Source organism: Lactuca virosa, chromosome 3, assembly GCF_052849685.1.
Source record: "Lactuca virosa cultivar CGN04683 chromosome 3, Lactuca_virosa_CGN04683_v6, whole genome shotgun sequence".
NCBI lineage: Eukaryota > Viridiplantae > Streptophyta > Magnoliopsida > Asterales > Asteraceae > Lactuca > Lactuca virosa.
The window spans coordinates 47,295,759-47,439,937 of NC_136428.1; the positions used below are offsets into that span (position 1 = coordinate 47,295,759).

Consider the following 144,179-nt stretch of genomic DNA (forward strand, 5'->3'; position numbering starts at 1 on the left):
ACAATAACTTACCAAAGATTTGAATGTCTTGATGAAGAATCCTTAGAACTCTAGCAAATTTTCGAGATATTGGAGGAAGGACGAGGATGATTTTTGAGAGGTTTGGAGAGAATTTTCAAGTGTGTGTGTGTGTGTGTTTTGGCTCTCGGCCGAGAATATAAGAGGAGAAGGGAAGGGAGGTGGTGAAGTGACTAGCATGGATGCATGTAGGATCTTAGCATTGAAATATGTTGGGCAATATGGAGGTGGCACTCCAAAGTCAACCCTCCCTAATTCTCTTCTTTTCCCCCTTTTTTTGTTTATACATGGGCCGAGATTTTGGGCCAAGAAGAAATGGTGGAGTAGTTTGGGCCCATTAACTTTAGTTAGGATCTTTGGGTCCTAAACATAAACTTTTTCGGCCCATTGGGCCCTTGGAAGCATTCACGACCCAAATAGAATAAAAGAATGAGCTTATGGCCCACTAAGGTTAATTGGATTTGTTATGGCCCAGTAAGGCCCATTAGGGTTAGAATGAATCATTCTAGGCCCAAATGGTCCAAAATGTTTTAGTTTTATGATTTGGGTCCAATTAGGATCCAATTTGGGCTTCTAAGTCCAATAAAGTTGAATTGGATGCTTATTGGTCCATTAGGTCCAATAAGGAACTCCTAGTCCAATGTGGACTTGAACCATGGATCTTAGGGCTTCAGACTCTCTGATAAATATGAATGGTGAATCTAAATGAGCATTGAGTGAGATTTACTTAGAGTGCATGTTTTACAATAGATGAATGGTTACATAGGAATAGAATTTCCTAGCTAAAATGCTAGTTGTGACATGCCTGTTGATCGTACGGTTCTGTTAGGAGTTATGATAGGTTAGGGTAACTGGGATAGGACAGTTATCGAGATTATGAATGACTGATCGGCGAATGACTTAATTGGGAAGTGGTCAACGACAGGGTAACTAGGGAAGGCTAGTTACTAAGGGTACATGCATACTTGTATTTTGCTATGTGTTTATGTTACATGATTATGTGATAGTGATAGCTTGGGTTCTATGTAGCTTAAGTTGGATAGCCTGAGAACTCTTGGCCTAATACCTGATTGTGATGTTTTTGTCTAATGGTTCGCTCTTGAGTGGGTTATCTGTTCGACTGTATATCTGATCCCTGACTACATATGACTTTATGAATTATATGGAAAGATTGTGGTTGGATCACAACAGATGTATGAAAGACTAGGGCTTCGCCCCTGGTATTGGAGTCAGGATTGCGCTCGTAAACTCCTTAGGGTTGGGCTCGTTACGCATGATATAAGTATGTAGATAGGAGATTTGATTGCTCGGCGCTAAAGTCAAGATCTTGTGTGGATGTATTGTATGTATTATGGGATATGTGGTATACGGGGGAACTCACTAAGCTTTATGCTTACAGCTGTGGATTAAACATTTTGTAGGTCATTCGTGAGAATGACTCGACGAGATTATACATATGCATCGAAGATGTTCGTTTAAGCGGTTTTGTAAATTTAACTATGATTACGTATGATTTCAATCAATCAAATGTTACTCCATGGTTTTTGAAGCAAAAGTTTTAATTGGTTATTGTATTTTAAATTTAAAAATTCTCTTTGTAAATTTTGGAAGTTACAAAAACAAGTTTTTATATAGACAAAAAAAAGGTTTTTTATGTGAAAATATGTTTTTTTTGTATAAATATGATTTTGAAAAAAAAAAAGATGTAAAAAACATATTCGAAACCAAATTTTGAAAAAAAGATGTAAAAAACTAAATTTAGGATGAATTCGTAACAAAATTCTGAAATCTAGGCCAAAAGTATAAATTTAGGACAAAATTTGTAATAAAGTTTGAAATCTGGGTCAAAAGTTTAAATTTTAGACCAAATTTGTTATAAAATTTAAATCTGGGCCAATAGCATAATTTTTGAAAGTTGGATGACCCGTTGACCTGGTAAAAATGTTAAAATGAATACATTTTACAGTTTTTAGGAATTAATTGACTAAAAAAAGATAATGACTAAATCGATTATAAACCTTAAACATAAGAATTTTTTTTTTTTTTTTTGTAGATTTCCCTATATATAATTAACATAAATAAAATAAAATTGTAACAACGATCTAACGACAAGTTAGTATTTTTTTAACCAATTAATCTGAATCTATATATTGTGTTTTACACTGTGATTATCTCATAAATGCTGTAAGATTATGTTAGCATAATTAGCCCTTAAAAATATCAAGTTGGATTAACGTGGGATCTGGTAAATATCAATTAGGATCGATATGATTTTGAAGTATCACTTACGATATGTGTGACTTTGATAGCATTATATAGTTTATGGATACTAAAAGCAACAATTTTAACAATCTTTGTTGTAAATTTTGACAAAGTGAATTAATATCTTTTAACTAATTAAGTGAAACATATTATTAAACATGTCTGGACAACTAGTTAACTAATGAGCTTGGAGAGTTAAAATTTTGTTTTAATAATCACCAAGGTATGTAGCTAAAAGGGCCATTGGCATAGAGGTATCGTGTGTTCCTCTCCTAAGTGGTTGAGGATTCAAGTCTCGTTGCAGACAAAAGTATAGTTTAGGAGAGAGAGAGAGAGAGAGAGAGAGAGAGAGAGAGAGAGAGAGAGAGAGAGAGAGAGAGAGAGTGTGTGTGTGTGTGTGCGTTTGGTTGTGGAAAATTTTTCAGTTTTCTAGGAAAATTTTCCAAGAAAAACGAAAATTTTGAAAATGTGTTTGGTTCGTTCAGTTTTTCAAAATTTTCCAAGAAAAATGAAAATTTTCAGTTTTCCAAATTGTATGTAAATTAGAAAAGTGATTTTTACAGTTTTCCAAATTTCTAAGATGGAAAATGAAAACTCCCCGGATTTCAACCAAAAGCGTTTTCTAAAGTTTTCATTGAAAATTGAAAACGAAAACTCAACTTTATTTTCTGAAAACACTTTCTTAGAAAATGAAAACAGTTTTCCGCAACCAAACGCACCCGTAGCCATTCTAAAAAAACCAATGTATGTTGCTATTGTTTAGGAAAAAAGGATTCCTTGTAGGAAAATTTAGTAATACTGTGAGAAGATGCCATCATAGGTTATAACTCTAGTAGTGGAAATTGTTAATTATTTTTGAAATGATACGTTTGGTTGTGGAAAACTGTTTTCATTTTCTAAGAAAATGTTTTCAGAAAATAGAGTTTTCAATTAAAATTTTAGAAAACGCGTTTAATTGAAACCGATGGAGTTTTCATTTTCCATCTTAGAAATTTGGAAAACTGTAAAAAATCACTTTTCTAATTTACATACAATTTAGAAAATTGAAAATTTTTCATTTTCTTAGAAAACTTTGGAAAAGTAAACGAACTAAACACGTTTTCAAAATTTCCGTTTTTTTTGAAAATTTTCCACAACCAAACGCACCCTAAACGTTTGAACTTTCCAATTTAACTAGATTATTTAGTAAGCTTTGACTTTGAATGCCAAACATATATACTAGTTTCGGTTTCAATATATATTTGATCAATATTTTAAATTTCTTAGATGGAACCAACAAATGTATCATGAATATGATAACTATTCTGAATACAATGTCTTTTTTTCATTTATAGGCCACTGTGCTAAAACAAAAGATAAAATATCATCCATGAGAATGGCAGCATCTTCACACAGACTAGAAAATGTTGGTTGCATCTGCATCACAGCCCTCTTTGATGCAGGCAGCTGAGTCAGCAATCCTTCAATAGTCTGCAACCATGAAATCATTTTCTCCAACCTTGAAATCATGCAACAAGTAGTCCCTGCTGTAGGCAATGGAAATCCATCACTTTTCCTTTGCTTAATTTGTGTCATCATTTCCTCAAATTGGCATTTTAATTCAGATGACCATTCAACTGTACACAGCTTCTTAACTAATTGTGCTTCCTTTCTCTTGTGGCCACATATACTTAGCATCCACCATAAGTATTCGACTTTTCCTTGTGCTGACATGATATTCTTCATAACTCTAATCTCCTGCATGATCATTAATTATTTATTAAGAAAAACGTGAAACCATGGTTTGTTTAGTTAACCGATTTTGTAGCAAAATATTTACAATTTACAGCCACTTGTTAATGCCACAGCATGAGTAACCTACAATGTTGGATGTTTTTGTCCTTGAATGAAATGTGACTTTGCTACATAAATTAGGTAAAAGATGAAACTTTTTTCTAACAATATAATATATACCTCACATGAGAACATTGTGAAGATGGCACTTGGAGAAGTATCTGACAGATAATTTTTTATTTTGGGAGACGTATTTGTTGCTCCCACCTCCAAGTATACCCTTATTGGATGAATCGTTGAAAACTTCAAAATCTTTAAGTTAGCAAAGCCAAAAGGTTGATGTGAGATTAGTTCCATGGATGAAGAAAGAACCTACAGTACAGAAGAATAATGCAAGCACTGTTAGTATACCTTGTTTTTGTGAAAAAGTTTTGTTTTAAATATTAGTGTATTTCAATGGTTGGGATTAACAAATCCCAGTAAGATGGAGATGATAATTAAACAACATCAAGGAATATAATACCTTGAGAATCACTAAGTTAAGTGTAAGAAGTTTGACATGTTGAAGAAGACAAACTATTTGATGAGCATATTCCAGACGTAGTTTGTAGATACAGAGATCCACCTTCTTCAAAGAAGGGAAACCTTGTCCTTGTGTGGCAACTACCTGCAAAGGATCATCACCTTTGATGACCAAGGAGGTAACACCAGGTGCAGAAATCAGATGCTTCCCATAGCAATGTGTAATACTCAGATTCTTAAGTTGAGGTGCATCCACATTTAAATCGTCCACCCTCCAGTATGTATCTTCAAGTGTCAGATTAGAAAGTCAAGGATGAAAGATATTCAAAACATTCGTTCCAATTCCAATCACTCTGCAACCACTTATGATAAGATTCTTCAAGTTGGGGCACTTGGAGAAAAAACCACTGCACTTATCAGTATTATTATTTTCACACAGTGTAAGTGTTATATCATGAAGATGCAATGTGGTTAAATCTAGGAGGTCCCTGCTGGGTGTTGTGATGATGGAATATGCATAAAAAGCTCCATTCAGCTGTTGGAATTTGTTGTTGAGAATTTTTTTGATAGATTCATCGTTGCATGATCGTTCATGCACTGAATACATTTTTGTTTGATTATTGCGGTGACACAGGACATTAGTAATAGAATATTCCTGGTCATTTGAGAAATTGAGATAGGGCAATGAAGTCCGGATAGACCTCCATCTAGATGACAAAACACACGTTCTCATAGCGTGTTTGGTGCTAATAAAAGAAAGGATTCTATGGATAAGGTCATCTGGCAAGCTGCTTAGGGCTGTTTGGTATTAAGAGGCAAACTCTTAAATTTTCAGATTAAGAGTGTTTGGTAGCATAGGAATAAAAGCATCTTAATTTTCTAAAAGCCACTTAAAGTTTCAGACTTTGGCCCGTATCTGAAAAAAAAATCACGCGTCCTTCCCTCTTTTACCCTCATGCGCTGCTAATATGCCCGCCTCCAAAACAAAACACCCACGTTCATATCTTCTCTTCTGTCTCCTCCCACCTCCGACCCTGTAGAGTGTCGATCACCTCCTCCCGTCGTCGACCTCCCTGAAATCGACTCCATCAGCCGACCGCCGCCTCTACTTGCGCCACCATTTCCACCGGTAATGAACCCCTCCATCTTCCTCAAATTCGCCGACTGTGGTAAGTTTTTTTTTTCTCCCGAAATTCATGTGATTCAAATTTCACAACATCGACTGTGGCAATGAACCCCTCCACCACCTCTGTGTGATTTTTCATTCCCCCTCGTTTTTATTTGCATTTCTTATTCTAGACTATATAATCCAAAGTTCCATTCAATCAATTTTGTAATTACACAGTCAATTTCCTAGGAGTTCACTCATTACAACTCTTATACCCGCCAACTGTTTGTGAAAAGTCCTTTTGCATCCTCACAAATCAAAGCTCATGCGCCTCTTCAGGTATGTGATATGTTCTTCCTTTTTTTGATAAAATTGGTTGTTTAGCTACTAAAATTGTTTGTTTGCTGAAATTGTTTGTTTATATGCTAAAATCATGAAATTTAGATGTAATATTTACATAGCTTAGAGTTGCAGGGGAGAAGAAGATGGAGTGATTTCTTTATTTTTTCATGATTTTTTTACTTGTAATTGTTTATTAGGGTTTGATTGATTGGTCTTTTGTTCTACATGATGTAACATGGATATGGTTTATATCAATTGTAGTTGTTCAGTATGGTTGGAACCTGACATTCATCCAATTCGTGTTGCAGCAGGCTATAGGATTGCTTCAAAGATTGATGTTGATCATATGCAACAAATCTCACACATAAAGTAATCCAATATAGGAAAGGCATCAAAACGGAAGGATAGGTTCAGTTAATTTTAGAAATAACAAATTGGAATAGTTTTTGTGTAGTGTTTGAAAATATTTATGTTTGGATTTTATTTGAATTTTAGTATTATTTGGTGGATTTGAAAATATTTTTGTTTGATTTGGATTATGTATTGTGTTTATATATATTTTTTTATAATTATTCAAAGAGTTTGTTCAGTTATTTTTTAAAACAAAAACATTGAAATAAACAAAAGTTATACAAAAGGGTAAACTTATCATTCTTATCATTCAGCATAGCAATTCAGATGTTCCAACCAAACAGTATGTTATAAATTCAGATCTTAAAAATTCAGACCCTCTTAGAAATTCAGATCTCTTAAAAATTCAGATCTTAAAAATTCAGACTCTGCTAAACAGCCCCTTAGTCTATCATCTTCTACATTCATTCTGGTTTCTCCATCCCCAAAATCTAACCTACCACACAATGCTGCTTTTCCTGCAGATCCAAACATATCTTTTTGCATTCTTTTTGTCTCTAAAAGCTGCTGCAATGAAATAGATGAATGCTCAAGTTTTGTTTTTCAAAGCAAAAAATTATAACACCAATGGATTGATATTTATCACACTGTGCATTTAAAACCGATGATTGTTCATGTGCCCTGAGTATTTATTCTTTACCAATACTAAAAAATTAGTAGCATGGAGTAATATGATTCGTTCTCTATTTCAGTCCACAACCCTAAAAACAGAAAATCAGTTCAAAATTCCCCCAATCCACATGATTATATTCAAAAACAAAGGTATAACTTGGAAAACAAGTTTCACTCAAGATAGAGGAGATCAAATTGTACAATTCTCCATAAGGTTTCTACTGTTTCTACCTGTACAGTTTAAATCTATATGGCCAAAATAATTCTCATTGGTCTGACTATTAAAAATCCAAATATCAAGTGCAATTCAGGATATTCATTAACTCCGATCACCAATGGATTGATATTTATCACACTGTGCATTTAAAACCGATGATAGTTCATGTGCCCTGAGTATTTATTCTTTACCAATACTAAAAAATTAGTAGCATGGAGTAATATGATTCGTTCTCTATTTCAGTCCACAACCCTAAAAACAGAAAATCAGTTCAAAATTCCCCCAATCCACATGATTATATTCAAAAAGAAAGGTATAACTTGGAAAACAAGTTTCACTCAAGATAGAGGAGATCAAATTGTACAATTCTCCATAAGGTTTCTACTGTTTCCACCTGTACAGTTTAAATCTATATGGCCAAAATAATTCTCATTGGTCTGACTATTAAAAATCCAAATATCAAGTGCAATTCAGGATATTCATTAACTCCGATCACCTGAATAGTCCTTTCATCGTTTGCGTGATCAGCCATAGAAGCTGCCCAGAAGAAAGATGGTCACGGATATATACACATTCTAGAAAAAAGATTTCCGAAAGTTCAATTAAGTTATACCTAAAGTTTTGTTTTCTTCGGAATAAAAAAAATTATAACATTGAAAAACTTTTAAGTTTATCAACAATGGATTGCTATTTATGGCACTTAGTATTTATGGTATACGAATAGGAAAAAGATTTGCAAACTGTCCCCAATCTACATGATATCGTTCGTTTTCGATTCCAGTAGCCAGCCCAAAAAAAACAGAATGATCGGTTAAAACTGTCCTCAATATACATGATTAATCGGTAAAAGGAGAATGCGATAATTACACACTAGCAAGCACAATGAGATGTTCAGACAATATATGCTACATCCAGCTAGGTTTTTCTCCGGAAAACTGAACATACCTTTTTCTTGAAATTCTAAGACGCTGGAAGATCTAATTGAACACCGATTGGATTGCTAAATGCTAGGGCGTAGGAGAATAGAATTATATAGTTAAAATAATAACTTTTACCAAATTATTATTTAATATTTCTACTTTGAAACAAAATGTTAGTAGTAAAGCAAACATATAGTTAACATATTAGTTTTATTAAAGATTATAGTTTAATTTTTAAGTCATTGTGATATATACAATTATTTGATAATTTTATAAACCGTTTAAAATTGTGTAAATTATATATCAAATGAATGATAATATAACGGGTAACAAAACGTATGAACAAAAATATGAACTGCAACTTTTAGTAACATAAAAATAGAAAAACATCTATTATAACATTTGTATTAAAAAGATATATATACAACGAATAATAAAAAATATGAAAAATAAACACTATAACTTTTAATAACATAAAAACACTAAAACATCTATTATAACATTTATATTAACTCTTCATATTTAAATCACAAATCTCTTCAAATACATTAATGTTTTTAATGAGCAGAACTTTACAACCTTATAAAAGAAAGGAAAATAAAAAGTTATTAGTGATTACTAAGTAATAATCCTAAGTTAAAAACTCTTGAGTTGTAACTAATAAATATACATAAATTAGAAAACTCTTGAGTTGTAGTGTGAGTTTCAAATGAATGCAGTACTTGGAAATGTATATTTATTATTATTATTATTATTATTATTATTATTATTATTATTATTATCGTCTAAATAATTGGTTTTGATGCATCATTTTAATCCCTTTAATTATTAAACATAAAGATATTTAATTATAAATTTATAACATACATAGGTGCGTATACATGTTAAACAAATCACATATAATATATATATTTTCGTAAATGTCATATGTAATTCTTGTCGTAGTAATATGGATAAATTACTTTCATATGAAGAACATATCATGATAAGTCTATCATAATTACATATCAAATGTTCAAAATTATGTTATCTTTTAAATATTGTCTTTTAAATATGTTGTGTAGGATAACCCAACAAAAAAATAATAGAAAATAAACATAATCAAAATAGAAAAACTACTATCAAATAAATAAGGGCATTGGGTGGTTGAATATATAAATAAAGATGTTACATAAACATGCATTTAAATCAAAAGAAAAAACTAACATTCGTCAACTTTGCTCAAACAAAAAAACCTATATTCATTTTATGAATCTTCTTTCTTCATTTAACATCATTCAACCATAGAAACTTGATGACAATTCTTCACTAACCTGCAATCAAAATATTTTTCTTGAAAAAGAAGAATAAGAAAGATATTCCAAGCAAAACATTGATGTTTGGAGAGTCACATTCAAGATTGAGTAATACACACAAATCACATATAAAGATTAAATGAGAAACTGAATATAAAGAAAGAATAGAAAAGCTTCATTTGTTTTGGTTGAAAGAAAAAATCATATTACAATTACCATCGATGCGACATAACGAATTTCTTCAAATCATCATATTTGGATCGTGAATGCTTCAACTATATGAAAACTTTTAAATCACAATATCTTCAAATCCTTCTTACATGTAAGATTTTATATAACACAAAATACACAAAAGATTGGCCTTTTTATAGTAAATTTTTCACTAAATGCTAATTAAACATAATATAAGTTATAAAACTTTTGAGTGTTAAATCATAATTAAGAAAACTTTTGAGTTGCATTAGTTAAAAAAGGGGGTTTCAAATGAATGTGGTTTGAGGAAGTTAAAAAAGGGGGTTTCAAATGCATGAAATTTAAGAAAAAATGCTAAGTATGTATGATATATCTGAATCGGATCACAATCAGGTCCATGCTTCCATGGATGGCGGTAAATTGGGCCATGTTTGATATTATTTTTATGGGTTAATATCATAAAAACTTGAGTAAATTACAAGAATGGTCCCTATGGTTTGGGGTAATTTGCGTGCTTGGTCCCTAACTTATTTTTTTTTTTAATCTCGGTAGGTTCCTACTATTTGTTTTTGTTACGCGCTTGGTCCCTACTGTTTGTTTTTGTTATGTGCTTGGTCCCTGTCTTACCTAAGAAGACTATTATTTAAATGGGGAAAAATTGTGGGGTAGGTAAGGTAAGGTGAGGGGTGGGGTTGGGAGTTTGTTTATTTAAATAAATTAAAAAATCAAGGGCAAAGTAGTATTTTTAGGTAAAACAGGGACCAAACGCGTAACAAAAACAAACAGTAGGGACCTTCCGAGTTAAAAAAATAAGTTAGGGACCAAACGCACATATTATCCTAAACCATAGGGATCATTCGTGTAATTTACTCTAAAAACTTTATATATATATATATATATATATATATATATATATATATATATATATATATATATATATATATATATATATATATAGTTTTTCTAAACATGATTTTCTATTTAAAAGTATATATTCTATTGTTTTTCTTACTTTTTACGTTCTCACTCTATTAGAGTGGTGGGTGTGGTGCCACACTTGCCACAGTCCACGTAGGCATCACGTCATTTTTGCCACACTTTCGCCAAAATTTGTCATTTGCTAGGTGCAGATTGCCACACTTGTCATGCTAAATATATATCTTTTTTTAATTAATTTAGAAAATAATTATTGCAAACATATTATTTATTTTAAAACTTAAATTCCATTAAAAAACATAGAGATTAAAAAAATACATCACACTATAAATTCAAAAAATAACAAAGAAATTCAAAAAATAACATGGAAATTAAAAATATCACAAGAACACTACAAATTCGGAAACATCACACTAGAAATTCAAACACACAACCCACTAAAAATTAGAAGAAAAGACTTCAAATTTGACGTCATTTGGGGCTCTGCCTCAACATTTGTCAAAACTCAATAAACTTGAAATCTTTGCCAGTTTCAACACGGTAAGCCTCAAAAGCATTCTGTAGCAAAATGTTTTTGTTTTCACCATTTCCGGCATCATGCATCACCCTACGAAACACAACGGTAAACCGAGTTGCGAGTGCGTGTGCGTTTCTCCATTTGGCGTAGAGTAGATCTTTTCTTCGTGGTTGAAGGGCTTGGCGGTTGTATATGTCGACGACTCTACTCCCAAAAGTAGTCGAAGAGTAGTCACTGTGGTGTGGATCTTCTGCTACATCAATCTATGAACGAGCGAGTAAGATATCTCTTTAGTCGACCAAACAATAGCCATTTTTTGTGATGGGGAGTAGAAAGAATGGAAAAATAAGAAAGTTAAGAGAATAGAATTAAGGAGATTTGAATGGGGTGAAGAGTGAATAAGGATGGAGGTATTTATAGTTGAAGATTGAGGGTTTAAAATTTGAAATTTTGAAAAAAAAAACGGTTATATTTTTGAAAGTGGGTATTTTTTGGAGAGATGATAATTTTTGAAAAAGAGGTTTAAATATTAAATGGGTTAAAAGAAAAAAAAGGAAATCTCTCTCCTCGGTTTACCCTCGCCGAGTTGACGAGCCGAGCTCGACATGCCAAGGCCTCGGCCCGGTGTTCGCCGAGTGCTAGCCGAGCTCTACACCCACAAGCCTTAGTAGGTTTACTAGTAATCAATAATATTTCAATAAGAAAAACTCTATTTTTTTTTTGAAAAAAAACTAAGATGTTTGCCAAACTTTTAATTTAAATTGAAATTTGTCGTCTTAACTCATAATTAATATGTATTTTTTTGTTGTTTATGTGTTCTTGGTAAAGGATTGTGAAAGTTTGGTGGTTGAAACTAAAGGTTTTACGACTACTAACTTTGATTGAATTGTATCAGAAACGGTTATGTGTCTACTATTGAGACATCGAGTTTTGCAGCTCCTAACTTTGATAAAATCATATAATGGTTATATGTATGTTGAATTGTAAACTAACACTGAAATGAATGCATTTTCCCAAAACCGAGTCTCCAACCAACAACCTCACCAAAATGACCAAGAACTAGAAAACAATGGTTGTGTTTTCTTACGGGCATTGTTGTTATTTGAATGTCAATCTTCTTTTACTATGCATTTTATGGGCTAAACGATAAGAAGTATTTAACTTTCTTTTAAAAAAAATCAAGATGTTAGACTAACTATAAGGTGCTTCACATTTATATATTTTGTTTATCTTTTATGTGTTTTTTTCTAGATTTTAACCAAGAAATTAATATAAATGTTTACAAATAAAAAAGTAATTTTGGATCCATAAATATTTGGGCCATGGCACCCGGGGTGGTCGTCATATTGTGTCCACCCAAAAGCCGATCCTACCTACATACAATCTTCAAAAAAATGTTATACTACATTTCCACCTGTTCTTCCTTATTCTTTCTAAAATCGCCTAAAAAGCCATCCAATCCTAATAATATATGATGTTCCTTTTCTTAACCACCCAATAGTCTCAACATCATCAACATATGGTGTTGTGACATTACCTTATTGCCCTTTTGCTTCTTGTTTCTTGGTCGCCTGCCAGCCTCAAGTAAGCATTTAAAAGAGGTTTGGATGACTACATATCAAAGTATAAAGAGAAATATGAATTTAAGGACTAAATGTGACAATCTCCCAAACTTAGAACTTAAGTTTCACACTTTCCCTCTCTTCCTCCATTTCAGTGAATTTGAAGAACTAGAGAGCTATGGATGTGTAACATTTTCAGGATGTTTCTAGTTTCGAGATAACGGGCTGTAGTATGATCACGTAAAGGTTTTGCGCTTCATGGGGTTACAGTTTAGACCTTATTGGTGGGGTTGTAGTATGATAACGGGCTGTAGGATGTTTATAGTTTCGGGAAATATACCTCTCCACCACTAACTACCATTTAAAGTAAAATAAATCTCATATATTGGTGGGGCCGTCAACATCTTATATCGAACACTCATAATGCCTGAATTACTTAATGGCATTTTGAATGAATATTGAGACAATATTGTTCTTGATGATCTCATTATATAATGTGCGTTTTGGCTATTAGCATATCTTAATGTCAAGGGAGTGTGTGTATCGTGTTATTACACACTTACATATCCCTCGGCATGTTATCATTGCTTCATTTAGGATCGTTTTAAGTTGTCTTGATTGTTTTCTCAAGAAGATTTGTTCATGTCGGGGGATTGCATGTATCAGAATAATGAAAGCTTCACATATCCCGACTTGTTATCCTTGCTTATTTTGCAATCTTTTTAAAAAGGAAGTTTGCATTCTCAATATATATGGTGAATGTAGTGATATATTTGTTTGTTGAGAAACTACATTTATATTGAACATATCTAAACATACTTCTATCCATGTCTATAACTAGACTCAAATTACCTCGTGAGTTGATAGTCACGTTCGCTAAAAGTCCATGCATTCGATCTGACATAAAGTAGGGCCTAAAAAAGTAAGAATAGTGCATACATCTTTTGAGACAAAAGTGTGTCTGTTAGTGAGTCTAGCGATATTGTGTTCCCTCTGTGGTTACTTTTGAAGCCTACTATTTTTATCTTAGCTAATTCATGCATGGACGTATATCAAATAGAATCGTCTATTTTTCTAAGTATATGTCATCATTAGATATAATCGGTGACGATGACGGTGAAAGTCCAGATATCACCAAATATAACATAGTTATTCTCTACTTCATGTTGCGATAAGGCAAACAAATGGCTTACAAAGAGTTCTTAGTGAATTACAAGAATTGTCCCTATGGTTTGTCCTCGATGTTTCATCCATATATTTTGTTTTCATATATTTTGTTTTCACCCAGACCGTTTAAACTTGCATGATTCATCCTTACCATACCTAAAATGACTATATTACCCTTACCAACTTCTTTTTTAATGTATTTATTATTTCTTTCTTGTTTATAATTAAAAAAGAAAAAGCAAATGGGCCCACCACCAACACCCCATGCCAATCATCCCACACCAACCTTTTTTTGATGTAGCCACGCCTTATGCCATGGCATGTCTTGTGCCATGACATGCCTTGTCACACACCTTTCAGAGGTATAAAGGTTTGCATGATAATGTATCGAAGTAAACTTAAAGAGAAAAATGAATTTATTTTCCCTCTCTTCCCCCAATTTAAATAATTTGAAGAACTAGAGAGAAAGGGATGATGATTTTGAGAGTTCCAGTGGAGATTGAAGTGTTCTTAGAAGATCTCTTGAAGATTTAAGCTCAAATCCTCCATAGATGTCCTTTGGAAGGCATCAATCCCTCTTTCTCTTCCTCTTAGATCGATCTAGGCTTTGGAGATTTCCCCAAATTTGAAATTGATGATGTTTAGGAGCAATGAATCATTATCATTGTTTTAATCGTGTATTCATGAATCTACACTCAAATAGAGTCATAACTGAAAATAATCTCCCAAGTACAATACATAAATAAAAATCCAAACTAAATATAATAAGAGGCTAATTATAGGAATTTATCAGGCAATGTTACGTCTCTTGTTTAGTGGTATACTTTATCATCTAGAAGCCAAAATCCTTATTCCATCTCATCTCTATATAATCCTAACATTTTATTCAAGAGAATGGCCACATCTTCATAAAGACTAGAAAATGTTGCTTGCATTACATCCTTCTTTGATGCATGCAGCTCAGTCACCAATCCTTCAATGAGCTACAACCATGAAATCATGTCACAAGTCTCTGTTGTGGGAAGATTTGTTAGTAATCCTTCAATTTTCATTTCCTTAATTTGTGCCATCATTTCCCCAAAGTGAAATTGCAATTCAAATGATGATTCAATTGCCCAATGCTTCTTAACTAATTGTCTTTTTCCATGTTCACGCCTCCTTCTCTTGGAAGGAATAAAAGGACCAAGAGCACATTTTTATGGTTCTTAATAACTCCATAATGGATAAAATTTACAACTTTATCCATTAGAATGGTCCAAACGACCAAGATCTAGTCTTTATGTCTCAAAGGGACCACAAGTGCATCTTTTTCAACTTAATCCATTAAGTCCAAGTCTCCAACCTTTAGATCTGAATCAATATGATGTTGAGATGGATAAAGTTTCCAACTTTATCCATAACAAGGGCATAAACTTTCAAGGTCTAAACTTTATGCACTAAACTGACCAAAATCTCTTAACATCCAAAGCTAGTTAAATCTAACAAATTCATCATCAAGATTCAAGCTTTATACCTTTAGAAGAAAGATCAAGGTGAAAAAAGTCTGGATCTACAAGCTACAATGAAACTAACACTTCTCCAATGAGCTCCTTCTTCTCCAAGATGCACCAAGAACACTCCAAAGAACTCAAGAACACCTTCTTTTGCTCACAAGACTCGAACTAGGGTTAAGGTTTCAAGGGAGGGTGTTGGAGAGGTGGAGGCTGAGAATGGAATGGGTTTGGGGAAGTTAAGGAGCTTAAATAGGGATCAAACCATGAAAATAGGGTTTGGGGTCTGATCGCGTACGCATAGTGTACCAGAGATGCCCGGTACGCCTAACGTACTTCCTGTACGCCCATCGTACTAGACTAAGCCTAAAACCTTCCTAACTTCTAACGATCATAACTTTTTCGTTCCAACTCCGTTTTCGATGACCTTTATATCCACATAAAGGTATTGAGGAGCTCTACAACCCCATCTAATTACTTTTGACTTAAAACACATTGAAATAAAATCCTTAATTTATAAAAGAAGTCAGAAACACCATTTTTCCAATTTTATCCTTTGACTCCAAAGCACAAACGGAACTCTTGGATCACATAATCTACATTACCCACATCCAAATGGGTCTAACCGTCTCTTTCCCCAAAACCCGGAGCCTTATGATCCTTGATCTTTGGGTCACGACCCCGAATTCTAAAACGACTCGAAACATGGTGTTACATCATGACTATGGGTCATTGTATATCTAGGGTCCAAAATGGCAACACGACTTTTACTTTGGTCATTACTTTTTTGTTTAATATGGATGGTTCTTAAGGTTTCAATTTGTTGTGATTCTAGGCACTAATCAATGTAAAATGTATTTTTATTTTTCGTAATATCGTTTATTTTTTAAACTTATTTATAACTTATATTCCTATTCAATGTTGAAAAAATCGTTAGGCGGAATTGATCAACTAGGGAGTAGCGGATCAACAGTGGTAAAGGCGATGACAAGAAACATTGAGTTTCTTTCTCTCTTTGGAGGGTTCATCAAAGAAGAAGATGCACAAAATTGGGTTATTATGTTTTGGTAAGGGTAAGCCTCCCTCCCTCCCCCCCACCCTCTCTCTCTCTCTCTCTCTCTCTCTCTCTCTCTCCGTTTTGGGGTTTCAAGAGGGTTCACCAAGGAAGAAGACGACGATTGCTTCAAGGAAGTGATCATGAGGAGTGGAAGGGGGGGGTGCCTGAAGGTGGGGTGTGGATCAGTAGCGAGTTAACTAAAACAGAAAAGGGGAGCTAGTGGGTTTGCAAGAGAAGTGAGGATGATGAAGGCCGAAAGAGGGGCAAAGGTGAAGAGGTCTACAACTTGTAATGTTTGATTAAAAATGGAGAGAGAGAGAGAGAGAGAGAGAGAGAGAGAGAGAGAGAGAGAGAGAGAGAGAGAGAGAGTGTGTGTGTGTGTATATATATGCAATCAATTAATTTAGGATAAGAGAGTTTTTGGGAGTGGGTGGAAGGGTGAGATACCCTTTAATATAATATACATAAAAATAAAAAAGAAAATAAATATTAATTTGATAAGGATAAATTAGTAATTTTAGATCACATAATGTAACAAAAACGAAATAATAGGAAACAAGTAGTTGGAAGTTGGTAGCCAAAAGCAAAAACTTTTACTTATGTATAGGTGTTCAGAACAGGTGGTTTGAACATTTTGAAATATAAGGGTAATATAGTAAATTGGTTATAACAAATTTTTTTTTCTTAAACACTATTTGAAGTAGCTTTTGGATTCGAAACTTTTTATTTAAAACAAAAAGCTTTAAACTCATACTCTTGAAAGAAGTTTTTTATTTAACTCGATTTTTTTTAAAGTTAACCATACAACCAAAGGAGATAGGAGAGGGAAGGTGGTGTTGACTTACGGTTATTAGGTGTTTAGTAGTTAGCAGAAAAATAGTTTGGTACAAGTCTTGCTACTTGAATAACCACATAGTCAGCAGAAAAATGGTACCTCCTTTTCAATATGGAATACAGTACGTATCAAATCCTCGTTGTTAAATTCCAAACAAATTCATTATAATAACAATTAATTTAATTCCAAAATGACAGACATATTATAATAAAATCCTGGTATTTCACCCAGATATGTTAATACCATGATTTTGACCATTGATTCAATATTAATAATTTACACCAAATAAATTCTTATAAAATCTAAGGATATGACAGATGTGAAGCAAATCACTGTGGGATGTTTCAAGTCTAAAACTGTTTTACCCTAATAAGGTTAAAAATTATGTTACTGGTCTTATTTCAAAAGAAACTGTAAAACTTAAATTAAGAGTATATGGGAAATCAACAACTTAATGCAGAAGTATGTTCATGAAACTAGACATTGAAGCGCCTTGGCTTCTTATTATATTGGATCTTCATACATTCCAACATATTTTTCGTGACATCATCAGCTTCTTCACACACACTTGAAGATATTGCTTGCATCACTAGACTCTTTGACACAGGTAGCCCAGTCAGCAGTCCTTCAATGCTCTGCAACTTTGTCACAAGTAATCCTCTAATATTCCTTTGAGATATCTGTGTCATCGTTTCCTCAATGTTCCATTGCATTTCTAATGGTGATTATGTCCACTGTTTGTTAACTTGTGTTTTGCAGCTCTCCATTGGTGCATTGGTGTGTCCCATCTGAGCCTTGTTGGTATAGCCAAGTGCTTTACACTTCTCTAGTAGCATCCGTAATTCTGCAATAAGTTGTTGTGCAGATACAATATTCCTCATACCTCTAATCTCCTGCAGTGTTTGGCATCATCCTCATAAATTTCCAACATATATTATATAATATAAATACATATAAACTCCTAATTAAGTTTCTTTATTAAAAGAAAAATTAATCAAAAATGGAAACTACCAAACGGATCGGACAAATCGAAACTCGTCGAAGATATATTCAAATGCGCGCGCACGCGCGCACACACACACACACACACACATATATATATATATATATATATATATATATATATATATATATATATATATATATATATATATATAGGCTTAGGTTATTCTATTCTAACTAATTATTGTGTGGATGTAGGAATGATTGTGAGCCAATCATTTTACTTATTTTAAGAAAGTGATTAATACATATTATTAAATTAAAGATAATTGAAAAATACCATATAATTTCATTCTAAGGGTATTTTAGTCAATTAACATAAATCTAAAAAAGGAAAATTTCATATTTTAAAGAATAATTAATTCTCTAAACTTTAAAAATCTGATTTTTTGGATAATAAATATATTAATTCGGATATTCTAAAAGAATGTGTTTATCATTATCTTGAAAAACACGTTAAATTCTGACAAAATACTATAAACATATATTATCAAGATTAATATTTTTTAATGAATACAAATTTTATATGAAAAGAATTTTAGTATTCTAAAATCAATAATTAGATTCATTCTTAACAAATACAACTATGAACATACATAAATGACATTCATTCTTAAAGAATACAAGTAATAATGGAATAATTACATTTATTCTTCAAGAATACAACCAAGAATGGTTAAAAATCAAGTAAAAACATTGAAATCTAAGTTAAACACTAATACGTTCTAATAGAAATATTGTTGCTAATCCATTCTGACAGAAAAACATGCTAATCTATTCTGAACGAATATTGTTGCATTACTTTTCATTCTTCACCAGGCTTCAAATCAGTCTCTACTGCATATGTACTTATTCATGACTCTATTCATGGCCAGTAAAAATAATAAGAAGCATTTTGTGAGAAACATCTATGATAAATAAAAAGAATAATGATGTATTCAATAAGAATATAAATGAAGAATGTAATTTACCTGTAGAAGATGAGAATAGAACGAGATGTCTAGGAGAATGTAAATGAAGAATGTAATTTACCTACAGTTTCCACACTACATGTCAATAATTACTAATATAATATCAACATACCTTAACAATGTCCACGTTGAGTGTAAGATATCTGGCACTATGGAGCTCTTGAAACAGGTTAATAGTCTTGATTGTATCTTTCTCTTTATATGGCAAACCAAAACAATTGAAACATATAGACACTTTTTTTAGAGAGTAAAATCGATCTTTACACAATTTCAGGGGCAAACCACCCCAGTAGTCCAAAGATGAAAGTCCTGGTGGAGCATTCAAATGAGCAACAAATTACGGTGAGTTTCTCAAGTTGAGGGGCAATCAAATTGATGATTGCTGAACAACTGCTGCCATGGGCAAGCCTGAGATTAGAAAGTTTATTACAATCAATACTCAAAGATCCACAACAACCCTAATGCAAATTAGACTATGAATTGAACATATCTTTTCTTGAACAGGAACTATAATCAATTATAACTAGAGAAAGACCGTATGCAATGCATTTTTGTGTTTGGGTAAATTTACCTGCAACCGCCCTTGGTAGTAGAGCAGACAATATCATCACCGCTCGGATGCACCGTTAGGCTCACTGGATCACAAAAAAATCACGATATTGCGAAGATCAAACCATCATGTAAAAAATATCTATACCAATTTCAGCTACATGGAAATTATGCAAACACAGACATCAAACAACACCCGAAGACCATAATTGTGTATTAATAATATACTAATTCGAACTTAAGAAAACTGAATTGTAGAACAACAATCGAATACCTTTGTAATATGGAAATAATCAAATTGAGATGAGAGGGATGCGCCGGTAGCTAAGGATATGGTGGCGTTGGCGACGAAGGAGTTGTCGTTCGTATTGGGTTCCATTTTTGTTAGGAGGAGTAGGAAGGAGAATCAAATAAGGGGGAAGATGATTTTTGTGGGGGATTGAGACATATGTTTTTCAGAATAAAGGAATGAAAGAATTCGGAGGGTTTCATTATTGTTCTGGGGAAAGAAGACATTGGCGCCGGTAGCCGTAGGGAAGAAGGAGGGTGGCGGCGATTGTGGAGTCGTGTGAGTAGAGAGCAAGAGGGTGAAAGCGTCGACGGGAAGATGATACCGATGGGGGGATGAATAGACTGATCTTTGATTTAAAGGGGTATGTTTTAGAGTTAGCAACGTGAATCAAGGGGATATGCCTTCCATTTGATTAATTAACATAATTAATTAATATGTAATATTACCTTTTTATCCTTATTCCATGTTTTAAAATGATTTGCCTACATTGATTCCTACATCCATACAATACTTAGTTAGAATACTTGAACCTAGATCTCTCTCTCTCTCTCTCTCTCTATATATATATATATATATATATATATATATATATATATATATATATATATATATATATATATATATATATATATATATAGGGTTAGGTTCATGTGAGACGGCCTAATTTTGTGAGATCGTGAGATGCAATCTTAGCCACTCATTTTGTAGATAAAAAAACATTTTTAAAATGCAAAATAATTGAAAATTTTTGAATTTTTTTTTCAAATATTATTTTCGTCATTTATATTTTCCAAAAAAAAAAACCAAAAAAATACATTTTTTTTACATATTCTAGTAGAATATTAGAATATTTTACATATCTGACAAATCTAGTAGAATATTCTGACATTCTAAAAATCACATTAGAATATTTACAGTGTAATATTCTATTAGAATATTTCATGTATTTTTAAAAAAAAAACGATAATTTTTTGTTATTTTTTTTATATTTTTTAGGTAATTAAAGTGACGAAAATAATAATTAAAAAAAGAATTTTCGGATTTTTTCTTTTATTTTGCATTTTAAAATTATTTTTAGATTCGGTCTTACGGTCTCACAAAATTAGCATGGTCTCAAATGAACCTGAATATATATATATATATATATATATATATATATATATATATATATATATATATATAAACCTAATTTTCTTTTTAAAAAAAATATTCATATTGTTTTTTTGTTTTTTCATTCCAACTACTTTAGGAGGTTTATCGCTAAAACTCTATTTTTTTTTAAAAAAACTTTTAGATTGCGTTTGTTTTGCAAAATGTTTTTGAAAGGAATGAAATCTGTCAGAGGAATTGGAATCCGAAGGAATTGAAATCTGAATGTACTAGAAACTTAAATGTGTTTGGTTGACATGGAATGGAATCTGTTTTCTGTTTGGTTTGTTGATTTTCCAAAGGAATTGGAAAATGATTTTTGTAATTTGACAAAAATACCCTTTGCAGTGATTTTTTTTCCTTATTCGTATTTTTAATAAACATAGCAAAGTTTTATATAATTACAATATTTTTTTTATTGAACTCTTCTAAAAATTATTAATTAAAAAATAACTAACATGTATTTCATCGAACACATAAAAATCATAAAAGTATTTTTTAAATAGAAATAAAACGATTATATATAATAACATAAAGCAACAAATGTCATTCATTATTTCCAATCTAAAATTAAAAAAAGAAAAAAACAAAAATAAGTTAACCAAACACTATTTAAAATAATATCTAGATACCTAGTTCATAATCATATCACTCTTCCAACATGAACCTCACAAAATCCTCCCGATCTTCTCCTTCCAAATTCCAAAAACTTAACACGGTTTCCGGATCACGTATTATTTTCCTACTTGCTTTGAACCTATCCAAGGCACTCAATGACTGCATTTTTGGAATTTCAGGAATCACCATCGAAGCTTTTTTTTGTACTTCTGTTTCTCCTGGTCCTGCTTGATTCATGCTATTAGCTGCTTTTTCAAGTTTTTCTCTAAGGAGGTTAGCTGCAATGGTTATTCCCTTAATAACAACATCAACTCTTTTTCTCTTCTTTGAGCATATGTTTGGAGATTCTTCATTTTCTGTGGTTTGATCTTCAAAACCATCTTCTATTTGTTCAGATTGTTCTTCATTGTTTGCATCTTCTTCCATTTGGGCAAAATCCTTGGCTTTATTCCCTTGAGCTCTATCCTTCCCAAAGATGATACATAAATCCTCGTAATGAGGAAATATCTTATTTCTCCATTTTCCTGCCTCTTTATGAACCTATTTTGTATCATAAAAAGGTTAGAACATAAAATTATAATATAAATAATTAGGAAGTAACAAAATATATAAAAATTTTAGTATTGTACCTGTATGTAAGAATCCCAAACCGCTGGTTCAGCTGTTACAGAATGAGTGGAGCTATCATAACCAAAACCACTTGTGTTCGTACCATTCACCATATCATAAACGACTTGCCAATCTTTTTTCATGGTTTTGATCCTTGACTCAATGTGGGGTTTACCTGTGACATCCCCATTTTCTTGGCCAGAAAAGACCGATATTGTTTATGCTTTATAAAAATCAGAGTACTTCTTTTAATAAAAATGTTGCGGAATTTGTTCCCAGTAAAACATGATAAATACCTTATCAAATCATTTCCGAAGAAATGTATTTTTATTCATTTTCAAAACATTGGGATGTCATCGTCAATACAGAAACATAATAAAAAACAGAACTTACATTTATTTACACTAATGATCTACATCTCTTTTAAATCTCTCAGTGTAAGGTAGCTTCACATCGACACCTGTGATACAAATAAACTGAGTGGGTCAGGTTGGGAAACCTGGTGAGTACATAGGGTTTTCAACCCACAATAATATAATTATTATGTTTAAACATCAAACAATCAACCCAATTACCCATCCCCATTATCTTCTTTACTCTTAAGGATCTACCCTAAGAATCAGCTATTCCTCGTTTATTCATTCCTAAGGATCATCCTAAGGAATCGACACGAAATCCATCGTTACCAGGGTTTACTCGATAGGCACTAAGTAGCATAGTCGCTAGGGTTTAGGCACTAAGTCTCATAGTCACCAGGGTTTATACAACAGGCACTACGTCGCATAGTCGCCAGGGTTTAGGCACTAAGTCTCATAGTCGCCATGGTTATCTCGTTTATCAACAATATCGTTTCCGAGAATCCACTCGCAATACGTGTCAATGGGTTTTTAGAGTACAGCTGGTGAATACATAGTTCAAATACACCTACAGGTTGCGAGCCTGCTAGTGTTCCACTAGACTGTCTAGAATAGTCCGTGGTTGTCATCCATACTCTGCTGAATGACGGGGCCAACACATGGGTAAAAGGCTTCTCTCATGGTTTACCTCTCACCCTTATCTCATGGTCTATATCACCTCTCATCATTTTTTTTGTCACACAACAACTATTTCATCTACCCATGTTTTACCCAACACATTTTGCAGATATAAAATATATATACAGTTTAAATCATATAAAACTCGTATAAAATCGTTCATCCAGCATAGATAGCAAGTATACAGATAATATGCACACATAGCACGTAATTTATATAAAATACTTCATATCTATGTGTAAGATGAAAGTAACTATGCACTCACCTGATAAGGTGGTGATTTTGAATTCGGACAGCGCTTCGTTACTTCTTAAAACAATTTCCCTCGACAAAACAGCGGGTTTTTCTCAAAACCGGGCTTCGCTGGAGCAGCGTTTCTGAGCCGAAAGGATCTTTTCTCGGGACTCCGGGAGCCTCGGGGCTTCCTTCGGGTGCTAGGGGGTTTACCTAGACTTTAGGGGGGGGGGGGTGGGGGTTTGGGGGCTAGAGAGAGAGTCTAGAGAGAGAAAGAATGGTTTGGAAAGGTGTGAAGAATGAGGGAACCCGACACCTCTATTTATAGGCTGGAAAACAGCTCTACTCGTCGAGTAGGTCCTCCTACTCGCCGAGTTCATGCCACATGTCATCTTCAGGTGGCTTGCCTTGGGGAGAAAGCCTTGGCCCATAATCAGCCACGTCACCCTTTTCCAGCAGCACCCTGCCGACTTCTAAACCCCATAACTTTCGCATATGAGCTCCATTTTCAACGTTCTTTTTTTCCATGCGTAGGTAAAAACAAGATCTACAAATTTCATTTAGACTCCATCGGCTAATTCTCGACCGATCTTAAATTTAACAGAAGGATGAGATTAGACTGTTAAATGACCACGAAGAATTCGTAACTCCTTCATACGGACTCCGTTTCCGTCTGTCTTTTTACCGTTGAGTTCCTATTAATGAGATCTTCAACTCTCATTTAGGTTGCTTAAGCCAAAAACCGCTCGAACTAAAATTCGAGTTTCGGGCCGTGCACTGCTATGTCAAATCTTAGAAAATTCATAACTTCCTCATACGAAGTCAGATTTGGGCGTTCTTTTTATGGATGTTCTCGGTTTAACATATACTACAACTTTTGTTTAGATCACTAAGTCTAAAAAGTCCTCTATTGTAAATTCACTATTTACGTCTCCCGGTGTCGTGCCGGTTTTGCCGAAAAACTTCGACGTGCCATAACTTCTTCGTTATAACTCGGATTTCGGCGTTCTTTATATGTACGGAACCCTTGAGACATATTATACATCTTGGTTAAGATTATTTATTCTAAATAATCTTTTGTCGAAAAGTGTCACACCCCGAAACCGTGATGGCGGAATCGTTCCGGGGTGGAGGACGTCATGCGTAGTATCACAACAATTGTATCATAACAAGCATAGTAAACACCACCAGACATTGAATACATATATGAAAAGGTTTACATTGTTTAATACATAGCTCTATCCATATCAAAGTAAAATGGTAAAGACGTGACTCTAATGCTCCGACTTCTCCGGACACTTGGAAGTACCTGTCTACTAATTCCCTGAGAATACAAGCAGTTTGAAAAATATCAGTATAAAGCTGGTGAGTTCATTAGCATTTAGTTTTAGAGAAAAATGTTCTTTGATTCTTTTGAAAAGTATTCCTCAAAAAAATCCTATATTTTCTTATGAAAGGTAGTGTTGAAAGAGTATCTATTAGTAGAAGATAAACCATCAGTTTTAGAAAACATGTTATCCATCCTAGAGGTAGAGATGCCAGTTTAGAAATTCCTGAATACTATCGGTATATATAGAAGTAGTTTTATTACTCAAAATAAAACTAATGAAGGGTAGAGTCCGTAAACAAAAATAGTTTATACTTATTTGCGAGTCGTATAACCATACTTGATATGACCGAGAGACCTTTATAACGTTCTTCAGGCGTTAAGCTAAATGACATTTGTTCACGACAGGCGTGCCCGCCTAACTGTAGCTAGCAGTTCAGGTGTGGGATTGTCAGTCCCGAATAGATCTATTCACAAATCTCACGCTCTCCCTCTAGGAGACTCTGGTTATACTAAAAGGATTTATCACTATACACCTAAGAGTACAGTGTTGAAGTAGAGCCTCATAATTCTGTATAATCTAGTTTACTAGCGAGAAACAGTATAAAACAATAATTATCCTTGAATAATAGTACTTTATACTCTTGAGAAAATATATAACATAAACTAAATCTGCCATAGTTTATATATATTAATTTATGAAATCTGATTAAGTAGAGACTGCCTAGAGGGTTATCCCAAACTATACCCATTATAGTTTATTAGAGTTGATATGGAAAATGCTTTGTAAGAACCTTTCTGAAAACTACGAAGTTGGATTTTCAAAATAGAAGTTTCCCTTATGCTCAACATATTACAAAAAGAGATAAAATATCCCCCCCTGAAAACATTAAAACACGAAAAATGTAGGGGTATGAACTCACCTCGGGTGATTTGAATGAAGGATCAACACGACACGTTGGATGTTCAAGTGAAGCCTTGAACACGATTTGATCCTAAATTACATGCAATGACACATAAAGGAGTCAAATGGAGGTATTTCACCACTAAATGTGATGGAGAACCACTCTAGGAACTTGGGACTACTTGCACTAAGTGTTAGAGCCCTAAAGGATTGCATGAGGTGAGTGTATGGCCACCTTTAAGGTGTGTGTGCGGCCCAAGGGGTGTGCGGCCGTACACCCATGATGGAAGGTGTTCTTGGGGTGTTTCAAGGTCCATACTTGCAATCCATGAAGTGTTCTTGGTCCAAAGTTAGTTGTAGTACAAGCCTAGGGTCTTAGAAGTGGGTTTATGGTCCCAAAATGAGTGTGTGGTCGCACACTTGGGTGTGCTGCCACGCAAGTGTGTGTGCGGCCGTACACAGGTGTGTGCGGTCGTACACTCCACACAAAAATGTCCAAAATGCCATTTCCAAGGTACAACAAGGCTAGGGGCATGTCTATCTCGAATATGGAAGTCAAACTCTCACTTTGGAGGGTGTTTTAAGGGTGTACGGCCACCCTTATGAAGGTGTGCGGCCGTACTCCTTCATATGATGAAGAACATGATGAATCTTTGATGAATCAATGCTTAGATGAAGTGGTCCTTCAAGTACAACAAGTTAAGGGATAGATTACTCACGTTTTTGCAGCCTTGGAAGGTTTGTGGTTGAAGAAGCTTGAGAGAAATGGTGTTGTGTGCTTCCAAGGTGTTAAAGGAATGAAAGGAAAGGGGTCTACCCTTTATATAGGGTGGGTGTGCTGTCTAGAAAGGAGTGTGCTGCCAGGAGGTGTGTGTGTGGCCGCACACCCATGTGTACGGCCGTACACTCCCTCTAAAGGTGTGTATGGCCTTGTTTTGACAGTATACGACTTGTTGACTCATTCCTAACCGCACCCTTGGTTGTACTCAAGCTTAGAACCACTTAAACGAACCCTCAAACAGTGCAAAAAGTCAACAAAACCAGTTTCACTTAGATCGAATTGACTAAGTGTGCGAGATAAAAGTTCCGGGTTGTAACAGCATCTCCCCGTTAGAGGGAATTTCGTCCCGAAATTCAAGAATAAGAATATAACTCATGGTCTTGAAAAAGATGGAGGTACTTAAGGTTCATGGGACTCTCGTGCTCCCAAGTGAATCCAAGTTCCTGGTTGACATTCTAGCGGACCTTCACTATCGGGATGTGACGTTATTTCGTTCGCTTGACGTTATTTCGGTTTGGAACGAGGACGGCGGGATGGATTTCGTTGAGTTCTCGGGGTAACTGGAGTTTGTATGCTTACGGGACTGATCCCAGCAAGGAACTTGGACGGTCCAACGTATCCTGATTTTAGCTTTCAACGCCTTCCGAAGCGTATCGCGCCTTTCCAGGGTGTGACCTGCAAAAGGAAACGTCCACCAATCTGGAACTTCAAGGGTTTTTGTCTCTCATCGGTCGTAGCCCTTTCGTACGATATTTTCAGTCGTCTTACGGATGGTTTTAGGACTTGTGCGAGTGTTGCCGGAGACTTGACTCTTGACTATTTGCGTGTCACCCACCTCAGCCCAGCACAAAGGGGATCTGTACTTACGACCATAGAGGGCTTCGAACGGTGCAACCTCGATACTGGGAAGGTCACCGTCGTTTGCAAGAAAGTTCAATTAAAGGTAGATGAGTGTCCCACGACGCATCTTCAATCGTATGGATCACCTTCTTACTCTGTCCATCTCTTCGTGGATGATACTCTTCTCATGAATACTTTCGGGTTTCGAAGAGAAATGAATCTTTTCGAGGTTTGCATCTAGTTGTCGTTACAAGCGACGAGAGTTCTGCGTTCGAACAGTTTAAAACAAAAGGGTTTGGTATGACATAGACTCGGTCGGACTAAGCGAGATGTCGTCGTAGAATCGCGCGTTAAATTAGGTTGGAAGGGTTGTTTTGTTAACACATTGGTGTCCTAGATAAATGTCCCTGGTGTTTTCTGCGTTTGATTTGGACTTGGTGGGTACTACTAATACGAGGGTCCAGAGGTTTTGAAACTATGAACTCTCGATGGAATGGTTCTCACTGGATTTTTCTATGATTGCTTGGCGTATACAAGTCATGTATAATCACAACTGACTGTAATGTATACACTAGGCTACCATAATTTTCCCCTTAGGGCATCAACTTTTAAGAGTACGTCGTGATTAAATTTGGACGGGAACGAAATCACGATTATGAATAATTATTGAGGTTTTGAAAACATACCAAAACAAGGCAGGGTCCTTCGATGCTTCCTCCTTCACTGAGGTCAGACTCCTCCGGTTTCCTCATCGTTCCTTTCTGTTGGGCAGTCTATTGTGAAGTGTCCCATTTCGCCACATGTACCGCACACTTGAACTACGCTAGCGTCGGTAGTGGAAGTGATGTGCTCAGTCGGGGTCTTTGCGAAGCGAGCTTCCTGGCCATCCTCTCCCCCTTAGGATGATTACGTCCCGGAATCATCAACGAAACAGGGCTCACATGATGACTCCATACGTTATCTCTTCATCCTAAGTAATAACCGTAACTTTGATGTTTCTTCAAACGAATATCTAACTCTTAAGACTTCCTGATTGCAGGCGGTGCTCGATCTTGCACTTGCTCCCTATCTCACGTTAGACTCCAAATTATGACCTTCAAGTCACAATCTCGATCCTTACTGGAGACTGCTTCTTCTTCTTAACAAACCTAAGATAAGTTATTTTATTACTAAAATGGAACGATGTGTCATATTCCAATGACCTATCATCGTATGCTGCAATGCTTAGACTCAGGTCTCTTAGAGTCTTCCAGAACAGACTATACTTTCCTTCATGTTCTAATCTCATCTTAAAGGTAGCATTTCTAGCTACAAGCAACTTTTCGCGATACCTGTACTGATCGCTTTTTATTTCAATCTTCTGTTTTAAGTCAGATGCTACATCGAACTTGATTCTCTGAACCACATAACATACTCAGCGTAGTTGGACTCAATTTGATATGACCACTAGGGTCGGAATAACAATCATCTTCTTAGTCATTACCGAAACAATGGTAACGACATACTTGAATAAAACGATATCGATTACTAGCTCCTTGGTAACCTTGTGACTTTCCCTGATCCAAGTGCGAGTCATGTGCTTCCGGTAGTATAGGCCTCTACTACCATTCACACCTACTCATACTCGTCCCAAGTATTGTCTCGCAGTTTTTCTAAGTCACCATACAAGAAAACCACACAATAACTTAACACATCAGATAACAAAACGAAGGTTTTATATTATTTCTTGAAACGATTACATAGGTGTTCAAGTTCACCCTAGACTATGCCTCTACTAGGCTACATCATACGAAACTATGGCTACTGCATAATCCGATCTTCGGGTAACAAGTCCTCATTCTTGATTCCTCGCGTTGTTGTCTGCTTCATCGAGGATCATGTGGAATGCCCTTGGTTTCGGCGGTGCATTTGGTCTTGCAACTTTGTTTTTCTTTGGACAGTTCTTTGAAATATGCCCATCATTTCCACATTCGTAGCACTTCTTGTTGTCGAATGTACAATCTCTGGAATAGTGACCGGTCCTACCACACTTATAGCACGTCACTTCTCCATCGCATCTTCCGAAGTGCTTCTTTTTGCACTTCTCACACCACTTGGCTCCATTCCTTCGGTCGTCCAGGTTAGACTTCGAGAACTTTCGCTTATTATCAGGTCTTGAGGATCCTTCCAGCTTCCTCTTCTCGCCAACTTCTACTTTCTCCAGACCCTTTTCTCTTATTTGGGTCTCAACATTCTTGGCTGCCCAGATGGCGGCTTTCAAAGTGGTTGCTTGTTTGACCATTGGACCAAAGTCCGTTGGTAATCCATTGGCAAACCTGTTGACCTTGGAAAGTTCTGTTGGAACTAAATAAGGAACAAGCTTCATCTTCTCTGTAAAACTTGCAGCGTACTCGGTGATGCTCATTTTTCCTTTCTTTAGGTTCTGAAACTCGTTGTTGATCTCTAGTAGATCCTGCTCAGAGCAGTACTGCATTTTCAGTTGCACCAGGAAATCTTCCCAAGACATCTTACTTGCTTCTCCCTTAGGCATCATATCTGCCAATATCTTCCACCAACTCAAGACTCCGCTCTTCAGTTGCCTGACCGCAAAGACGGTTTTCTGCTTGTTGCTACAGTCGCAACTCTCAAACACCATCTCCATCTCGGAGATCCAGTCCATAATCTCAACCGGCTTCGGGCTTCCGGAAAGACTTGGTGGTTTTGCACTCAAGAAGTTCTTATACCTTCGCCCATCCTTGTCGTTTCCCCTCTCCGGGTCATCCCTTTGTTCACCTTGAGTCCCTACTTGACTCACTTGGCGGCTATAGTTCCCTTCCTCCGATTGCTCGGGAATCGGCTTGGTTTGCTCGATGGGTATGGTAGGTTCGTCCCTATTTTCATGCAACATCTGTCTCATTTCCTCCCTTTGTTCAGCTAACATAGCCCGAATCATGGCTTGTACTCCAGCCATGGTGACTGGCTCAGGCGCAGCTCCCATTACAACAGGTATTTGCTCAATCACTGGGGGCTGTTGATTCCCATTTCCGTTTGCGTTCACGACTCCGCTTCGGGTTCTAGCCATTCGATCTATAGACGTTTGGTGTATAATGACGATAATTAAGATAGGAAAGATTTTATTTACGATCGACGTGTAAATCTTCCTATTATTCCGAAAAGTTACATGGCAGTTCTAATACCGTATCTAAACGTTTAGAAATCTGAACACATAAAATTTCCAGATTCGGTCGGCAACAGACCATAGATCCGTTCAGACATTTAGCATCATAAATCATTTATCACATAAAAGCATGTTAGGCATTTTCACTAAATAAGCTAGTGCTTGTGTCTATTCAGGTGTATTACCTAAGACACACTCCTCATAATCATTGCTTAGCATTCTAAATTTAAGTCTAGAAATAAATCCATATTCCTAGTTCGCTTAAACTAATGCTCTGATACCAACTGTGACATCCCCATTTTCACGGCCAGAAAAGACCGATTTTTTTTATTTATGCTTTAGAAAAATCAGAGTACTTCTTTTAATAAAAATGTTGTGGAATTTGTTCCCAGAAAAACATGATAAATACATTATCAAAGCATTTCCGAAGAAATGTATTTTTATTCATTTAAAACATTTGGGATGTGATCGTCAATACAGAAACATAAGCATAAACAGAACTTACATTCATTTACACTAGTGATCTACATCTCTTTTAAATCTCTCAGTGCAAAGTAGCTTCGTATCGACACCTGTGATACAAATAAGCTGGAGTGGGTCAGGTTGGGAAACCTGGTGAGTACATAGGGTTTTCAACCCACAATAATATAATTATTATATTTAAACATCAAACAATCAACCCGATTACCCATCCCCGTTATCTTCTTTAATATTCCTTAAAGAATTATCTTAAGGGTCATCTCCTATATCATATTTACCTCTCATCTTTCTACCTCACATTTCCTTATATGCTCGTTCCTAAGGCATGAATACGTAGTTACAACGTCGCCTGAACTCGTAATTCATAGTAAGGGTTAGAGTATCATCGCATGAATATACAGTCACCACATCACCTGGCTCGTAATTCATCACCTACAGGTTATAAGTCTGCTGGTGTTTCCACGGGTTGTCTAGAATATTCCGTGGTCGCCATCTATACTCTAGTAGATGACTACATCTCCAAATTGTCGGACAAGGTTATAGTATCTTTCATCCTACATCACCGATTCATCATCACCTAATTATCATCACCTTCCTATCATCACCTATCTCTCATCATTTTATTTCATCACACACCAACTATTTCGTCTACCCATGTTTTATCCCAACGTATTTGTAGATATAAAATAAATATATATTTAAATCATTTAAAACATGTATAAAATCATTCATCCATTATAGACAGCAAGTATTCAGATAATATGCACACATAGCACGTAATTTATATAAAATACTTCATATCTATGTGTAAGATGAAAGTAACTATGCACTCACTTGAAAAGGTGGTGATTCCGAACTCAGACAGCGCTTCGCTTCTTAAAAAAATAATTTCCTTCGACGAAACCTAGTATTATTACCACTAGAGTTTAGTCTATTATTCGTTGAGACTAATTAATAGTCTACCTATTATTACTATTATATAAGCGTTAAACAATACTTATATAACCCATAATAATAGCCCAAGTACTTATTATAAGTTCCTAATAACGTTACTATAATTAAATAAAGGCTATATTAAAAATAGCGTAGGCGTAGCTCACTTACAGCGGGTTTTATAGAAAATCGGGCTTTGCTTGGAGCAGCGTTCCCGAGCCGAAAAGCTCTTCTTCTCGGAGCCATCGAGCACTCCGGGGCTTCCGCCTCGTGCTAGGGAGGTTCCCTAGGCTTTTCGGGGGGTTTCGGGGCTAGAGAGAGGTTCTAGAGAGAGAGAGAGAGTAAAGAGAAGAAAGAATGGGAAAGGTGTGAAGAAAATGAGGGTGGGAGAGGTTCTATTTATAGGGTGAAAAATGGTTGAACTTGGTGCCACATGTCACCATCTAGTGGCAAGACTTGGGGAGAAAGCAATGGCCAAAATTGTGCCACATCACCCATTTTCGCACAGCACACTTCCGACTTCTAAAATCCGTAACTTTCACATACGACCTCCGTTTTTGACGTTCTTTATATTCACGCGTAGGTAAAAATAAGATCTACAACTTTCATTTTTACTCCATCGGCTAATTCTCGACCGGTCTTAAATTTAACAGTACGAGGAGATTATACTGTTAAATGTCCGCGTAAAATTCATAACTTCTACATACGGGCTCTGTTTTCGTCTGTCTTTCTACCGTTGAGTTCCTATTAATGAGATCTTCAATTCTCATTTAGGTCACGTAGGCCAAAAACCGCTCGATCTAAAATTCGAGTTTCGGGCTGTGCACTGCTAAGCCAAATCTTAGAAAAATCATAACTTCCTCATACGAAGTCAGATTTTGGCGTTCTTTTCTTGTATGTTCTCGGTTTAACGTATACTACAACTTTTGTTTAGATTTCTAAGGCTAAAAAGTCCTCCATCGTAAATTCACTATTTACGTCTCCTGGTGTCGTGCCGGTTTTGCCATAAAACTTCGACGGACCATAACTTCTTTGTTATAACTCGGATTTCAACGTTCTTCATATGTACGGAACCCTTGAGATGTATTCAACAACTTGGTTAAGATTATTTATTCTAAATAATCTTTTGTCAAAAAGTCGTTTTCGACCCCTATTATCTCTAAATTGACTAGCCCGGATCTACGGGCGTTACAATTATCTCCCCCTTAGGATGATTACGTCCCGGAATCATCAACGAAACAGGGCTCACATGATGACTCCATACGTTATCTCTTCATCCTAAGTAATAACCGTAACTTTGATGTTTCTTCAAACGAATATCTAACTCTAAGACTTCCTGATTGCAGGCGGTGCTCGATCTTGCACTTGCTCCCTATCTCACGTTAGACTCCAAATTATGACCTTCAAGTCACAATCTCGATCCTTACTGGAGACTGCTTCTTCTTCTTAACAAACCTAAGATAAGTTATTTTATTACTAAAATGGAACGATGTGTCATATTCCAATGACCTATCATCGTATGCTGCAATGCTTAGACTCAGGTCTCTTAGAGTCTTCCAGAACAGACTATACTTTCCTTCATGTTCTAATCTCATCTTAAAGGTAACATTTCTAGCTACAAGCAACTTTTCGCGATACCTGTACTGATCGCTTTTTATTTCAATCTTCTGTTTTAAGTCAGATGCTACATCGAACTTGATTCTCTGAACCACATAACATACTCAGCGTAGTTGGACTCAATTTGATATGACCACTAGGGTCGGAATAACAATCATCTTCTTAGTCATTACCGAAACAATGGTAACGACATACTTGAATAAAACGATATCGATTACTAGCTCCTTGGTAACCTTGTGACTTTCCCTGATCCAAGTGCGAGTCATGTGCTTCCGGTAGTATAGGCCTCTACTACCATTCACACCTACTCATACTCGTCCCAAGTATTGTCTCGCAGTTTTTCGAAGTCACCATACAAGAAAACCACACAATAACTTAACACATCAGATAACAAAACGAAGGTTTTATATTATTTCTTGAAACGATTACATAGGTGTTCAAGTTCACCCTAGACTATGCCTCTACTAGGCTACATCATACGAAACTATGGCTACTGCATAATCCGATCTTCGGGTAACAAGTCCTCATTCTTGATTCCTCGCGTTGTTGTCTGCTTCATCGAGGATCATGTGGAATGCCCTTGGTTTCGGCGGTGCATTTGGTCTTGCAACTTTGTTTTTCTTTGGACAGTTCTTTGAAATATGCCCATCATTTCCACATTCGTAGCACTTCTTGTTGTCGAATGTACAATCTCTGGAATAGTGACCGGTCCTACCACACTTATAGCACGTCACTTCTCCATCGCATCTTCCGAAGTGCTTCTTCTTGCACTTCTCACACCACTTGGCTCCATTCCTTCGGTCGTCCAGGTTAGACTTCGAGAACTTTCGCTTATTATCAGGTCTTGAGGATCCTTCCAGCTTCCTCTTCTCGCCAACTTCTACTTTCTCCAGACCCTTTTCTCTTATTTGGGTCTCAACATTCTTGGCTGCCCAGATGGCGGCTTTCAAAGTGGTTGCTTGTTTGACCATTGGACCAAAGTCCGCTGGTAATCCATTGGCAAACCTGTTGACCTTGGAAAGTTCTGTTGGAACTAAATAAGGAACAAGCTTCATCTTCTCTGTAAAACTTGCAGTGTACTCGGTGATGCTCATTTTTCCTTTCTTTAGGTTCTGAAACTCGTTGTTGATCTCTAGTAGATCCTGCTCAGAGCAGTACTGCATTTTCAGTTGCACCAGGAAATCTTCCCAAGACATCTTACTTGCTTCTCCCTTAGGCATCGTATCTGCCAATATCTTCCACCAACTCAAGACTCCGCTCTTCAGTTGCCTGACCGCAAAGACGGTTTTCTGCTTGTTGCTACAGTCGCAACTCTCAAACACCATCTCCATCTCGGAGATCCAGTCCATAATCTCAACCGGCTTCGGGCTTCCGGAAAGACTTGGTGGTTTTGCACTCAAGAAGTTCTTATACCTTCGCCCATCCTTGTCGTTTCCCCTCTCCGGGTCATCCCTTTGTTCACCTTGAGTCCCTACTTGACTCACTTGGCGGCTATAGTTCCCTTCCTCCGATTGCTCGGGAATCGGCTTGGTTTACTCGATGGGCATGGTAGGTTCGTCCCTATTTTCATGCAACATCTGTGTCATTTCCTCCCTTTGTTCAGCTAACATAGCCCGAATCATGGCTTGTACTCCAGCCATGGTGACTGGCTCAGGCGCAGCTCCCATTACAACGGGTATTTGCTCAATCACTGGGGGCTGTTGATTCCCATTTCCGTTTGCGTTCACGACTCCGCTTCGGGTTCTAGCCATTCGATCTATAGACGTTTGGTGTATAATGACGATAATTAAGATAGGAAAGATTTTATTTACGATCGACGTGTAAATCTTCCTATTATTCCGAAAAGTTACATGGCAGTTCTAATACCGTATCTAAACGTTTAGAAATCTGAACACATAAAATTTTCAGATTCGGTCGGCAACAGACCATAGATCCGTTCAGACATTTAGCATCATAAATCATTTATCACATAAAAGCATGTTAGGCATTTTCACTAAATAAGCTAGTGCTTGTGTCTATTCAGGTGTATTACCTAAGACACACTCCTCATAATCATTGCTTAGCATTCTAAATTTAAGTCTAGAAATAAATCCATATTCCTAGTTCGCTTAAACTAATGCTCTGATACCAACTGTGACATCCCCATTTTCACGGCCAGAAAAGACCGATTTTTTTTTATTTATGCTTTAGAAAAATCAGAGTACTTCTTTTAATAAAAATGTTGTGGAATTTGTTCCCAGAAAAACATGATAAATACATTATCAAAGCATTTCCGAAGAAATGTATTTTTCTTCATTTAAAACATTTGGGATGTCATCGTCAATACAGAAACATAAGCATAAACAGAACTTACATTCATTTACACTAGTGATCTACATCTCTTTTAAATCTCTCAGTGCAAAGTAGCTTCGTATCGACACCTGTGATACAAATAAGCTGGAGTGGGTCAGGTTGGGAAACCTGGTGAGTACATAGGGTTTTCAACCCACAATAATATAATTATTATATTTAAACATCAAACAATCAACCCGATTACCCATCCCCGTTATCTTCTTTAATATTCCTTAAAGAATTATCTTAAGGGTCATCTCCTATATCATATTTACCTCTCATCTTTCTACCTCACATTTCCTTATATGCTCGTTCCTAAGGCATGAATACGTAGTTACAACGTCGCCTGAACTCGTAATTCATAGTAAGGGTTAGAGTATCATCGCATGAATATACAGTCACCACATCACCTGGCTCGTAATTCATCACCTACAGGTTATAAGTCTGCTGGTGTTTCCACGAGTTGTCTAGAATATTCCGTGGTCGCCATCTATACTCTAGTAGATGACTACATCTCCAAATTGTCGGACAAGGTTATAGTATCTTTCATCCTACATCACCGATTCATCATCACCTATCCATCACCTAATTATCATCACCTTCCTATCATCACCTATCTCTCATCATTTTATTTCATCACACACCAACTATTTCGTCTACCCATGTTTTATCCCAACGTATTTGTAGATATAAAATAAATATATATTTAAATCATTTAAAACATGTATAAAATCATTCATCCATTATAGACAGCAAGTATTCAGATAATATGCACACATAGCACGTAATTTATATAAAATACTTCATATCTATGTGTAAGATGAAAGTAACTATGCACTCACTTGAAAAGGTGGTGATTCCGAACTCAGACAGCGCTTCGCTTCTTAAAAAAATAATTTCCTTCGACGAAACCTAGTATTATTACCACTAGAGTTTAGTCTATTATTCGCTGAGACTAATTAATAGTCTACCTATTATTACTATTATATAAGCGTTAAACAATACTTATATAACCCATAATAATAGCCCAAGTACTTATTATAAGTTCCTAATAACGTTACTATAATTAAATAAAGGCTATATTAAAAATAGCGTAGGCGTAGCTCACTTACAGCGGGTTTTATAGAAAATCGGGCTTTGCTTGGAGCAGCATTCCCGACCCGAAAAGCTCTTCTTCTCGGAGCCATCGAGCACTCCGGGGCTTCCGCCTCGTGCTAGGGAGGTTCCCTAGGCTTTTCGGGGGGTTTCGGGGCTAGAGAGAGGTTCTAGAGAGAGAGAGAGTAAAGAGAAGAAAGAATGGGAAAGGTGTGAAGAAAATGAGGGTGGGAGAGGTTCTATTTATAGGGTGAAAAATGGTTGAACTTGGTGCCACATGTCACCATCTAGTGGCAAGACTTGGGGAGAAAGCAATGGCCAAAATTGTGCCACATCACCCATTTTCGCACAACACACTTCCGACTTCTAAAATCCGTAACTTTCACATACGACCTCCGTTTTTGACGTTCTTTATATCCACGCGTAGGTAAAAATAAGATCTACAACTTTCATTTTTACTCCGTCGGCTAGTTCTCGACCGGTCTTAAATTTAACAGTACGAGGAGATTATACTGTTAAATGTCCGCGTAAAATTCATAACTTCTACATACGGGCTCTGTTTTCGTCTGTCTTTTTACCGTTGAGTTCCTATTAATGAGATCTTCAATTCTCATTTAGGTCACGTAGGCCAAAAACCGCTCGATCTAAAATTCGAGTTTCGGGCTGTGCACTACTAAGCCAAATCTTAGAAAAATCATAACTTCCTCATACGAAGTCAGATTTTGGCGTTCTTTTCTTGTATGTTCTCGGTTTAACGTATACTACAACTTTTGTTTAGATTTCTAAGGCTAAAAAGTCCTCCATCGTAAATTCACTATTTACGTCTCCTGGTGTCGTGCCGGTTTTGCCATAAAACTTCGACGGACCTTAACTTCTTTGTTATAACTCGGATTTCAACGTTCTTCATATGTACGGAACCCTTGAAACGTATTCAACAACTTGGTTAAGATTATTTATTCTAAATAATCTTTTGTCAAAAAGTTTTTTTCGACCCCTATTATCTCTAAATTGACTAGCCCGGATCTACGGGCGTTACAATGACAGTAGCTTGGAATGTAGCTGAGTCCATCTGAAGGACTGGTGTTTTACTGGGGGGTTGGGTACGTTCTTTCGGAGGCATGATTCTGCTACATGTCAAGAAAAGAAGCTTGTGAGCAACAATGGTTGCCTCTGGATATATCCCAAATGTTTATCTATGCATTGAGATTTTTCCCCGTTTTGTTATCTGACTTTCATTGATTCGACCCTCATCCCCATGATGTGGTCTTAGCAAGGAATAGAAAAGATTTGAGCACAACAAAGTTTGCATACAATAAGTTTAAGAACTCCTGGTTGCGCAGCTCGTCGGGCTGGCTGAGTAACTCTCCCATTTCTTCGGCTCCAGATGAGATGGAGGGTTAGTTATAAGAATAGCTCCGGGAATCAAGGCGATACAAGATTCAACTTGATGCTCGGGAGGAATCCTTGGAATGTCTTTGGGGAAGGCATCGGGAAAGTTGCAGACTTCGGAGATGCTCTCGAGGTCCTTAACTTCTTGCGCAGGAAATGATACGAAGGTTCGAAAAATCTTGTCACTGAGATCAGTGAGGATTTCGTCGAAGAGTAGATTGAGACGAATCGCTTTCTCGAAGCAAAGGATATCAGCACGATTTGAGGCTTAACCATTTCGTGCCGATTAGGATATCGAAGTTGATACGAAATTGATGGGGAAAAGGAATAATCCTCTTTGTGCATCTTATGATTCACGTTTTGAGGACAAAACAGTGATGGGACCTTGATAAAGTTGCTTACTTTTCATGCTATCGATCTAAGGTATACTTTTGACAATGAAAATCTTTAACTGAAATATGATAGTTGCCACCATTGTCGATATTAAGATTACACAGAGTTTGAAAAATTTGACCTAGGAGTAGGTCTACAACATACCAACAGAAGAACAATTTGACAACATAGAGAACTAGGGAATCGGTACCTGCAAGGCAAGAATGTCTACAGAGAAAGGAGCTACTTAGAACATAAATAGGAAAGTTATTCTTTAAACCAAAAGGAAGGACAAGTAGAATATTCCCTACTGGCGACGGGCACTTATCGGGCGGAACCTTAGGTTAGTCAACTGGCGCTCCATGTCAAGCAGGCGACTCTCGTATACTGATTGGCGTGCTCGGAGCTCTACGACCTCAGCTCGAGTTGCAATTAGCTCTCGCTGCTGGGCTTCGTTGTCTCTCAAAATCCTCCCATGAGCAACCTCGAGACTGCGAATACGGTTTGTGTTGGCATCCGAGTCTGCCTCGAGTTCCACAGTTTGTTGAATGGCCGCCACGTTCATTTCGACATTGCGGGCCACTCGGCGGACTATGATTGGAAGGGCTCTATCTGCATAGCCTCCTCCGTCCACATTGTAGAAGCGGCGATCCCCATTATACGGGCATGGTTGGCCTTGTTCGTGACTCCACCTATCCAGGCTTCCGACCCACATAGGCGTTCGGCCTTCGAGTACAAGCTGAGGGTTGGGATTTGGTATTAGGGCCACTAGGGGTAAGTTCTCGACTTCTGGTTCCGAGTCAGTCTCTTCAGGAAATGGTTCGGCAATGCCATCGTCAAAAGGGATTTCATGGTTTCCTTCTGGCTCTGGTTCGATCCACCCATCATCTCCTTGGTTAGGAAAGTACGGGTCGCCAGGAAGATGGAATCCAGCCATGCTATCTACGCGAGGTGAGGGTAAAGGAATAGTTAATAGGCATCGGATCTATTAATACTTCCAATGTATTATAGCTACATAACTGGTTCTTGAAGAATTGATTCTTGGGTAAGTTTCAGGTTTGGTTGTTATAGCATCCTAAAATACTCCTATAGTATTTTAATCCCTATGTTAAGCTCTAGAACTCTTCTGGTATTTAGGTAAGTTTTAGGCTTGCTGCAACACCACAGTCACTCCCAAGCACATGTTGGTCATGTCTCGACTGAATATAGTTGATTAGGCTATATTCACCCTAGACATGATTACATAACTGCCCAGGTTTAACCGCGATGTCCAACATCCAAACACTTTTGTTTTGTTCTACTTACGACACGGATTCTGATACTCGGGTATGCTTATATACTTTTATAAAAATACTTGTATTTTTGAAAGTATACTTTTAGTTTAGAGCACTTAGGCCCCTTAATATTTATAGTTGTATACCATGTAAGGTTCGGTATACTTAGTTCGCTATAAACAAGGGCTCTGATACCAATCTGTCACACTCCGAAACCGTGATGGCGGAATCGTTCCGGGGTGGAGGACGTCATGCGTAGTATCACAACAATTGTATCATAGCAAGCATAGTAAACACCACCAGACATTGAATACATATATGAAAAGGTTTACATTGTTTAATACATAGTTCTATCCATATCAAAGTAAAATGGTAAAGACGTGACTCTAATGCTCCGACTTCTCCGGACACTTGGAAGTACCTGTCTACTAATTCCCTGAGAATACAAGCAGTTTGAAAAATATCAGCATAAAGCTGGTGAGTTCATATGCATTTAGTTTTAGAGAAAAATGTTCTTTGATTCTTTTGAAAAGTATTCCTCAAGAAAATCCTATATTTTCTTATGAAAGGTGGTGTTGAAAGAGTATCTATTAGTAGAAGATAAACCATCAGTTTTAGAAAACATGTTATCCGTCCTAGAGGTAGAGATGCCAGTTTAGAAATTCCTGAATACTATCAGTATATATAGAAGTATTTTTATTACTCAAAATAAAACTAATGAAGGGTAGAGTCCGTAAACAAAAATAGTTTATACTTATTTGCGAGTCGTATAACCATACTTGATATGACCGAGAGACCTTTATAACGTTCTTCAGGCGTTAAGCTAAATGACATTTGTTCACCACAGGCGTGCCCGCCTAACTGTAGCTAGCAGTTCAGGTGTGGGATTGTCAGTCCCGAATAGATCTATTCACAAATCTCACGCTCTCCCTCTAGGAGACTCTGGTTATACTAAAAGGATTTATCACTATACACCTAAGAGTACAGTGTTGAAGTAGAGCCTCACAATTCTGTATAATCTAGTTTACTAGCGAGAAACAGTATAAAACAATAATTATCCTTGAATAATAGTACTTTATACTCCTGAGAAAATATATAACATAAACTAAATCTGCCATAGTTTATATATATTAATTTATGAAATCTAATTAAGTAGAGACTGCCTAGAGGGTATCCCAAACTATACCCATTATAGTTTATTAGAGTTGATATGGAAAATGCTTTGTAAGAACCTTTCTGAAAACTATGAAGTTGGATTTTCAAAATAGAAGTTTCCCTTATGCTCAACATATTACAAAAAGAGATAAAATATCCGAATATGTTATTAAACGTGGAAATCATTGGACTGCATTAATAAGTTTAAAACTTAACAAAATACTTAGAGTTTGGCTTGTATTCCCCCCCCCCCCCCCCTGAAAACATTAAAACACGAAAAATGTAGGGGTATGAACTCACCTCGGGTGATTTGAATGAAGGATCAACACGACACGTTGGATGTTCAAGTGAAGCCTTGAACACGATTTGATCCTAAATTACATGCAATGACACATAAAGGAGTCAAATGGAGGTATTTCACCACTAAATGTGATGGAGAACCACTCTAGGAACTTGGGACTACTTGCACTAAGTGTTAGAGCCCTAAAGGATTGCATGAGGTGAGTGTATGGCCACCTTTAAGGTGTGTGTGCGGCCCAAGGGGTGTGCGGCCGTACACCCATGATGGAAGGTGTTCTTGGGGTGTTTCAAGGTCCATACTTGCAATCCATGAAGTGTTCTTGGTCCAAACTTAGTTGTAGTACAAGCCTAGGGTCTTAGAAGTGGGTTTATGGTCCCAGAATGAGTGTGTGGTCGCACACTTGGGTGTGCTGCCACGCAAGTGTGTGTGCGGCCGTACACAGGTGTGTGCGGTCGTACACTCCACACAAAAATGTCCAAAATGCCATTTCCAAGGTACAACAAGGCTAGGGGCATGTCTATCTCGAATATGGAAGTCAAACTCTCACTTTGGAGGGTGTTTTAAGGGTGTACGACCACCCTTATGAAGGTGTGCGGCCGTACTCCTTCATATGATGAAGAACATGATGAATCTTTGATGAATCAATGCTTAGATGAAGTGGTCCTTCAAGTACAACAAGTTAAGGGATAGGTTACTCACGTTTTTGCAGCCTTGGAAGGTTTGTGGTTGAAGAAGCTTGAGAGAAATGGTGTTGTGTGCTGCCAAGGTGTTAAAGGAATGAAAGGAAAGGGGTCTACCCTTTATATAGGGTGGGTGTGCTGTCTAGAAGGGAGTGTGCTGCCAGAAGGTGTGTGTGCGGCCGCACACCCATGTGTACGGCCGTACACTCCCTCTAAAGGTGTGTATGGCCTTGTTTTGACAGTATACGACTTGTTGACTCATTCCTAACCTCACCCTTGGTTGTACTCAAGCTTAGAACCACTTAAACAAACCCTCAAACAGTGCAAGAAGTAAACAAAACCAGTTTCATTTAGATCGAATTGACTAAGTGTGCGAGATAAAAGTTCCGGGTTGTCACAAAAAGTCGTTTTCGACCCCTATTATCTCTAGATTGACTAGCCCGGATCTACGGGCGTTACAATTATCTCCCCCTTAGGATGATTACGTCCTGGAATCATCAACAAAACAGGGCTGTATAATGACTCCATACGTTATCTCTTCATCCTTGGTAATAATCGTAACTTCTATGTTCCTTCGAATGAGTATCTAACTCTTGGACTCCTTGTCTGCAGGTGGTGCTCAATCTTGCACTTGCTCCCTATCTCACGTTATACTCCAAATTATGACCTTCAAGTCACAATCTCGATCCTCACTGGACACGAACTTAAGATAAGTTCTTTTATTTCTACAATGGACCGATGTGTCATATTCTAATGACCTATCATCGTATGTTGCAACGCTTAGACTCAGGTCTCTTAGAGTCAAATTCCAGAACAGACTATACCTTCCTTATTGTTCTAATGGGATATAATCACATCTTAAAAGGTAGCATTTCTAGCTACAAGCAACTATCGCGATAACTCTACTGATCGCTTTTTATTTCAATCTTCCGTCTTAAGTCAGATGCTACATCAAACTTGATTCTCTGAACCACATAACATACTCAGCGTAGTTGGATTCATTTTGATATGACCACTAGGGTCGAAATAACAATCATCTTCTTAGTCATTACCGAAGCGATGGTAACGACATACTTGAATAAAACTAAATGAATTACTAGCTCCTTGGTAACCTTGTGACTTTCCCTGATCCAAGCGTGAGTCCTGTGCTTCCGGTAGTATATGCATCTACTACCTTTCACACCTACTCATACTCATCCCAAGTATTGTCTCGCAGTCCCCAAGTCACCATACAAGAAAATCACATAACAGTTTAACACACCAGATAACAAAACAAAGACTTTATTATTTCTTGAAACTATTACATAGGTGTTCAAGTTCACCCTAGACTATGCCTCTAATAGGCTACATCATATGATTCTATCCCCTTGGTTACTTCTTAACTTGATCTTCGGGTATGAATTCCTCATCCTTGATTCCTCGCATGGTTTTCTGCTTCGTCAAGGATCATGTGAAATGCCCTTGGCCTTGGTGGCGTGTTTGGCCTTGCCGCCTCGTTTTTCTTTGGGCAATCTCTAGAAATATGCCCTTCTTTGTTACATCCGTAGCACACCTTCATGTTGGACGTGCAGTTGTTGGCGTAATGCCCTGTCTTTCCATATTTGTAGCAAGTCATCTCCTCACTACACTTTCCGAAGTGTTTCTTCTTACACTTCTCGCACCACTTAGCTTCACCTTCTCCTCCAAATTTTGAGATTTTGCTTCCTTTGTTGGTCTTTGAAGATCCCTCATGCTTCCTTTTCTCGCCAACTTCGACCTTGTTGGCGGCTCTACTCTTGATCATCTTTTCTACAGACTTAGCAGCCCAGATAGCTGCCTCCAGAGTATGTGCCTGACGTACCGGCACCGCATACTCCCATGGGAGTCCCTTGGCATACTTTTCGATTTTCGTTAATTCATCCGGCACAAGACGCAAGGAAAACTCCATCTTTTTTGTGAAGTTGTTGGTGTACTCATCAATCGACATGCTTCCCTTCTTCAGGATCAGGAACTGGTTCTCTAGCTCGAGCAGGTTTTGGGCTGAGCAGTACTTGCGTTTGAGTTGCACCAAAAACTTTGCCCATGTCAGTTGCAGGGGCTCATTGGGGCTCAGAGTCTTCCCTAGGGTGTTCCACCAACGAACCGCGCCTCCTCGGAACTGACGCACTGCAAACATGGTTTGTAGCTTGCCTTTGCAACCACATGTCTGTTGGATAAGGTGTCTAAGTCCATAACTTATTTGGTATATACTTGACCCGACCCGGCATGGTCCATTTGGGTTGCACTTCACCTGAACTAGTTATGGATAATTTTATGAGAGTTGTATACTTACGATTTATTAATATTTTATAAGTTATAATATATTAATATATAGTCATGTTACTTAATTAGTTTTAATCTTGAATTAATTATGAATTAATTTAGTGATTAAAAGGAAGACTAATTAAATAATGGGCTATTATATTTATATGGTGTGGGCTAACACTCATTTGGAATGGGCTAAACTTATATGGAAGTCCATGGATGATCCATGGAGCTTTTACCCATGGATCCTTGGAAGAGGAAAAGACATGGGTTATTAGGGTTTCACCCTAACCATGTACACTATATAAACAAGCTTATGTTGCATGAAAAAGACACTAATGTGTGTGTAAGTGTGGTGGCCAAAATCAAGAGTTAGCATACTCTCTCATATACTTTCCAAGTTTGGGTGATTTGTGATTTCAATTTGAGGCATTCACATTATTGGTGCTTGGCTCTCAAACTCCAAGGAATCAACAATCAACAAAAGGTATGTAATTCATCTAGTTCTTTTATGGTTAAAAGTACCCCATGCCATGCTAGATAGGTTATAAACCTTGGAAAATAATATTTTGCATGTATCTTAGACAAACATAGATCCAAGGTTTAATAGGGTTGCATGTACACTTAGGAAGTGTTAGAATGTTCAAAACCCAACAGTGGTGTCAGAGCCTAGGCTTGTTTGTTTGATACTCGATGCAAAATAGTGGAAAAAGTCGAATTTTTTTGCTGTCTGCCTGATGAACTCGCCGAGTCCATGGGGGGACTCGCCGAGTTCATGTGTAAACTCATCCTACTCGGCGAGTAGGTTCGTGCACTCGGCGAGTAGGAGCCTCAGAATGCAGATTTTCGACTTTTGCTGCTGGAAATGGACTAGAAACATTACCTTAAACTGTTTTGGTGTTTTAAAACTTGTTTTAGTTGGTGTAATGGTTGTTCTAATCCATTTACAATAGCTTATATCAAAATTTCATGCTTTGTATGTGTTCATATAATTCTTGAAACTTTGATGATCATGTTCATGTTCTTATGAATTTAGAAGATGATAGGAATTATTTGCTGAATTGTTTAGGATTAATTCTTGATCATTTATGTGTTTTAATGGAGTCCATAATTTGTCCTCAAGTTATGGATATCCAAAGGTCACTTCTTTTAAACACACACTTAAAACACATAAGTTACATGGAAATGAAGAGTCTTCATTTTTATGAACCTTTAATTCATAAGTTATGAAATGAAAAGTTTTGAATAGTTTCAAAACTTGTCCTCAAGTTTTGGAATTTGTAAAGTTACACACACTTTAATATACTTTAATTCCAAACCCTTAGAGTTTTAAAAGTTAAAATTCAACCCTTATACTATTTATAACATTAATGGTTAATTATTATATATATGTATAAGATCAAAGTCGTCTTACCGCTAGTACGCCTCATTCACGAAGCCAGTCTATAAGGTGGGTATAAGGTTGTTGCCTATAAAATGGCAACTTAATGGGTGTCCACTCTCACCCACCGCTTGCTTGACTGGTGGAGGGTCGTTAGCCGAACGGGTAGGACAAGGACTTATAAATTCTCATTAAAAGTATGATGAATAGTATAAAGTAACTAAACGTTTTATAAATTCCCAATCTTAGTTACTTTAGGAAAATGTGAATATGGTGCTAACCCATGAAATTCACACTTTGTACCTTACCAAGTCGTTGGTGGAGCGTGTGTGGTTAACCGGCACACTAACTTGGACTAGTAAGGATCACGAAGGGTGACTTAATGTTTATCATAGATCGGTGGAGCGTGTGTGGTTAACCGGCACATTGATTAGGTGATAATATTAAGGGTACCAAGTGAATTTGCATGGTTATTCACACCTTGTTTTGTGATCCTCGGCATCCCAGTCACAAAACTTGAAGGGCACAATCGAGATTGAAACATGCCATTGAAAAGTTCAATGAATCTCAAAGGAATCTAGGAATTTCAAAACCAATTAAACCTAATAATTCATTTCGTTTTCATGGTGGAAATTGGTGAATCGTCATTCACCTACCTTCAAATATATTATAGCTTAGATTACGGCATCCCTCTTCTAAGTTATAATATATTGTGTTGGATCCTAGCCTTAATATTACATTTCGGTGTATTATTAAGGATTCGATATATCTAATCTAAACTTGTTTTCTTCTTTTCAGATGTCTTCCAACAACAAAGCTTCGGGCTCTAACCCTACTGGCTCCTTTTCCCTCATGAACCTTTGTGGGAGGGTCATCTTTGATGGTTCCAACTTCATGGATTGGATCCGGAACATCAGGATGGTTACTCGTTACGAGGACAAGGAATATGTCCTCGATAAGGAGCTAAAGGAGCTTGATGAGTCCACTGCTACTCCTGAGGAGGTCGCTGAGTATCAGGCACATGAAAGAGATGCCACCAAGGTGGCATGCATCATGATGGCCACCATGACAGCTGAACTCCAAAAGTCCTATGAGGACTATTACCCTTTTGAGATGCATCAGGATCTGATGGAAAGGTACCATCAGAGTGCTCGTCAAGAGCGGTATGAAATAATCTCCTCCATGATCACTACCCGTATGAAGGATAGCGAACCAATCACGAGCCACATGCAGAAAATGCAAAGGTATGTGGACCGTCTAATGAAACTGAATGTGAACTTCCCTGAGGAGTTGGCAATTGATATCATTTTGCACTCCTTGCCCTCGTGTTATGATCAATTTCGTATGACATACCACATGAACAAGGAGGAAGTCACACTCAGTAAGCTTCAAGGACTTCTGAAGACTGCCGAAAGTGGTCTTAAGAGTAAGTCGGTTGCTACTCCTACTCCTACTACTACCCCTGTTTTGGCTATCGGGAAAGGCAAAGGGAAAAAGAGGAAGCACCCTTCGAAGGGTACCAAGGGAAAGTCCCTTGAAGGCTCCTCATCTGGAACCAAAAGTGTTTCTATCACTCCTTCTGCCATCCCTAAGGATGCTGAATGCTTCTACTGTCAAAATAAGGGGCACTGGAAGCGAAACTTCCCAAAGTACTTGCAGGATGTCAAGGATGGGAAAGTGAAACCATCCCATGCAGGTATTTACACTATATTGTCTAATAACTCACCATATTCTAATTCTTGGGTTCTTGATACAGGTTGTGGTATTCACATCTGTTGTGACTTGCAGGGCCTAAGAAGAAGTGAGGATGTGGAGCACGGAAAGATAAACTTAATCATGGGGAACAAGAAGGTTGCACCTGTTACCAAGATTGGAGTTTATACTTTGTTGCTAGATAGTGGGTTAAAGTTAGATTTGAATAAATGTGTGTACTCGTCTGAAATGGCGAGGAATATTATTTCCTTTCATGCTTTGTACAAACAAGGTTTTACCTTTTCTTTTGATAATGAAGTTGGTAGTATTAATGCTTTCTTTAATAATGTTCTTTATTTTAAAGCATTACCTTGTGATGGTGTGTATGAAGCTGTATCGGTTGTAGATAATTTAGGGAATAATGTATTGTGTATTGATTCTTCTACTAGCTTGGATAAAGCATCTTTGTGGCATTGTCGTCTTGGACATGTAAGCAAGAAACGCATAGGCCAGCTCCAAAAGGATGGAGTCTTGGAGTCGTTCGACCTCAAGTCGGATGATAGTTGTGAGTCTTGTCTACTTGGAAAAATGACAAAATCACCCTTCACTGGTACTTGTGCAAGGGGTGAGGGTTTGTTGGACCTTATACATACTGATGTATGTGGACCATTCAAAACCGCCACAAGGGATGCTAATCGCTATTATGTGGCTTTTATTGATGATTTTAGTAGATATGGTTATGTCTACTTAATCAAACATAAGTCAGAAACTTTTGAAAGGTTTAAAGAGTTTAAACAGGAAGTAGAAAATCAATTGGGCAGGAACATTAAGATGCTTCGATCCGATCGAGGTGGTGAGTATCTTAGTACTGAGTTCCTCGACTATCTTAAGGAGTGTGGGATTGTCTCACAATTGACACCTCCCAGGACACCACAGCTGAATGGTGTAGCTGAGAGGCGCAATCGAACTTTGTTGGACATGGTTCGCTCTATGATGAGTCAAGCTTCGCTACCAATCTCTTTTTGGGGGTATGCCTTAGAGACTGCCGCCCACATCCTTAATCTAGTCCCTACAAAGAAGGTTGCCAAAACACCTCATGAGATGTGGACTGGGAAAGTTCCCAATTTGGACCACATCAAGATTTGGGGTTGCGAGGCTTTCGTGAGGCGCGAGACTCATGACAAGCTCGAACCTCGAAGTGAAAGGTGTATTTTCATCGGCTACCCACAAAAATCCTTTGGTTACCTCTTCTACAGACCCAGTGAGAATGTGGTCTTTGTGGCTAGGAGAGGAGTCTTTCGAGAGAGAGAATTTATAAGCCAAGGAGACAGTGGGAGGCAAATTGACCTTGAAGAAATTCAAGACTCAATTGGTGAAGGAACCTCAGACACTAGCAATCAACTTGAGGAGGAAATTCCTGTTGATCCAGCTGACGAATCTATACTTCCGAGGCGTTCCACAAGGGTTAGGAACACACCTGAGTTTTATTATGGATTTCATATTACTACGGAAGGTGATACATTTATCAGTGACAGTACACTGGTAAATCTGGATGAACCTAACAGTGTTAAGGAAGCCATGGCAGGCTCAGAGTCTGCTAAATGGAAGGAGGCTATGGACAGCGAGATACAGTCCATGTATGACAATCAAGTTTGGAACTTGGTTGACAATGTACCTGGCCGTAAGACAGTCGGGTGCAAATGGATCTTCAAGAAGAAGACCGACATGGATGGGAAGGTGCACACTTATAAGGCTCGACTGGTTGCGAAGGGGTTTACTCAGACTCGGGGAATTGATTATGATGAAACCTTTTCACCAGTAGCAAAGATTAAGTCTATTAGGGTTATGCTAGCCATTGCTGCATTTCATGATTATGAAATATGGCAAATGGATGTCAAAACCGCTTTCCTTAACGGAAAGTTGGCTGAGGATGTTTACATGAATCAGCCAGAAGGTTTTGTCAGTGCAGAGTACCCCAATAGAGTGTGAAAGCTTGAGAAATCCATTTATGGATTGAAACAAGCATCTCGAAGTTGGAATCTTTGTTTCGATGAGAAGGTCAAAGAGTTTGGTTTCTCAAGAAGTGAAGATGAGTCCTGCGTGTATGTCAGAGCTAGTGGGAGTATAGTTAGCTTTTTGGTACTGTATGTGGATGACATACTACTCATAGGAAATGACATCCCAACCTTGCAGGAGGTTAAGTCCTGGCTTGGGAAGTGCTTTGCTATGAAGGACCTAGGGGAAGCTGTCTATATCCTAGGGATAAGGATATTAAGAGAAAGGAGTAAAAGACTAATTGGACTTAGTCAGAGTATCTACTTGGATAAGGTGTTGAAAAGGTTCAACATGCAGAATTTTAAGAAAGGAGAATTACCAATCCAAAGCAATGCCAAACTGAGCAAGGCTCAGAGCCCGAGTACAGAAGATGAGATAGCTGAGATGAGTCGATTACCTTATGCTTCCGCTGTTGGTTCGATCATGTATGCTATGACTTGTACTCGTCCTGATGTGGCCTTCGCTTTGAGCATGGTCAGCAGATATCAGGGGAACCCTGGCAAGGCTCATTGGACTGCGGTAAAGAATATTCTCAAGTACCTGCGGAGGACTAAGGATTGGATCCTTACCCTTGGTGGGAGTGATGACTTGAGAGTAGTAGGGTATAGTGATGCTAGCTTTCAGACTGATAGGGATAACTTCCGCTCTCAGTCGGGCTGGGTCTTTACCTTAAATGGAGGGGCAATCACTTGGAAGAGTTCCAAACAGGAGACTGTAGCTGATTCGACTTGTGAATCAGAGTACATAGCAGCGAGTGAAGCGGAAAAGGAGGCGATATGGCTGAGGAACTTCATCGGAGACCTTGGAGTTGTACCAGCTATTAAGGAGCCTATGGAGATTTTCTGTAACAGCAATAGTGCGGTTGCCTTAGCCAAGGAACCAAGAGATCATGGCAGATCCCGACACATTGACAGAAAATATCACTTTATAAGACACAAGATAGAAGAGGGACTCCTCGTGGAAAAGAGGGTATCGTCAGATGAGAACCCTGCGGATCCCCTTACGAAGGGACTGACGAGGGTTAAGCATTTGCAGCATGCGAGGCGCATCGGGCTGAGGGACGATATTAGTTTTACAGATTAGATAATTTTTCTGAAACTTGTAAAATGTAATCGACGTTTGATGATGAATAAAATGTGTGATTTATTTATGAGTAAAGTGTTACTATCATTGTCAATTATTTACTATTGTTTCAGTTTTGCATGTTTTGACTTCCAGAATAATTAATTTATTCAAACTTCCACAATCAGTCATACGTCGGAAGTAGGTATGAATCAAGATTGTCATGAATTGGGTTTGTAGATGGCTAAAGGTGTTTAGACATAGCAATGGTTGCTACAACGTTCATGAGTGCTCATAAGTTATGAGTATTGGAATAAACCCATGCTCACTTGTATCACTTCATGGAATTTATCTCGAGTGATCGTGAGACGGTAATATCATATAAGTCTTCAAACCTAGAGATATGAGTTGTTACCTATGAATTGGTTTTGCATTGATTGCACGTAAACGCATCAGTAACTTGATGTTATAAAACGTGCCTTTGTGTACAATTCAATAAGTAGTAGAACAAGCATATGAGTCGAAGTTTATCTGTTCCTTCTAGAAATAGAAGCGATATCTGGGCCCCTCGATGATTTTGTGTTGACCCATGTACCGGGCCCGGTCAGAACTAAATTGATGTGTTCAGTTAAGTTCTTTGTCAAACAAATCGGAAATCGAGAAACAACTGCTAGACAATAAGTATGACATTGTTCCATGTATTTGTCCGGCTGATATCATGAGAGCAGAGGATTATATGATCACTTATCTAAAATGGCGCTTCATAGTTCACAAGAGTTTTCGAGAGCTACGATTGCCGGTTGGTTCCTGAAGTAATATAGACAAATACAGTTATTAGACTTATCCAAGTGGGAGTCTGTTGGATAAGGTGTCTAAGTCCATAACTTATTTGGTATATACTTGACCCGACCCGGCATGGTCCATTTGGGTTGCACTTCACCCGAACTAGTTATGGATAATTTTATGAGAGTTGTATACTTACGATTTATTAATATATTATAAGTTATAATATATTAATATATAGTCATGTTACTTAATTAGTTTTAATCTTGAATTAATTATGAATTAATTTAGTGATTAAAAGGAAGACTAATTAAATCATGGGCTATTATATTTATATGGTGTGGGCTAACACTCATTTGGAATGGGCTAAGCTTATATGGAAGTCCATGGATGATCCATGGAGCTTTTACCCATGGATCCTTGGAAGAGGAAAAGACATGGGTTATTAGGGTTTCACCCTAACCATGTACACTATATAAACAAGCTTATGCTGCATGAAAAAGACACTAATGTGTGTGTAAGTGTGGTGGCCAAAATCAAGAGTTAGCATACTCTCTCATATATTTTCCAAGTTTGGGTGATTTGTGATTTCCATTTGAGGCATTCACATTATTGGTGCTTGGCTCTCAAACTCCAAGGAATCAACAATCAACAAAAGGTATGTAATTCATCTAGTTCTTTTATGGTTAAAAGTACCCCATGCCATGCTAGATAGGTTATAAACCTTGGAAAATAATATTTTGCATGTATCTTAGACAAACATAGATCCAAGGTTTAATAGGGTTGCATGTACACTTAGGAAGTGTTAGAATGCTCAAAACCCAACAATGTCATGAAGGCTAATTCCATCTCCGATATCCAATCCATAACTCCGATCGGATCTTCCTTCCCAGTGAAAGTCGATGGCTTGAAAGTTAGAAAATCTTTGTACTTGCATCCATTCCTCTCGACTCCATCATCTTGGTTGTTCCTTCTAATTATCGGCGGATCAGCTTGACCAACGGTCCTGCTGTAGTTTCCTTCCTCAGACTGCCCATCGTTCAATTCAGGCTCTTCAACAGGCATCGTAGGTTCATCCCTCTCTTGTAGCAGTAGCCGCCTTGTTTCCTCCATTTGACGATCCCACATCATCTGGATCATCGCTTGTACCCCGGCCATCGTGATTGGCTCAGGAGCGGCTACTACAACGGGTATTTGCTCAATCACTGGTGGTTGATTCATGTTTCCATTCGCGTTCCCGGCTCCACTGCGGGTTCTTGCCATTTCGATCTATACACTAATTCAGACGTTTGGTGTGTAATGACGAGAATTAAGATAGGAAAGATTTTATTTACGATCGACGTGTAAATCTCCCTATCACTCCAAAAAGTTATATGCCAGTTCTAATACCGTAATTAAACGTTTAGAAACCTGAACATATAAAGTTTCCAGATCCGGTCGGCAACAGACCATAGATCCGATCATATAATGCATATCATAAATCATTTAGCACATAAAAGTATGTTAGGTATTTTCCTAAATAAGCTAGTGATTGGGTCTATTTAGGTGTATTACCTAAATTTTATTAGACACACTCCTCACAATCATTGCTTAGCATTCTAAGTTTAAGTCTAGAAATAAATCCATATTCCTAGTTCGCTTAAACTAATGCTCTGATACCAACTGTGACATCCCCATTTTCTTGGCCAGAAAAGACCGATATTGTTTATGCTTTATAAAAATCAGAGTACTTCTTTTAATAAAAATGTTGCAGAATTTGTTCCCAGTAAAACATGATAAATACGTTATCAAAGCATTTCCGAAGAAATGTATTTTTATTCATTTTCAAAACATTGGGATGTCATCGTCAATACAGAAACATAAGCATAAACAGAACTTACATTTATTTACACTAGTGATCTACATCTCTTTTAAATCTCTCAGTGTAAGGTAGCTTCACATCGACACCTGTGATACAAATAAACTGAGTGGGTCAGGTTGGGAAACCTGGTGAGTACATAGGGTTTTCAACCCACAATAATATAATTATTATGTTTAAACATCAAACAATCAACCCAATTACCCATCCCCATTATCTTCTTTACTCTTAAGGATCTACCCTAAGAATCAGCTATTCCTCGTTTATTCATTCCTAAGGATCATCCTAAGGAATCGACACGAAATCCATCGTTACCAGGGTTTACTCGATAGGCACTAAGTAGCATAGTCGCCAGGGTTTAGGCAATAAGTCTCATAGTCACCAGGGTTTATACAACAGGCACTACGTCGCATAGTCGCCAGGGTTTAGGCACTAAGTCTCATAGTCGCCATGGTTATCTCGTTTATCGACAATATCATTTCCGAGAATCCACTCGCAATACGTGTCAATGGGTTTTTAGAGTACAGCTGGTGAATACACAGTTCAAATACACCTATAGGTTGCGATCCTGCTAATGTTCCACTGGACTGTCTAGAATAGTTCGTGGTTGTCATCCATACTCTGCTGAATGACGGGGCCAACACATGGGTAAAAGGCTTCTCTCATGGTTTACCTCTCACCCTTATCTCATGGTCTATATCACCTCTCATCATTTTGTTTTTGTCACACAACAACTATTTCATCTACCCATGTTTTACCCAACACATTTTGTAGATATAAAATACATATACAGTTTAAATCATATAAAACTCGTATAAAATCGTTCATCCAGCATAGATAGCAAGCATACAGATAATATGCACACATAGCACGTAATTTATATAAAATACTTCATATCTATGTGTAAGATGAAAGTAACTATGCACTCACCTGATAAGGTGGTGATTCTGAATTCGGACAGCGCTTCGTTACTTCTTAAAACAATTTCCCTCGACAAAACAACGGGTTTTTCTCAAAACTGGGCTTCGCTGGAGCAGCGTTTCTGAGCCGAAAGGCTATTTTCTTGGGACTCCGGGAGCCTCGGGGCTTCCTTCGGGTGCTAGGGGGTTTACCTAGACTTTAGGGGGGGTTTGGGGGCTAGAGAGAGAGTCTAGAGAGAGAAAGAATGGTTTGGAAAGGTGTGAAGAATGAGGGAACCCGTCACCTCTATTTATAGGCTAGAAAACAACTCTACTCGTCGAGTAGGTCCTCCTTCTCATCGAGTCCATGCCACATGTCACCTTCTGGTGGCTTGCCTTGGGGAGAAAGCCTTGGCCCATAATCAGCCATGTCACCTCTTTTGCAGCAGCACCCTGCCGACTTCTAAAGCCTGTAACTTTCTCATACGAGCTTCGTTTTTAACGTTCTTTTTTCCACGCGTAGGTAAAAACAAGATATACAACTTTCATTTAGACTCCATCGGCTAATTCTCGACCGATCTTAAATTTAACAGTAGGATGAGATTAGATTGTTAAATGACCACGAAGAATTCGTAACTCCTTCATACGGACTCCGTTTCCTTCTGTCTTTTTACCGTTGAGTTCCTATTAATGAGATATTCAACTCTCATTTAGGTTGTGTAAGTCAAAAACCGCTCGAACTAAAATTCGAGTTTCGGGCCGTGCACTGCTATGCCAAATCTTAGAAAATTCATAACTTCCTCATACGAAGTCAGATTTGGGCGTTCTTTTTTATGGATGTTCTTGGTTTAACATATACTACAACTTTTGTTTAGATAACTAAGGCTAAAAAGTCCTCTATTGTAAATTCACTATTTACGTCTCCCGGTGCCGTGCCGGTTTTGCCGAAAAACTTCGACGGGCCATAACTTCTTCGTTATAACTCGGATTTCGACGTTCTTTATATGTACAGAACCCTTGAGACATATTCTAGAACTTGGTTAGGATTATTTATTCTAAATAATATTTTGTCAAAAAGTCGTTTTCGACCCCTATTATCTCTAGATTGACTAGCCCGGATCTACGGGCGTTACATTACCCAATATGCCAGAGTTAGGAATTTTTTCCTTCAATGCATTTTCTAGATGTTGTAAGTATCCAGATTTAAAACCATTATCCGCTTTAAATCCTCCCATGTTCACCATATTTACCAATGCTTCCACGAGCTTGGCATCTTCAGTTATTGTCCAATTGCGATAGTTTCTGCTTTTTTCCATCACACCTACTGTTATAAACATAAAAATTAGACGAAACAATGCATGCAATAAAAAAAACCCAACCATATATATAACAAATATAATTGGACAAAACAAATTAAAGTTCTTTATTAAAAATAACAAACGTGGCATAAATTCGTTCATAGTAAATGATAAACATAACAACAGGGGGAAGGATCAATCGGTAGTATTCCAAGAATCAAACATAGTTTGCGCTAAGTTGTTTCTAAATGCAGTCCACTCGGTTGATACACCAACATAAGTGGTATGATCATCGTCTCCACCGCCGACATCTCCGGTTCCCTCGTCTAGTTCAAATCGGTTCTCAAATGGATCAATTGTCATTTCCTGCCTTATATAATTATGAAGAAGACAACATGCCATTATAATCTTATTTTTTTAGATCAATTGGATAATATGAGTTGTCCCTTAAAATTCCCCATCTTGCCTTCAAAATACCAAAACATATTTCTATAACATTTCTCGCAGATGAATGTCTCATGTTAAATAATTCTTTAGGTGTAGTTGGTTGGTGTCCAACACGCCAATCATTCAAATGATATCTTTGACCTCTATACGGGGCTAAGAAACCTTCACCATTTGTATAACCAGCATCTACCAAATAATTACCTATATATGTAGTATAGTTAGTATGACTAATAATTAATAACTAATACATATCTATAATACAAATTATTATACATACCCGGTCTCGGGACCTTCAATCCATGTGGCCTAAGTAGGGCATCTCGAAGCACTCTACCATCCGCAGCCGAGCCCTCCTATCCCGGTAAAACATAGATAAATTGCATATCTTGTGAACACACCCCTAAGACATTTGTGGCAATATCATTTTTTCTTGTCCTATATTTAGGCTTGTCTTTAAGTGGCACTAAGCACTTTATGTGTGTTCCATCTAAAGCTCCTAGACAGTTCTACACGAAATACAAAAAATGGTTATATGTCATATCAAGCAATTCATGTACTAATTGAAAATTTTATAAGTAGTACTTATACCTTGAACCACTTCCATCTTTGATCTGTAGAGTTTTCTGTAACAGGTTCAGGTTTCTTAAGCAAATGTGGATGAAACTTTATCACCGCATTGCAAACTCGAGTAACAATTTTGCTAATTGTTTCTCCAGAATGCTGGAAACGACCTATCATGACCCGATTCTTCACATTATGTGCAATAATGTGAAGAAATATGGCCACTTGCTTATCAGTATCCATATGTGTAGTTGTTCTTAACCCACCTAATGTGTGAAGCATTTCACACAACTTTGGGAAACATCTGCGGGTCATCCTAAGGTGTGATATGCATGTAGTGTCGCTTTTGTAAGCGTATTTATGCAATATTGCTTGACGATCCACATTCGACGATATGTTTTTGATACGTGGTTTACCACTCCTATATTTTGTAGTAACTTGCACACCGTGATAAAAAACCATGTAACAATTGTCATAACTTCATTCCAAAATGTAACGACTATTTTACTTATATTTTTTCTATGTTTGCTTCTAGTTAGACTAAGTCGTGCCATTTCTTGCTCATATCCCAAAAAAAAATATATTATTCACTTGAAAGACATAATATTATTACTTTAATCGTTAATTAATTGTCACATTATACAAAAAACGATGTTGTCCATTAGTACAACACATGATCATACGACTAGAAAAAGAATTCCATAGAAGATTTCATGGGTAAAATAATTTCAAGGGAGTAAATTTGTATTTAACATATTTAGTAAGGCATATGATGCAACTTATCATAGTTTTATCATAAAAGTCGTATTTTATTCATTTATTTTTCTTCCCACGTGATGATGTATGGAAGGCTACATATAGCCTTTAAGTGATATGAATAAAATATAGGGTAGTAGTTTTGAATACAAACAAAAGTCTCTCATATTTTCCTCATCTATTTGCTTTTTCTCTTGTCGTGTACAACAACATGTTTTTTCTTTTTGTTATTTGGTCATAGGTTAAAGAAATGAATCAACCAACAGTATATCTAATTAAAAATACATGAAAGTAAAAAACTAACAAATCTATCAACACCATTTTGTGAATTTACATTAGTTCTGAAGCTCTTGTACCATTGGAACCAGTTTCATAGTTTTTCATCTTTTTTAACATGTGAGATCCATTAGTCATATAGGGTAACTGAAAAACTAGGATTGAAAGAAACATGAACATCATTCTCTTTTGGTGGGTTTGAAAGAGATCACTCAATTTCAGATGGTGCTAACAACGTAAGAGGGTTATTATGGGTATTATTAGTTTTTGGTAATGTAGGAAGATTACTACTACCAAAAGATTATATGTTGAAATTTGTACATGACTAATCTCTTTCAACTCCACCAAAACAAAATGATGTTACTGTTTCTTCCAATCCTAGTTTTCAGCCAACCCATATGACAAATGCATCTCACATGCTAAAAAAAGATGAAACACTTATATAGCTTCAGAACCATTTATAGGAGTGGACTGAATGGGTAAATCAGAAGGTTATGCATGTTGCACATAGACTTTGTAAAGGCAAAGTAGTTATTGATTTCACAGAGGCAAAAGCACAAACACTTGGTGTGCATACTTATAAAAACAATGATTTCACATCCCAACAGTAAATCTAATCCCAAAAAATTTACAAGTCTGTATGTATGTATAGATAATTCTCGATACTTTATCCAAATAAACTATAGATGAAGTAAAACAGCACTGATATACATTTATTACTGTCTATCAAGCAAAGATGAAAGCAGATACAGAATTTGTATAAATCAATAGTAAAACATAGTTGGTTGCAGAAAAATAAAAGGATTTAAGAGGCTTACCTGTAAATGGAGATGATACAGCAACTACGAAGAACATGACGAACCACAGAAAATACGATGTCACAACAGCAGCGATCGAAAGATGTAAATTGTTTGGAAAATGCGAATGAGGAAATATATAATCAGGGAGAACGTAATACAAGAAAAGATATGAAAACGAAAGAGATGAATTTTTTTTATTTCTCGCATCGCATAGATAATAGGAAGACATATAAGGAATTGAATTTAGAATCTTATTCAAAGATGGAAGAATTGGAAATATTTCAAATAAGGAATGAAATTGGTATTATGGAAATCGAATTCTATTCATTCCATAAGCCAAACACGCTTTCCCCTTGATTTTAGTTTCCAATTCCCTTTAATTCCTTTGGAATCATGCGAAACAAACATGCCCTATATATTTGGCAAACTTAATAATTTAAACCAACTTTTTTCGTTTTAACTCGTAAATAATATATATATTTTTTGTTGTTCGTGTGTTCTTTTTAAAGGATTGTGAAGCTTTGATGGTGGAAAATAAAGTTTTTACTTGGGGCTGCTAACTTGGATGAAATCGTATACAGGTTATCTGTATGTTAATTTGTAGACCGTTGGTTTTGTGCGTTGGCTAATTTGGGTATAGAAGGTTCTATGTTCTAATTAAAGTTTTATGTATTCTAATTTGAAAATGAATAAGAGAAATTAAATATCCTCCTACATTTTATTCCTACTTATCCTTCTACCATATCAAATGTTGACATGTGTCATATTTGATGACACATTTAATGAAATTGATAATATTTTAATCTGTTTGTCACCATTTAATGTGTGTAGGAAAATAGTAGGAAGAAAAACGTAGGAGGATATTTAATTTCTCAATGAATAAGAGAAATTAAATATCCTCCTACATTTTATTTCTACTTATCCTTCTACCATATCAAATGTTGACATGTGTCACATTTAATGACACATTTAATGAAATTGATAATATTTTAATCCACTTGTCACCATTTAATGTGGGTAGAAAGATAGTAGTAGGACTATAAATGGCAGCTTCTTCATTTCACATGGTGGACACTAGGGATGAGCATATGGACCGGGGAACCGGCCGGAACCGGTACCAGAACCGGAACCGATATCGGAACCGAAACCCGATGGAACCAGTCGGCCCCGGACCGGGAATATATTCTTGTGGATTTTTGGAACCGGGAACCGGTAGGAACTGGAACCGATAGAACCGGACCCGGTAAAACCGGCAAAAACCGGAACCGTTTGTTGCTATTTATCGAGGATCGGTTCTAACATTGAAGACACGGCAAGAACCGGTAGAACCAACGGTTCGGTTCTTAATTTCGGCCGACTTCGGTTCCCAGGCCGGGTTCGGTTCGGGCCGGTTCCAGCCGGGTCGGTTCCTTTGCTCATCTATAGTGGACACATTAAATGCTAATAGTAGTTATGGTAGGTTGGTTTAGCAATAAATAAGAGCTCTAACTTCAGTTGTAGAGCACCATAAAAACAGAGAGTAATAGGGTGTAAGATAAATACTTAGAGTGAGTATTAGAATGTTGTTTATTTTTCTTGTAATATTGAGCATGTAAGCTCCTCCTTTTGTTCCAGTTCTAAATAAAAGTGTGTTCCAGTAATAACATCATTTGCTAAATTCGATGAAGGAAATTCTTGAACACTTTGATTCATCATTGAGTTATCAACAGAACATGTAGCATTAACACGATTATCGTTGTGATAATTTTCTGTTTTATATCCAGGAGGAAAACCATGTAGCTTATAACATTTTTCTTGAGTGTGTCCAGATCTTTTGCAATGAGTGCAGTAAGGAGAATCTTTCTTTGCATTTTTGAAATTGTTTGAGCCAAAATTGCGTTTCTTATTGTTGTAATTGTTGTTATTTTGATTACTTGAACGAACATTAAAAGCCATAACAGAATCATTTGATAAAGGAGTACCTATGTCTCCTTGTCGTTCTTCTTGAATTATGAGAGAGAAGATACGATTGACTGATGGCAAAGGATCCATTAAGAGTATTTCACCACAAATTTGAGAGTAACTTTCATTCAATCCCATAAGGAAACTCATAGTCTGTTCAACATCCTTCACACCTCCACAAATGCACTTTCCACAGGTGCAGTGATGATTATAATTCGCCAATTCTTCCCAAAGAACCTTTAATTTTGTATAATAGTTGCTAATTGAATCTTGACCTTGTGATAGATTCATAAGACTTCTCCTGATCTGAAAAATCCTTGGAGCATTGCTTTGCTGGAAACGCTCTTTCAATTCCTTCCATATCTCAGCAGATGTTTCAAGATAGATGATAGAAGCGGATATCTCCTTTGAAACGGAATTCAAGATCCATGAAATAACAATATTGTTATTTCTGAGCCACGATTTTAACTTGTCTGGATCTGAATTATCTGGTTTAGGCAACGAACTCAAATTTTTTCTTAGCCAATAATGCAATTTTCATAGATCGACTCCACGATGCATAATTGTCACCAGTGAGAATTTGAGAAACAAGAATAGATCCAGGATTATCATTATGATGAATGAAAAATGGATCATTAGAAAATTGATTTTGATTGTTTGTATTCGCCGGTGGAATTTCCCCCATTTTGTAAACAAAAGAAATCAAAGAAGAAAGAGTAAAGCGGAAGAAAACAATTGAAGAACAAGAATCAGAAATTAGAGAAACGGGAGCATGAATTGCTCTGATACCATTTTACAAACAGAGAAAAGAGAAGATAAAATGGAGAAGAAAGATCTCATTCTCATTTCTTACTAAACACGATTACAGAGAAAAGAATATATACCACATCTAAACTGCACCGTCTAAGCTAACATGCACTAAACTATATTAACAAACTAGAATATATACCACATCTAAACTGCACCGTCTAAGCTAACATGCACTAAACTATATTAACATACTTATTTACATGGATAAACGACGTAGTTTAGCTAGCTAACTCACTAATACAAAACGATGTAGTTTCACCAACAGCTATAACTGATAGTATAGTCCAAAAAATATTAATAATTTACACCCAAAATATTGAATAAATTCTTATAAAATCTAAGGATATGACAACACAAGATGTGAAACAAATCATTGTGGGATGTTTCGAGTCTAATTTCAAAAGTTATGTTTCTGGTCTTATTTCAAAAGAGACTGGAAAACTTAAATTAAGATGTTTGATCATAGTTTATCATAAATCCGATTCAGTATATTCTTGATCTTTTGGAACCATGCTAACTCCTCTTAAACAGAACTTGAAATCAAAACAAAGATAATAACACCTATGGTTGACATTTTGATTATAACTATAATATAAACAACTTAATGCGGAAGTATGTTCATGAAATTCTAGACATTGACGCGCGTTGGCTTCTTATATCGAATCTTCATACATACTAACATATTTTTTCTAACATCGTCAGCTTGTTCACACACACTAGAAGATATTGCTTGCATCGCTGGACTCTTGGATACAGGTAGCCCAGTCAACAGTCCTTCAATGCGCTTCAGCTTTGCGATGAGAGATCCTTTAATATTCCATTGATCATATACCTGTGCCATCTTTTCCCCAAAGTGCCAGGGCATTTCCAATGGTAATTGTGTCCACTGTTTGTTAACTTGTGCTTTGCAGCTCTCCATTGGTACATTGGTGTGTCCCATCTGAGCCTTGGTGGTATAGCCAAGTGCTTTACACTTCTCTAGTAGCATCCATCATTCTGGAATAAGTTGTTGTGCCGTTACGATATTCCTCATAGCTCTAATCTCCTGCATTGTCCAATATAGATGCATTTTATAATATAAATGCATATACCCTACTAAGTTTCTTTATTAAAAAAAACAAATTAATCAAAAGTGGAAACTACCAATCTCCCACTTGGAGGCTTGAACAACTTCGCTTTTCTCTGCCATCCAAAACTTTGCGACATTCCTTAGTCACACTCTCTCTCTCTCTCTCGTTCTCTGCCATGCCTTTTCTCAAACTTCTGAAAGGCCAGTTGAAGCCATACAAAGCTTCAACTTTTCAGTGGTAACCACCTTGGTGAACATATCTGCTGGATTCTTCGTTCCAAGGATTTTCTTTAGATTTAGAGTTCCATCATTAATTAATTCTCGAATGAAATGGTACCTCATCTGAATGTGTTTCGTTCTACTATGAAACACTGGATTCTTTGCCAAGTAAACCGCACTCTGGTTGTCACAATGCAATACACAATCCTCCTGATACATTCCAAGTTCTGATAGAAAGTTCTTCAACCATATAAGCTCTTTGGCTTCTTCTGCAATAGCCATATACTCTGCTTCTGTGGTTGAGAGAGCAACACTCTTTTGTAACCTGGACATCCAACTGATTGATGTACCTCCAATTGTGAACACATAACCTGTTGTGCTCTTTCCTGAATCCACACATCCACCCAAATCAGCATCGGCGAACCCTTCCAAGATCACAACCTTTCTTCTGGAACATAGGGCAACCTCAGATGTTCCTTTCAAGTAGCGTAACAACCACTTTACTCCCTCCCAATGCTCTTTTCCTGGATTTGACATGAACCTGCTCACAACTCCCACTGCATGAGCAATGTCTGGTCTGGTGCATACCATAGCATACATCAAGCTACCAACTGCAGATGCGTAGGGAACTTTAGTCATCTGTTCCTTGTCTTCTTCCGTCTTTGGGGATTGCTTCTTTGAAAGTCTCAACTGACTTCCCAAAGGTGTACTTCTGGCTTTAGCATCTGCCATGCTGAACTTTTCTAAAACTTTCTTGATGTACTTAGCTTGTGAAAGTTTTAATGTACCGGTAACTCTGTTCCTGGCTATGCTCATGCCCAATATCTGCTTAGCAGCCCCTAAGTCCTTCATCTCGAACTCTCTGGACAACTGCTTCTTAAGCTTGTTGATTTCCTGCATGTCGGACCCAGCTATCAACATGTCATCAACATATAATAACAGGATGATGTATGAGGAGTTGAATTTCTTCAAGTAACAACAGTGATCCATTTCACATCTGTGATACCCACTCCTCTGCATGAAGCTATCAAACTTCAAGTACCACTGTCTTGGAGCTTGCTTCAATCCATACAGACTTTTCTTTAATTTGCACACCAAATTTTCCTTACCAATTGTGGGAAAACCCTCTGGTTGTGTCATGTAGATGTCTTCTTTCAGGTCACCATGGAGAAAAGCTGTCTTCACATCTAGCTGCTCTAGATGGAGATCTTCAGAGGCTATAATACCTAAGACCATTCTGATTGTAGTCATCTTTACAACTGGAGAGAAGATCTCATTGTAATCAACTCCTCTCTTTTGTTGAAACCCTTTTACTACCAGCCTTGCCTTGTATCGTTTGGTGCCATCAATCTCATCTTTGACCCGAAACACCCATTTGTTCTGCAGTGCTTTCTTCCCTGCCGGGAGCTTGACCAAGGACCAAGTATGGTTCTTATCAAGTGAGCTCAACTCGTCTTCCGTAGCCGTCTTCCACTGTATGGAATCTTTCATCCTTAAGGCCTCTGGATAAGATTCAGGTTCACCATTCTCAGTCAACAGCAAGTAATTAGCTGAAGGAGAATACCTTACTGGAGGTCTTCGTGCTCTAGTGGATCTACGAATAATAGGAGTTTCGGTTTCTGCATCATCTGCAACCTCATCTTCTGAACTACTATCCACTGTGCTCCCACTATCTCCAGATACATCAGAGCTCCCACTGCTTCCTGAACTTTCACCTATCTCTGGAGTACTAATAGGTTTTACAACGTCATCGTCTGAGATTTCTTCTAACTCAACTTGATCCTTCTTTTCTGGTTGCTTGTCACCATTGGAGCTTTTTGCAAGTTCATCCTTGTATAGAGCATTCTCGTTGAACACCACATCCCGACTTCTGATAACTTTCTTATTCTCATTATCCCAGAAGCGGTACCCCATGTCATCCAACCCGTAACCTATAAAGGTGCACTTTCTTGCCTTTGCCTCTAGCTTGTCTCTCTCCGAGTCTTTGATTTTGACATACGAGACACAACCAAATACCTTCAAGTGTTTGAGCGAAATCTCCCGACCTTGCCATTCCTCTTCTGGAATCTTGAACCCTATGGGAACTGAGGGTCCTCTGTTGATTAAATATGCAGCTGTGTTGACCGAATCTGCCCAGAACATCTTGGGTAAACCTGCTTGCAGTCTCATGCTTTTAGCCCTCTCATTCAATGTTCTGTTCATCCTCTCAGCTACTCCATTTTGCTGAGGTGTCTCCAGAACCGTCTTCTGCATTCTGATTCCTTGGTCAGCACAATAATCAACAAATTCTTTGCTACTGTATTCGCCCCCATTGTCTGATCTGAAACACTTGATTTTCAAGTTTGTTTCATTTTCTACAATAGCTTTCCATTTCTTGAATGTGCTGAAAACTTCAGACTTATGCTTCAAGAAATAAACCCAAACTTTCCTTGTGCAGTCGTCAATGAAAGTAACGTAATATCGGGACCCTCCCACTGAAGAAACTGAAGTGGGACCATAAACATCTGAATGTACTAGCTCCAACTTCCCGGACTTGGGAGGACGACAAGTCTTCACGAAAGTAACTTTCTTCTGTTTACCAAGAACACATGGCTCACAGAAATCAACTGTTACAGTCTTCAGATCTGGAATTCTTCCTTTGGAGGCTAGCATCTTCATTCCCTTCTCACTCATATGGCCAAGTCTTTGGTGCCATAGAGTAGATGCCCCAACTTCTTCAACAGCATGTGCTTCAGCATCAGAAACTTCCACCATATAAAGTGTACCCCGCTTCTGACCTCTAGCAACAACTAAGTTTCCCTTTGTCACTTTCCACTGATGATCACCAAATGTAACATGGTGACCTTTATCATCAAGCTGCCCTACATATATTAACATCCTTTTCAAGTCTGGAATGAACTTGACATTCTTCAAAGTCCACTTCGTACCCAAGGTTGTCTTGAGGACCACATCCCCAACTCCAGTAATATCCAGGCTCTTGTTATCTGCTAATCTGACTTTCCCTTTGTACTGCTTAAAATTATGCATTACTTCTCTGGAATGACTAGCATGAAACGACGCGCCAAAATCCATGATCCAGGATTCAGTTGAGTTTTCAACACAACAAATGAGTGCATCATCTTCAGAATCTGCTGCCATATTTACTTCCTTCTTGCCTTTGTCTGCCGAAGGCTTTGGGCACTGATTTCTGAAATGACCTTTCTCATTACAGTTCCAACAGGTAATATCTTTCCTGTTCTTCGATTGACCTCTCTTTCTTGACTTCGATCTTCCTCTACCACCACCTCCTCTGTTGGTCTTTCTTCCTCTGCCTTCAGTAGTTAGAAGACTACTGGAACCTTCTCCGGCACTCCTTCTGCGCACATCCTCACCAAGGATTAAATCGCGAATACCTTCGAATGATAGCTTGGCACCTCCGGCTGAACTGCTAACGGCGGTCACTGTGCCGGACCAACTATCGGGTAACGATGATAATAGTAGCAACGCCATGACTTCATCTTCAAATCCAATATCAACAGATATCAATCTTGATATTATTGAGTTGAATTCGTTTACGTGATCTGTCACCGAGCTACCCTCCTTCATCTTCAGATTTACAAGTTGACGGATCAAGAAAACCTTATTTGCCGCTGAAGGTTTTTCGTACATATTAGACAGCGCATTTATCAGACTGTAGGTTGTCTTCACATTGACAATATTGTAAGCTACATTCTTTGCCAATGATAACCTTATCACTCCGAGTGCCTGCCAATCTAATAAGTCCCACTCCTCCTGCGTCATCTCTTCGGGTTTGTCTTTGGACAAAGGTTGGTGTAACTTCTTCTGGTAGAGATAATCTTCAATTTGCATTTTCCAGAAACCGAAATCTTGACCATCAAATTTTTCGATCTTAACTTTCCCATCTTCAGCCATAGCTCTGATACCAGTTTGTTGGGAATGCAACAAAACAAGTTAAGCACTTCTAAAAATTGATATAACGATTTCGGCAAAACTCGTGGAATAAAACTACTGAAAAAATTGCAAACGAAATTGAACACGATATTTAACGTGGTTCGGTCTAATCTGACCTACATCCACGGGCGAACGAGAGAGAGAGGATTTTATTAACACTAAAGAAATTACAATCATACAAGGCTAAAATCTGCCCTTGTAATCTGATCACTCACTGTAAGATATCACTCGTAATTTTTGGCTGCCAAAAAATTAAGGCTCTGCACAAAAATAATACTTCACTAATTTCTTTTCTGTGTATATATAAACTTGTGTTGTGTGTTGCTTGCTGCGCTCTGTGCTTGAAAGAAAGATGAATATTTATAGTAGTAAGTGCCGTAAACATTTATTTTCCTTCCTTTAGTGCGGCCGATTTTCTTGACAAATAGAGCCGTCCAAATCTTTTGACCATGCAAAAAATGCATCCAATTAATAATTCTCCACCGTCCAACAAATATTAAACAAATAAATGTTGAAAATTCCTTCTGCCGACAATTATTTCTTCACATGTGAGTAATTGTAAAGTTTCAATATAAGCCCTTGAACTCTTAGGAACTTGTCAATTTGTTCATGACTCCATAAATCTTAACAGTTTCTTTATTAAAAAAAACAAATTAATCAAAAGTGGAAACTACCAAACGGATCGAATAGATTGAAACTCGTCCAAGATATATTCAAATGCATATAACCTACTAATTTGCTTAATTAAAAAAGAATTTATCTAGTATTAAAATGAATAAAATCCAAACATTAACATCAACTAGACCTGGTTAATTATATACTATGTTGCATGCATATTTTGTGCTGGTTTTGCATTTTGTTTAATTAACCATTTTACTACATAAGCTAGCATTTAACCTATACAGTTATTGTATACATACCTTACATGAGATCATGGTGATGATGGCACTTGGAAAACTACCTTGCAGATTATTCTTTATTTCAGTAGATGTTACATTCTCGTATGGTTGCACCTCCATGTATACCGTTATAGGGTAACTCGTTAAAAACTTTAAGATCTTTAAGTTAGCAAATGGAGGAGGTTGATGTGAGATTGGTTCTATGGATGAAGAAAGAATCTACACAAAATATAACAAAAGAAGATTATATATATATATATATATATATATATATATATATATATATATATATATATATATATATATATATATATATTAATGTGATCTCAACAATCATGTGTAATTTTGTTTTGTTTTAATATTTTTATTGTACAAGAGTATATATTCCCATATATAGTTCAGATGATTTAATAATCTTAGAAAGATGAACATGATAAACAACATCAAGGGCTAATACCTCGAGAATCTTCAAGTTAAGTGTAAGAAATTTGACATTGTGGAGGTGTTGAAGCAGACAAACTAATATACGAGCATTTACCAAGCACGGGTGGGAAAAACAAAGATCCACCTTCTCTAAAGAAGGGAAACCTTTTGTAGAAAGCTGCATAGGACAACGACCTTTCATCACCAAGGAGGTAAGCTCAGGTGCAGAAATCATCAGATGCTTCTTGGAGCAACATGTAAGAATAGTGAGATTCTTAAGTTGAGGAGCAACCACATTGAACGTCACCAAAAACGACCCGTGTATATGTTCAAGTGTAAGATTAGAAAGTCGAGGATGACAGATATTCAAAACATTCGTTCCCGTCAGTGTGTCACCTCCTAAAGAGAGATTCTTCAAGTTGGGGCACTTGGATAGAAGACCAGTGATGTTATCATGAGAGGGTCTCCTATAATTAATATGCAATGTTGTTAATGCTGGGAGGTATGAAGTTGGTGTGGCCTTAAAGGAAGAAAGAGCGTCTTCAATGCAATAATTCTTGTCAAAGTTGCGTGTAATAATAGTGAGTTGTTGGATATTGTGAGAGAATGTGTAATCAAGAATTCTTTTGACAGATTCACATGTAATAGCTTCCCAAGGGCCGATCTGGACTGAAGACAGTTGTATTTCCGTATTGCGGAGAGATAGAACATGAGAAACAAAGTTATTAGGAAATATATATTCGTTTGAGAAATTGAGATATGGCATTGACTTCCAGATAGACCTCCATCTAGATGACAAAACACACGTTCTTATAGCCTGTCTGAGGCTGATTAAAGAGAGGATTATATGGATAAGATCATCTGGCAAACTGCTTAGTCTATCCTCTTCTACATTCATTGTAACTTTCTCATGCCCAAAATCCATTCTACCTCCTTGAGATTTTTCAATTATGAACACATTTGCATTCTTTTTGGCTCCAAAAGCTGCAATGAAATAGATTAATTATTACAACATTAGGACATGCTAAACTTAAATTAACAGTCTAGGCAAGTAATTAAAACTCCAACTTGAAAAACTAGTGTCGAACAAGATTAAACCAACTTTAATGCCAAAGATCAAATATAATATAAAAAAATAATAGTTAATTTACAACGACTTTTCAGACAAAATATAATCTAAGTACACAAATACATAATAAGGACTAAACATTATTAAATGAAAAATAATTAGTAAGCATTTAATATTATTTTTACATGTGACAAATATCGTTATGTTTTCAAAATGCTTCATAACCACTATCTAAGTTATAATCTTAAGCATCATATACATATTGATCATGAAATTTTGAGCAATATGTTAATGTTATTAATTTAGATATGCAAATGTTTATATCATTCCTAATATTTGATCAAAATGTGTTTAATTTGAAATAAAGTTGTATATATGAAATTATTCATAAGAACACTGGTTTATACCTATAACATATTTGACCCCTAGTATATTGTGTAAATTCTTAGGTAGGTTGGGTATGATTATTTTCCCATGGCAATAACTAAAGTCAAATCCTCAGACACACCTACAATACATTAAAGTTATATTGAAAGTTGAAACTATGTGTCAAGTGCCAACTCTATCATTTGGGTTTTCTTTTGTACAATAATACTTCCATATACTCCCATTAGCACAATGAAGAAGAAGATAGGAACGGAGGAGCAGTCCTTACCAGTGTCATCAAGAACGACGGTTTTGGAGACGAAGATCGTGAAGAGAGGACTGAGGGGCAAAGCTGATCAGCCGCATATGACGGAGGAGCCGATGAGGGAGGCAGAGAGCGGAGGAGATATACGCAGAGGGCCTCGGATGTCGGACATAGGGAGAGGCAACAACGACGACGTGAAGCTTGTAAGAATTTATAATTTATGTTTTTTTAGGGTTTTGCACCCACTCTTTAAATTTTCCATTCACACCTTCCCTGTACTTTTCTACAATTTTAGCAGATCAAAATTCAAACATAATCGATATATATATATATATATATATATATATATATATATATATATATATATATATATATATATAGGGCTAGATTCAAATGTTCCTGACATCTATTGTGTGCCCGTAAGCACAAATCTGGACCAACGGATGGAATAGAATCAATGGTCATGATCTGATGGTCTATGATATTAAAATAAGGTAACATGTACCATATAATCACATAAATTTCAGCGTAATAGTGTTTTGGTCAATTAAACTATATTAAAAAAAGAAATTTCCATATTTTTTGGAATATTTAATACCCTTATTTTTAAAAATCTGAATTTTTTAAATTAATTCAAATTTAATTCTAATATAACTTTTAATAATATCCGATCTCATTCTGTTAGAATGACATAAAATCAACCATAAACTAGTAAATATATATTTGATTTTATTCTTGCAGAATATGGTTATTTTGAACAGTAACATTTTATAAAGAATACAAGTCTTCTTGTACTAATAATATATCAAATAATTACATTGTATGATTGTGATACAAAGAAAATTCTTGAATAATAACAACATTCTGAAAGAATAACAAGTGTAATTCTTAAAAAATAACAAGATTCTTAAAATATGAGTGTAATCAATCTTTAATTCATTCTTCAAGCTTTTCCTATCATGTCTTCAAACCATTCTTCAATCTATTCCTATCACAAATGCAAAAAAAACTAAGAATGGTTAAAAAAATATCATATTCTTTAAAATATATATATATATATATATATATATATATATATATATATATATATATATCACATGTATTAAGGTTACAACAAACCAATTGAACATTTTTATTTAGGTGTAACAACATTAAAGTAATGTTTGGTACGAGGGACTGGACGAAAAAAAATAGATGGCCTTTGGCATGTTTGGAATAGAAACAAAATCAATTTTTGACCAAGTCAAATGAGACAATTTTTTAAAAATTTAGTCCCACCCAAAATGGTGGAACATGATGGGACAAAAAATAGATAATTACAAAAAACCCCTTAGCCTCCATATTTCCTCACTAGGTTGATTTCTTTTCCCACAATATTGTCTTTACTTTTTCCCACAAACATTATATTCGCCTATTTTTTTTCCACAAAAATCCACCATATTCTTATTCTATTGAGCTCGTCTCTCTCTCTCTCTCTCTCTCTCTCTCTCTCTCTCTCTCTCTGGAACCACGAATAAGTCTTACTCGTGTTTGTGTGTGTGTGTTTGACAAAAATGATCCATTATTTTTTCATGAAATTCGCAAATATGTCCAGAGCATCGTTTCTTGACAAAAAACAATCCATCATTCCCGTTTTAGGAGATCAAATGTTCATCTAGAACACCATCTGTAACATTCCATTTCAGGTATTTTACCCTTTTTGACCTTAACTTAAAATTCTTGCATTTTGGTCCCTAGTCGAGTACGTTGGGCGTACTGGCTCAATAACTTGGTCGCAGAGGTAACCCACGTACGGGCGTACGGTCTTCAGGGGAAAAACCTAATTTTTTAGGGTTTGTGCCCTATTTAAACACCTTAATGTTGGGGTTTAGTTCAAAAATAGTTTCATAAACTAAAAAAAATATGGCAACGGAAGACTTTAATTTTTGAAATAACATAAACATTTTATACCCACCAAGGATCTTCTTGCAAGTTATAGAAAGATTAAAATACTAACCAAAGAAGAGGTGAATAACAACCTTTGTAGTTCTTTGGGTCCTCTTGGGAGGCTTGGAAGTTGAGGAAGAATGTTGAACCTTTGAGACACCAACAATAACTCAAATTGATGTAGATGCTAGTTCATAAACTCTTAAACCCTTAAGCTTTAAGTTCATAACCAATATGAACTTAAATAAGGCATGAAGATTCAAGTATTCTTGAAGAAAATAAGAACAAAAGGGAGAGAGTAACATGCTCTAAGCATGTTATGGTTTTAAGAGGAAGCAATGGTGCAAGCCATTCAAGAATGCAAGCCTCTTATTTATATGCATAAAGTGAAAGTATTAACCATTAGGTCTTAACACTTTAAGAACATATGTCCCCATGTCATAAATATATCTCCCATACTTCGTTTCTTTTGAATAAACTAATGAAAAGCCCATAACCCTTTTTTCTTTATCTATTTTCGAAAATTTATAAATAAAAGGGAAGAGTTTGTTTAAATTTTATAAACTCAAGTTTTATAAAATATGAACTTTGTCTTTTGAGTAAAAGACAAAATGGTTTCAACTAGTCCCAAAAGTTGTACACAACTTATTAATTCATACCATATGAATTATGTAATATTACTTGCTAATGAAAATTATTATTTCCATGAAATAAATAGTTTTCAATTTAATTATAAGAGTTTTATTGAATATTTATTAAAATCAATTTCTAATAAATAATCAATTATATCAAGTTGTTGTTAGTGTGACCCATTAGTATCATATGTTGATTAGCAAGACCACTTTAATATGATTTTTGAGCATACTAGATCTTTCAATCTCTCACTTACGCAAGATTCATATTAGACTGATATAGATAGTGGTGAACGTCTAGCAACATTTCATTGCCCCCAACAACATACGACTTTGTGCCATTCTATCAACACCTAATTCCCAAAAAGCTAAAAGCTACAATTGGTGTATAAGGTAAGTTTATCAATTATCCATTTGCTTCAGACATCATGTTGAACATGAGATACGGATCGCAATCAATCTCATTAGTTGTTCGACTTTTGGTAAGGCGCCTTAGATGTCTAACTATCAACACATAAAAGGAACAAATCCCATCTTGACTACATAAGCCTCTTGCATAGTTCACACCATACCTGAAAATGGCTTTTATAACTGCCCGGTTAAGGAACAAAATTTGACCATTATCAAAGCATAGTACTCCCTACACTTAAGTCCCAATATGTATCTCATGTATTAAGGATACAAAGATAGTACCTTTTAATCAAGTATCATTCACGATAGCGATCCATGAGATGATCTTGATGCGGGTCATTTCAATACTAGTTCTCTGACAAGTACCTATGAAACCTGGTTACAATTACTTTCCTACTTTCATCTAGTGAGAGTCAACCAATCCAATTCATATTAGTCTTAATTTATAATTGCTCCCACAATTATAACCGACTATGAACTTTTAGAATAATAACATTATTCATGGATTAAACATGTTAATATAGAACACAACAAGTATTAATGTGATGACTATATCCCAATTTATCATAACATCATCTAATAGTTGTTGTTATAATGTTCCAATATCCAAATACTAAATCCAAATCAAAAACCCATTTCTAGAATAATACGTCTTATAGATGAAGTGTGACCATTAATACTTAGCTCAAGGAATGACTTTATCAATGGATCTGACAAAATTTAATTTGTGTGAATTATGTGAATACTATCATCTCCATACTTAACTTTACTCTAAGTATAGTTAAATATCTTGGAGAATTAGATTGGTGTTATTTCATGACATAGAGTCTCTTAGCTTGATTAAGTATACTCTCGAAGTCACAAAGATTTCTATATGATCCTTGAATGGCAGAAATCAACATAGTTTTTCAATGATCTCATTCATCCAATCATATTTGAACTCAACTTCTAAAGTAGTGTATTCTTATTTTGTAGTAGATTGTGTCATTATGTTTTGCTTGGACCTTATTCCAACAAGACTTACTCTTCATTCCATAATGAAGTCAAAATCCAATTATAATTCATAATTATTTATATCTGTTTAGAAATTAGCATCTTGTGTAGCTCTTTCCATAAAGATCCTTTCTAAACTGATTGTCTCATATACATTCTCTTAGTTCTTCTAAAGTACTTTTAGAATGCTCTCTTAGTCATCCAGTGACTTAACCATGTATTCAATTAGTATCTTATGACATGCTTACAACATGATCAAATACCATGTCCTATGTATAATATGGCTTAAATGATGAATTCATTTGCCAAGCAAATAGAATATAAATCATTTCATCTAGTTCAAGCCTATGAGCTATGTACTTTTGAGGCTAGCTCAAAATGGTGCCATATGACAATGCCAAGAATTCTCCAAAAGAATATTGTGTCTTGATCCCTTTCAAGATATTGCCAATATATGTATAAGGACATGAAACTTTTAACATTCATTTTATCTATTCCTTATAGATTTTACATTCCAAGAATGTATCATTTCCTTCATAAGTCTTTCATTTTAGAAACACTTTCCGAGTTAAGGTCAAAACGACCTTGCTTAGTCCGAATGTGATTTCAAATGATTAAGTATGTCTCACTCATACAAGATTAGAAATTTCACTATGCTCCCACTAGTTCTTAGTAAACACACATGTTCTATTCATTTTGATATAAAAACATACCTTGTGGTTTTACATAAAATGATAATTGCAACATTGAGATGTTTGCTTTATATCCAAAAGTGGATCTCAAGCTCTACACATTTTATTAGGATAACTTGGATTAAGAAAACCTCCAGGCTAATCTATATAGATATCTTCCAGTAGATGTCTATTAAGAAAAGCGGTTTTTTCTTGAAATCTATTTAGTATATCTCATATTATGAATATGAATTTATAGTAAATAATATCCTTGTTGATCTAATCATAGCTACTTGTGAAAAAGGTTTGATCACAGTTAATGTCATGAGTATGATAAGGACCATAGTCAATGACATGAGTATGAGAAAATCCTTTACTACAAATATTGCCTCAAATGTGTATGGTTATCCATGTAATTTATTCTTTCTAGAAGAATCATTTTCTCCTTCTAGCCTTGCTATAGGGAGAAATTTTAATCAAACCCATACTTGATTATTGTTGAGTCTAATTGTGTTGCGTCTTGGGCTTTATGTTTTGTATCCGGATTGGGCCTGTCCATCCGTGATTATCTGATAGGGTTATACTATAAATAAATATGCATGCATATATGCGTTAGGGGTTGTTGATTATTACGTTCATTGTTTTGTAACCCTAAACACCTCTACATTCGAAGTTCTTAATCGAGCTCTTCTGAGGTGTTGAAGTTTTAATCATTCGACATATTCAAAGCCATTCTTGTGTTCTTGATTACGTTCTTAATTGTTTGCTTTCATAGAATCTAACGATCCTAAAAGAACTTTGTTCTAACAATTGGTATCAGAGCAGGAGACTGTGTGATCAATACACATTCCTTCTGTATTCAGAACTCCTTAGGGTTTCCGCTTTTATCGTACAAATAGAAGTCGTCTTCTTCATATCGACGGCAACTCTGTTTCAGATAAAACCCTAATCTCAAGTTTACAGGTTTGATTCTAGCAGCTCACCATGTCTCATGAAGATTCGCAAACAAATCCCATCAACATCTCAAACAGCATTGGATCTACTACCAGGATACCCATTCTTTACACTCAAGACTATGAAGTATGGGCACATCACTTTGAAGACTACGTGGTTGGATCTGAAGACAATGGCTATCTCATCTGGGAAGCTATCACACTTGGGCCGTTTGTTCACTCAGGAACGAACATGACAGTTAAGTCCCAAAAGGAATATAACAAGCTGGTGGCGGATGTGGATAAGATGTCACAGGATGAGAAAGACAAATTGCTGTGTAACGTGAAGGCCATGAGAATGATCAGATTCGCCTTGCAATCTGACACTTTTCGGTTGGTTGGTTCATGCACGACAGCCAAAGAGATCTGGGATAGGTTGAAAGAACTTTATTCAACTGATGAAGATCTAGAACACTCCATTCAAACCTTGCTACTATCATAATTTGGAGTTTTTGAGCAGAAACCAGAAGAAAAACTCATACAAACTTTCGATCGGTTCAATCATCTCCTGAGTAAGATGATCAAGCATGGAATAGAAAGAAAGTTGATCGAGCAGAAAATGACCTTCATGAACGGTCTGAGACCAGAATGGATGGCTGTGGTTTCAACCGTGAAAGCGCATGAACAGTTTAAATCTTACTCACTAGCGAAACTTGTGGGAATACTTAAGTCCCATGAAAGTGTAGTAACCTAAGAAGCGAAAGTAGTCTCTGGTGTGGGATCGCTGGCCCTTGTCTCAAAAGGAAAAAGCATTGCAGAAGAAGAAGAAGAGTCTGATATGTCTGAGTGTGACCTTACAAGCGAGGAGTATGCTATGATGGTCACCAATCCAAAGAAGTTTGCAAGAAGAAAATTTCCTGTCAACAAGAACCGAAACTGGCAGGGAAGTTACAGTTCTGAGAAGGTGAAGGACGAAGCGAAGGTCTCTTCTCAAAAGGATGAAGACAAGAAGGAGAGCAAGCTTGCAGGAGACTCTGGGTTCGACTACAACTACTGTCACGGCAAGAACCACTTTGCCAAAGACTGCATGCTAAGCAAAATGGCTGAGAAAAGAGATGGTGAAGATGATGAGGCGTACTACATGCGCAAGTTGGAAGAGATCAAGAAAAAGAAGGTGACTAACAGCTCTATGAATGCCTTGATTGTGCAGGAGATTGCAGGTGAAGATGAGTTCGGTGGAGTTGAAGTTTGGTCAACCGATTCTGAAGATGAAGAGGTGAGAAAACCCACTCATGGAAAGGCTTATGTGGCAAAGGAAGTAGGTTCGGCTGGAAGGTGTTTAATTGTCACAGCTGGTTCATCAACCGAAAGTGCAAGTAAGGAACCGAACCTGACTGACGACAAGTGTTTTGCAGCCAAGTCTGTGAGTGAGAAGATCAACGAATGCGATCGGCTGATCAAAAAGGTACAATCCATCCTAGAATCACTTAAAGTTCCAATAATAGATTATGAAGAAGAATTAAATGAATTAAAATTTAAATTTTCTAACTTAAGTGGTAGTCTCATGCAAACTCGCTTAGTGAATTCTAACCTAACTGACCAACTCAGCAGGGTGTCTTCAAAAAGTGAGGAGAGAAGGATGTGGATTGAGCTGAAGGAGGGAGAATTAAATAGAGCTAGGGATGAAAGTATTTATTTGCAAAGAGACAATTTAAAGTTTTTAAAACAAAGAAATGTTTTTTGTTTAATTGCTAAGCGCTTATATACTAATATTGCTCAATTGCATTTAAGTTGTGAGATAGGAAAGAAGATTCACAAGATGATTTTGCCCTTCCTTGAATTTAAGGAGGATGAGGTCATCGCTGAGTGTGAATCAATTGTGTCCTCAGAAGAAACGTCTATTCATTACAAAATCGGACTGGACAAAATAGAGACATTCATTGATTCTAAGGAACATAAATGTATGCTCAAAGATCTTTTAGATGAAAATGATAGGTTAACAATAAAGTCCGAAACTATTCAATCATTTGACTCGTCTAATGCAAAATTGATTTTAGAAAATAAAATGAACTTAGAAAATACGTCTGAATTTGATGAGGAAAGTGAGATGAGCGAAATCTCAATGGAAGATGTAGTTGATTGCTCAAAGTTTATGAAGAGTGAAACCGAGAATGAGAAACCCCTCATATCTGAAAATTCGGTTGAGTTTGCTCGCTTGTCAAAAGACAAGACACAAAAACTCAAGGAAAAGGCTATGGTCTATCAAAAAGTTCAAACTGTGCCGAATCAGGTATATGCAGTTACAGGGGTCACTGCTAAACAACCGCCAGAATTAAAAATCTTGGTCGACAAAGACAATGCTGAAGGATGTGACGATTACTTCTGGTCTGCTCCTATTGACAACGCAGACGAAACCGTAGGCTTATCTGAGCAGACTTCATGGAGGGTTAAAGGAAGATATGTTGCTGAACCCATCAACAAACCCTCAAGTTTTGACAAACCAAGCACAAGTGGAACTAAAGAAATCCCTGAAGAACCGATGACAGAACCAACTATTCCAGCAAATACAACAGAAAGTCAAAAGGAGAAGCCAAAGGCTAGATTCACTATCCACAAATCACAGAAGGAGTTAGCTGAACAGAAACGCTTAAGAAATCAAAGATACGCAAAGAATCTGAATGAGCGAAAACGTCACTGGAAATCTCAAAATACCAACTACGTACCTCCTAAGAAAGAATCAACAGATAAAGGAAAGGAAAAACTGAAAGGAAAAGAAAACTTCAGCTCAAATTCCTACTATTCCAAATCTCAGAATCGAATGTCTAATTTCGGTTCCAAAACTAGCGTACCGAACCGAAAGTCAAGTTTCGGTCCCCACATGGGCTCACCGAACCGAAAGACAAGTTTCGGTCCAAACGCCAAGGCTAACAACCAAAAGCCTACTTTCGGTCCCAACAACAGCACTCAGAACCGAAAGTCGAGTCTCGATCCTAAGTCTAGTTTCGATCCTTCTAACTCCCAAAGAAAATTAACTTCAATGAAGGATATCAAAGGCAAGGGAAAGCTTTATTCTGAGTTCAATGATAAGAAAAAGTCAACTAACCCTAGGATTCAAAAGAATATTCCTAACCCATCTAACAACACACAAACTTATACACCAAAAATTAAACAAGATGAAACTAAAATCAAGGTGTATACCATTAAAAGAAAAGATCAAACCACTCTGGTAAAAAGAACATATTTGGTTGATATTTCTACTGTAATTCCTTTTTCTGTGAAAAACTCACCAGGACCCAAGAAACTTTGGGTTCCTAAATCTGCTTGAATTTGCAGGTAATAAGTGACGAGTAGTTCGATGATGAATGGTATATAGACAGTGGCTGCTCGCGTCACATGACAGGAAGGAAGGAAGAGCTGAGGGAGTTTCGGTCCCTAAAAGATGTTGGGTCTGTAAAGTATGGAAATAACTCCTATGGAACAATCAAGGGATATGGTATGATAACCAATGGAGATTTCTCAATTCGAAAAGTGGCAAATGTGGAAGGATTGCAGCATAACCTCATTAGTGTGTCACAATTAGTTGTGGGAACAAGTCTGAAAGTATCATTTGATGATGAGGGTTTTGAGATAATTGAAAAGCAATCGAAAAAAATTCTGCTAAAATCTGAACGCAAGGGAGAGATGTATCCTTTAAATCTCAACCCAATACGAGGAAAACCAGCACTATGTCTGCTGTCGAAGGCGAACACTGATGAAAGCTGGTTGTGGCATCGTCGTCTATCACATCTAAACTTCAAAGACATTAATAAGTTGGTGCTTGGTGATCACGTTTGAGGACTCCCTCTTCTCAAGTTTGACAAGGAACATTTGTGTGCAGCGTGTGAGATGGGCAAACAAAGCAGAAAGAGCCACCCTACACGAATCAATACAAAGATTGTTGAAGCTCTTGAACTATTGCACATTGACTTATGTGGACCTTCAGCTATTGAGAGCATCAGTGGTAGTAAGTACATCCTTGTTATTGTAGATGATTTTTCGCGCTTCACCTGGGTTTTCTTTCTTAAAAAGAAATCAGATGCAACTCCCAAGTTGAAGACTTTTATCAAGCAAGTGGAAGTGTAGTTGAGAAAGACGGTGAGGAATATCAGAAGTGACAACGGTCTGGAATTCAAGAATAACGATTTTGAGGACTTTCTGGCTGACAAGGGGATAACTCACAATTTTTCGGCCCCTATACACCACAACAGAATGGGATTGTTGAAAGACGAAACCGTTCTTTGTGTGAGGCAGCCAGAACCATGCTCAGTTTTGCTTCTCTTCCGTTATACTTCTAGGCTGATGCAGTTGCAGCCGCGTGCTACACTCAGAACCGATCTTTGCTCAAAAAGAGATTCTCAATCACTCCATACGAGATCATAAACAATCGAAAGCCCAACGTCAAATTTTTCCATGTGTTCGGTTCAAGGTGCTTCATCTTTAATTCAAAGGAGAACCGAAACAAGTTTGACGTCAAAGCAGATGAAGGAATTTTTCTTGGTTATTCACTCACTTCAAAAGCCTACAGAGTGTTGAACAAACGCTCCAAACGAATTGAAGAAACATATTATGTCACCTTTGACGATAACTACATGAAGAAAGAGCAAAGGAGTGAAAGTGACTTAGATGAAATATTTTCGGAATCTGGACAGGTCTCGGTTCCAATATCCAACTTGTTTGAAGAGTACATTCGGTTATTCGATGAACCAGAGAAAGCGGCACACTCAGAGGCGAAAGCAGCAGATAACAAAATTGATAATCTCAAAAAGATCATAGATGAAGCTGCCAAAGAAATGGAAAGTGAACCTCCTAAAACTATAGGTGTTCAATCCTCAACTGACTCTCCCATCAACGGCTCAATATTCAAGGGGGAGAGTTCTTCAGCACCAAAGACAACCGAAATGTCTTTCGAGGGGGAGAGTCCTATTTTATCCCCAACTCCTAAAGGTCCAAGCGAGGGTGAACATACTGCTCCAAACCCACCCAATAGTAGTCCGATCGAGGGAGAGAATCCAACTCCCACAAAGGATGCAAATTCTGATGCTGCCACAGGTTACACTTCGCCAGGCGAGGGGGAGAAAGAGAATGCAACTGACGAAGGCGAAGGTGATCAATCAGAACTTGAAGAGGAAGTGAATGCTGAATTGAATCCAGCATATGACCCAAATTATCCTCCGTTAGTCAAATGGACCAAGGACCATCCCAAAGCTCAAATTATTGGAGAATCATCTGAAAAAGTACTCACTCGCTCACAGTTGAAAGCGAAACAAACTGCATTATTCTCTAAAGTTGAATTATGTATGTTTAGTTCGTTCATATCCAATATCGAGCCGAAAACAGTTAATGTTGCACTTGATCATTCTGATTGGGTTCAAGCAATGCAAGATGAGCTCCATGAGTTTGAACGCAACCGAGTTTGGAGGCTGATTCCTACACCAAAGGATGCTTCAGTAGTCGGCTTAAAATGGGTCTTCAGAAATAAATTAGATAAAGAGGGGAATGTCATTCGCAACAAGGCTCGGTTGGTGGTGAAAGGTTATTGCCAAGAGGAAGGGATAGATTATGAGGAAACCTTCGCTCCAGTAGCTAGGTTGGAGTCAGTTAGAATCTTCATGGCATATGTTGCTCATAAAAACTTCGAAGTTTTCCAAATGGATGTCAAATGCGCTTTCTTGAATGGGGAACTAGAAGAAACAGTGTATGTTGAGCAACCTCCCGGGTTCGTGAACGAGAAATTCCCTGATCATTGCTATGTGCGGGATAAAGCGGTATATGGTTTGAAGCAAGCACCGAGAGCCTGGTATGAAACTTTAACTCGCTTTCTGAAAATGTCGAAATTTAAGCAAGGTTCGGTTGACCCAACCTTCTTCCGAAAGAAAGAAGGCGAACATCTAATGATAGTTCAAATTTATGTCGATGACATCATCTTCGGCTCCACGAATCCTAGCTTAACAGCTGAATTCAGGAAGTTGATGGAGACTAAATTTGAAATGAGCGCAATGGGTCCGATTAATTTTTTCATTGGTTTGAATATTAGACAGGGACCAGAAGGTATTTTTATTAACCAGGAGGCGTATACAAAGACCCTGCTAACAAAATTTGGCATGACAGGAGACTCAAAAGTGAAGGTTCCTATGTCATTTGGCACCAAGTTAACACCTTCTCTGGAAAAACCTGCTGTTGACATAACACTATATCGACAAATGATAGGGTCCCTTATGTATCTAACAGCTAGTAGACCGGACATTATGTTTTCTGTTTGTTATTGTGCTAGGTTTCAAGCTAATACAAGAGAACCTCACATGGTGGTGGTGAAAAATATTTTTCGTTACCTGAAGCGAACCTCATCTCTCGGTCTCTGGTATCCTGCTAGATCTGGATTCTTCATTCAAGCCTTTTCTGATGCTGATCTTGGAGGATGTGGTCTGGACCGAAAGAGCACTACAGGTGGATGCCAATTTCTTGACGGAAAACTGGTTAGCAGGCAGTCCAAGAAGCAAACATGTGTGTCACTTTCAACAGCCGAAGCTGAGTATATAGCTGCAGCATCTTGTACTTCTCAAGTCATATGGATTCAAAGTCAACTAAGAGATTACGGGCTAAGTATGAAGAAGATTCCTCTCTATTGTGACTCAGAAAGTGCAATAAGGATATGTCACAATCCAGTACAACACTCAAAGACTAAGCACATTGCACTTAGATATCATTTCATCAAGGATCACGTAGAAGATGGGAACGTGGAAGTGCATTTTGTTCGATCCTCTGATCAATTGGCTGACATATTCACTAAAGCCTTACCTGAAGCGAGTTTCAATAAAATTCTGCAAGGCTTGGGAATGATGGAAGCAGAGTCGGTACCGAATCCTTAATTCAACACCTAAAAATTAGACAAGCGAAATGGAGCGAACGCTCGGTCTATTTCGGCTCTGGAATTTTGAGGAACCGAAATGAACCGACCGCTCGATCTATTTCGGCTCCATAATTTTCGGGAACCGAAATGAACCGACCGCTCGATCTATTTCGCTTCATTCCTTTAAGATAAGGTTTTGGTTGTACATTTTGTTCAAAGAGTGTTTTATGCAACTTTATTTTCTTTTTCTGTTTTTATTATTTTTCAGAAAAATTCAAAAATCCAAAAATATTTTCTCTTTCTGTTTTTATTATTTTTCAGAAAAACTCAAAACATAATTTTTTTTTTGTTTCTTTTTGTTTGTTTGTTTTGTTTTTGTGGTGTGTTTGTTTGCTTGTTCTTTTACATAGGTCCCAAGTATACCAGTATAACAGAGTTTGGAGCTAAGGCAGGTATAATCATTTACATAAGAACTAGTTAAGGGTCCCTAGAAGCATGCTGCTGCATGTTGACCAATGCCTCTACGACTTAGAGCAAGACCTTAATGATTCGATCACTACCTATCGTTTCTTCCCAATCAGGTTGTTAAAATCAACTCAGTCTAGAGCTACCTTACTCTTCTCATATGAGTTCAGAGTTTTCCTGCTTAGTCACGTCTATATAGCAGCAGGTACTTTCGGTTCTTTAGCCACCCTCCTTATATTCTCCATCTACTTTCGGTTCACCAACTATAACTCTTGAGACTCTCGGTCTTTACCACTGAGGTTTATGGTTGCACAAAATTTGTGTTTATGATCTTAGATATGTATACCACGTACTGAGTGAAACCCATAATCCAACACCAACAACGAATTGACGGTGAATTGTCATATTCAAGATGTTACTGGTTACCGAATGAAATCTCATTTTTATTTTTGAGTGATCTTTTATGAATTTGTCTAACACCAAGGCTTTTTCTTCCCATAAAGATCCAGTTTCTTTTTGTTTTTGAGATTTCTATATCTTCTTTAGTCACTATAAAATATATCCCACCTACTTGTTCAACAGACCACATCGGTCTCACAAGTACTTCTTCCAATGTTCGGTCTTATGTTAAGCATCGACGTTTGGTTGAAGATAAGCCACCTTAAGCCTATGACTTAAAAAGAAGCCTTTCAATGTTTCTCTACAAACATTTGATCGTTATTTCACGGGAACCCACACAAGCAATTCAAGTCTCTCTTGACTTTGAAGGAAGCGATTCTTGCCCGGAATTTCCTGCTTTCTGTCTTATAATGAGACATCACTCACATCCAATACACAGTTGCTTTATTTCTTTATCTTTTGTCACTCTATTGCACGAAAATTTTAATTTTCCAACATTCTGGTTGCTGTTGGTTCGATTTCTGTTTATCTTTTGGCGAAACAGGGGTAATTCTACATCTTGGAGCGAAACTGAATTTCAAACGACGATTGAGGATAAGAATTTGGGCGCGTGAATTTGAACGGTCTCAATACCCACGCGTGCTGACGTATACCTGGGAGTAACCAACCTGTCACATCGCGCTTTTTCAGCCGACGTTTTAGTGACCGCGTCATTATCATGATGATTTTTCTCTCTCCTAGCAACGGTATATAAAGGGTTTCTAATTTTATTTTTCTTTTATCAGCAACAAATTCTCTCAAATTACAAAGCAAGTTCAAACTCTTCATCTTCTTCCTTCGATCCACAATGGCGACTTCTTCATCAGTTCACGATCAGACTGCTTCGTCTATATTGCTTTCGATCAAGCCTAATCAGAACTTGATTATTGAACTCAATCCGTTTCTATACGACACGTATATGCTACATGTGGTTGAATGTTTGAAATATTCACCATTGGTTATCGCCCTAACACAGGTGGAAGCTGTTCCGATGTCCCTTTTATCACAGGTTTACTCTACTGCTTCCTATGACAAGAACAAGGAACGAATGTACTTCCAAATCCACTCTCATAAAGCTTCTATGTCAAATGGAAGATTTTGTTCCCTTTTGCACCTGGCTGTGGATTCATCTGTAATTTCACCCGACTTCATCACCACTACTCAACTTTTCTCAATGCTATATGAAATGGGCTACACTGACGTGCTTACCACGATAGCGAAGGTTAAAAAGTCATGCCTACCGTCTCCGTGGAATGGAATGCTTACTCTTCTTATCAAGAGTTTGGCAGAAAGAAGTGCTGGATCTGATGGCACCAGCAAGGGTTTTCTAACCCTTCTCTATGGCCTTTACAATGGTCTCAATCTCGATTATGGAAGTATTATCTGGTCTCAAGTGGTTCAAAGCCTCAACACATCAACGAGGCATTCTGAAATCTCATGTGCACGATTCTGGACTATCATTACACGAAGGGCGATTAATTCTTTGGAAATTCCGGTAATGAAGGATGCCCTAGTTGCGTCTATTGCTACGTTTCACACTAAAAAGATAATAATTTCTGATCCTAAGAAGTTCCCTCACATTGGCTCTATCCCAGAGACAATGTACCGGTGTGTCATAACCGAGAGTAAACTCTTTGCTGAATATCGCAAGCTTCCTCCTAAGGAACCGAGAGTCCTTTCTCCTGAACAGCAGGCTACCCTAGATGCTGTGGACAAGCCTAGTAACCGAGGGAAACGGACTACTACCAAGAAAGAGACAACAGAGGATGTTAAGTCTAAGACCGCCAAGTCCAAGAAGCGAAAGTCTGAAAAAGGAGATTCTTCTAAGCCGAAGAAAATTAAAAAGATGGCGAAAAGATCCAAGAGTCCTACTCCTCCCAGTTCAGAACACGATGAGGAGGATGAAGAAGAAGAAATTCATCATGACTCACCGAGAGGTAACACTCCTCCCCGATCTCCCACTCCAACCGAATCTCCTCATAACAAACTTCCAACCCCACCTCCATCACCGAAACAGACAGTTCCAGTTTCGGTTCCTCCTATTCCCCCACCTACCACATCTCCAACAACAACTTCCTTACCACCTCCACCAGTTTCGTCTGTTCCTATTTCTACAACTCCCATCTCAACTCCTATTTTTTCCCAATCCACTACAACCACTATTCCTGAACCGACAGTAGGAGTCAACGTATCTGATACGGGGGCAACTACTGAAACAGAACCCCCAGTTACTTCTACACCCCTTTCACCCTCACCTTCAACCGACTCCGGTGCCACTCTCGGTGGTGCTAATGATGAGTATGATTCTACATACTTCAGTCCCTATAGGCTTCCTACTGATGAGGATGATGATGCTCCAGTCATGAGACAACACCTCCAGAGCATTCACGAGCAGCTTGATAGATTTCTTGAGGACAGCAAGTCGTATATGATGGGTTTTGAGCATTCTAACACTCCTATGGTGTACATGCAACCCTAGAAACCTTGGATCTATGTTTGACTAAGATACATGCAAATAATTATTTTTCCAAGGTTCTTATCCTAACTAGCATGGCATGGGGTACTTGAATCAAATAAAACTAGTAGAATTACTTACCTTGTAGTAGTAGTTGATTGCTTGGAGTTTAAGAGCCTAGCACCAATAATGTGGATGCCTCAAATGGAAGTCACAAATCACCACAAACTTGGAAACTTGAGAGAAAAGTCACAAACTTCTTGAAATCGGCCCTCTTAGTTTACACACATCAACTAGTGCAATTTCAAGAACCAAAGCCTCCTTTATATAGTGTGGTGGATTAGGGTTACATCCATGTAAACCCTAATACCCATGTCTTTTCATTTCCATGAGATCCATGGGTTAAAGCTCCATGGAGTATCCATGGACTTTCCATGCAAGCCTAGCCCATTCCAAATAAGCATTAGCCCACACTATATAAATACAAGAGCCCATATTTAATTAGTCATACTTTTGATCTCTAAATTAATTATAGATCAATACTAATTAAATAATATGATTTTAATTAATATATTAGGACTTATAATATATTAATAAATCATAACTTATACTATTCTCAAACGATTATCCATAAATTGTTCGGGTGAAGTGCAACCCAAATGGACCATGCCGGATCGGGTCAAGTACATACCAAATGTAGTTATGGACTTAGACACTATATCCAACAGTCTCCCACTTGAATAAGTCTAATAACTATAGTTGCAAGTATGACTTCAGGAACCGATCAGCAATCGTAGCTCTTTAAACTCTGTTGAACTATGAAGCGCCATTTTAGATAAGTGATCATATAATCCTCTGTTCTAGATATCAGCCGGACAAATACATGGAACATGGTCTTGCTTATTGTCCAGCATTTGTTTCCCGATTTCCGATTTGTTTGACATAGAACTTAATTGAACACATCAATTTAGTTCTGACCGGGCCCGGTACATAGGTCAAAACAAAATCATCGAGGGGCCCAGATATCGCTTCTAATCCTAGAAGGAACAGATAAACTTAGACTCATATGTTTGCTCTACTACTTGTTGAACTACACACAAAGGCACGGTTTATAACATCGAGTTACCAATGCGTTTTCGTGCAATCAATGCATAACCAACTCATAGGCACCAAATCATATCTCTAGGTTTGAAGACTTATATTATATTACCGTCTCACGATCACTCGAGATAAATTCCATGAAGTGATACAAGTGAGTGTGGGTTGAATCCAATACTCAGAACTTATGAGCACTCATGAGTGCTGTAGCCCCGCTTTGTTTAACATCTTAGACCTCTACAAGCCAACCCATGACAGTCTTGATTCATATCTACTTCCAACATATGACCGACTGTGGAGAGTTTGAATAATATGATATAAACCATAACATAATTATTCTGGAAGTCAAAACATGCAAAAAGAAATAATAGTAAACGATTGACAAGAGATAGCAACACTTTACTCATAAATAACAGCTTTTATTTATCATCAAATGTCAATTACATTTTACAAATTTCAAGATTATCTAACTACTAAAACTAATATCATCCTTCAGCCCTATGCTCCGAGCATGCTGGAGATGCTTAGCCCGAGTCAGTCCCTTCGTGAGGGGATCTGCTGGGTTCTCATCCGATGATGCCCTCTTTGCCACGAGGATTCCTTCTTCTATTCGATGTCTGATGAAGTGATATTTTCTGTCAATGTGTCTGGATCTCCCATGATCTCTTGGTTCCTTGGCTAAGGCAACCGCACTATTGCTGTCACAGAAAATCTCCATTAGCTCCTTTATAGCTGGTACAACTCCAAGGTCTCCGATGAAGTTCTTTAGCCATATAGCCTCCTTTGCTGCCTCGCTTGCTGCTATATACTTTGATTCACAAGTGGAATCAGCCACTGTCTCCTGCTTGGAACTTTTCCAAGTAATTGCCCCTCCGTTTAGAGTAAAGACCCAGCCCGACTGAGAGCGGAAATTATCCCTGTCAGTCTGAAAGCTAGCATCACTATACCCTACAACTCTCAAGTCCTCACTGCCACCGAGGGTAAGGACCCAGTCCTTAGTCCTCCGTAGGTACTTGAGGATATTCTTTACCGCAGTCCAGTGTGCCTTGCCAGGGTTCCCCTGATACCTGCTAACCATGCTCAAAGCAAAGGCTACATCAGGTCGAGTACACGTCATAGCATACATGATCGATCCTACAGCTGAAGCATAAGGTATTCGACTCATTTATGCTATCTCAGCCTCAGTACTAGGGCTTTGTGTCTTAGTCAATCTGGCGTTACTCTGGATGGGTAACTCTCCTTTCTTGGAGTTATGCATGTTGAACCTTTTCAACACTTTGTCCACATAGGTGCTTTGACTAAGTCCAATTAGTCTTTTACTCCTGTTTCTCAAAATCCTTATCCCTAGGATATAGGCAGCTTCTCCAAGGTCCTTCATAACGAAACACTTCCCAAGCCAGGACTTTACTTCCTGCAGGGTTGGGATGTCATTTCCTATGAGTAGTATGTCATCCACATACAGTACCAAAAAGCTGACTATACTCCCACTAGCCTTGATATAGACACAAGATTCATCTTCACTCCTTGAAAAGCCAAATTCTTTGACTTTCTCATCAAAGCAAAGATTCCATCTGCGAGGTGCCTGTTTTAATCCATAAATGGATTTCTCGAGCTTACACACTCTACTGGGGTACTCTGTACTGACAAAACCCTCTGGCTGAACCATGTAAACATCTTCAGCCAAGTTTCCATTAAGGAAAGCGGTTTTGACATCCATTTGCCATATTTCATAATCATGAAATGCAGCAATGGCTAACAGAACCCTAATAGACTTAATCTTGGCCACTGGCGAAAAGGTCTCATCATAATCAACTCCCGGAGTTTGAGAATAACCCTTTGCAACCAGTCGTGCCTTATAAGTGTGTACATTACCATCCATGTCGGTCTTCTTCTTGAAGATCCATTTGCACCCAACTATCTTACGATCAGGTACATTGTCAACCAAGTTCCAAACTTGATTGTCATACATGGACTGTATCTCGCTATCCATAGCCTCTTTCCATTTAGCAGCCTCAGGGCCTGCCATGGCTTCCGTGTAGCTGTTAGGCCCATCCAGATTTACCAGTGTGTTATCACTGATAAGTGTCTCACCTTCTACAGTAATATGAAAACCATAATAATGCTCAAGTGCATTCCTAACTCTGGTGGAACGCCTCAGAGGTATAGATTCTTCAGTCGGCTCAACAGGAGTTTCCTCCTCAGGTTGAGGGCTAGGGTTGGAGGTTCCTTCACCACTTGACTCTTGAATTTCCTCAAGGTCAATTTGCCTCCCACTGTCTCCTTGGCTCATGAATTCTCTCTCTCGAAAGAATCCTCTTCTTGCTACAAAGACCACATTATCACTGGGTCTGTAGAAGATGTAACCAAAGGATTTCTGTGGGTAGCCGATGAAAATACACCTTTCGCTTCGGGGTTCGAGCTTATCGTGAGTCTCGCGTCTCACGAAAGCCTCGCAACCCCAAATCTTGATGTGGTCTAGATTGGGAACTTTTCCAGTCCACACCTCGTGAGGTGTTTTGGCAACCTTCTTTGTAGGGACTAGATTAAGGATATGGGCGGCAGTCTCTAAGGCATACCCCCAAAATGAGATTGGTAGCGAAGCTCGACTCATCATGGAATGAACCATGTCCAACAAGGTCCGATTGCGCCTCTCAGCTACACCATTCAACTGTGGTGTCCTAGGAGGTGTCAATTATGAGACAATCCCACATTCCTTAAGATAGTCAAGGAACTCAGTACTAAGATACTCACCACCACGATCGGATCGAAGCATCTTAATGTTCCTGCCCAACTGATTCTCCACTTCTTGCTTAAACTCTTTGAATTTCTCAAAGGTTTCTGACTTATGCTTGATTAGGTAGACATATCCATATCTACTCAAATCATCAGTAAAAGTCACATAGAACCGATTAGCATCTCTTGTGGCGGTTCTGAAGGGTCCACACACATCCGTGTGTATGAGGTCCAACAAACCTTCACCCCTAGCACAAGTGCCAGTAAAAGGTGACTTTGTCATTTTACCAAGCAAACAAGATTCACAACTATCATCTGACTTTAGGTCAAATGACTCCAAGACTCCATCCTTTTGGAGTTGGCCTATGCGTTTCTTGCTTACATGTCCAAGACGACAATGCCATAAGGATGCTTTGTCTAAGCTAGTGGAAGAGTTAATACACAATACATTATTTCCTAGATTATCTACAACAGATACAGTTTCATACACGCCATCACAAGGTAATGCTTTAAAATAAAGAACATTATTAAAGAAAGCATCAATACTACCATTATTATTATCAAAATAAAAGGTAAAACCTTGTTTATACAATGCATGAAAGGAAATAACATTTCTTGCCATTTCTGTCGAATAATAACATTTATTCAAATCTAATGTAAACCCACTATTTAGCACTAAGGAATAAACTCCTATCTTGGTGACAGGTGAAGCTTTCCTGTTTCCCACGATCAAGTTTATCTTTCCCTACTCCACATTCTCACTTCTTTTTAGTCCCTGCAAATCACAACATATGTGAATACCACAACCTGTATCAAGGACCCAAGACTTAGAATGAGGTGAGTTATTAGACAATATAGTGTATATACCTGCATGGTTGGGTTTTACTTTCCCATCCTTCAAATCTTGTTGGTACTTTGGGCAGTTTCGCTTCCAGTGTGACTTTTCATGGCAATAGAAGCATTCAGCCTCATTAGGGTTAGCAGAAGGAGTGACAAAACCTTTCTTGGTTTTGCTTGAAGAGGATCCTTCAAGGGTCTTACCCTTGGTACCCTTAGAAGGGTTCTTTCTCTTCTTCCCTTTGCCATGCCCGATTGCCAAGACATTGGCCGCAGTTGGAGTAGGAGTAGGAGTAGTAACAACCGACTTACCCTTTAGACCACTTTCGGCGGTCTTCAAGAGTCCTTGAAGTTTGCTGAGGGTGACTTCTTCCTTGTTCATGTGATATGTCATGCGAAATTGATCATAACACGATGGCAAGGAGTGCAAAATGATGTCTATTGCTAACTCCTCAGGGAAGTTCACATTCAGCTTCAGTAAATGGTCCACATACCTTTGCATTTTCTACATGTGGCCCGTAATGGGTTCACTATCCTTCATTCGGGTTGTTATCATGGAGGAGATTATTTCATATTGCTCTTGACGAGCACTTTGATGGTAGCGGTCCATCAAGTCCTGGTGCATCTCAAAAGGATAATAGTCCTCATAGGACTTTTGGAGCTCGGCTGTCATGGTGGCCATCATGATGCATGCCACTTTTGTAGAATCTCTTTCATGTACCTCATATTCAGCAAGCTCTTCAGGAGTAGCAGTTGGCTCGGGTACCTTCAGCTCCTTGTCGAGAACATATTCTTTGTTCTCATACCGAGTGACCATCCTGATGTTTCTGATCCAATCTGTAAACTTGGACCCATCAAAGATGACTCTCCCACAAAGATTCATGAGAGAGAAGGAGCTAGTAAGGTTTGAGCCAGAAGCATTGTTATTGGAAGACATCTGAAAAGAAGAGGGAATAGATTAGATTAGATATAAAGATAGTCCTTAACAAAACACCCAAATGTAATATTAAGGCTAGGACCCAACACAATATTTTATAACTTAGAAGAGGGATGTCGTAATCTAAGCTATAAGATATTTGAAGGTAGGTGAATGACGATTCACCAATTTCCACCATGAAAAACGAAATATTTAATTAGGTTTTAATTGGTTTAGAAACTCCTAGATTCTTTGAGATTCATTGAACTTTGGCATGTTTCAATCTCGAGTGTGCCCTTCAAGTTTTGTGACTGGGATGCCGAAGATCACAAAACAAGGTGTGAAGTAACCATGCAAATTACTTGGTACCCTTAATGTATTACCCCTCAATCGATGTGCCGGTTAACCACACACGCTCCATCGATACTATGATAAACATTAAGTCACCTTTTACCTACCTTGTTAAGTTCAAGTTAATGTGCCGGTTAACCACACACGCTCCACTAACGACTTAAACAAAGTGTAAAGTGTAATTTCATGGATTAGCACCTTATTCACATTTTCCTAAAATAACTAAGATTGAGAATTCAATAAAGTTTAGTTACTTTAGTATTATCATTATACTTTTAATGAGAATTTATAAGTCCTTGTCCTACCCATTCGGCTAACGACCCTCCACCGGCCAAGGAAGCGGTGGGTGAGAGTGGACACCCATTAAGTTTCCATTTTATAGGCACCAACCTTATACCCCCCTTATAGACCGGCTTCGTGAATGAGGCGTACTAGCGGTAAGACGACTTGATCTTATACATATATAAATATTATTAAACTTATAATATTATAAAGTATAAGGGTTGAATTTTAACTTTTAAAATTCTAGGGGTTGGAACTAAAGTTTTTAATATGACTTTATATGTTCCAAAACTTGAGGGCAAGTTTTGTAAACTTTCAAAACTTTTCATTTCTCATAACTTATGAGTTAATGGTTATTAAAAATGAAGACTCTTCATTTTTTGTAACCTATGTGTTCTTTTAATGGTTATTTATAAATGTGACTTTTGGTTATCCATAACTTAAGAACTAGTTATGGACTCCATTAAAACACATAAAGATCAAGAATTAATCTAATCAATTATTAGCACATAATTTCTATGATCTTCTAAACTCATATGTTTATGAATGTTCATATCAAAAATTTCAAGAATCGTAAGTACATATACAAAACTTGAAATTTTGATACGAGCTTTTGAACAAAACTTCGATTTTCAAGTTTTTTTTTTTTTTTTTTTTTTTTTTTTCATCAAGTATCAAATAAACAAACCAGGCTCTGATACCACTGATGGGTTTTGAGCATTCTAACACTCCTATGGTGTACATGCAACCCTAGAAACCTTGGATCTATGTTTGACTAAGATACATGCAAATAATTATTTTTCCAAGGTTCTTATCCTAACTAGCATGGCATGGGGTACTTGAATAAAATAAAACTAGTAGAATTACTTACCTTGTAGTAGTAGTTGATTTCTTGGAGTTTGAGAGCCTAGCACCAATAATGTGGATGCCTCAAATGGAAGTCACAAATCACCACAAACTTGGAAACTTGAGAGAATAGTCACAAACTTCTTGAAATCGGCCCTCTTAGTTTACACACATCAACTAGTGCAATTTCAAGAACCAAAGTCTCCTTTATATAGTGTGGTGGATTAGGGTAACATCCATATAAACCCTAATACCCATGTCTTTTCATTTCCATGAGATCCATGGGTTAAAGCTCTATGGAGTATCCATGGACTTTCCATGCAAGCCTAGCCCATTCCAAATAAGCATTAGCCCACACTATATAAATACAAGAGCCCATATTTAATTAGTCATACTTTTGATCTCTAAATTAATTCTAAATTAATTATAGATCAATACTAATTAAATAATATGATTTTATATTAATATATTAGGACTTATAATATATTAATAAATCATAACTTATACTATTCTCAAACGATTATCCATAAATTGTTCGGGTGAAGTGCAACCCAAATGGACCATGTCGGGTCGGGTCAAGTACATACCAAATATAGTTATGGACTTAGACACTATATCCAACAGTATAGTGGTGTTGTGCTTAAAGCATTTTTGGACACTGCTCTTGAACAATACACTGAGTCCATTGAAAAATCCACCAAAGCTGTTAATGACTCTACCTCCTCTTGTCAAAAGGCCACCGCTGATGTTACTGAAATTGTACATAGTACTCAGATCTTTCTTGAGTCACTTAAAGGGCATGTTGATGCAAATGCAGCAACGGTGAATGCTTCTGTGGATTCTTTATCCAAGTCTCTTCAAGAAGAACAAACCAAGTTTGAGGATTATAACAGCCCAATTTCACGCCCAAAAATTTCATTTTAATAAATTACTTTAATTAAAACATTCGGAGGAAAAACATTGTAAAATCATAACATCTCATAAAATAATGTCTGGAAATCCAAATCGTAAATAGTGATAATGTCAGAGCATAATCCCAAGGAAACTCATAGTGTGGAATCTGGGGTGTGTGTATGATGTGCAGCTACCGCGCCGACTCCTTCCCCTTCGAAGAAGAGGTACCTGAAACAAAACTGTAAACTGTAAGCACAAAGCTTAGTGAGCTCCCCCATAATACCACATACCATACATATATAATGAACAGCTAGGAGATACGGGCCTCGCCCACACGCCGCTAGCTGGGAGATACGGGCCTCGCCCACACTCCACTATCTGGGAGATACGGGCCTCGCCCACACTCCACTGGAGATACGGGCATCGCCCACACTCCACTATCTGGGAGATACTGGCCTCGCCCACACTCCACTATCTCTGAGATACGGGCCTCGCCCACACTCCACTATCTGGGAGATACGGGCCTCGCCCACACTCCACTATCTGTGAGATACGGGCCTCGCCCACACTCAGCTACTAAACCATAACATACAAGTATCACACAGACAACGCATATAAACAATTCTTTCGTACAAGCATATATCATAATCAAGCTCAACTATGAGATACGGGCTCTGCCCACACTCCAATACTAACGTATCATCTATACAGACCGGCCTTGGTGCCTTAGACCCGTTCCTACTGGGAGGAAACTCACCTCAAACGAGTAGCTGCTGATAATCTGTGCGGGGGAATCTCTGATTGCTGCTGCTCCGGAAATCCTCCGGCTATATTCCCCACAAAACACTTAATCAGAATCTGGTATCTACCCTTTAGGGTAAAATGACTATTTTACCCCATACCAAGTCCAAGTCAAAGTCAAAGTCAACTTCCGATTGACCCGACTCGCCGAGTTGGGTCGTCAACTCGTCGAGTCCCTACCTCTTCAACTGTCCTCCTCCACGTTCATACTCGTCGAGTTTAGCGATGACTCGACGAGTTCTCCTTCTAACACAACCTCAGATGAACCTTCATCCGACTCGCCGAGCGGTATGAACAATCGTCGAGCCCGTCGTCATCCTAAGAACACGTCCTGTCCTCGACTCGCCGAGTTGTATGAACAACTCGTCGAGTTCATCTTCAAGGGTTGGGAGATTGCCTTGGACTCGCCGAGTCTGTTCTAGCACTCGTCGAGTCCCATGAACTCCAGGTCTAAAATGAAGTCCAATGCGTTGGGTCACTCTTTCTGTCCTGCTACAACCCTACTAACACCCAACTGAGTTCTTTTGACCCTCAACAGATATGGGACTCAAAGCCTTGGACTCGTCGAGTCCCAAGAACAGACTCGCCGAGTTGGTCATGTCCACACCCTAAATCCTCGATTTCTGATGTACAACTCATGACCAAAAGATAGATCTAGGCTCCTACAATCGTTCTAGCACGTAAAGTTACAAACTTTACGTGCATGCATGGGACTTTTAGTCCAAAAGGTCCTAAAACAAGCTCTTGGGTTGCATGGAGTCTTCCTTAGATGGAAAAGCACCCACTTTCTGCCTTGTGACCCCTCAAAGGACCTAGATCCGAAGCCTTGTCCCAAACCATGCTTGCATTCATGGTTGACTACCTAAAATAGCTTATAAAAGCCCTAAATCTCCACAAAATGGGATCTAGCAAATGAACAAGCAAGTTAGCAACTTTATACCTTCTGAGGACTGAAAATGAAGCACAAACTCGAACCCCTCTGGTCTCCTCTTGTTTCCTCAAGCTCTTCTCCTTCCTTCTTAAGACCACCAACACCAAAATCCACCAAAATGACTTAGATTGCTTCAAAAACGGCTAGGGTTTTCTATAGAGGGTTTCTGGGAGCATAAGGGACGATGGAGGCTGTATAAGGTTGTTTAAATAGGGTGCAAACCCTCAGTTTAGGGTTTTGTCCAGACAGAGTCTACTCGTCGAGTCCGGGACTCGACTCGACGAGTCCATCACTTAAATCCCACGTCTCATCCCGCTTCTACTCGACGAGTTGGGCCTTTAACTCGCCGAGTCCCAGGCCAAAAATGCAAAATTACTAAAATAAAATACATACCAGGAAGCGGGTGCTACAAGGATGTTCGTTCTTCCATCCAAGCCGAGAACTCTTTACTTATCAGTTCGGTGAATTCTCGACTTGAATCTCTTCACGCTGATTTGGCAAAAGAAAGTGCTCTGAAGGAAGAACTTGCTCGCCAAACATCCATGGTTGAAGTACAGAAAGTGCAGCTCGCCCAAGCAAAAAAGAAATTTCTTTGTTGAAGACCGAAAGAGCTGTTTTTCACAGCTGTGCAGGGGATGTGAAGGATATGCTCACCACCATTCTTGGTGCTCATGATCCTATCCTCACTTTGACCATTCAGAATCATCTTACAACAAAACTTCTTCCTGCCCTTGCATTGTTACACGAGATGAAGGGTGTTTCGGAGAAATTCGTTGCTCCAAAACAAGGGGGAGAGGTTAAGACTGAAACCGAAACTGCTCAACTGAAGGTCAAAGTTACAACCGAACTGAAGGATAATGTAGCTTCAGGTTCTGGTCGACAAGAAAAGCAAAAGGAGATTGATGATGATAGCAGCAACGAATCTGGTGAAACTATTGTTGAGGCTCTTAAGCGAAAGAAGAGAGATAAAGAGCTTGATGAAACCTTGAAGATTGCAAGGGAAGCAAAGGAGAGGGAGAGGAGAAACAAGGAAGAAGAAAAAGCCTTGAACTGCAAGAAGGCCTTGTTTCCCCTATGGACTAAAGAGGCACTTATCAATCAAGCTATAGAGTTTCCAAGTGTTTATTGGTTGGAACCTGTTGCTTCGTTTGACTGTGATAATTCTAAGGACTCGCAGTTCGACATGCCGATAACAAGAAAGGCGTTCACGTTTCACTGTTTCGATTCCTGCTGAGGTTCCTTTTCCTCATCCAAAGGTTGATCGAGAGCTTATTGATTTCTATCTGAAGTATGGACAACCACAGTACTTGACATGGAGCGCACAGAAGATAATCACTGTCAAGGTACTGAAACCTATGTCTGCTGGGAGGTTTATAAATGCCAATTTTAAAATCACACGAGGCTCTGCAAACCCGGTGTCGATTATTTCCCTAGCAGACCTTCCAAATCTAAATCCTCATGATTGGATTTTATTATTCAATATTCTGCTCACAAATCCGAGGGAATATGAACCGATTTTGGAGCACTTGAAGAGGATGTTGGCTTCTTACATCCATGAGGTTGCTGCTATGGATCAAGAGATAGCGAAAGTAATGAACAAGAAACCGACCACCAAGCCAACACCGAAACCAGGGGATGTGAATAAGATGAAGATGGGCCAAATAGATTCAAAACATCTCACTGTGATGTTTACAAAAGGCGAAGCTCACAGATTTTTATTCGCTCTTGTTGATAAACATTTATTCTCAACTGACTGCTTGGAGCACATCATCAACATTGTTCATCGGTGCAAGCAGAACTCAGAAGCTGACAAGAAGAACTTTACTGACATGCTTCGGTGGTACATAACGTTCCGTCATCATTTGCTAGCTATCATTCCGAAGGTGTTCAAAACAATAAAGAAGTCTTCTGCAGCTCAGCCGAAGTGAACTTTCGGTCCCATTGACGCAAAGGGGGAGATTGTTGAGTCTAATTGTGTTGCGTCTTGGGCTTTATGTTTTGTATCCGGATTGGGCCTGTCCATCCGTGATTATCTGATAGGGTTATACTATAAATATGCATGCATATATGCGTTAGAGGTTGTTGATTATTACGTTCATTGTTTTGTAACCCTAAACACCTCTACAGTCGAAGTTCTTAATCGAGCTCTTCTGAGGTGTTGAAGTTTTAATCATTCGACATATTCAAAGCCATTCTTGTGTTCTTGATTACGTTCTTAATTGTTTGCTTGCATAGAATCTAACGATCCTAAAAGAACTTTGTTCTAACAATTGTCATACATGGATTTCATCTCATGTTCATGACTCTAAGTCATTTATCAGATTCAAGATCTGACATAGCATCTTGGTATTTGATGGATTTCCCAAAAACCATCAATGAAAGCTCATCAATGAGAGATTCCACATTTCTCAAGTCATAGATGAAATCTACCATTAATGCGAACAATTTGTGTTTGTGAATAGCTATTATTCAATTTTAACAATTCTTGTTAAAACTAGTGCCAACTATTACTACATAAGGTTATGGTTCTTGAGCTGCTTCAAGTTCCATGTACCTCCCACTCGCTTTGTCATTAGAAGCTTGCTTTCTACTAACTTAGCTTTCACATGAATAAGAGGACTTATTCTTGGCGGGTTTGCATATAATAGTCTAAGCCACATTTAGAGTATTATACAAATATGTGTTTAGTAGATTTTGGGTTTAGAAGCTTTAGTCCAACATCGACTTTAAATCCATAAAACATTAAGTAAGATGAGGATGGATCCTTTCCATACTAAATCTTATAAAGTGTTTAATCTACTTATTAGTTGGTATTTGTATTCAAGATACAATTAATAGTGATTGAAGTATTATCCCAAAAAGATTAAAGGAGGATATTTCTACCGATTAGAAAGTAAATCATACCAAGTAAGATTTAATTCATCATTTATTATCATCAAGGCCTTAGATGGTTCTTACCGGTTTGTATCTCAACTTTTGAAACCTTCAACAAAGATTTCAAAATTATGCTTTACCACGTAAAATATAATTAAAACTACTATAGTTGTTAATAAAGTTGATTTGGTATCTTGTGCTTAATCTCAGACATTCATTAGAAAGGAAGTCATACACCAAAGTGTATAGTTCCTTATTTATTTTCTCTACACCTTAGTGAAAATATCATTAGGAATCCTTTACATATAAATAAGGTTCACATATGTCAAATAAACTACATTATTTGCCTTCAAAGATCCCTTTCTTGAAGTTGGAATATGTCGATGCCATTTATATAATAAAGATAACAATGTCAAAGATGAGTTTGATTTAAAACAAGTTTAAGTCAAAAGTGTTTGCTAAAATTTCACTCATGTCGCTCTCATCAAATTCAGAAACATTGTTAGCATCAAAAGTGTTTGCTGAACTCAATTTCGTGCACAACGAGTCGAATTTTTGCACAATATCATATTTAATTTTCTCTTTATCTTTTTCATCCAAAACTTGTTTTAACATGTTCTTATGGTCTTTGGATTGTATGTAGGCTTCAATTTTGTCAAGTCCAACTCGATATGCGTCTGAAACCTCTTCGGAAGAGACTATGTACTCGCACTTGTAGCACTCTGCATCGATTTCATCCTCTTTCAATTCAAGAAAGGGAAAAATCATTTTGTGTATCTTTTTGCCTATTTCACAATCCAGATGCAGTTGGGTATTGTTAAAATATAATCGTTTCGCAATCAAACAAAAGATATTTCGTTGTTTAAAAGCTCTAAATTGTCTCATTTCAAATAAATGACGACATCCCTAGACCTAGTCAACTCTAACTCCAGCTTCTCTATCCACATTCGTCTCTCTTCACTTTTACTTGTTATCCTGCTGATTTGATCAGTTAGGTTAGAACTATTTAGACAAGTTCTCTTTAAACTATCACTAAAACTAGAGAAAGTATAATTCAAATCATCTAATTCAGATTTATAGCGTGTAGCGGGAATATTAAGAGATTGAATTATGGAGTGTACCTTGTTGATGACATTTTCACACTCCTTCACCTGTTTTGAAACAGGCCTCGCTGCGAAACAACTTTCAGTAGGACGACCTACATCAGTTGCGAATTTTTTCTGCTCCGAGACTCCGCTTTGCACCATCAGACATTTCCCAACATACTCTTGCGCAACAGCCTTTTCAACAAAGCATTCACCATGCGTCGGCTTTCGGACCTCTTCATCTTCCGAATCAGTTGACCATACCTCAACTCGTCTAAACTCATCCCCATCCTCCTGCACGATCAAAGCAGGTTTCACATTTGCCGCATTCTTTCTCTTCCTCAGCTCTTCTATATTTTGAAGATAGTAAGCTTTATTCTTCTCTTCTTCCTTCTTCTCATTCAACCTTCTCAGCATGCATTCTTTGGCAAAATGGTTTTTACCATGGAAGTAGTTACAATCGTAACCAGAATCACCAAGCAGCTTTTTCTCTTGCTTTTCTTCATCCTTTTATGAGCTTCTGAAGCCTTCATCCCTTGACTTCTCCGAGTTAAAGTTTCCTGACTTGTTTCTGTATTTGAATCGTCCAAAGTTCTTTTTGATGAACCTTTTGGGATTAGAAACCATCAGTGCATGTTCTTCTTTGGTAAGTTCAAAATCTGAGAGGTCAGATTCTGAATCTTCTTCTGAAACCTTTTTGCCCTTCGCAACTAGGGTCAACGATCCCATGCTAGACACAACTTTCATGTCGTTCATCACTTCGTCTTCATGAGATCTAAGAATACCCACTAGCTGTGCCAAAGAATAGTTCTTGAACTGTTCATGAGCTTTCACAGTTGATACAACTGCTTTCCATTCAGAGCTTAAACCATTCATAAACGTAACTTTTTGCTCAATCTTTTCACGCTTAAGATTGTGCTTAAGCATCCTGCTCAGTAGATGATTGAAGCAATTAAAAGTTTGATCAAGTTTCTCTTGAAGCTTCTGAACAAAAGCACCAAACTCTGACAAAAGCAAGGTTTGTACAGAGTGTTCTAGATCTGCATCACTTGAGTAAAGTTCCTTCAACCTATCCCATATTTCCTTGGCTGTTTCACAAGCACTAACCAGACGAAACGTGTCTGGAGGCAAAGCAAACATGGTTATTCTCATTGCTTTTATGTTACTCATGAACTTTCCTTTTTCATCTTGTGCAACGTCCTTAACGTTAAGAAGAAGTTCGTTGTATTCAGCTTGAGTCTTAATGGTTTTTCTTGTACAAGAATTCCATAAGGTCTCCTTCGTCATTGCTTCCCATATTAGGGTTCCATGTTCTTCAAGACCAAGAATGTAGTCTTCAAAGTGTAGAGACCAAACTTCATAGTCTTGTGGGAAAAGGATTGGGATCCTGATAGTCGATCCAATGTTGCTAGAAAGATTGAAAGAAAGGGTATGTGGATCTTCTGGATTCATCTTTGACGAGATAATCGAAACTGTAAAGAATCAGATGTGTAAGATACTAATCGAGTTTAGGGTAAAACAATGACTCATATCTAACATCTACAATCGATGAAAAACGATGAAGACAGCTAGAACAAATCCGACAAAAACTCAAAACCCTAGTTGAAATCGACAGAAGATATGCGTATGTATTACATAATCTCCTGCTCTGATACCAATTGTAGAAACAATAAATTAAAGATCGAAAGATTCAAAACAGTTTAGTAGAATCAAACAATAAGAACAAAGATTGAATGTGATTGAACAGTGTCGAATGCTTTATTATCAATATCTTAGAAGAGTTCGATAAGAACTTCTCTGTAAAGATACGTAGGGCTACAAAAAACATTAACCCTAAAATGATACATGCATACTATATTTATAGTCTAACCCTAGCACCATAATGACGGATGGACATGCCTAATCCGATAATAATAAAGACTAAATACATGCATAATTAATTTTGACACAACACCATAAATAACCCAACAATGCGGAATATCAAGAAAAATCAAGAATCAATCACCATAATATGCAAGTAATCTGATAAAGGTTTTGTGTATATTGATATGGATATGAACGTACAAAGAAAACCCTAATCAGGAAAAAGCTTATATCAAAAGCTAACCTAATGATTGTTTATAGGGAACATAAATATTTACCAAAAATATAAAACCCCAAAAAGGCTTCCCTATATAACCAAAGATGCCAAATCAGTTTCAATATCTCAAATACTCAACAATCTCCCCCTAGATGTTGAAACTGATGAAAAACACGATTTCGATCTTCTTGGCATTTCTCCCCCTAAATTGTGAGACTCATCAGCACATGGGGTCTTCAAAGCGAGAGAAATAAATATCATCTTCCAAATGCGAACTCTCCCTTGAATAATCATCACTCCCCCTTGAATCTTCAACAAATACCATGGAGAGAATCCGGAAAGTTAAGAAGAATCACCAACAATATTCGCTATCTCATAGAGTAAGTCTGCATATAACCTTGCTCTGTCATAAGGAGCGAGTTTGCCAAAATAGATCTTCAAAACCCGTCAGATTTGATGAAATAAATCTTTTTAGAAGATACCCAATTCTTAAAAATTAAAACCGAAAAAATAACATAAATTAATTTTGTGTTTTTCGGTTTTTAAATATTAGACAAAAAGAATAGAATAAGAAGCAATTATTTAGAAGGGTTTAAAAAGAATAAGACCAAAGAAAAGGATTAGAAGTGAAAATATTTTGGAAAGAAGGGATTAAAATGGTAAAATCCAAGAATTTTAAAAGAATTTTAGAAATGGGGTTGAAACTGTGAAGATCTGAAAGTCAGGGGACTGAAGTTGAAAATATAACTCATCGTCGTCATTATAATCGCTGAACTCCATCTTTGACTTTTGAAAGTCAAAATTAAATTGCAAACATATTCAGTCCGAACAAAAGAACCATTCGATTAACGATTCACTACCAAGTTCCGATCAACACTTCAGCGTCGTTCCGATTGCGAGATTCTGAATCCGTATTGTGAAGTTCCGATTCCTAGAACTCCGAATGCGATATCCGATGGAAACACCGATTCCAATAGTTGTGACTTCCGATTCCGATTTTGACTTTTGAGACCCGATTTCCATATGGATTCAAAGTGCAAATTTCTTGATTCCGAAAGCCTGTGGAATTCCGAACACGGATTCGTTCCGAATTCAGTTTTAATGCTCGAAGTTCCGATTGCGAATCATTATTCCCTCCGATAATCAATTTCGAATGCAATATTTAATCTCAGAACTCCGAACGACTCCGAGCGCTCGGAGCGATTTGGAGATCGATTTTCGAACACGAGTCCGATTTCAATTTTGAGGCTTTGAACTCCGATTCCGAACATGAACAGCCGATGGAGAAGATGAAATTGAAAACTGATCGTGACTTTACATTTCCGAAATGAACCCTTAAAGATTGAAGGATATGGCAGATGTCACCCAAATTCCGAAATTAACAAGTTATGACCAAAGTTTCAATAAATTCCGAATCTGACCCTCTCTTTCTTCAAAGTTCCAAAACTAGCCCCTATTTGTCAATAATTCCGAATGTAACCCTCCTGTCATAGTACACTGACAACTTGCACCCCATTTGCTGAAATGTGTAAGATGGCAGCCATCTTTTTGCAGAAAAAGTCACTTTTGAGCTACGTTTTCAACTTTTTCAGCTTTTTGTCATTTCCAACCATAAAAAATCAATAAGAATTGATTTTTTCAACAAGATTTCATATCTTTGACTGAATTTTCACCAGATTTTGTCCCATCTTTAGATTTTTTTTTTTATAAAGGCAAAATTTTATGAAATCTTTGGTACCCATTTAAGATTCAAGATTGAAGTTGGTTTCTTGAACACCCATTTATTTGAATAAAATCAATCATCTTCTGAAAATAATACTTGCTTTTTAGTTGGAAAACAAAAATTTCCAAAAATTTCATTAAACCAACCAAATACTCTCTTCTCTTTCCTCAAACTTCTAACATTTTTATCTGAAGAAAAATGAGAATTTAAGTTTCTTTGAACATGCTTGACTTCAACTTTCTGAACTTTTTCACAAGCTTAAGGGACTTGTACCTTGGGTATCCAAACTTTCTTCATTTTACTCTTATTCTTCTTTCTTTTCAGATTATAAGGCTTCAAATATGATTTTCGGATTTGAACATGTTCATTACATTTTAGAGTCTGAACATCACAAGCCTTTGGTACACAAACTTTTGGAGTTTGGTAAATCTGAACATCTTGAATTATTGGCTTTCTGTAAGGAACCATTCCTTCAAAAACATCATCAGAACATAAAAAATCATCTGTTTGAGTTCTGGTAGAATAAAACTTCTTCACTTTCACGATTTCAGAAGAATTTCTTTGAGATTCGTCTTCTGAAGTACCAGATTCGGAATGTAACACTTCTGAAGAACTTGAACTACTTGACTCCCCCTCAACAAGAACATCTGGAGTCACTTTTTCTTCAGAAACTTGAAGAACTTCACGAACTTTATCTAGAACACCAAGAACCCCTTCATCTTTTCTCATAACATGTTCTTTTCTTTTTCTTTCTATCTCCAACTACTGTTCATTTTTCAGATCTAAATGTGCTTTAATAATACGAAATTGATCTATCAAAACTTCATCATTTACTAAGACACAACTTCCATATTGATTACAACTTGTGAACTTTTCTATCTGATGGGTTTTGAGCATTACAACATTCCTATGGTGCACATGCAACCCTAATGCTTTGGATCTAGGTTTTTCTCAAGTTATACATGCAAATTAATTTTCCAAAGCAAGAACCCTAATCTAGCATACAATATCGAAATTCACATATGAAATAGGGTTAGAAGATTACCTCACTTGTTATATTATAATAACAAGAACAATCCTTGTTAGATCTTGACTTCCGAAAGCCTAGTGCCTTAAGTGGTGCACCTCTAATGGAGTCACAAACACCTAATGCAAATAATGACTTAGGAGAGAGGTGAAAATCGGCTACTCTAGGGTTTCATAAAGCTTAGTCCGAAATTCCTTATGGAGGGGTTCTATATATAGTTATGACTGCTAGGGTTTTCAGGTGGAAACCCCAATTCCTTGCTTAAGGCTTAAGCAGCCCATGGACCCCCTCTTTAGAGCCTTTGGACGAAATCTATAGGGCCTCCCTATAGGATTTCGTCCACTCCACTCTATGAAGTCCATCAGCCCAGTTTTGCAACTATCAATGATTTGCAAAACCAGTCCATCCATTATTAATTAGTTCCTTTAATCCCAAAATTAATATCAACTTAATTTCTGATTAATTACTAATTAATAATATGATTTCCAAATAATATATTAATCTTATAATATATTAATAAATTCATTCTGAGTACCAATTTATTATTCATATAATAAATCCTACTCTCTCTATCTCTCTCCACCAGTCATCCCATCAAGTTGCATGAGTGAAGGCAACCCAAAAGGACCATGCTCATAATCAAATCAAGTATATACCAAATATAGTTATGGGCTTAGACACCTAATCCAACAGTCTCCCACTTGGATAAGTCTAATAACTATTATTACAAGTATGACTTCAGAATCTGACTAGAAATCGTAGCTTTCAAAAGCTGTTGTCGAACTATGATCTTATCAGTAACGTGTCCTTTAGATAAGTGATCAAATATTCCTCCGTTCTACAAGATATCGTATGGACATGAGACATGGATTATAATCATTCTCTCTGTCCAAGGTTTGTTTCCCGACTTCCGATTTACGACGACTGACAACAGAATACAATTGAACACATCAACTTAGTTCAGTCTTGACCAAGCGCTTCAGGTGTCATCACTAAATCATCGAGGGGCCCATAGATATCGCTTTTTTCCCATTAGGGGTAAAAGGAACGGATAAACTTCGACTCATATGCCTATACTATTTACTCATCAAATCACACACAACAATGAGTTTTATAACATCAAGTTACTAATGCGTTTACATATTATCAATGCGCAACCGACTTGTAAACAACAATTATATGTCTTCGTTTCAAGAATATCAGATATTATCGTCTCACAATCACTCGTGATAAAATCTATGAAGTGATTCAGATGAGTGTGGTTTTAATCCAATACTCAAATTCTTATTTCAGGAGCACTCATGAACACTGCAGCAAACATTTGCTGTGTCTAAGCACTTAGACAATCTACAGTCGGATTCATGACAGTCTTACCTCATTACTTACTTCCAATTTATGATCGACTGTGGATGCTTGAATAATCTTATTATTCGGGAAGTAAAACATACGAAGTGAAACACAAGAATAATCTAATCCAATATGGTCTCAAAACTTTTGAATATAAACAAAACACTTATTATTTAATCACCATATTATCTAGACCTTATTCATTGTATAATGTTTCGACTAATCAACTTAACACTTGAATTTAAAACAATAGTTATCCCATGCTCCAAGCATGCACACTATGTTTATCAATGGTCCTTCCTTTGTGAAATAGATCGATTGAACACATTTCCAATGATGCTCATTTCACAATTCTTAATCCTTATTATAAGTGTAAGAATACCAAATTCCTGCAAATACTAGAATATGTTAAAGTCTAAACTTTCATGTAATAATCCTTTTGTAATGTCAAGGTACCAAAGTCACAGAGACTTGGACAATGATATTACAAAGCATTCCATTGGAGATTGGTTACAAAACAATTCCATGGAAATGAAGTCTCACATTCAAAGTATATTTATTTGAACATCCTTCTTGCATTAAGGTTTCTAAGTTTACACATAGATTCTTAATATCCAACCCCCATTATGGAAACATTTCCATAATTGCCATATGACTATCCATTCTTAATAGAATCCTATCTATCCAGAATTATATCAATATGGTTCATCTATTACTATACTTCCAACTTTCCCAAGCAACTAATCTTTGGCAAACCTTGGATTGTCATTGACAGTCGTTTAACAACTTTAGTCATATCCGGTTCCGATCCCTTTTTCCCTCTTAATGCCCTAGGCATTTGGAAAAATCAGAACAGGTGAATATTATAGCATATGAAATCGATCCAATACCCGACGCATATAGGATACGATTCATAATGTCTTACATAAATACATGATACTTGAACAGTCTCTTGCTGTAATATTTCCATATATAGAATTTCCTATATTGAACATTTCAACATGAAATTCACATACGCTCATGACTTAGTTCCATTAAAATTGCAATCTAAGCTATTACATTTGAAATGAAGTATTAGTGCTCTCTTCCTTAAGCCTTACTATAGTAAAACAATTTCCAAATTCTGCAACTTTGCAAATCTAGAACTTTGTTCCCTATTAATTAGCATTGCTAACTTGCAACACTTAACATAATAATCATGCTCCCACTAGAACAACAATTATGTTCTTACCAGAATAACAATTATGCTCTCACTAGCTTTGATATGTACCCAGAAATCAGTTAGACTTCTAGAAACCAATACTTGTTGATTTTCTTACCAAAGTTCATATTTCTGATACGTGGTGCTTTGATAAGTCTTATCTTAGACTTCTCAAGGCCATTAAAACTCCCACTGACCTCTTGACATATACGTGGTGCTTTGATAGATAACTTATATGTGTGTCTAAACCTTTTTAGAACTTATAGCGATAAGTCCCAAATATTCAAACTATTTTCCATTTCTCACAATTCGAACTATGAAAAGGGATGCCGTAATCATACTCGAATTTGAGAACACAATTATCACAACTGCTAACTCTAATCCTATAAAATCTACAAGTGAAAGCGTTTCCTCACAATCATTTTCATGAAGTAAAGAGAGACCTCTTACCACTTAGAGTTTATGGTGTATGTGTTCCTATCCATGTGAATTTGTCATTTCCAACCACTATCATAAGACAAGGTTCATGACAAATTCAAACTCATATGGACTGAACTGAATTTGCTTATTCTTAATTTCTTGCCATCCGACAGCACAAGGGCCTACCAGTGCTTCCAGGTTATTGACCAGCTCACCCACACTGATCAATGTACTTTCACTGATCAAGGTGCTTTGCCTTATGCAATCAAATGAGAACTCATAGAACTCATACACATAGTCAACTTAACTGGAATAGGCATAGAAACAAGAATATGTCAACACGATTGGTTATCAACCTCAGGTCGTGTGCTAGTGATAACTAAAAGGTTTATTCTTGATCGATTCTTGAAACTTTTCAAGGCCATTAAAACTCCCACTGACCTCTTGACATATAAGATTCTCAGTCAAAGAACATTACTTGACAACTAAATATTCAAGAATTAGTGCGGGTTCTTATCAAGAACAATACTTCATATAATTGGTCTTAGTTGGTCTTTGTTTTATCCAAAACATCACAACTACCAATTTGAAATGTGAAAGAGTAAGAAACACTTTCTACTCCATATTTCATGAAGTGTTATAAACCTACTGCGAACATGTTACTCAAGGTAGTTTCTAGAGTATGACTCTAAAACTTGACTTTGGAATTAAGTATGATTCATCCTTTTGATTTAACCATTTCAGCAATTCCCGATTCCTCTTCTTAGTCATATAAATTGTAACGCCCGTGTTTTGGGGCTAAGCATTTTTAGACGATGTAATAGTCTAGGTCAACTATTGTAACTCTTTTTATGTAATAAAGATGAAATATTTGAGTATTTTGTGAATTATGTGAATTTATATGCTTATTGTTTAATTATAAATGTATAATTAATAAAGAATAAAAATAAGCGTCAAAATTAAAGTGCAAGATAAACCCGATATCTTTACATAAAGTTGTAGTAGTCGAAACAAGGATTCCGGAGATATAAAGAATGCCGAAATCCGAGTTATAACGAAGAAGTTATGACCCGTCGAAGTTTCGTGATGAAACCGGCACGATACCGGGAAGCGTAAATAGTGAATTTACGATAGAGCGAGTATTAGCCTTAGCGATCTAAACGAAAGTTGTAGAATACTTTAAACCGAGAGCGTCCATAAAAAAGAACGCCCAAATCTGACTTCGTATGAGGAAGTTATGATTTTTCGAAGTTTCGGCTTAGCAGTGTACATCCCGAAGTTCGAATATTAGATCGAGCGGTTTTTAGCCGACACAACCTAAACGAGAATCGAAGATCTCGTTAATAGTAGCATAACGATAAAAAGACAGACGAAAACGGACGTCGGACGAAAACGGACGTCGGAGTCTAAACGAAAGTTGTAGAGTACGTTCCCGCCTACGCGTGGATATAAAGAACGTCGAAAACGGAGCGCGTATGCGAAAGTTATGATTTTTAGAAGTCGGGAAGGAAAATTGCAAAATCTGCAAGGGGGTGGTGATGTGGCCAAATCTCAGCCGTTGCTTGCTGAGCACGGCCTCGCATCCGATGATCGCCACGTAGCCTCGCTTCGCCCTACGCCCTGCGTCCAAGGCTGGTACGCCCAGCGTACCTTCGGACCTGATCCTCTTGCGAGTGCGAGCCAGCTGGTGCGAGCACCCTTATCCGAAGTTACGCCCCGCGTAGATCCGAACTTCGACTCCTATAAATACCCTGCGAGGGCTGCCGAGGAAATCACACATTTTCACAACTCTTTCTCTCTCTACTTTCTCTCACTACCCCTTTAACCCCCCTAAACCCTAGGAAAAATCCCTAGCACCCAAAGGAAGCCCGAGGCTCCCGGAGTCCCGAGAAAAAGGGTCTTTCGGTTCGGAAACGTTGTTCCGAGCAAAGCCCGGTTTTCTTTAAAATCTGTTGTAAGTGAGCTAAGCCTACGCAATTTTTAATATAACTTTTAAATAATTATAGTAATGTTATTAGGTCCTTAAAATAATTATTTGAGCTATTATTATGAGTTATATTGAGTGTTATTTAACGCTTATATAATAATAATAATAGCTAGACTATTAATTAGTCGCGGTTAACATTAAAACTAAACTCTAGTGGTATTGATACTAGGTTTTGGTCAATGAAAAATTGTTTTGAGATAACGAAGTGCTGTTCGAGTACCGAGTCACCACCTTTCAGGTGAGTGCATAGTTACTTTCATCTTACACATAGATATGAAGTATTTTATATAAATTACGTGCTATGTGTGCATATTATCTGAATACTTGCTATCTATGTTGGATGAATGATTTTTATACACGTTTTTCATGATTTAAACTGTATATGTATTTTATATCTACAAAAATGTTGGGGTAAAGCATGGGTAGATGTAATAAGACGATATGTGATAAAATGATGAGAGGCCTCGATGTTGTTGGTGATCCAGTCATCTAGCGGAGTATAGATGACGACCACAGACTCTTCTAGACAGTCCAGTGGAACGCTAGCAGGCTCGCAACCTGTAGGTGTTTGTGAACGATGTGTTCACCGGTGTACTCCATCCCCCTCATGGTTGCCTTTAGGACATTTATTGCTGAGGAACCCCCTTAGCAGTAGTGTCCATCCCGATGATGATCCTTAGGCTAGGTCCCTTATGATAGGTGTTTAGGGACGTAAAGTGAGGATAACGGGAACGGGTAATTGGGTTATTTTTGATTGATGAAATTAATAAACTTATTTATTGTGGGTTGAAAACCCTATGTGCTCACCAGGCTCCCAAGCCTGACCCACTCAGTTTCATGTATTACAGGTAGTGGCGCTCGAGCATAGATGTGATGTTTTGGATGAGGGATTACGGATATAGGTCTGTAGATATGAAATAATGTAGTAAGGCTTATATTGTACTGTTTATGCTTTTGATCTGTATCGAACATGACATCCCGAGTCTTTTAATGAAATACATTTCTTTGGAAATGCTTTTGATAAATCTTTATCATATTTTGTTTTGGGACAAATTCCGCAACACTTTTATTTAAAATGTTACTCTGATTTTCAAACAAGCATAAAAAAAATCAGCCTTTTCTGGCCGTGAAAATGGGGATGTCACATAAATGCACTAAGGTGTCCTTAGAGGATCAATTGTGACATGGTTCCACAATCACTAGGATGATCATAAAACACGATACTCAAGTACTCTCATTTCCTTGGAGAAACTTTTATCTTTCTGCCTAATTGATTCTTCTTATTCGTTTTGCTATACTTTGAAACTTTTCAAGGTATCAGAATTACACTTAAAACTTGTAAGCATAACCATATTTACTGAACTGTCAGTAAATCATGAAGAATAGGCTTATCTTCTTTTGTGGTGGATCTGACCAGTCCACATCAATGTGTACTAGATCCTTTAGTCTTTCACCTGACTAACATATATATATGTGAACAAGGAATTAGCCTTAATTTATTCAATGATCAAGATTCTTATTCATCACACAATTCAATATTACATGATTCCAAGTTTCTATCCAATTGAAACTTGGGTGATGAGAACCCTTCCTCACTTGTAAATTATGACACTACCACAATCGATATAACTAAGAATCAAATCCATTCTCAATATTGCTATCAATAGAAATATAAACACCAATTTTCATAAATGCCATTGCAAGGAAACGTAAAATAAGATAAAATCAAAATTTATTTTATTGATAAAATGCGGAAAATCTTGTCCTTACAATGAAAATACAAATGAAAACTATGTTTCTAAACATTCCTAAGCAATCTATCGTAACTCCTATGTAGCAGCTCAAAATCCGATCATCGAACCATGTGATTGAAATCCATCTCTTCACGATCAGACTCAGCTTACTCTTCTTTTAAGCTTCCTTTCTTTTTTTCGATCCTACAAAACATCAAAATGCAATCTTATCACATCATGTATTAAGAATCTTTAAATAGGAACTTAATAGAGTTAGATAGTAGATATACCTGAAATAGAGTCATATAGTTTGACTTTACCATCTCTTAGATCTCTCAGGTAGTTAGGGCAACTTCGCTTCCAATGCCCCTTCAATTGGCAGTAGAAACAGGTGGACTCTTTAGCATTTGCACATGGAACTATATTAGAACTGGCCTTTCTCTTAAGGTCAAACTTTTTGACTTTGGCCAATTTCTCTCCCTTAGGAGAAGAAATAATTTATGGACTATCATTGTTTTCATTGCTTATGTGCATGAAAATTTTGGAGATTGATCCTTCAAACTCTTTTGCTTGACCAGTGCTCTTCAGCATTTCTGCTTCAGCAGCAATAAGCAATTCTGTTAGATCAATAAGGGCCACGTCGTGATCTATCATATAGTAGTCCTTAACAAACTGACCATATGAATCGGGAAGTGACTGAGGAACCAAGTCAATAGCCAGCTCCTCTAGGAAAACGACACCCAACATGCCTAGTCTGTCAACGTGCAACTTCATGCTTAGAACATGTGCACATACAGAGTTTCCATCTTTATGTTTGCATGCCAATAGGGCTTGATTAACCTTGAACTTTTCAAGTTGACAAAAGCATAGGTCAGGGAGAATCACTGGAGGAGGTGGAGGAAAAGAAGTATGATTTCTAGTTCCACCTTTGCACGAAGAAGGGATTGATCTTTCACCTTGATCGACATGTGGAATATCATCTTCAGAAGGAAAGCCATTTCCAAAAGGACGAGGAAAACCATAGTTGTCAGAATCAGACATCTACAAAGGGAGAAAATTTAAGTTAGTTGATTTAATCCTTAATATAACACCCAAATGAAATATTAAGGCTACGCTACAAATAAATTACATTTAATGGCACAACTTTTTAGTGACATATTTTGTTCTGTGCCACTATATATACTTTTTATTTTTGTGCCATTATATAAGTGAAAATTCTAATTTTCATGTGTCGCTCGTAACTCCCACCTCAGTTAAAAAGCATTCTGCTCTTTTTTTTTATTTCACATTCCGCTCTTTTTTCGATGAAATCAAATGGGCACAAAGGAATAGAGAAAATAACACTCCTCCTTTCATCCTCACCAGATCAACGCCCCTTCTCTGAACCACCGCTCCTTCTCTCCTCCTCCCAATGATCATCGGAGCACCAATGTCCATCCTACTCACTAGTACCAGCGGAACACCACCTTCTTCTTCTATGGAACAAATAAAAACCTCTAATATTCTCCCTAATACCAAGTCTTTTTCTTCTAACATATTAGATTTGATGTATGATGGATTTCATAGGCTAATCGAGTATGTATGACACATCATATCGGATCTATGGCATATCAAATCAGATTTATGGCATATTGGAGCGAATGTAGGGTTTCTGTTATTCCCCCATGACGAACATGAACGTTAATCAGGTATGCACTCTTCAACCTTTTTGCTATCCTTCAACCACTAGACCATCTCCTTTCTAGATTCTTATTGACGGGAGTTTTTTTGATTTATCTTCTTCCTCTTGGTCGCCTATATGATCCCGTTATTTGCCTCAAGTCAAGTTAGAAGGATTTTCCCATACCCCCAAATTTAATGGTTCTATTCAATCTAGGTTCTCCCTGTATCCCTCCCTGCAATTTCCAATTTATATTATATATGTATTTATATAAAAAAAATATCATACAATAGGATTTTCTATGTGTTCATCTTGTAGCTTCCAAATGGTGGCTTTAATAACTATACAAGGTGGAATAATACTTTCTTATTAAACTGTTATAGACAATGTCAAGTGGTACAACTGAATGATTATCTTCATTATGGTGGAAATGATAAATGTTTGTTATTATGCCTAAATTTTGATACATGAGAAATGGCGGTGAGTTTTTGGTAGCTCTGAGAAGCTTCTTGGCAGGGATGTTAACTACACCATAAGTATAGTTTCATGTTCACTATTAATGCAATTGTAGATATATGTTAGCTTGGAGGAGATCATGTGTTATGGAGCAAAATTTTGAAGGTATTTTTAATCTCTTTCTAATTATATCTTGTAATGATGTATTTAATTTAATAGTTATCCTGTATGGTTTGGTAATCAAGTTGAACTGGCATCCCACTTACCTTCTTATTAATATTTTTGCATAAAAATGTTCATACAATGTTTTGATCGACTGAAAGACAATTTGAAGTATCGTATCTTGGACTTGACCAAGCTTTTTAAACAGTTAGAGGTTTTAGGTCCATGACTTATAACCATATTATAATTTCTCATTTTTTGAATTTATGCAATACATGTGCTTGATTATAATTGTCATATTTGTACATGTTTAGGTTGGTAGGAAATCCATAACCTCACAAACTCAAGAACCAGATGCAATGTGAAAGCAAACTGCCCAAAAGGTAATCATGAATGGCTTTTATTCTGTGTCAAAATTGCATTATTAACAAGTATAGGAGTTAGGCATCTGGTTGGTGACAAACGTGAGAACATTTCCTAGTAATATTGTAGTGACCCTAACAAAGTATTTCCCTCTTACTGTGTTACATACATGGTGATAATAAACACATTTTTTTATAAAGTTTTTTTGTATAGTTATTGCATATACTTATCACAATCTTATTATTGAAACCACTTTTTTTTGGCAATTTCTAGAATGATTGACCGATCAAGTGAATTGTAACATCCTAAAAATCATGACCAAATTTTTTTTTTAAAGCATTAATAAAACCATAAGTATTAAATCATTTCAACCATAACTAAAGATTGATATATCAAATTAGAGTATCATTTCAAAACATGTTCTAATTATCAGAGTAAAAACATCCCAGGCTAAAACTTCTTGGTGTGTGCCATGCGATCATCCCGAGCTCTTCCCTCCGCTACCGGAAGTACCTGAAACCAAAACTGGAAACCGTAAGCACGAAGCTTAGTGAGTTCCCCAACCTACCACATACCACATACATAACCACATACCGGGCCCCCGCCCGCTGCATCGGGACTTGCCCGACATCGGACTAGCTCCGGCATCGGGCCCCGCCCGACATCAGGCCCCGTCTGGCATCGAACCCCGCTCGGTATACAAATCTATTTCTCTTAGGCCCCGCCTGTCTCCGGGCCCAGCCCGCTAAGCATATCCAAACATATAATATAACACATAACACATAAGCTAGACATATTCTACTGTATCCCTGTACTAAGGCCTCGCCAATCTTGGGCCCCACCCCTGACCTGCTACTGGTGAGTCATGGAACCCCGTCCACACTCCTGCTGATAGTGAGATACGGGCCCCCGCCCACACTCACTCCTTTCCTCACTCGGGCCTCGCCCCTTCTCTACTTCTAATGAGATATGGAACCCCGTCCACACTCTGCTAATGGGGATATACGGGACCTCGCCCACACTCAGCTCCCTACCAGGCACATACAATTATCACATAGACAACAAGTATAATCTATCATGCAAACATACCTCGGGCTCCCACCCGACATCAGACCTTGGTCTGGAATATCATACTAGCATACAGTGCCTAGGGCTATCCCCCAAGTCTTCCTACTCATAAACTACATGGGTCGGCATTGTGGCCTTAGACCCATTCACACAGTGAGGAGACTCACCTTGCACTGCTGAAACCTTGTTGATATCCCTCTGGCTGCTATCTGCCAAATCCCGAACTGCTGCTCCTTCGGCTCCCCGAGCTACCAACACCAAATTAACACTTAGTCCAATACAATAATCCTTCATTGGGTAGAATGACCATTCTACCCCTAGGCCAACTTGATCCATAACTAAGGCCCACACCATAATATAAAAGGCTCAACACTAGGTAAGCTTCCCAAGCCCACTAGTGCCCCACTAATGGCCTAATTTGCTAAACTGGACCCAGTCCCTCTAATGGGCCTTACCCTAAGCCCAAATATATCCTTGGCCCAATATCTGACTTTTGATGGCCCAAAAGGCCCAAAGACCCAAAGCATGACCCAAGTCGAGGCCCAACACATGCCAAACCCAAAACCGATGATTACGCTGGGCGTACTCCTATGTACGCTAAGCGTACTAGCCAAATGGTGTGTACGATGGGCGTACCTGAATGTACGTTGAGCGTACTCCCCCTGTTAAGACACTTTCCCATTAAGTGCTTAATACTCCACTCCAGAGGCTACCAACTCAGATCCAGGTCCTTTTCCACGTCTTAATCCATAAAGTCACTAACTTTGTGACTTGCAACCCACCAAATAAGCCCAAACTCAAAAGGTGACAGCATACTTCCATAACAAGGGCTAGATATCATGCATGAACTCATTAGGACCATTAAGATTGAAACTTTACTACTTATGGGACACTTTTAGCTCTGAGGGTGGCAACCCCAAGCTCAAAAACAAAGTTGCACCATAAAGTTCCATTCTTTGGACCTAAAAAGGTCCAAAGCTCCATAAACCTAGATCTAAGCTTCTATGAGGAAAGTTGGAAGCTTTATAGCTTCTAGGTTTGTAAATGAGCTGGAGAACTTGGATCTAAAAGCTCTTCCTTGATCAATGAGACTCCAAGATGATCACTCCTCTCCAAGAACACTAAAATGTACTTCAAAATGGCCTTACAAGCTCCAAGAACACTCAAGAGGGTTTCGTAGCAGCTCTTTAGGGTGGAATGGAGGCTGAACCTTGAGGGTATAATGTTCCTTATATAGTGGAACACCCTAAATTTAGGGTTTCTGGACTCTGGACGTACGCTGGGGGTACATCCTGTACGCTGGGCGTACGCCAAAAGCACCCGCGACCATTTCCCTTTATACGTTGGGCGTAACCCAGCTTACGCTAGGCGTACCCACGCGCCTTCCACTTTGCATGCATGGTCCTTCTTGCAAACTTCTTCCATTAAGGGGACCATTAATGTCAACAACTTCAAAGTGTCGTATCTTCCTTATCTGAGGTTCGTTTTCGGTGAACTTTATATCCACGAAAAGGTGGCGAGAAGCCCTACGCTTCTAGTGACACACCCCGACCCAAAACCTCTCGAATAAAAACTTAAAACCCATAAAAGACCAAAATGCCCCTATCCTTGGCCTCTGAAATCCATGAACGGATACTTACAGAACAGGGTGTTACAACTCTCCCCCACTTAAACTAGACTTCGTCCTCGTGGTCTCTCCTTACTAACACCCATCTTCCCAACAACTGATCTGCGGAACCCAACCAAATGATTCTACGCGCGAAACAACATTCCCAAGACACTGAAAACCAACCCGGTCTTCCATTCTGAAGAAGGCGAACTTTAAACTTCCACAAACCCCAAGCTACTTCGCACACATGAACCATTATGATAGACGCTTCTGCCCGAACACCATGCTGCCTCTTGCCTTCTCTCCAAAAGAACGGGGACCTCTCAGGTCCGAACCTTTCTGACCACCATCCGGAATACCAGATTCCCTACGTTTACTGAACCCAAGGTCAAACTCTCAGTCGCTCCCAGCGACCTCCGAAGAAACTTCGGCTATCTAAAATTGCTCTATCTACCTCGCCACTCTGGCTCCCTATGTCTTGGGATCCTCGATCCCCTAACTTGGCCCTATGGTCTCAACCAGGTCCCACCTACGCTGCTATAATCATACGGGCCTCGCCCACGGGTCTCATCCAACTACATCTCATAGTGGCCTCTCCCACATGCCTCACCTATTTTGGGCTGTGCAGACCCCACTCAATCCTGAAACTCAACAAACTACTCTCTCTATCGATCTTCATCATGCTAACTAGGAGATACGGGCCTCGCCCACACCCCGCTAACTAGGAGATACGGGCCCTCTCCCACACTCCTCTAACTAGATACTAATGAAATGACACGGCTATCCCACAGCCTTACTACTCTTCCCGCTCCGTCTAGTTGCTGGAGATTACTACGGCGACCCCGTAGTCTTACATCCTGACAAAAATCGCATCCTGCCGAGAAAATCTCCCACCTGGTTCCCACCCAGGTATCATCTACCGCGAATACACGAACTCAATGTTGGGAAGTTTCCCAAACTCCCAATTCGCGCGCTCCTCTAATCCAGCAAACACTGGGGCTGCTTTCCTTTCCAACAAAGTTGCGAACTCATCCCAATTTGCGCTTTCCCCTGCTCCTGACCTCTGGGATAGTTCTCCCCCACTTCGATTCGACTAGATCCCTACAGCTCCCAGCTTGGGAAGGGTTCCCAATCCTTCTCTCCATCTAAAGGGTCGATCTGCTGACATCCAACACTTACCACTGCTAACGCTCCAACCAACCAATACCCAATTTGAACCACCCTTGAAGACTAACAGAACACTTCCCGAACCCCACTCACACCTGCTACAGTGACTGCATCCTGAGAACCGGCTCAAAAAGGGGAAACATCTTCGACTACCACTCTAACATCCATGGTATGCAGATGACATATGATCCGAAAACGAACATAAATAAAATTCTAACAGACATTCATTAACATAGATGCAGTACCATAACAATATGATCACGAATAAAAGTTGATAAAGAGCAAAAGATATACACCTATAACGTCTGGTGCTGCTCGTGTCTCCACTGTAGACAACTGAAAAGCCCTGCTCCCCACCACAGGTGCCTCTGCTCGGCCCTGACGGCCGTCGGTGATCCTCAAAGTCGCAGGGGCAGGTGCCATCACCTGTCCTGCTGGAAGTAAACTCGGACACTGGGCCATCTTGTGGCCCCTCTAACTGCAATGAAAACATATCAGGTCTCATCCCTGAGTGGTGGTAGCAGTACAATCCCTGCTGAAATGACCAGTCCGGCCGCACTTGAAGCAGCCAGAATCACCCCCATTACCACCCCTGCACGCACCCTCGTGCGTACTGCCACACTTGCCACAACGTCTGCGGCCATGATAATCCCTCGATCTCACATCTGACCCCTTGGGTCTCTTGCCTGAACCTGCAGCTACCTAAACCTCCTCCGACTTCTTCTTCCTGAGGTGCTCCAGATCTATCTCCCTCTCCCTGGCCCGAGCAATCATATCCTCCAGCGTCTTGCAGCTGGACCTACTCACAAATTCCCTGATGTCACTCCTCAGCATCTCGTGATATCGGGCCTTCTTCATCTCCTCGTATGCGACATACTGCGGAACAAGAAGAGCCCTCTCCTTGAACTTGGCGGTGATCTCCGCCACTGTCTCTGTAGTCTGCCGCAAATCCTGAAACTCTCATGCTAACTGTTGCACCTCAATCACTGGTGCAAACTCGGCCCTAAACCTGGTCGAGAAATCACTCCATGTGATCGCGTCCAACGCAACATCATCCCCAATGGCATGACCAACCTCCTCCCACCAATCCCGTGCTCTGTCCTTCAGAAGACCGGAGGCAAGTCGGACCTTGTCCCCCTCGGGACACCCGCTCGTACGGAAAGCGTTGGCGACATCAGCCAACCACCTGCTGCTAGCAATGGGGTCCTTAGCCCCATGATAATCTAGAGCTCCACAAGCTCTGAACTCTCGGAATGTCAGCTAACGTGCACCTATCATGGCCATCATCTCAGTACGAAAAACTCCCAGCTTCTCATTCAGAAGCTCCAAAATACCCTCCTTGACCGAACCAAAGATCACATGAGTCTGGTCTAGAATATTTTGCGTAAGCTCAGCTGAAATAAACTCCCTCATCCGCTCCTCGAGCTGCTCGGCTCCTGAACCCGAGCCTGATCCCTCTCCAGCGCCTGATCCGCCCATCGGTCTCTCACGCAACGTCACCATGCTGAAAACATAACGCAACAACCATCAGAAAACTCATCACTATCGAGGGGGGTCTCACACTCACTACAAGTTCCCTGGTCTTATCTCAGCCCTTTTTGAATCGAGTACAGATCCTCTGTTTTCAGTAGTACGGACCCATACTACCTTCCACATCTATCCGTACTTTCCTCAAGAATTGCTTTGACTCCACCAGGTCCTTTTCACTGCTACTAACACTGCTCCCAACACTACTCTCATCCTAGCTTGCCCCAGGGTATCCTCTAACTCGCTAACTGCCATCAGCTGCATAAGAAGTTCATGTTATCTCCCCCTAACTAACTCACGAATACCATTACATATCACTCAGGCTAGATAATTCTTCGAATGAGAGGTCCTACCCTATAACGGTTGGACTCAGACAAGAGCTGCGGAATAGGGCTAGACCTAACCTTCTGAAATTATTTAGTCCTTGCAATATGTAACTTAACATATTCGTTTACTAGTTAATTAGAGATAACTAGAACTCCTAATAGCACAAAGCAAGCATCATTCAGGCATTGGGAAACTAACCACATAATCCAATCAAGTTGTTTTATCCTCCAATCAGGAATCTGTACTAGCATGCAATTCGTAAGGCTCATACACATAAAGCAGGCACATAAGACATCTTCCTAGATCCTTAGTCCTAATCTAGCATGCAGTTCTAATAAACATAGCATAACATAAACTTGTATGGGTAATTTGGGAGAACTTACTTGAGCTTGGTTGATTGCATGCACCACACCCTTTTCTCTTTTTCCCAAAATTCTTATATTTTCTCAAAGTTCCTTATTCTTATACTTTTTCCAAAATTCTTATCTGTTTCTCAAAGTTCATTTTTATAAAAACGATTTTCCTTTAAAATTTTCATACCAAGTCCTCAGTTTGAGTTCAGACACAACCGAGAGTGTATCTGAATCCCTCAAACCAAGGCTCTGATACCAAATTGTAACATCCTAAAAATCATGACCAAAAATTTCTTTTTAAAGCATTAATAAAACCATAAGTATTAAATCATTTCAACCATAACTAAAGATTGATATATCAAATTAGAGTATCATTTCAAACATGTTCTAATTATCAGAGTAAAAACATCCCAGGCTAAAACTTCTTGGTGTGTGCCATGCGATCATCTCGAGCTCTTCCCTCCACTACCGGAAGTACCTGAAACCAAAACTGGAAACCGTAAGCACGAAGCTTAGTGAGTTCCCCAACCTACCACATACCACATACATAACCACATATTGGGCCTCCGCCCGCTGCATCGGGACTTTCCCGGCATCGGACTATCTCCGGCATCGGGCCCCGCCCGATATCAGGCCCCGCCTGGCATCGAGCTCCGCTCGGTATACAAATCTGTTTCTCTTAGGCCCCGCCTGTCTCCGGGCCCCGCCCGCTAAGCATATCCAAACATATAATATAACACATAACACATAAGCTAGACATATTCTGCTGTATCCCTGTACTAAGGCCTCGCCGATCTTGGGCCCCGCCCCTGATCTTCTACTGGTGAGTCATGGAACCCCGTCCACACTCCTGCTGATAGTGAGATACGGTGTAACAACCTGGAACTTCAATCCTGTACACTTAGTCGATTCAATCAATAATTAACTTGTTTTTTCGATTTCTGGTGCCATTCAAGGGTTCATTTAAGTGTTCTAAGCTTGCATTTGACCAAGGTTGAGTTTAGGAATGAGTCAGCACGTCCCATAGTAAGAAAACCGGACCATACACCCTCTTGGGAGGTATGCACGCCGCACACATGAGTGTACGGCCGCAAACATGAGTGTACGGTCGCACACATGAGTGTACGGCCGCACACCCATCCTCCAGCCGCACACTCATCCCTATTTATATAGGGTGACCCCTTCACTCATTCCTTTCACTTGGCTGCACTCTACTTTCTCTCTCTACTTTCTCTCTCTAAGAACTTCATCCAAGAACACTCTCAAGGCCTCAAAAACGTGAGTTTTCCATCACCTAGCTTATCATTCATGAATGACCCATTGATCTAAGCCCTTAATCATCAAAGTTCATCATGTTCTTCATCACATGAAGGTGTACGGCCGCACACCTTCATAAAGTGGCTTAGACACCTAAAAAGACTCTCCAAAGTGAGAGTTTGGCCTCCATTTTGCTAGTTGGACTTAGTATTGGCTTGGAAACACCTGAAAATCGACATTTTTAGTGTGAATGAAGAGTGCACGGCCGCACACCCCTATGTACGGCCGCACACCTCTATGTATGGCCGCACACCTCTATGTATGGCCGCACACGCCCTCTGTACGGCGGCACACTCTTGTGTGCAACCGCACACACATGCTGACCGCACACCCATGGCCGCACACACCTTTAAGGTGGCCATACACTCCCCTCATGCAACCCTACAAGGTCCAAACACTTAGTGCTAGTAGATCCAAGTCTCTAGAGTGGTTTTCCATCACTTATAGTGGTGAAATACCTTCATTTGACTCGTTTATGTGTCTTGGCGTGTTAATTAGGATCGAATCGTGTTCAAGGCTTCACTTGAACACCAACTTTCCGTATCGATCCTTCAATCAAACCACTCGCTCAAGGTGAGTTCATACCCCAACATTTTTCGTGTTTTTAATGTTTTCAGGGGGGAATACAAGCTAAACATAAATGTTTTCAAAACTCATGCAACTCTCATACTTTAACCCTTTTGTACTGTGTTGAGCATAAGGGACGTTTTCACTAAAATTGCATAGTTTTCTGGGTACGTTATTCACTACGTTTTACATGCAAACTATAATCGGTATAGTTTGGGATTTTTCTAAACATAACAAGTATAGAAACTTTCACTACTAAACATGTGCACTAAGACATCAATAGTTTACAGTTTGCATCACTACTTTATCATGGTATTCATAACTGTAATTATCACTACATACGGTATACATACGGATTTTCACTATGGTAGAACGCTACTACACTACACGTAAACTAGATTGTACGATACTGTGAGGCGCTACTTCAATACTGTACCCTTAGGTGTATAGGGATAAATCCTATCATAGTATAACCAGAGTCTTCTGGAGAGAGAGAGCGTGAGATTTGTGAATAGATCTATTCGGGATTGACAATCCCACACCCGAACTGCTGGCTACAGTTGGGCAGGCATGCCTAGGGTGACAAATGTCATTTAACTCGACGCCTGAAGAACGTTGGAAAGGTCTCTAGTCACATCAAGCATGGTTATACGACTCACATTATGTATAAATCACCTTTAGTTTACAACCTGTCACTCTTCAGCAGTTTTATTTATACGAAATAGAACTAACACACACTACGCATAATGGCTGAAGCCAGAGTCTTCAAACAAAAATCAATTATGCAAGGATTTCATATACAATATACTTATACTTCATGATTAGCCTTAGCTAGTCACATGAAGTACTACTTTCACATATCACTACAGTTTTCAGTAACGAACATCCATGGTTTATACGGAACTGATAACGCTACTTTCTCACTAAAGAAAATATCGGATTTTCTTGAAATGATACAAACACTGTTGCAAGCTCACCAATAAGTTTTCATTACAAACTACTACTTATGAACTCACTAGCTTTATGCTAATATTTTCAAACTGTTTCTATTCTCAGGAAATCAGTAGACAGGTACCTGTTGGATTTTTGAGAAGCTGGAGCAATAAGAGTCTTATGTCTATATTTTTCATATACTCTCTGATGTAATTCAAACAAGTTTTCAAACTGATGTAAACATTTTCATATGTGTATACACTGTGATGGTTGTGTTGCTATGGTTGGTATTATACATTGGTTGTGATGCTATACATGACGTCATCCGCCCCGGAACGTTTCTGCCATCGGTTTCGGGGTGTGACAGATTGGTATCAGAGCCCTTGTTTATAGCGAACTAGTATACTGAACCTTACGTGGTATACAACTATAAACGCTAAGGGGCCTAAGTGCTTTACACTAAAAGCATATTTTCAAAGATATAAGTATTTTTATAAAAAGTATATGAGCATGCATACATAACAGAATTCGCGTCACACTCAGTATACAGATTCACTCCAAGTGTTGCTACCTCTCCTTCCTTAAGCGGTAACTTACTTGCATTAGTAATCTTTTGTGCTTATCGCTTGGTAAAACTCTTTTGTTATCAGGATAAGATATATTTTGTTTCATATATCTTGAGGACTTACCACCCTCTTCTTCCTGATTGTTTCTAGAAGAAGATGCCTCCCCGACCAAGACCCATCAGAAGGAACGACAACAATCCACCACCACCACCACCCCCTCAGTTCGACCCTGTCATGTTTCAGGCACCAGTTACAGCCGCCGTGACTGCAACAATGACACAAGTGAATGCTGGTGGGGCTGGAGGTGGAACCGACCCATAGAGACAAGATGGAAGTCAGGGACATCAAAAGGAGTGTTCCTACAAGGACTTCATGACTGCAAAACCCAAGTCTTTCGACGGAAATGGAGGTGTCATCGCTCTGACTCGATGGTTCGAGAAGATCGAATCCATCTTCGAAATTTGCGCCTGTTCCGAAGCAAGCAAGGTGAAGTTCGCCGCCTGCACTTTCACCGACAGAGCCTTGACCTGGTGGAATGGTCAAGTCAAAACCCTGACCCTGCCAGTGACTAATGCCATGGGTTGGGAAAGACTGAAGGAACTCATGCTTGCGGAATACTGCCCGAGGGGCGAAGTGTAAAAGTTGGAGCAAGAACTCTGGAACTTAAAGATGAAGGGTTCCGACATCGCTGCCTACACTGCGAGATTCTGTGATCTGGCTCTCCTCTGTCCGGGAATGGTCACCCCGAAAAGCAAGAAAATCGAGAGGTACATTTGGGGATTGACGCAACCAACCAAGGGAAATGTCTTGGCTGCTAGACTGGCTACATTTGAGAGCGCCAGGATCTGGCTCAGACTCTGATCGATCATGGAATCAATCTGGATGAGGTGGCAGCCGTCTCCGAGCGACAAAAGGAAAGTGGTGGGAAGAAGAAGAAATCATGGAACAAGCGGAAGGGTCAGTCTTCACAGGAGCCCTCCAAGAAACAACAAACAGTGGCAGTTCATGCTGTTACTGCTCATGTTGATGCTCCAGCTACTGTTCCAACCACCCAAGCTCCTACCGGTGTTTATGCTGGGAAACTACATTTGTGCAACAAGTGCAACTTCCATCATCACGGACCCTGCCGTGAGTTGAGTTGCAATAGCTGTGGAAAGAAGGGACACACAGCTCGATACTGCAAGGTGCCAACCCAACCAACCAACCAGGCTGCGGGAGCAGGTGCTGGTCAAGCTTGTTATGGATGTGGAGAGGTTGGGCACTTCAGGAGAAACTGCCCCAAGGCCACAACTGGTGGCAATACAGGAAGAGTTTTGGCGATGGGCCAGGAGGAAGCGGTCGCTGATCCTACCGTTGTTACGGGTACGTTCCTCCTTGACAACTCTCATGCATGCATTCTTTTCGATTCTGGTTCGGAGAGGAGTTTTGTTAGTCATGCATTCAAACATCTAATCAAATGTAAATCCCAACCTTTAACCGAAACGTTCACCGTCGAAATGGCTAACGGAGAGAAAGAGAGCGCGAACGACATATTCATAGGCTGTACTCTTACCTTAGGCAATCATTCCTTTCCGATCGATCTTATGCCTGTATCTATCAAGAGTTTCGATGTCATTATCGGTATGGATTGGTTGAGCCCCAATCGTGCTGATATCCTTTGTTTCGAAAAATCTATTCGCCTCAACCTTCCCTCTGCCGAAGCCCTCATGATTTATGGTGACAAACTCAGTTTGAACCTTCGTATCATCTCGTGCATCAAAGCTCAGAAGTACCTACGGAAGGAATGCCATGCGTTTCTAGCTCATGTTGTTGATGAGGCACAAAAGGGTAAGGACCTCGGGAGCATCCCCGAAGTCTGCAACTTTCCTGATGTCTTCCCCGAAGACCTCCCAGGAATTCCTCCCGAGCGTCAAGTCGAGTTTCGTATCGACTTGATCCCCGGAGCTACTCCTATAGCTAAGTCTCCTTACCGTTTAGCGCCAACGGAAATGCAAGAGTTATCCAGCCAGCTCAATGAGCTGATCAGCAAGGGATTTATAAGGCCGAGTTCCTCACCTTGGGGAGCTCCGATATTATTCGTGAAAAAGAAGGATGGATCCTTTCAGATGTGCATTGACTACCGAGAGCTGAACAAGCTGACCATCAAGAACCGATATCCTTTACCTAGAATCGATGATCTCTTCGACCAACTTCAGGGAGCCAGCTATTTCTCAAAGATAGATCTAAGATCAGGGTACCATCAGTTGCGAGTTCACGAGAATGATGTGCCCAAGACAGCATTCCGAACTCGCTATGGACACTACGAATTTGTAGTAATGCCCTTTGGTCTGACCAATACACCGGCAGTATTCATGGACCTGATGAATCGAGTGTGTCGCCCTTTCCTAGACAAGTTCGTGATCGTGTTCATCGACGATATACTTGTCTATTCACGGAGTGAGGACGATCATAAACAGCACTTGAGGCAGGTGCTGGAGACATTAAGGGCGGAGAAGCTATATGCAAAATTTTCAAAGTGTGAGTTTTGGATCAGGAAGGTGAATTTCCTTGGACACGTGGTTAGCAAGGAAGGTATACACATGGACCCTTCCAAAATCAAAGCGATAGAGAATTGTCCTGCACCAAAGATCCCCACAGAAATCCGCAGGTTTATACACCAAAGGTATACACACGTGGTTAGCAAGGAAGGTATACACATGGACCCTTGGGTCTCGCAGGCTATTATCGCAGGTTTATCCAAAATTTCTCCAGAATCGCTAAGCCTTTAACTACCCCGACACAAAAAGGGGTAACCTTTAGTTGGGGAGTCAAGCAAGACACTGCGTTTCAAACATTGAAGCAAGCCCTATGCAGCGCACCTATCTTGTCCCTGCCCGAAGGGACGGAAGACTTCGTGGTCTATTGTGATGCATCAAATCAGGGCCTAGGCTGTGTGCTCATGCAGCGAGGAAAGGTTATCGCCTATGCCTCGAGGCAGTTGAAAACACACGAAGTCAATTACACAACTCACGATTTAGAGTTGGGAGCAGTGGTCTTTGCGTTAAAAATCTGGAGACATTATCTCTACGGAACCAAGTGCACTATCTTCACCGACCATAAGAGCTTGCAGCATATCTTTGATCAGAAGGAGTTAAACATGAGACAACGACGATTGGTAGAGCTACTCAGTGACTACGAGTGCGAAATTCGTTACCATCCCGGCAAGGCCAATGTGGTAGCAGATGCCCTCAGCCGAAAGGAGTATTCAAGGCGTAAGGTGAAGGCACTAACAATGACCATCCATTCCCATCTGTCCGCGCAGATCAGAGAGGCTCAGCTGGAAGCCTTAAAACCAGAAAACACCTTGGATGAAGCCTTGAGGGGAATGGATAAGATCTTAGAGGTCAGGGGTGACGGAGTTTACTATTTCATGAACCGGATCTGGACCCCAAAGTTCGGCGGGTACAGAGAGGTTGTCATGAATGAGACTCACAAGACGAAATACTCCGTTCACCCAGGTTCAGACAAGATGTATCTGGATCTCAAACAGCTCTATTGGTGGCCAAACATGAAAGCGGAGATTGCAACCTTTGTGTGCAAGTGCTTGACTTGCGCCAAGGTGAAGGTGGAATATCAGAAGCCCTCAGGTTTACTTCAGCAGCCAGAAATACCTGAGTGGAAGTGGGAAAGGATAACAATGGATTTTATCACTAAGTTACCTAGATCACCGAGTGGGCACGACGCCATCTGGGTAATTGTCGATCGGTTGACGAAGTTCGCCCACTTCCTGCCAATCAAAGAAAACTTCAAGATGGAGAGACTCACCCGGATCTACATTCAGGAGATAGTTCGCCTTCATGGGGTACCTGTATCCATTATCTCCGACCGAGATAGCAGGTTTACCTCGAGATTCTGGCAATCACTACAGAAGGCTCTTGGAACTAAATTGGATATGAGCACGACTTATCATCCGCAGACTGATGGACAGAGTGAGAGAACAATTCAGACATTGGAAGATATGTTGAGAGCCTGCGTTATTGACTTCGGTGCGTCATGGGACACTCATCTACCTTTGGTCGAATTTTCCTACAACAACAGCTACCATACCAGCATCAAGGCTGCGCCGTTTGAAGCCCTCTATGGCCGCAAGTGCAGATCCCCTCTGTGCTGGGCTGAAGTGGGTGACACGCAGCTAGTCAAGGGTCAAGTTCCCGACAACACTCTCATTGGTCCTGAAATCTTCCGAGAGACGACTGAAAAGATCGTGCAAATCCGAGAACGACTGAAAGCCTTACGAGATAGACAAAAGAGCTACGCCGATAAGCGACGAAAACCCTTGGAATTCCAGGTCGGTGACCGCGTCCTTCTGAAGGTCTCACCCTGGAAAGGCATGGTACGTTTCGGAAAACGTGGAAAGCTAAACCCAAGGTACATTGGACCATTTGAGATCCTTGCTAGGATCGGTCCCGTAGCATACAAACTCCAGTTACCACGAGAGCTCAGCAACATCCATCCCGTCTTCCACGTGTCTAACCTAAAGAAGTGTCTGTCCCGTAGCATACAAACTCCAGTTATCATTCATGAATGACCCATTGATCTAAGCCCTTAATCATCAAAGTTCATCATGTTCTTCATCACATGAAGGTGTACGGCCGCACACCTTCATAAGGTGGCCGCAGACACCTAAAAAGACTCTCCAAAGTGAGAGTTTGGCCTCCATTTTTCTAGTTGGACTTAGTATTGGCTTGGAAACACCTGAAAATCGACATTTTTAGTGTGAATGAAGAGTGCACGGCCGCACACCCCTATGTACGGCCGCACACCTCTATGTATGGCCGCACACCTCTATGTATGGCCGCACACGCCCTCTGTACGGCGGCACACTCCTGTGTGCAACCGCACACACCTTTAAGGTGGCCATACACTCCCCTCATGCAACCCTACAAGGTCCAAACACTTAGTGCTAGTAGATCCAAGTCTCTAGAGTGGTTTTCCATCACTTATAGTGGTGAAATACCTTCATTTGACTCGTTTATGTGTCTTGGCGTGTTAATTAGGATCGATTCTTGTTCAAGGCTTCACTTGAACACCCAACTTTCCGTATCGATCCTTCAATCAAACCACTCGCTCAAGGTGAGTTCATACCCCTACATTTTTCGTGTTTTTAATGTTTTCAGGGGGGAATACAAGCTAAACATAAATGTTTTCAAAACTCATGCAACTCTCATACTTTGACCCTTTTGTACTGTGTTGAGCATAAGGGACGTTTTCACTAAAATTGCATAGTTTTCTGGGTACGTTATTCACTACGTTTTACATGCAAACTATAATCGGTATAGTTTGGGATTTTTCTAAACATAACAAGTATAGAAACTTTCACTACTAAACATGTGCACTAAGACAGCAATAGTTTACAGTTTGCATCACTACTTTATCATGGTATTCATAACTGTAATTATCACTACATACGGTATACATACGGATTTTCACTATGGTAGAACGCTACTACACTACACGTAAACTAGATTGTACGATACTGTGAAGCGCTACTTCAATACTGTACCCTTAGGTGTACATGGATAAATCCTATCATAGTATAACCAGAGTCTTCTGGAGAGAGAGAGCGTGAGATTTGTGAATAGATCTATTCGGGATTGACAATCCCACACCCGAACTGCTGGCTACAGTTGGGCAGGCATGGTTTATACGGAACTGATAACGCTACTTTCTCACTAAAGAAAATATCGGATTTTCTTGAAATGATACAAACACTGTTGCAAGCTCACCAATAAGTTTTCATTACAAACTACTACTTATGAACTCACTAGCTTTAAGCTAATATTTTCAAACTGCTTCTATTCTCAGGAAATCAGTAGACAGGTACCTGTTGGATTTTTGAGAAGCTGGAGCAATAAGAGTCTTATGTCTATATTTTTCATATACTCTCTGATGTAATTCAAACAAGTTTTCAAACTGATGTAAACATTTTCATATGTGTATACACTGTGATGGTTGTGTTGCTATGGTTGCTATTATACATTGGTTGTGATGCTATACATGACGTCCTCCACCCCGGAACGTTTCCGCCATCGGTTTCGGTGTGTGACATACGGGCCCCCGTCCACACTCACTCCTTTCCTCACTCGAGTCTCGCCCCTGCTCTACTTCTAATGAGATATGGAACCCCGTCCACACTCTACTAATGGTGAGATACGGGACCTCGCCCACACTCACCTCTCTACCAGGCACATACAAGTATCACACAGACAACAAGTATAATCTATCATGCAAACATACCTCGGGCTCCCACCCGACATTAGACCTTGGTCTGGAATATCATACTAGCATACAATGCCTAGGGCTATCCCCCGGGTCTTCCTACTCATAAACTACATGGGTCGGCATTGTGACCTTAGACCCATTCACACAGTGAGGAGACTCAGCTTGCACTGCTGATATCCTTCTGGCTGCTATCTGCCAAATCTCGAACTACTGCTCCTTCGGCTCCCCGAGCTACCAACATCAAATTAACACTTAGTCCAATATAATAATCCTTCATAGGGTAGAATGACCATTCTACCCCTAGGCCAACTTGGTCCATAACTAAGGCCCACACCATAATATAAAAGGCCCAACACTAGGTAAGCTTGCCAAGCCCACTAGTGGCCCACTAATGGCCCAATTTGCTAAACTAGGCCCTGTGACAACCCGAAACTTCTATCTTGTACATCTATTCAATTAAGTCAATGTTAAACTCGTTTCTGTTGTCTTTTAGCACTATTTAAGGGTTCGTTTAAGTGTTCTAAGCTTGAGTATAGCCAAGGTTGAGATTAGGGATGAGCTATCAAGTCGTAAAAGTAGCAAATCGGGCCATACACTCCTTTAGGAGGAGTGTACGACCGTACACATGGGTGTACGGCCGTACACCCCCTCATGGCCGCACACTCACCCTTATATATATGAGTAGACTCCTTTCCTTCACTCCTTTCTCCCCTTGGCTGCACACTACTCCTTTTTGTCTCAAGCTTACTCAACCGTGAACCCTCCAAGGCTTCAAAAACGTAAGTATTCCATCCGCTAGCTTGCTATACTTGAAAGACCTGTTGATTTAAGCCTTGACTCTTCAAGTTTCATCATGTTCTTCATCCTTTGAAGGAGTACGGCCACACACCTTCATAAGATTGGTCGTACACACCTTAAAGGCCCCCCAAAGTGAGAGTTTGGCCCCTATCAGCTAGTTGGACATGCTAAACCTTTGATCCTAGCCTTGATTCACCTTAAAGTCGACAACTTTAGCATGAACATGAAGGGTGTACGGTCGCACACCCCATGTACGTCCGCACACACCTCCTAGGGCCGTAAACCCACTTTGATGATCTTTATTGGCCTTAAACTTGAACTACAACTAAGTATGGGACCTAGAACACTTCCTTGATGCTTCTTAGGACCTTGAAACACCTCAACATACACACTTATTCATGAGTGTACGGCCGTACACTCATGGGCCGCACACCCAGGGCCGCACACACCCTTAGGGTGGCCGTACACCTCCTTCACTCAATCCCATATGGTTTTAACACTTAGCCCAAGTGTTTTCGAGTCCTTAGGGTGGTTTCCCTATCATGTCTAAGTCGTGAAATACCCTAAATTGAATCATATATGTGTTGTTACATGTTAAATAGGATCCAATTGTGTTCGAGGCTTCATTTGACACTCTGTATCTCTTATCGAATCTTCATACAAACCACTCACTCGAGGTGAGTTCATACCCCTACGATTTTCATGATTTTTAAACGTTTTCAGGAGGGGATACAAGCCAAACACAAATGATTTTGTGAAACGAATACAAAAGGATTTTTAACAAGTATAAAACTTATGCAATTGATTCAGACAAACGATTTTCACGTTTTTATAAAATATTTAGATATTTTATCCCCTTTTGTACTATGTTGAGCATAAGGGGCGTTTTCAACGTACAATCATGGTTGCATAATTTTCAGACCAATATACGAACCGGATATACTATATTCATGCAAACTATAATAGGTATAGTTTGGGGTTTCAATACACTGAGTTATACATTGCTAAACATATAAACTATGACAGATTTAGTTTATGATATACATTACTACATGAGCACAACGATTAATAATTATTTAAGAATAATTATTACCCTATACAGTATTCAACGGATTCAAATACAAGAGAACAATACAGAATTGCATGTAAACTAGACTATACATAATTGTGAGACACTACTTCAAAACGGTACCCTTAGGTGTACTGAATTAAACCCTATCACAGTATAACCATAGTCTCCTGGAGGGAGAGCGTGAGATTTGTGAATAGATCTATTCGGGACTGACACTCCCACACCTGAACTGCTAGCTACAGTTAGGCAGGCATGCCTGTGGTGACAAATGTCATAACATCCGACGCCTGAAGAACGTCGTAGATGTCACTAGGTCATATCAAGCATGGTTATACGACTCACATTAAGTACAAACTAACCTTTGTTTACAGGATTTCATTCTTCATTAGTTTTATTTTAATTAATAGAACTATTATACATCACACTGGAGGATTCCAGGGATACAACAACTGGTTTTATTTTAAATAACAGAACATACTATACCTACTGGTGGTAGCCAGGGTTTTCAAACAGAACATATTATAAATACTGGTGGTAGCCAGGGTTTTCAAACTGAACATTCCATACACTGAGGTTTTTCATACATAATTCATCATACCATACATATTAGTAGCAACTAAGCATACAAACTGAAATGTTTTATACTACAAAAGATACTGTAACAAACTTTCATAGAAGGAACTGGTAATATCATGCTTTTACTAAAGAAAATATTGGATTTTCTTGGAAACATACGAATATTTTACAAGATACATCAACAAGTTTTCACTACAAAATATAGCTTATGAACTCACCAGCTTTATGCTGATACTCTTTCAAAACCGCTTGTATTTTCAGGAAATCAGTAGACAGGTACCTTCCGGCGTTCTGAGAAGACGAAGAGAACGGAATCATGTCTTTTTATTTTGATTATACTTTTGATGTATGAAAAAGAGAGTCAAAACGGATGTAAACCTTTTTCATATATGTATTCAATGTTTGGTTTTGTTTACTATGATTGCTATGATACAATTGTTATGATACTACACATGATGTCCTCCACCCCCGAACGTTTCCGCCGTTCCGGTTTGGGGGTGTGACAGGCCTAATCCCTCTAATGGGCCTTACCCTAAGCCCAAATATATCCTTGGCCCAATATCTGACTTTTGATGGCCCAAAAGGCCCAACACATGCCAAACCCAAAACTGATGATTACGCTGGGCGTACTCCTATGTACGCTAAGCGTATTAGCCAAATGGTGTGTACGATGGGCGTACCTGAATGTACGCTGAGCGTACTCCCCCTGTTAAGACACTTTCCCATTAAGTGCTTAATACTCCACTCCAGAGGCTACCAACTCAGATCTAGGTCCTTTTTCACGTCTTAATCCATAAAGTCACTAACTTGGTGACTTGCAACCCACCAAATAAGCCCAAACTCAAAAGGTGACAACATACTTCCATAACAAGGGCTAGATATCATGCATGAACTCATTAGGACCATCAAGATTGAAACTTTACTACTTATGGGACACTTTTAGCTCTGAGGGTGGCAACCCCAAGCTAAAAAACGAAATTGCACCATAAAGGTCCATTCTTTGGACCTAAAAAGGTCCAAAGCTCCATAAACCTAGATCTAAGCTTCTATGAGGAAAGTTGGAAGCTTTATACATTCTGGGGTTTGTAAATGAGCTAGAGAACTTGGATCTAAAAGCTCTTCCTTGATCAATGAGACTCCAAGATGATTACTCCTCTCCAAGAACACTAAAATGCACTTCAAAATGGCCTTACAAGCTCCAAGAACACTCAAGAGGGTTTAGGGTTTCGTAGCAGCTCTTTAGGGTGGGATGGAGGATGAACCTTGAGGGTATAATGTTCCTTATATAGTGGCACACCCTAAATTTAGGGTTTCTGGACTCTGGACGTACGCTGGGCGTACATCCTGTACGTTGGGCGTACGCCAAAAGCACCCGCGACCATTTCCCTTTATACGCTAGGCGTAACCCAGCTTACGTTGGGCGTACCCACGCGCCTTCCACTTTGCATGCATGGTCCTTCTTGCCAACTTCTTCCATTAAGGGGACCATTAATGTCAACAACTTCAAAGTGTCGTATCTTCCTTATCCGAGGTTCGTTTCCGGTGAACTTTATATCCACGAAAAGGTGGCGAGAAGCCCTACGCTTCTAGTGACACACCCCGGCCCAAAACCTCTCGAATAAAAACTCAAAACCCATTAAAGACCAAAATGCCCCTAGCCTTGGCCTCTGAAATCCATGAACGGATACTTTCAGAACAGGGTGTTACATGAATGAAGCAAGTGTGGACCTTAACACGGGTTCATTGTTGAACATAGGTTCATGCCTTATTGTCCATCCCTACTCGTATGTTTGTTTTAATTCGTATTTTATTTTGAGTTATAATCGTGTGATAAGATTTTATTATTTGTAATATTTTTAAATTGTATATGGGTCTTTTATGGATACTTGAAGGGTCTGCTTATACTTAGTGGGGGTTATAGAAACACTAACTAAGGTTAATGATTTCTTTTGGAGTGGAAATACACATCATAGTAATTTAAATATATCTAATTTAATTTTGACGTGATTGTAAAGTTAGATTAACTATATCAATGCATTATAAAGAGATGGAAATTCTGTTAAAAATTGATTAATTTTCTTTGTTTGGTTTAGCTGTGATAGCCCACAATTAGTTAGTCTAGAATTCCAAACCTCTTTGATAATAATTTTTACATGATTTGTAATATATTCTCTCCATGCTCTTTTAAACTAGATCTTTTAACCTTAATTTAAACTTATGATTTGATTAAATCTAAAATTTAATGAATTTTGTTTAACCTTTCTTGGAAATAACTTTGTTATCTTATTTATATAACAAGTTGCAGGTTTTTTTGTAGTATACTTCTAATGATGCTGGTGGAAGAGTGGACGATTGTTTGTATAAAGGCAATATTAGCATAGACTACAATGGGGTTGGGGGACTTCTAATACAATTGAGTGTACTGGAACAGAGTACATTGGTGTAATACAGTACTCCTACATTGATCATATTTATATTCTAATTATATTTTTAACTTTTATTTTAAATAATGATATTGTGTTCTCCATTTATTATTTTAATTGTATTTTTCTTAGTTTACATTGCAATTAAATAAAATAATTGGATCTAATTTTTGAATATGGATTTTATTTGGTAAAAGAAATGTGCCACTAAAAGCAAGGTAATCACTTTTATTTTATACCAACATACAAAAAGTGTCGTTAAAATCTAAAAGTGTTATAGTGGCATAAAAAAAGTGTCACTGAAACCTAAAAGAGCTGTAGCGATACAACGGAAAAGTGTCACTAAAAAGTCTTTAGTGGGAGCGCTTCTAGTGGCACATTTTTTTTGTGCTGCTAATTCCCATAAGAGCCTTTAGTGGCACTTTTGTTGTGCCACTAAATGACATTTTATTTGTAGTGGCTAGGACCTAACACAATAATTCACAATTCGGAAGAGGGATGCCGTAATCCAATTGTAAATTATTTGAAGATAGGTAAATGACGATTTACCAATTCCACCACAACAAAATTTTAAACGAATTAGGTTTTAGATGAAATTCCTAGATCTTTTTGAGATTCATCGAACTTTTCAATGACATGTTTAATCTCGATTATGCCCTTCAAGTTTGTGACTGGGATACCGAGGATCACAAACAAGGTGTGAATAACCATGCAAATTAGCTTGTACTCTCGATGTCATTTATCATCTAATCAATGTGCCGGTTAGCCACACACGTTCCATAGATCTATGATAATTTACGAGCTACCCATTTCCATCATTCATTAGTCCACATTAGTGTGTCGGTTAACCACACACGCTCCACTAACTAACCAATAAGGTGCAATGTGCAATTTCATGAGTTAGCATCAAATGCACATTTTCCTAAAGCAACTAAGATTTGTGAATTTATAAAAGCATTTAGTTACTTTATAATTCATTATACTTTTAATGAGAGTTTAGTGTCCTATCTTACTCGTTCGGCTAATGATCCTCCACTAGTCAAGGGTCGGTGGGTAACAGTGGATACCCAATGGCGGTCATTTTATAGGCCGCTTCCTTAAACACCCCTTATAGGCCAGCTTCGTGAATAAGGTCTACTAACGGTAAGACTGATATTTTCTTATATATATATATATATATATATATATATATATATATAAATTAAACTTTTAATATTATAATAGTATAATGATGTATTTTAAACTTTTAAAATACCAGACGATTTAATCTTTTAATCATTTAAGCTTTTAATTTGATTAATTTTAAACCATGTCAAGGAATTATTAATTGTCTCTTAATTAATCTTTTAATTAAATTATTAATAAAACCATGAGGGTGTATTTTTTAAACTTTTAAAACACTAGGGTTTTAGAATTTAATATTTCATAATTAAAACTTTTAATCAAATTTAAAATTCCAAAACTTGAGGGAAAAATTTGAAATTTTTCAAAACTTCTAGATCAACTTTAAAACAATTAAATTAATCATATAATTTTATCTTAATCATAAATTTGACCTTTTATTTTAATTGGCAAGAAAATTCAAATCAAATTTTACAAATAATTAATTTATCACAAAATCTCATAATTATCTTAAAATTTGACAGTTATCTTTCAGTTAGATGAGGATATCCATTACCATATCAGAAAATTCGAATTTTAATTAGTAAAACAACTTATTGTAATTATCCAAATCTAATCTAGGCCAAAAATCCGAAAATCTGCCAACTGAGTGGTCTCCACGTTGTGTAATGCCATTACACATCGTGAAGGGCCAACACGTCGTGGACCAATATGAACACGTCGTGTTCATCAGGCAGAAACAAAAACAATTTTTCTTTTGCTTTGAACAATTCATAGATGCAACAAATATAACAGAAAAACACCCTAGGCTCTGATACCACTGATGGGTTTTGAGGATTACAACATTCCTATGGTGCACATGTAACCCTAATGCTTTGGATCTAGGTTTTTCTCAAGTTATACATGCAAATTAATTTTCCAAAGCAAGAACCCTAATCTAGCATACAATATCGAAATTCACATATGAAATAGGGTTAGAATATTACCTCACTTGTTATATTGTAATAACAAGAACAATCATTGCTAGATCTTGATTTTTAAAAGTCTAGTGCCCCAAGTGTTGCACCTCTAATGAAGTCACAAACACTCGATGCAAAGAATGACTTAGAAGAGAGGTGAAAATCGGCTACTCTAGGGTTTCATAAAGCTTAGTCCGAAATTCCTTATGGAGGGGTTCTATATATAGTTGTGATTGCTAGGGTTTTCAGGTGGAAACCCTATTTCCTTGCTTAAGGCTTAAGCAGCCCATGGACCCCTTCTTTAGAGCCCTTGGACGAAATCTATAGGGCCTCCCTATAGGGTTTCGTCCACTCCATTCTATGGAGTCCATCAGCCCAGTTTTGCAATTATCAATGATTTGCAAAACCAGTCCCTCCATTGTTAATTAGTTCCTTTAATCCCAAAATTAATATCAACTTAATCTCTGATTAATTACTAATTAATAATATGATTTCCAAATAATATATTAATCTTATAATATATTAATAAAATCATTCTGATTACCAAATTATTATTCATATAATAAATCATACTCTCTCTCTCCACTAGTCATCCCATCAAGTTGTATGAGTGAAGGCAACCCAAAAGGACCATGCTCATAATCAAACCAAGTACATATCAAATATAGTTATGGGTTTAGACACCTAATCCAACACTATCTTCCCATCAACAAAGAGATTATGCATCTCAATAGCATCTCGATCCACATATTGATTGTACAAACGCCGATATTTTGTTAATTCCTTATGAAAATTTGGATTAATGATCTTTAATCCAAGTTCAAAAACAGAAGATAAAAACATTGAGTTTGATGAAACCATTGTATCTTCAACAAGTGCCAGAACATGAGGAGATAGAAAGTAGATCTAATAATATTTCTAGAGAGAGAAAAAGGATATGAGATGATTTTTAGAGAGATAAAGTAGATCTGAACACAAATATGAGAATAAACACGAAATTCTTCTTCTATTTCTCTTCCAGAACACGAATCAAGAACAAATTAAGTGAAAGAATTACTAGAAAATAACAGATCTGAACAAGGTTTTGCAATAATACGAGATATTTTACTTTTTCTTTTCAAAAAACTTACAAAACTTGAAGAACAAAGTGAGATTCATGATAAAATATCGCCATAAACAAGATCGATTCTTGCAATAATCGCTGAGATCTACAAGAACCTGCTCTGATAACGTTTGTTAGGAATAAATCTGAGATGATGAAACGGAATATCAAGAACAATCAAGAATCAATCACCATAATATGCAAGTGATCTGATAAAGGTTTTGTGTATATTGATATGGATACGAACGTACAAAGAAAACTCTAATCAGGAAAAAGCTTACATCAAAACTCACCTAATGATTATTTATAGGGAACATAAATATTTACCAAAAATATAAAACCCTAAAAAGGCTTCCCTAAATAACCAAAGATGTTAAATCAGTTTCAATATCTCAAATACTCAACAGGAATGCCTGAAGGCGGGGTGTGGATTGGTAGGGAGTCAACTAAAACGGAAAAGAAGGGGATCTAGTGGGTTTGCAAGAGAAGTGAGGATGATGAAGGCTGGAAGAGGGACAAAGGTGAAGAGGGGTACAACTTGTAATGTTTGATTGACAATGGAGAGAGAGAGAGAGAGAGAGAGAGAGAGAGAGAGAGAGAGAGTGTGTGTGTGTGTGTGTGCGCGCGCGCGCGCAATCAATTAATTTAACATAAGGGAGTTTTTGGGAGTGGGTGGAAGGGTGGGATACCCTTTAATATAATCTAAATAAAAACAAAATAGAAAATATATATTAATTTGATAGATAAACTAGTAATTTTAGATCGAATAATGTAACAAAAACGAAATAATAGGGAACAAGTAGTTGGAAGTTGGTAACCGGTGGTCGGAAGCAAGAACTTTTACTTATGTATGGGTGTTGAGCAAAGGTGGTTTGACCCTTTTTAAATATAAGGTTAATCTAGGAAATTGGTTATAACAAAAAACTTTTTCTTAAACGCTATTTGAAGTAGTTTTTAGATTCGAAAGTTTTTGTTTAAAACAAAAGCTTTAAACTCATACTCTTGAAAGAAGTTTTTTCTTTAATTCAATTTTTTTTTTCTTTAAAGTTAACCATACAACCAAATATACCATAATTTTGACCGTTGATTCAATATTAATAATTTACACCCAATATATAGAATACATTCTTATAAAATCTACGGATATGACAATTAAAGATGTGAAACAAATCACCCTGGGATGTTTCGAGTCTAAAACTGTTTTACGCTAATAAGGTCAAAAAGTATGTTTCAGGTCTTATTTCAAAAGAAACTGGAAAACTTAAATTAAGAGTATATAGGAAATCAACAACTTAATGCAGAAGTATGTTCATGAAACTAGACATTGAAGCGCCATGGCTTCTTATTATATCGGATCTTCATACATTCCAACGTATATTTCTTGATATCGTCAGCTTCTTCACACACACTTGAAGATATTGCTTGCATCACTAGACTCTTTGACACATGTAGCCCAGTCAACAGTCTTTCAATGCGCTGCAGCTTTTTCCCGAGTAATCCTTCAATATTCCTTTGATCATATATTTGCGTCATCTTTTCCCCAGAGTGCCATTGCATTTCCAATGGTGATTGTGTCCACTGTTTGTTAACTTGTGTTTTGCAGCTCTCCATTGGTGCATTGGTGTGTCCCATCTGAGCCTTGTTGGTATAGCCAAGTGCTTTACACTTCTCTAGTAGCATCCGTAATTCTGCAATAAGTTGTTGTGCAGATACAATATTCCTCATACCTCTAATCTCCTGCAGTGTTTGGCATCATCGTCATAAATTTCCAACATAAATGCATTTTATAATATAAATGCATATAACCTCCTAATTAAGTTTCTTTATTAAAAGACAAATTAATGAAAAGTGGCCAAACGGATCGGACAGATTGAAACTCGTCCAAGATATATTCAAATGCATATACACAAACCTACTAATTTGCTTTATTAAAAAAGAATTTGTCTCAAATTTAAATAAATAAACCCAAACATTAACATCAACCAGACCTGGTTATATACAAATATTTCATATTTTGGTCTGGTTTTGCATTTCGTTTAACTAACCATTTTACTACATAAACTAAGAAGAAGATGAAACGCCCTTCCATAAACTAGCATTTTGCATACATACCTCACATGAGATCATTGTGAAGATGGCACTTGGAAAAATATCTTGCAGATTATTTTTTATTTCAGTAGATGTAGTTACATTCTCATATGGTTGCACCTCCATGTATACCGTTGTAGGGTAACTCGTTAAAAACTTTAAGATCTTTAAGTTAGCAAATGGAGAAGGTTGATGTGAGATTGGTTCCATGGATGAAGAAAGAAGCTACAAAATATATAACAAAAGAAGCTGATTAAATATAGATTAATTTGATCTCAACAATCATGTGTAATTTTGTTTTGTTTTAATGTTTTTATTGTACAAGAGTATATATTCCCATATTTCAGATAGATAACATAAATGATTAATTAATACCTCAAGAATCTCCAAGTTTAGTGTAAGAAATTTGACAGTGTGGAGCTTTTGAAGTAGACAAACTATTTTATGAGCATCTGCCTTGGTTGGACGAAAAATACAGAGATCAGCCTTTTCCAAAGAAGGGAAACCTTGTGTAGAAAGCTGAATACGACTACCACCTTTGATGACCAAAGAGTTAAGCCCAGATGCAGAAATCTTCATCAGACTCTTCCCACTACAAAATTTAATACTGAGATTCTTGAGTTGAGGTGCAACCACCTTGATAGCCTCCAACCGCCAGTATGTCTGTTCGAGTGTGAGACTAGAAATTCGAGGATGACAGATATTCAAAACATTTGTTCCCTCCATACTGCATCTACTTAAGGAGAGATTACTCAGGTTGGTGAATTTGGAGAAAAGATCAGTGCATTTATCAGACAATGTGATTTCATCAAGATGCAATGTGGTTAAAGATGGGAGGTCCTGGACCTGAATTGGTTTCTCCATAAAGAGAGAAGATGCAGAAAGAGCTCCAGTACTCAAAAGGAGATGCTCGATAGACCATGGACTATAGAGAGAAAGACGGGATCCAATGTTACATGTAATTGATAGTTGTTGGACATTGTGAGAGAATGCGTAGTCAAGAATTCTTTTGAATAATTCATCGTGAAAAGGTACCCCAACAACAAGTTTGACTGAATCCACTTGTGTTTGACAATTGCGGCGAGAAAAAACATTGGAAACAAATTTAGGAAATAAATCCTGAATTGAGAAATTGAGATAGGGCATTGAAGTCCAGATACGCCTCCATCTAGATGACAAAACACTCACTCCAATAGCTTCTCTCAAGCTAATAAAAGAGACGATTTTATGGATAATTTCATCTGGCAAACTGTTGAGTCTATCCTCTTCTGCAGTCATTCTAAGATTGTCATGCCCAAAATCCATTCTACCTTAATTGATGGGATTGTGCATTCATATACACATTATATTGCATCTTTCTTTTGTGGATCCGATCATATCATTATGTATTCTTTCTTGCTCCAAAAGCTGCAATGAAACAAAATGCATCTGAAAAACTAGTTTCGAACAAGATCAAATAGATTAAATTCTACAATTCGCCATTATAAGGTCAGTACTGCTTCCCTTGCAATACATCTCATCACTTTGTGTATGTTTAAATTCTTTACATCAAAAATATTTCTCAGTGGTTTAATTGACAATCAAGCATTAGATATCAACTCTCCAGGAGCACCTGCGAATCTGCGATGCTTTGTTTTTTTATTTCATTTGGCAACCTTAAAAACAGAAAATCATTTCAAACTATCACCAATCTAAATGATTATAATCAGTAAAAGAAATAATTCGGTAATTAAGCAGATACAATGAGATTGGACTGGTTCTTCGATCTCGTAAAAACATACCTTCTCTGATCGCAATGCACACAGATTGAATTGCGAAAAAAGTGTTGGCGCCTCTGAGAATTGCCCTATATGAATGCCGAGATTATTAATTTATATAAGAGCGCGAATCTGAATTGGATCATATTCATGTCAATTGGGCCCGAACATATAGTTCCTTTCCTTTGTTTATCTTTTAATCACAAGATTACGTGATCCAAAGGCAGATAATTAACTTTGTTTTTCCATAATTAGCACTTATGTAATTTTGACACGTATTTGATTAAATTAATATGATTTGGTAAACATCAATCAGGACCAATATGATTCCATAAGTGTCAATGAGAATTAATGTGACATTGAAACCATTATGCAGTTTCCTTTTGTGGATACATGTACTAGATTTTCTGAATTTTTATGTTTTAATGAATGAAACATACATTTTTAACATGTGGAATTATATATATATATATATATATATATATATATATATATATATATATATATATATATATATATATTGCTATATGACCATTCACAATGTATTGTTCAATAAAATGGTTAAATGAAATGGAATATCAAATTGAATGAATTTAATTCGGAACTCAATGTTTATTCAGATGTTAAATGAAAAAAAAAATATGCATTCAACTTTGTAGAATTAATGGATTGTAGGAATTAAATGATAAAGTCTCGTGTGTTAGTATGTTAGCATCTAGGTTTAGGCCCAAGGCTCTTTAGGTTAGGCCAATGGCCCCTTATGTATCCTTATTTATATGAGGTTTAACACTCATTGCTAATTAATAAAGTCATTATCATACATTGTATCAGAGCTTTACGTTAAAACCCTAAATAATAATACAGTCGTCATCCCCAAACGAGACCTCCTTTCGTGGCTTCTCCTATTGCATCCTCCTCGGATGGCCCTACCTCCGAGCGTTTTATCTCCTCCTCGGATGACCCCTACCTCCGAGCCCTCTACCTCCTTCTCGGATGACCCCTTTCCTTGGCTCGACTCTTTCGTTGTTGTTGTTGTTGCCTCTCCATCAGTACATTCTCTGTTGGGCAACCTTTGCTTTGCGCTCGTCTCTCTATATATATGTCAACATTGTAGTCGCTGATATCACCGATATTTTCTCCGTCCTCCATAGCTCGAGCTCTATTTGTAACATCCGGTTTCGAGAAGCTTCCTATTTCAGGAATTATGGGTATTAAATGGATCAAGTTAGGACCCTGGACTTCAAAGGGTTTAGGTTTTAGACCCAGTTAGGTGTGGATTATATAGGTTGTGTGATCCAAGCTTTCGGTTTGTGTGTTGGGAGTCCAGGGGTATAATGGTAAAAGTGAAGCTTTAGGCCATTAATTGAATTAAGGTTTCTGGTTCAAAAGGTTTTGAGTCAAAGGAGACTTGACGGGATTGTAAGTCTTTTCATTATCTTTCTAAGTATATAAAGAACGCCGAAAACGGAGTTGGGAAGAATAAGATAGGATCAGTGGAAGCTTGAATGGGAAAGTGGGTTGGGCCAGTACGTCGGGCGTACCAGGAGTATGTCGGGCATACCAGGAGTACGTTGGGCGTACTAGGCTAAGTTGATCGCGTTTTTCCTCCATGATACACTGGGCGTACGCAAGTCAGATGCAAACCCTAAGATTTGGGTCTTGGACCCTATTTAAAGACCTTAACTCATTTCAAACCCTTCTTACCTTCAACCCCAATCCTCTCTAACCCTAAATTCGAAACCCTAGGCCAATTTATGAGATCCTTGAGCTTTTGAGTGTTTTGGGAGTGTTCTTGGTGCATCTTGGAGAAGAAGGAGCTCATTGGAGAAGTGTTGGTTGTCTTAAATCTTGTAGATACATACCTTGTTCACCTTGATCTTACTTTTGGAGGTATAAAGCTTTAAACTTGATGGTTTTTTTGTAGATCTAGGTTTGGGTTATAATTTCCATGTTTTGGTCTCATGGTTTTGGTTCTTATGAGTAAAAGCTACTTCGGATCTTAAGGGTGTCATTTCTTGTTAGATATGAGGTTCATGTAGCATAAAAATCAGATCTTGATGAGTATAATTCTTCCATGCATGAGTAGTTGCCTTTTTGGTGAAGTTATGAAGTTAAGGCTTTGGATTGGACACCATTAAGCCATGCAAAGTCATAAAGTCAGGAACTTTATGATGGGTTTTGAGCATAACAACATTCCTATGTGATCATGCAACCCTAATTGCTTTGGATCTAAGTTTTTCTCTATTGAACATACAAATATGAACACCATAGCAATAAGCCTAGATCTAGTATATACAATTTCGAAATTCACATATATATTAGTGTTAAAAGATTACCTCACTTGTTATATTGTAATAACAAGAACAATCCTTGCTTGATCTTGACTTCTGAAAGCCTAGTGCCCCAAGTGTTGCACCTCTAATGGAGTCACAAACACTCAATGCAAAGAATGACTTGGAGAGAGGTGGAAAATCGACTAGGGTTCTCTTAGAATGCATAGGGCCGAAAATCCAAAGGTTAAGAGGGTTTATATAATTGAGGCTACTAGGGTTTTCAGTTGGAAACCCTAATTTCCTTGCTTAGGCCTTAAGCAGTCCATGGACCTTCTCAATAGAAGCCTTGGACGAATTCTATAGGGCTTCCTATAGATTTCGTCTAGTCCTCCCAAAGGAGTCCATCAGCCCAACTTTGCAACTATCAATGATTTGCAAAACCAGTCCCTCCATTATTAATCAGTTCTTTTAATCCCAAAATTAAATTCTGATTAATTACTAATTAATAATATGATTTCCAAATAATATATTAATCTTATAATATATTAATAAAATCATTTCGAGTACCAATTTATTATTCATATAATAAATCCTACTCTCTCTCTCCACTAGTCATCCTGTCAAGTTGCATGAGTGAAGGCAACTCAAAAGGACCATGCTACAAATCAAATCAAGTACATACCAAATATAGTTATGGGCTTAGACACCTAATCCAACAGTCTCCCACTTGGATAAGTCTAATAACTATTATTGTAAGTATGACTTCAGAATATGACTAGCAATCGTAGCTTTCAAAAGCCATTGTCAAACTCTGATCTTATCAATAACGTGTCCTTTAGATAAGGGATCAAATATTCCTCCGTTCTACAAGATATCGTATGGACTATGGATTATAATCATTATCTCTGTCCAAGGTCTGTTTCCCGATTTCCGATTTATGATGACTGACTAATTAAACAAATCAAATCAGTCCAGGCTTGGCCAAGCGCTTAGGGTGTCATCACTAAATCATCGAGGGGCTCACATATCGCTTTTATCCTATTTAGGGTAAAAGGAAGAGATAAACTTCGACTCATATGCTTGTACTATTTACTCATCAAATCACACACAACAATACGTTTTATAACATCAAGTTACTGATGCGTTTACATATTATCAATGCGCAACCGACTTGTAAACAACAACAATGTGTCTCCGTTTCAAGA

The 144,179-nt window shown here is 38.0% G+C and overlaps 3 protein-coding genes, 1 long non-coding RNA gene and 2 pseudogenes across 8 annotated transcripts; 1 reads left to right on the forward strand and 5 right to left on the reverse strand.

Moving 5' to 3' along the window:
- Nucleotides 1-3,579: 3,579 nt before the first annotated feature.
- On the reverse strand, nucleotides 3,580-5,207 carry LOC145163471 (uncharacterized; annotated as a pseudogene). The gene is made up of 3 exons (XR_013739698.1): nucleotides 4,577-5,207; nucleotides 4,234-4,425; nucleotides 3,580-4,017 (listed from the first exon to the last, which is right to left on the reverse strand). The product of XR_013739698.1 is annotated as an uncharacterized LOC145163471 (transcript).
- A 16,610-nt stretch (nucleotides 5,208-21,817) lies between these two features.
- LOC145162298 (uncharacterized) lies at nucleotides 21,818-67,454 on the reverse strand. The gene is made up of 4 exons (XM_079081482.1): nucleotides 67,392-67,454; nucleotides 55,482-55,667; nucleotides 22,447-22,601; nucleotides 21,818-22,357 (listed from the first exon to the last, which is right to left on the reverse strand). Exons 2-4 carry the CDS (start codon nucleotides 55,657-55,659, stop codon nucleotides 21,848-21,850), a joined length of 843 nt encoding a protein of 280 aa, XP_078937608.1. The 5' UTR covers nucleotides 55,660-55,667; nucleotides 67,392-67,454; the 3' UTR covers nucleotides 21,818-21,847.
- Nucleotides 55,837-57,203, reverse strand: LOC145162297 (protein ANTAGONIST OF LIKE HETEROCHROMATIN PROTEIN 1-like; annotated as a pseudogene).
- LOC145163472 (F-box/LRR-repeat protein At3g26922-like) lies at nucleotides 66,472-69,473 on the reverse strand. The gene is made up of 4 exons (XM_079082310.1): nucleotides 69,458-69,473; nucleotides 67,828-68,777; nucleotides 67,392-67,589; nucleotides 66,472-66,525 (listed from the first exon to the last, which is right to left on the reverse strand). The coding sequence occupies exons 1-4, from the start codon at nucleotides 69,471-69,473 to the stop codon at nucleotides 66,472-66,474; spliced, it is 1,218 nt and encodes a 405-aa protein (XP_078938436.1).
- Nucleotides 69,474-111,774: 42,301 nt separating this feature from the next.
- LOC145165606 (uncharacterized) lies at nucleotides 111,775-122,541 on the forward strand. Of its 3 annotated transcripts, none has more exons than XR_013740141.1 (4): nucleotides 111,775-112,156; nucleotides 112,299-112,749; nucleotides 113,061-113,129; nucleotides 122,101-122,541. It is a non-coding gene; the product is annotated as an uncharacterized LOC145165606 (long non-coding RNA). The 3 variants fall into 3 exon arrangements; XR_013740140.1 differs by having other exon boundaries at nucleotides 112,295-112,749; nucleotides 122,101-122,540; XR_013740139.1 differs by having other exon boundaries at nucleotides 112,290-112,749; nucleotides 122,101-122,539.
- A 15,459-nt stretch (nucleotides 122,542-138,000) lies between these two features.
- Nucleotides 138,001-140,828, reverse strand: LOC145162299 (F-box/LRR-repeat protein At5g02910-like). Of its 2 annotated transcripts, none has more exons than XM_079081484.1 (4): nucleotides 140,726-140,828; nucleotides 139,320-140,351; nucleotides 138,969-139,169; nucleotides 138,001-138,593 (listed from the first exon to the last, which is right to left on the reverse strand). In XM_079081484.1, the coding sequence occupies exons 2-4, from the start codon at nucleotides 140,247-140,249 to the stop codon at nucleotides 138,174-138,176; spliced, it is 1,551 nt and encodes a 516-aa protein (XP_078937610.1). In that variant the 5' UTR covers nucleotides 140,250-140,351; nucleotides 140,726-140,828; the 3' UTR covers nucleotides 138,001-138,173. The 2 variants fall into 2 exon arrangements, with proteins under 2 accessions (XP_078937610.1, XP_078937609.1); XM_079081483.1 differs by having other exon boundaries at nucleotides 139,320-140,599; nucleotides 140,726-140,775.
- Between the last annotated feature and the right edge of the window lie 3,351 nt (nucleotides 140,829-144,179).

Bases quoted from the DNA above. Each gene is read 5' to 3' on its own strand.
- LOC145162298 (XM_079081482.1), bottom strand. From the start codon at position 55,659: ATGGAAAAAAGCAGAAACTATCGCAATTGGACAATAACTGAAGATGCC. The intron at 22,602-55,481 runs GTAATGTAACGC...GGGATGTCACAG, and splicing joins TCCTAACTCTGGCATATTGG to GTAAACCCCACATTGAGTCA. The intron at 22,358-22,446 runs GTACAATACTAA...GATACAAAATAG, and splicing joins TTTGGGATTCTTACATACAG to GTTCATAAAGAGGCAGGAAA.
- LOC145163472 (XM_079082310.1), bottom strand. The intron at 67,590-67,827 runs GTATTAGCCCTT...TATTTTGTGTAG, and splicing joins TTAACTTGAAGATTCTCGAG to ATTCTTTCTTCATCCATAGA. The intron at 66,526-67,391 runs GTATGTATACAA...TTTTTTCAGTAG, and splicing joins TCACCATGATCTCATGTAAG to TTTTATTCCACGAGTTTTGC.
- LOC145162299 (XM_079081484.1), bottom strand. From the start codon at position 140,249: ATGGATTTTGGGCATGACAATCTTAGAATGACTGCAGAAGAGGATAGA. The intron at 139,170-139,319 runs GTATTAATTAAT...TATATTTTGTAG, and splicing joins TAAACTTGGAGATTCTTGAG to CTTCTTTCTTCATCCATGGA. The intron at 138,594-138,968 runs GTATGTATGCAA...CAAACACTGCAG, and splicing joins TCACAATGATCTCATGTGAG to GAGATTAGAGGTATGAGGAA.